This window comes from Salvelinus namaycush, chromosome 40 (assembly GCF_016432855.1).
Source record: "Salvelinus namaycush isolate Seneca chromosome 40, SaNama_1.0, whole genome shotgun sequence".
NCBI classification, from domain to species: Eukaryota; Metazoa; Chordata; class Actinopteri; order Salmoniformes; family Salmonidae; genus Salvelinus; species Salvelinus namaycush.
In genome coordinates this window covers 12,508,670-12,626,542 of record NC_052346.1, presented here as the reverse complement: position 1 = coordinate 12,626,542, position 117,873 = coordinate 12,508,670, and the positions used below count along the sequence as shown (strand labels likewise).

General features: G+C 45.2%; 4 protein-coding genes and 6 non-coding genes across 13 annotated transcripts in view; 9 read left to right on the top strand and 1 right to left on the bottom strand.

Annotated features, from left to right (window-relative positions):
* Positions 1-9,388, top strand: part of LOC120033231 (ubiquitin carboxyl-terminal hydrolase 40-like) — a 22,175-nt gene extending 12,787 nt beyond the window's left edge. The window contains exon 19 of the mRNA XM_038979511.1: positions 9,277-9,388. Coding sequence (XP_038835439.1) covers positions 9,277-9,388 — 112 coding nt within the window. The remainder of the gene's footprint in view (positions 1-9,276) is intronic.
* Positions 9,389-26,595: 17,207 nt separating this feature from the next.
* Positions 26,596-35,446, top strand: LOC120033526 (autophagy-related protein 9A-like). 3 transcript variants are annotated; one of them, XM_038979909.1, is made up of 20 exons: positions 26,596-26,724; positions 27,057-27,130; positions 27,972-28,132; positions 28,253-28,296; positions 28,581-28,645; positions 28,766-28,915; positions 29,103-29,244; positions 29,361-29,501; positions 29,642-29,762; positions 29,873-30,048; positions 30,131-30,253; positions 30,407-30,594; positions 30,673-30,826; positions 31,081-31,260; positions 31,461-31,667; positions 32,076-32,296; positions 32,382-32,499; positions 32,679-32,967; positions 33,081-33,223; positions 33,301-35,446. In XM_038979909.1, the coding sequence occupies exons 3-20, from the start codon at positions 28,027-28,029 to the stop codon at positions 33,307-33,309; spliced, it is 2,577 nt and encodes an 858-aa protein (XP_038835837.1). In that variant the 5' UTR covers positions 26,596-26,724; positions 27,057-27,130; positions 27,972-28,026; the 3' UTR covers positions 33,310-35,446. The 3 variants fall into 3 exon arrangements, with proteins under 3 accessions (XP_038835837.1, XP_038835834.1, XP_038835835.1); XM_038979906.1 differs by having other exon boundaries at positions 33,081-35,446; XM_038979907.1 differs by having other exon boundaries at positions 27,057-27,185; positions 33,081-35,446.
* Positions 35,447-40,959: 5,513 nt separating this feature from the next.
* Positions 40,960-41,032, top strand: trnak-uuu. The gene has a single exon. It is a non-coding gene; the product is annotated as a tRNA-Lys (tRNA).
* Positions 41,033-43,829: 2,797 nt separating this feature from the next.
* On the top strand, positions 43,830-43,902 carry trnak-uuu. Its single transcript has one exon. It is a non-coding gene; the product is annotated as a tRNA-Lys (tRNA).
* A 2,594-nt stretch (positions 43,903-46,496) lies between these two features.
* On the top strand, positions 46,497-46,569 carry trnam-cau. Its single transcript has one exon. It is a non-coding gene; the product is annotated as a tRNA-Met (tRNA).
* A 463-nt stretch (positions 46,570-47,032) lies between these two features.
* Positions 47,033-47,105, top strand: trnak-cuu. Its single transcript has one exon. It is a non-coding gene; the product is annotated as a tRNA-Lys (tRNA).
* Positions 47,106-47,401: 296 nt separating this feature from the next.
* On the bottom strand, positions 47,402-47,475 carry trnan-guu. The gene has a single exon. It is a non-coding gene; the product is annotated as a tRNA-Asn (tRNA).
* Positions 47,476-47,814: 339 nt separating this feature from the next.
* On the top strand, positions 47,815-47,888 carry trnan-guu. The gene has a single exon. It is a non-coding gene; the product is annotated as a tRNA-Asn (tRNA).
* A 4,534-nt stretch (positions 47,889-52,422) lies between these two features.
* On the top strand, positions 52,423-60,151 carry LOC120033539 (LON peptidase N-terminal domain and RING finger protein 2-like). The gene is made up of 10 exons (XM_038979929.1): positions 52,423-52,451; positions 55,934-56,052; positions 56,156-56,278; positions 56,424-56,748; positions 56,912-57,029; positions 57,125-57,239; positions 57,374-57,495; positions 57,637-57,795; positions 58,358-58,670; positions 58,942-60,151. The coding sequence occupies exons 2-10, from the start codon at positions 55,942-55,944 to the stop codon at positions 59,140-59,142; spliced, it is 1,587 nt and encodes a 528-aa protein (XP_038835857.1). The 5' UTR covers positions 52,423-52,451; positions 55,934-55,941; the 3' UTR covers positions 59,143-60,151.
* A 2,172-nt stretch (positions 60,152-62,323) lies between these two features.
* LOC120033521 (mitogen-activated protein kinase kinase kinase kinase 4-like) lies at positions 62,324-112,730 on the top strand. Of its 2 annotated transcripts, none has more exons than XM_038979898.1 (31): positions 62,324-62,639; positions 62,994-63,059; positions 82,838-82,894; positions 87,879-88,004; positions 88,174-88,284; positions 88,460-88,550; positions 88,712-88,842; positions 89,069-89,123; positions 89,264-89,342; positions 89,876-90,051; positions 92,105-92,177; positions 92,414-92,624; positions 93,063-93,308; positions 93,413-93,499; positions 97,747-97,902; positions 98,555-98,785; positions 99,673-99,779; positions 99,886-100,007; positions 100,120-100,217; positions 100,990-101,168; positions 101,544-101,655; positions 101,858-102,151; positions 103,805-103,922; positions 104,174-104,344; positions 104,542-104,685; positions 104,856-104,990; positions 105,116-105,216; positions 105,337-105,486; positions 106,459-106,618; positions 109,814-109,953; positions 110,204-112,730. In XM_038979898.1, the coding sequence occupies exons 1-31, from the start codon at positions 62,583-62,585 to the stop codon at positions 110,285-110,287; spliced, it is 4,068 nt and encodes a 1,355-aa protein (XP_038835826.1). In that variant the 5' UTR covers positions 62,324-62,582; the 3' UTR covers positions 110,288-112,730. The 2 variants fall into 2 exon arrangements, with proteins under 2 accessions (XP_038835826.1, XP_038835827.1); XM_038979899.1 differs by having other exon boundaries at positions 62,326-62,639; positions 93,147-93,308.
* The last annotated feature ends 5,143 nt before the right edge of the window (positions 112,731-117,873 follow it).

Genomic DNA, 117,873 nt, shown 5'->3' with positions numbered 1-117,873 from the left:
ATTATCTTGCTATAGGATGAACCCATAGCCTGGAGGTATGTTCTGGTCATTATCTGCTGTAGGATGAACCCCATAGCTGAGGTATGTTCTGGGTTATTATCTTGCTATAGGATGAACCACCATAGCCTGGAGGTATGTTCTGGGTCATTATCTTGCTATAGGATGAACCCCATAGCCTGGTGGTATGTTCTGGGTTTATTATCTTGCTATAGGATGAACCCCATAGCCTGGAGGTATGTTCTGGGTCATTATCTTGCTATAGGATGAACCCCATAGCCTGGAGGTATGTTCTGGGTCATTATCTTGCTGTATGATGAACCCCATAGCCTGGAGGTATGTTCTGGGTCATTATCTTGCTGTAGGATGAACCCCATAGCCTGGAGGTATGTTCTGGGTTATTTATCTTGCTATAGGATGAACCCCATAGCCTGGAGGTATGTTCTGGGTCATTATCTTGCTATAGGATGAACCCCATAGCCTGGAGGTATGTTCTGGGTTATTATCTTGCTGTAGGATGAACCCCATAGCCTGGAGGTATGTTCTGGGTCATTATCTTGCTATAGGATGAACCCCATATCCTGGAGGTATGTTCTGGGTTATTATCTTGCTGTAGGATGAACCCCATAGCCTGGAGGTATGTTCTGGGTTATTATCTTGCTGTATGATGAACCCCATAGCCTGGAGGTATGTTCTGGGTTATTATCTTGCTGTAGGATGAACCCCATAGCCTGGAGGTATGTTCTGGGTCATTATCTTGCTGTAGGATGAACCCCATAGCCTGGAGGTATGTTCTGGGTTATTATCTTGCTGTAGGATGAACCCCATAGCCTGGAGGTATGTTCTGGGTCATTATCTTGCTGTAGGATGAACCCCATAGCCTGGAGGTATGTTCTGGGTTATTATCTTGCTGTAGGATGAACCCCATAGCCTGGAGGTATGTTCTGGGTTATTATCTTGCTGTAGGATGAACCCCATAGCCTGGAGGTATGTTCTGGGTCATTATCTTGCTGTATGATGAACCCCATAGCCTGGAGGTATGTTCTGGGTTATTATCTTGCTGTAGGATGAACCCCATAGCCTGGAGGTATGTTCTGGGTCATTATCTTGCTGTAGGATGAACCCCATAGCCTGGAGGTATGTTCTGGGTTATTATCTTGCTGTAGGATGAACCCCATAGCCTGGAGGTATGTTCTGGGTTATTATCTTGCTGTAGGATGAACCCCATAGCCTGGAGGTATGTTCTGGGTCATTATCTTGCTGTATGATGAACCCCATAGCCTGGAGGTATGTTCTGTGTCATTATCTTGCTATAGGATGAACCCCATAGCCTGGAGGTATGTTCTGTGTCATTATCTTGCTATAGGATGAACCCCATAGCCTGGTGGTATGTTCTGGGTTATTATCTTGCTATAGGATGAACCCCATAGCCTGGAGGTATGTTCTGTGTCATTATCTTGCTATAGGATGAATCCCATAGCCTGGTGGTATGTTCTGGGTTATTATCTTGCTATAGGATGAACCCCATAGCCTGGAGGTATGTTCTAGGTCATTATCTTGCTATAGGATGAACCCCATAGCCTGGAGGTATGTTCTGGGTCATTATCTTGCTGTAGGATGAACCCCATAGCCTGGAGGTATGTTCTGGGTTATTATCTTGCTATAGGATGAACCCCATAGCCTGGAGGTATGTTCTGGGTCATTATCTTGCTATAGGATGAACCCCATAGCCTGGTGGTATGTTCTGGGTTATTATCTTGCTATAGGATGAACCCCATAGCCTGGAGGTATGTTCTGGGTCATTATCTTGCTATAGGATGAACCCCATAGCCTGGAGGTATGTTCTGGGTCATTATCTTGCTGTATGATGAACCCCATAGCCTGGAGGTATGTTCTGGGTCATTATCTTGCTGTAGGATGAACCCCATAGCCTGGAGGTATGTTCTGGGTTATTATCTTGCTATAGGATGAACCCCATAGCCTGGAGGTATGTTCTGGGTCATTATCTTGCTATAGGATGAACCCATAGCCTGGTGGTATGTTATGGGTTATTATCTTGCTATAGGATGAACCCCATAGCCTGGAGGTATGTTCTGGGTCATTATCTTGCTATAGGATGAACCCCATAGCCTGGAGGTATGTTCTGGGTCATTATCTTGCTGTAGGATGAACCCCATAGCCTGGAGGTATGTTCTGGGTCATTATCTTGCTGTAGGATGAACCCCATAGCCTGGAGGTATGTTCTGGGTCATTATCTTGCTGTAGGATGAACCCCATAGCCTGGAGGTATGTTCTGGGTCATTATCTTGCTGTAGGATGAACCCCATAGCCTGGAGGTATGTTCTGGGTCATTATCTTGCTATAGGATGAACCCCATATCCTGGAGGTATGTTCTGGGTCATTATCTTGCTATAGGATGAACCCCATAGCCTGGAGGTATGTTCTGGGTCATTATCTTGCTATAGGATGAACCCCATAGCCTGGAGGTATGTTCTGGGTCATTATCTTGCTATAGGATGAACCCCATAGCCTGGAGGTATGTTCTGGGTCATTATCTTGCTGTAGGATGAACCCCATAGCCTGGAGGTATGTTCTGGGTCATTATCTTGCTATAGGATGAACCCCATAGCCTGGAGGTATGTTCTGGGTCATTATCTTGCTATAGGATGAACCCCATAGCCTGGAGGTATGTTCTGGGTCATTATCTTGCTATAGGATGAACCCCATAGCCTGGAGGTATGTTCTGGGTCATTATCTTGCTGTATGATGAACCCCATAGCCTGGTGGTATGTTCTGGGTCATTATCTTGCTATAGGATGAACCCCATAGCCTGGAGGTATGTTCTAGGTCATTATCTTGCTGTATGATGAACCCCATAGCCTGGAGGTATGTTCTGTGTCATTATCTTGCTGTAGGATGAACCCCATAGCCTGGAGGTATGTTCTGGGTCATTATCTTGCTGTAGGATGAACCCCATAGCCTGGAGGTATGTTCTGTGTCATTATCTTGCTGTAGGATGAACCCCATAGCCTGGAGGTATGTTCTTGGTCATTATCTTGCTGTAGGATGAACCCCATAGCCTGGAGGTATGTTCTGGGTCATTATCTTGCTGTATGATGAACCCCATAGCCTGGAGGTATGTTCTGGGTCATTATCTTGCTGTATGATGAACCCCATAGCCTGGAGGTATGTTCTGGGTCATTATCTTGCTGTAGGATGAACCCCATAGCCTGGAGGTATGTTCTGGGTCATTATCTTGCTGTAGGATGAACCCCATAGCCTGGAGGTATGTTCTGGGTCATTATCTTGCTGTAGGATGAACCCCATAGCCTGGAGGTATGTTCTGGGTCATTATCTTGCTGTAGGATGAACCCCATAGCCTGGAGGTATGTTCTGGGTCATTATCTTGCTGTAGGATGAACCCCTGACCAACTAGGCGCACACCAGAGGGTATTGCATGGCGCTGCTAAATGCTGTGGTAGCCATTTTGGTTCAGGGTGCCACTCACTCTGTGCAAGTCGTCGACTCTGGTTCCAGCAAAAGAGCCCCAGAACATCACGCTTCCTCCTCCATGTTTGACAGTTGGTGTCACACACTGAGGAACCATCCTTCCGCCTACTCGACGGCGTACAAAAACCCTGCGTGATGAACCAAAGATTTCATCGGTCCATAAGACCTTCTTCCAGTCTTCAGTAGTCCACTGGTGGTGCTTCATGGCCCAGACAAGCCTCTTTTTCTTATTTTCCATCTTAGCAATGACTTTCGTACTGCCACTCGACCTGTCAAACCTGCAGCTCCAAGTCTTCTCTTCACAGTTGAAACTGAGACTTGCTGACTTCGACCAGTGTTAAGCTGTGCTTGAAGCTGTTGTCCTGTGAGCCGCCTATCACGCAAGCTGTTGACTCTCAGAAACTTGTCTTCTGATTCTGTTGTGGCATTGGGTCTGCCAGACCTCTTCCGGTCAGAGTTTCCAAGTGCCTTTTGATGGTGTAGGAAACTGTACTCATTGGCTTTCTTTGCAATTTCTCTAAAGGAAAGACCTAGACTTTTAAGGGTTATAATGGTCTGTCTGTCTTCCTTTGTTTAATTGACTTTTTCTCACCATTATGATAGCAATATACTACTTCCTGCAGTACAATACTGTCCAAATAATGCTTAAGAGAGTGTAGTAACAGTCGGTTCCAACACTGCTTTTATACAGACGGAGGGTTTGAGAATAATCAACAAAACTTGGGACACCTGTAGGAATTGTTAGCGTCAACTTTCAAGGCTTAATTTACGTCCATTGCTGCAGAACAGCTGTAAGTTGTTAACCCTTTACTTGTTCCCTGAAAAAAGGCATTTTTTATAACTCTGAAATGTACCATATTTTTCAGTTTTTGGTAACCAAAACTTTTTTTTTAACCTCTGGCAGTTTACCGCGTACCTTTATACCATTTTAGGTTATTCACTGGACTTTCAATAAAATGTCAATAAAAACTGGAAAAATGGGGGTGTTCTAAACTTTTGACTGGTAGTGTACACGCACACTGAATGAATGACATCACAGTAATAATGGGCGGTTGTTAAAGCTATATCAGATCGAGATAAAGAAGGATGGAGGTAAGTAGCCTACAGTTAGAGGATAACACATTAATGCACAGACGATACAAGCTGTGTGTGTGTGTGATGTGTGACGTCTTTGTTTGTGTGTGCTTGAATGAAAACCACAACACCGTGATGGAATAACTTAGAAACAGGGAGGAGATGGAGGTAAGGAGAAAAGAGGAGGGAAGAAAAGAGAAAGAAGAAGAGGAGGAAGAGGAAGGACTGAGGAGGAGGTGGGAAGGTTGGCACCATCCATCCCCAGGACTGAATGGGGTGAATTGGGGAAGAATGCGGCCCTGTTTTTATGTGTTAGAAACAAAGAACACACCAACCATGTCTAAACCTATTAGGCTTAGGTTGTCACAACAACCTGTCAATATATTAGCATATAATAGATTATCCTGCAGAAAACACATGTAGTTTATAGAAAAATGTTTTCTACTGGGTCAAACTCAGTGGGCTAGCAAACTGGTGGCCGGACTAGAGATCTGTTAGCGCCGCTGGCAAAGAGACGGAGCGAAAAGTCGTAAATTAGCTGATTGATCTGGGTGAATCGGTAACAACACAATTTAAACACCAGGACAAGAGAGGACCTCTCTCTCTCTCTCTCTCTCTCTCTCTCTCTCTCTCTCTCTCTCTCTCCTTTATCTCTCTCTCTCTCTCTCTCCTTTCTCTCTCTCTCTCTCTCCTTTATCTATCTCTCTCTCTCTCTGCAGTGACGGAATCCAGTGCTATGTAAAAGAGGGACGGGGATGTTTCATCAATCATTTAATAGCAGATGTCAGTGTAACAGTATAGCTTCCGTCCCTCTCCTCGCCCCAACCTGGGCTCGAACCAGGGACCCTCTGCACACATCAACCACAATCACTCACGAAGCATCATTACCCATCGCGCCACAAAAGCCACGGCCCTTGCAGAGCAAGGGGAACAACTACTTCAGGTCTCAGAGAGAGATTTCACCGATTTAAACACTATTAGCGCGCACCACCGCTAACTAGCTAGCCATTTCACATCGGCCGCATCAGGATGGACAGAGATAGTTTCCCACATTGTTAAAAACACTGTACATGGCTTATAATATAACATTTCAAACGTCTTTATCCCTTTGAAACCTTTATGAGTGCAGTGGTTACTGTAAATTATTTTTTTAAATTATTGTTGATGTTATGTTTTGTTTCTTCTCACTTTTGTTCATTTCACTTGCTTTGGCAATGTAAACTTATGTTTCCCATGCCAATAAAACCCCTTTGAATTGAATTGACTTGAGAGAGAGTTTCAGACATGGCGTTAATAATCCATAATAACAACCATAGCCATCACAACTCGCTGTCTCACCTACAGTCAATTCGTATCCTTCCATTTCGCCTTCATCGTACTGAAGCACGTACCCTCTCTTCTTCCTCCTCTCTCCACCCCCTCCTCAAATCCCGCAATAGCCACACCTCCCATCCTCCCTCTCCGAGACACAGCCCCACACAGCCACCCCAGAGAGGGTAGAAAGAATCCCCCCACTGATCATACTAGTATAGACACTAATAACCCAGTAGGTTAGTAGCTTGACGATACCATGCTTTTCTCCCTTAACAGATTGGTCTTAATCCGAAATGCAGCATTAATGGAAAGACTAGCCTATTTTCTGCTCAGCCTGCATTTAGCCAATTAGGCTACTCCTCTCCTCCTCTGAGAGAATGGACAGATAAGGATGGCAGTGCAGGCTACATGATGAGTGGTGTGGTGCCATTTTAGCACATCCTGTCAGTAGACTTTAGTCGAATATGATAGGTAGGCTAGTATTCACTTGTGTTGATGACATTGGCCTACATTGAGAGAGAGAGAAAGCGAGAAAGCAAATGTTTTCGATATTGTGACACATAACCTACACCTACTGTATTTTCTCCCGTAACCTACCAGAAGAGTTGTATTATGCTTGTGTCTGTCGAGGGTCAGCCATAAATGGATTCTCGTTGAACCACCACCATAGCCTACACCAAATAAAAATGTCCAAACGATATTCACAACACGGGTTTATGACAGGCTACCATATCATTTATATTTATATAATTTGGCCAACCAGTACTGGGGAAATATAATATTAAACCGGGGAAAAGCCCAACTCCCATCCCAGCTTACCTCCGCGAAAAACGCCTCCATTCTTCTCTATGTTGCTGCCCGGCGCGCGTGAAGTCAGTCGTTGGGCAGACGCTTGTCCCAGTGTTAACAGAGAACTAAATCACAGCGGGCACCGGGCAAGCTCGGTATGGGTGGTGGTGGAATAGGCTCCTTGGTCCTGTTCGGTGGTGATTTCCATTCATTTGTAAGCGTCCCGATTTAAATCCGAACGGCTACAATCCCTGATGTGTGTGTTCCCACCCAAAGCGAACAGAGAGAGAGAGAGAGAGAGAGACACTCACACACCTCTTCTCCGTGTGTGCCGCTATAAAATTGTAAGATAAATCCCAAACAGGGAAGCCAACGGTTCCCTCTTCAGTCCTGACCGTGAACTGACAGACTCCACGGAGCGGCAACCGAGTGAGTGTTTGTCTGAAAACGAATAATGGTAAGGATAATGATTATGATTATGAGAGACAGAGTGAGGTAGCAACATTATCATCGCGTGCACATCTTTATCCAAACTGTTTGTCGCCACCACAACAGAGGACCTGATACCCGAGTCTCAGGAATTCTCTGTTTGTTTCTGAAGAGGAAAATAACAGGATGTGAACAGAGCTCGGAGCCACACACACACACACACACACACACACACACACACACACACACACACACACACACACACACACACACACACACACACACACACACACAGTTAATCATTGGACTAGTAACCGAAAGGTTGCTGGATCGAATCCCCGAGCTGACAAGGTAAAAATCTGTCGTTCTGCCCCTGAATAAGGCAGTTAACCCACTGTTCCCCGGGCGCCGAAGACGTGGATGTCGATTAAGGCAGCCCCCCCCCCCCCCCCCCCCACCTCTCTGGGTTAAATGCGGAAGACACATTTCAGTTGAATGCATTCAGTTGTACAACTGACTAGGTATCCCCCTTTCCCTTTCATTATGTGAACTTTGCCGCTCTGGGCTGTGACAGTGGCTGGGGTGAGTCACATTCCCTCTAGGCTGAAAGAGGATAGAACACACACGCATGTGCACGCACAAACGCACGCACGCACGCACACACACACACACACACACACACACACACACACACACACACACACACACACACACACACACACACACACACACACACACACACACACACACACACACACACTCTCTAACCCGCAAATACAGAAAATGCGCTATAGGCTACAGTCAAAAACGGCAGAAGGATTTTTTGACTGGGAGTGCAGGATTTTTTTTCTTCTGATTTAGATATGTTTCTGCATATAATTTCGGACATTTTGGCAAGCGATTTGTTAGTCAACTTGTCTATAATTAGATACATGTAGTTTCTCTTCTGTCATTATATGTTGCCCTAGAATACTAAATAAACCCTTGCTCAACAGAATAATGTCATAGATCGATAGAATGAATGCGTGAATATAGTTGACATCAGTAAAGTTTTCTCTGGCATCTTTCGCGGATTAAATACGTTTAGGGACTGTGATAACATACAATAACACAAATTTAAAAAACGGGTAGATTTTCTGTTCAAAATGTCCAAATGACATCAGTTTGACCGGTTGTAAGGAAAAAGAAAGCTGTGAAAACGACCCAACGTGTTTCTGATAAGATTTCAGTTCGGCTTCGATGCACATTTTATGTGGTTGAAATACTATCACCTTTTATTATGCTTTTATGTTGAAGACAGCCCCTTTACAGATGGTATCTAACTGAGCATTGCATTATCTCAAGAGGCAGAAATAAATAAATCATATTTCTCCATACCTGTTCCCAAGTCCAAATTTTGCCTACATTTGGTGTATAATATTACGGCAATAAATGCTTAATTCTGCAGGAGTTAATATTAAGACTATGTTAGAGGTTATAGACCTACAGTCTGTGTCCAGATTTCAGTTGACATTTAACCCATCTAAACAGAAGGCTACAGTTTTCTTGACGTGCCATAAGCCTATTTGAAGTCCCGTCTTGTGACTGTCGAATTTGTATAGCGCCTCACAATCATCACACATAACACAGCTGGCACTACTATTATCCTTTTTTACCACTTCACCAAATATTTTCCAAACATTACTTTTCTGTCCCTCCCTTCTGTTTATTTTCAACTCTCCTTTCGCTGCTTTTGTCTTTTCGAATTAAACTTCGACAATGTCCTTTTTGCCTCCGTGGTTTGACGTTAACTGTTTCTGCCCCGCGGATATAATAGCGTGGACTGCAGATTATTAGTCAACCTGCGCATCACTAACACACACACATACATACACACACACACACACACACACACACACACACACACACACACACACACACACACACACGCACGCACGCACGCGCTCACGCAGGCGCACGCGCGCGCTCACGCACGCACACACACACGCACGCACGCACGCGCTCACGCAGGCGCACGCGCGCGCTCACGCACGCACACACACACACACACACACACACACACACACACACACACACACACACACACACACACACACACCTCTGTCTTCCCTTCACTGGATCTATCACGTGAGCAGTATTCTCTTGTTCTCTCCAGATTTCCAGAAAGAGGGCACACGTGCTGGGTTTCCAATCTCAGCAGGGTGAGGTCTCTCTGGGGCATGGCATTGTCAAGCTCAGCCTGTTCCTCTGGAACCTGTATGAACCCACCATATGAGCGCACACACGCGCACACACACACACACACACACACACACCAGTAGAGCATTGACTGGCCAAGAGTGATGGATCCTAGGACAGAAACCGCCCTCAGGGCCAGAAGAGTTACTATGCCCTCTCTCTATCTGTCTCTCTCAGTCTCTCTGCGTGTGTATGCCCTTTAGGCATGTCACATGTTGTCTGTGGGAAATCCCATCACTCACAATGTCAAAGCCAATCAGTTTTATGGGGAAATGGCTGTAAATATATTTTTATCAACCTCTCTCTTTCTCTCTCTACCACGTTCTTTATCTTTTCTGTCTAGATACACATTTATAACTGTCTGAAATAAGAGACAAAAAGAGAGAGGACACCTACAGGCTATTCATCTGAGAGAGTGAGCACAGAGACAGAGAGAGATAGAGGGAAAACTATCCAACTCTGGTTCTGGAAAGCTACCCGAGTGCAGGGTTTCATTCCAGACCTGCAGAAACACACCTGATTCAGCTAATTATGGTCCAGACAGAGAGGAGACCTGGATCAGTGGAATATTTGAATCAGGTGTGTTTGTGATGCGCAAAAACAAAAGCTTACTTATTGTGAGGCTCTGGATGAGAGCATCTGCTAAATGACTCAAATGTCTGTGACTGGTGCGAATTAGCCAGTGGAGAGTAAAGCTTGTATCAGATCAGTTATAAGAAACAGCATCTTCAGATTGGAACATTATATGGTCACACATTTTCAAGAAGTGGAAACTTTCCGTTGACAGTTGAGAAGAAGCAAGAGGCAGGCCTATGATGCAACCAGGGTTCATGAAGCACCAGTTGTATGTGGTTCTGTCCCCATCAATCTGAGATGTTTTCACCCATGAGAGACCTTCACCACTGCATTCTGCTCTGACATGTCAGGCCCTCCACGATTCTGTGGAAAAGATGAGGAGATATTGGGTTCAGCATCACGGGGTCGCCAGTATTGCAACATTGAGGCATAAGATAACTGACCAAAAGCAGATATAAGGAGACTGGTTCGCCACAACACATCAAATCAAATGTTATTTGTCACATGTGCCGAATACAACAGGTGTAGACCTTACAGTGAAATGCTTACTTAACCCTTAACCAACAATACAGTTTTAAGAATTAAAATAAATAAATAAATGAATAAGGAACAACAATAAAATAACAGTAGCGAGGCTATATACATGGGCTTCTGGTACAGAGTCAATGTGCGGGGGCTCCGTTTATTCGAGGTAATTGAGGTAATATGTACATGTAGGTAAAGTGACTATGCATGGATAATAAACAGAGAGTAGCAGCAGCATAAAAATTGGGAGTCAGGGTGGGGACAATGCAAATAGTCTGGGTAGCCATTTGATTAACTGTTCAAGAGTCTTATGGCTTGGGGGTAGAAGCTGTTAAGAAGTCTTTTTGACATAGACTTGGCGCTCCGGTGCCGCTTGCCGTGCGGTAGCAGAGAGAACAGTCTATGACTTGGTTCGCTGGAGTCCTTGGCAATATTTGGGGCCTTCCTCTGACACTGCCTGGTATAGAGGTCCTGGATGGCAGGAAGCTTGGCCCCAGTGATGTACTGGGCTGTACGCACTGCCCTCTGTAGTGCAATTGCGTTTGAAGGCAGAGTAGTTACCATACCATCTGGTGATGCAACCAGTCAGGATGCTCTCGATGGTTCAGCTGTAAACTTTTTGAGGATCTGAGGACCCATGCCAAATCTTTTCAGTCTCCTGAGGGGGAATAGGTGTTGTCGTGCCCTCTTCACGACTGTCTTGGTGTGTTTGGACCATGATAGTTTGTTGGTGATGTGGACACCAAGGAACTTGAAGCTCTCAACCTGCTCCACTACGTCCCCGTCGATGAGAATGGGGGCGTGCTCGGTCCTCCTTTTCCTGTAGTCCACAATCATCTCCTTTGTCTTGATCACATTGAGGGAAAGGTTGTTGTCCTGGCACCATACGGCTGTCTCGTCGTTGTCAGTGATCAGGCCTACCACTACTGTGTCGTCTGCAAACTTAATGATGGTGTTGGAGTCGTGCTTGACCATGCAGTTATGGGTGAACAGGGAGTTGTCACGCCCTGACCTTAGTTATCTTTGTTTTCTTTATTATTTTGGTTAGGTCAGGGTGTGACATGGGGGATGTATGTGTTTTGTCTTGTCTAGGGGTTTTGTATGTTTATGTGGTGTTTACTAGTCTAGGTGTTTGTATGTCTATGGTTGCCTAGATTGGTTCTCAATTAGAGGCAGCTGTTTATCGTTGTCTCTGATTGGGAACCATATTTAGGCAGCCATATTCTTTAGGGATTTCGTGGGTTATTGTCTATGTATTTGTTGCTTGTGTCTGCACTTTATATATATAGCTTCACGTTCGTTTTGTTGTTTTGATTAGTTTGTTTAAGTGTTCTTCGTTTCGTTATTAATAAATAGAAGAATGTATTCGTATCACGCTGCGCCTTGGTCCTCCTCTCTTCCTCCATATGACGAACGTGACAGGAGTACAGGAGGGGACTGAGCACGCACCACAGAGGGGCCCCTGTGTTGGTCTCCAAGGTGGAGTGGTGCCTCGGAGAAGATCAATCCCACTGTCATAGGGTCGGTGCGGCGACAGCGAAGTGGCCCGGGCCTTCCTGAACACCTCCCGGAGGTCCTGGTACTCCGCACGAATGATGGAAAGAAGTCCCGGAACAGGCTGCGCTGACTTCAGGCAGTGGGCGTGGCAGAATGGATTCCAGCCCATGATGGCACCGGCAGACCAGTCAATGAGGGAGTTGTGTCGCTGGAGCCAGGAGAACCCCAACACCACGGGAACCTGAGGAGACTTAATGAGCAGGAACTGGATCGTCTCGCTGTGGTTCCCTGACACATGTAGGTTGATAGGGGTGGTATTGTGGGTGAACCGGCCAATGGAGCGCCCGTCCAGTGCTCTAATGTCCATGGGAATGGAGAGGGGCTGAGTGGGGATATCCAGCTCGGAAGCCAGGGTAGCGTCCATAAAGCTCTCATCAGCCCCAGAGTCGATGAGTACCCGGAGAGATTTCGACTGGTTCCCCCAAAGCAACATGGCATGAAAAAGAATGCGAGGAAGGGGAGAGGAAATGCTCTTCGTATGACCCACCGGAGTACTCGCTCCTACCGGTGAGCCTGGTCTTTTAGTGGACAGGTGGAGATGAAATGACCAGTAGTCCCGCAATACAGGCAACTCTTAGTGTGAAGCCTGTATAGCCCTTTAGCAGGAGACAGTCTGGCTCTGCCTGGTTGCATGGGCTTGGGAAGAGGTGCATCGTCAGTCTTCGGAGGCTCTCGTGGGAACTCGGGGAGCCTCGGGAACTTCCAGGATACCCCGGGGGCGAAGTGGAATCAACTCTCCTGTCCTTCCTTCGTTCCCGTAGTTGTCCATCGATCCAAATGATCAAGGCGATGAGCGAGTCGAGATCCACCGGTAGTTCCCGGGCTGCAAGCTCATCCTTAACTTCCTCCGATACTCCGTGTAGGAACGTGTCGAACAGCCCTTCCGGGTTCCAAGCACTCTCAGCTGCCGACGTGCAGAAATCCACTGTGTAGTCTGCCACACTAAGGGAGTCTTGGCGTAGCTGGAGCAGCTTGCGAGCAGCCTCTCGCACGGACAACGGAGAAAGGAGCAGGAAAACAGGCAGGAGCAGGGAAACAAACTCTGGTAGGTTTTATGAACAAAACAAACTGGCCACAGACAAAAGTATAAATACAAAGGGGATAATGGGGAAGATGGGCGACACCTGGGGGGGGGGGGGGGGGGGGTGGAGGCAATCACAAAGACAGGTGAAACATATCAGGGTGTGACACGAAGGACTGCAGCCAAGATGCAGGGGCAGCAGAATAGCAGGGTGGAAGAGGAGAGTGAAGAGAAAGGACAGTGAAGTGTAAAAGGGTTAGTGGACTACTGTAGCTTTTTTCCCCCCACTTATTCACTAGGTTTAAAGTGCATATTCAGGTTATTTTGTTACTTTTATCAGCTATAGGCTAGTATTTACTATTTCTGTGCGTAACAAAGCTAATGGAATTGTGTAAGGCAGCTAGCTTTTTGTGTTCTAAAAGGCACAAAAATATAATTAAAGTATCTCCAAAGCAACTTGTATAGCGGCTTTAAGTCTTTGGAAGTTGTAAATATTTTCTTAATGTGAATGAATATTTGATATGTCTTGACGGAAGTAGTTACAAATTTTGTTTTTGCTCAATGCTTGTGCTTATTCAAAGAAATAAATACGAAGTTTAAAAGATTTTTTATTTCTTTCATGACGAAGATGCAATCAGCCAATTGGGCTTCAGTCAGAGAATAGATGAATATAGCATTATGCTAGTTTATTTTATTCCAGTGAAATTGTATTTCCTGGTTGCTCTGATCTTGAGTCAAACATGTTCTTATATTTTCTCCTCAGCTTCCTCTCTCTCCTAGAAACAAACCCCAGATAAAGTTACAATAATCATGAAAAGATAAGCTTCAGCCCTTCCTCCTTGATATGACAGTTGTATGTGTAACAGTAAATTGATCTTCCCCCCACACACAACACTGACCTTCATCCCACCTCTGCCCACCATTCATTATTTCATTACCCCCTGACTCAAACATCAAGGCCAGAAAATGTATTTCACTAACCCATCCCCCCACTATCACACAAACATATTACTCAAAACCCTCTGACACAAAGCAACTTGAATACCGTGTAGTGTTTGCATTTATATGTATACAGTTATGCATGTGTTAGTGCATCTGCATGAGTATGTGTGTTAGTCTGGTTCTTTAACATCTGCTCTGGTCTTGCAGGGAGGCAGAGGGGGAGGGAAGGGGGAGAGGGTATTTAGGGGAATACAGTAGGAGAAGGGGGGGGGCGATCTAATTAAGAATCCCATGAGAGATTACTTCATCCTGGATACCCCCTATCACCACAGGGGACTCCCCACCACAACACACACACGCACACCAATGACAGCATGTCTTCTGACTAAATGATCTGGCGTGGCGACCTCCTGGCTCCCTACAGACAGAGAGGTAATTTAATCAGCTATATCCCCTTCAGCCGCGCATGCACACGTGCGCACACACACACGGACACAGCTTAGTTAGGCAAGTCAGCCCATTCATACATCTGTAAACAACAATGACAGTGAAACTGTACAAAAGCCCTCAGAGTGGAGCAGCATACTGCTGAGATGGACTTGATTAGGCAAGTTGATTTCACCTGTTGACACTCTCATGCAATGACACACCTGTCACTAATTATCAGGACTGCTCATTCACACTTCTATTTTGTATTTAAAGCCTGTCAAGCCATTTATCAGTTTATTTCCAGTTGTGTGTCCTAGTTAAAAGTTGTTTTTGTTTTTTCTATTTTTAATATTTGAGATGTATTGGTTTAATAGGTTTATCCTGATCACCTTTTATGTTATGTAAAAATGTATGTTTATTTACCGGAGTGCTGTCCTATTTCTGTTCTTTGGATTATATACGAAGATCCAGGACCCGATTTAAGTTTCTATGAGGTGGAGTGGAGCACGTTCATCTTTTCATGTTATGTAACCTGCTATTGACATCTCCTTTTGTTACAGAACCACACACACACGCCGACCTTTGCCATGTCCAACCGCCAGTCCTAAATAAATAGGTAAACTTTGGCAATGTGTCTCTGCCGTCTGTTTGCTCTCTGACTAGAGCAGAGTACCCCTGGTGACATCTATCCCACTCCAATTCGCATACCGTCCCAACAGACCCACAGTGACCGTACATACATATCCCAACCAGAAGCCATGAATTAAAGGCAACATCCGCATCGAGCTAAAGGCTAGAGCTGCCGCTTTCAAGGAGCGGGAGACTAATCCGGACACTTATAAGAAATCCCGCTATGCCCTCAGACAAAACATCAAACAAGCTAAGTGTCAAAATAGGATTAAGATTGAATCCTACTACACCGGCTCTGACGCTCGTCGAATGTGGCAGGGCTTGAAAACTATTACGGACTACAAAGGGAAACCCAAACGCAAGCTGCCCAGTGATGTGAGCCTACCAGACGAGCTAAATGCCTTTTATGCTCGCTTCGAGTCAAGCAACACTGAAGCATGCACGAGGGCACCAGCTGTTCTGGATGACTGTGTGATAACGCTCTCGGTAGCCAATGTGAACAAAACCTTTAAACAGGTCAACATTCACAAAGCCGCTAGGCCAGACGGATTACCAGGACGTGTACTCAAAGCATGCGCGGACCAACTAGCAAGTATCTCCACTGACATTTTCAACCTCTCTGTAACGTCCTGACCAGAGTTCTTATGTGTTTTGCTTGTTTAGTGTTGGTCAGGACGTGAGCTGGGTGGGAATTCTATGTTGTGTGTCTAGTTTGTCTGTTTCTATGTTGGGTTAAATGTGTTGCCTGATATGGTTCTCAATTAGAGGCAGGTGTTTGACATTTCCTCTGATTGAGAACCATATTAAGGTAGGCTGTTCTCACTGTTTGTTTGTGGGTGATTGTTCCTGTGTCAGTGTTGGTGCTACACGGGACTGTGACGGTTAGTTTGTTTTGTCATTTTGTATAGTGTCTTGTTTTGTTTGATTAAATTCATTATGTCTAATTACCACGCTGCACATTGGTCCTCTGATCCTTATCGCCTCTCCTCGTCTGAGGAGGAGGACGACGTAGACTGCCGTTACAGAATCACCCACCAAACAAGGATCAAGCAGCGTGGCAACGGGCAGCAGCGACAGCAGCAGCGGTACCAGGAGGAATGGTCATGGGAGCAAATATTGAACGGAGAAGGACCCTGGGCTAAGGTTGGAGAGAATCGCCGCTCTCGGGAGGCGATGGAGGCAGCGAAAGCCCAGGATCGGTGGTATGAGGAGGCAGCACGGAAGCGTGGCTAGAAGCCCGTGAAGAAACCCCAAAAATGTCTTGGGGGGGGGGGGGGGGGGGGGGGCTAAAGGGTAGTGTGGCGAGGGCAGGTAGGAAACCTGCGCCCACTTCCCATGCTTACCGTGGAGAGCGGGAGTACGGGCAGACACCGTGTTATGCGGAAGAGCGCACGGTGTCTCCTGTACGGGTGCATAGCCCGGTGCGGGTTATTCCACCTCCCCGCACTGGGCGGGCTAGATTGAGCATTGAGCCAAGTGCCATGAAGCCGGCTCTACATATCTGGCCTCCAGTACGTCTCCTCGGGCCGGTGTACATGGCACCAGCCTTACGCATGGTGTCCCCGGTTCGCCAACACAGCCCAGTGCGGGTTATTCCACCTCCCCGCACTGGACGGGCTACGGGGAGCATTCAACCAGGTAAGGTTGGGCAGGCTCAGTGCTCAAGGGAGCCAGTACCCCTGCACGGTCCGGTATATCCGGCGCCACCTTCCCGCCCCAGCCCAGTACCACCAGTGCCAACACCACGCACCAGGCTTCCTGTGCGTCTCCAGAGCCCTGTTCCTCCTCCACGCACTAGCCCTATGGTGCGTGTCTCCAGCCCGGTACCACCAGTTTCGGCACCACGCACCAAGCCTCCTGTGCGTCTCCAGAGCCCTGTTCCTCCTCCACGCACTAGCCCTATGGTGCGTGTCTCCAGCCCGGTACCACCAGTTTCGGCACCACGCACCAAGCCTCCTGTGCGTCTCCAGAGCCCTGTACGCACTGTTCCTTCTCCCCGCACTCGCCCTGAGGTGCGTGCCCTCAGCCCGGTACCACCAGTGCCGGTACCACGCACCAGGCCTATAGTGCGCTTTGAGAGTCCAGTGTGCCCTGCTCCTGCTCCCCGCACTAGCCTTAAGGTGCGTGTCTCCAGTCCGGTACCACCAGTTCCGGTACCACGCACCAGGCCTATAGTGCGCTTTGAGAGTCCAGTGTGCCCTGTTCCTGCTCCCCGCACTAGCCTTAAGGTGCGTGTCTCCAGTCCGGTACCACCAGTTCCGGCACCACGCACCAGGCCTACTGTGCGCCTCAGCAGGTCAGAGTCGGCCGTCTGCCCAACGCCGCCTGCACTGCTCGTCTGCCCAGCACCGTCTGTACTGCCTGCCTGCCCAACGCCGCCTGCACTGCTCGTCTGCCCAGCGCCGTCTGAGCCATCCGTCTGCCCAGCGCCATCTGAGCCATCCGTCTGCCCAGCGCCATCTGAGCCATCCGTCTGCCCAGCGCCATCTGAGCCATCCGTCTGCCCAGCGCCATCTGAGCCATCCGTCTGCCCAGCGCCATCTGAGCCATCCGTCTGCCACGAGCCTTCAGAGCCGCCCGTCTGTCCCGAGCCATTAGAGCAGTCCGCCAGTCAGGAGCCGCTAGAGCCGTCTGTCAGTCAGGAGCCGCCAGAGCCGCCAGCCAGTCAGGAGCCGCCAGAGCCGCCAGCCAGTCAGGAGCTGCCAGAGCCGCCAGCCAGTCAGGAGCCGCCAGAGCCGCCAGCCAGTCAGGAGCTGCCAGAGCCGCCAGCCAGTCAGGAGCTGCCAGAGCCGCCAGCCAGTCAGGAGCTGCCAGAGCCGCCAGCCAGTCAGGAGTTGCCAGAGCCGCCAGCCAGTCAGGAGCTGCCAGAGCTGCCCTCCAGTCATGAGCTGCCCTCCAGTCATGAGCTGCCCTCCAGTCATGAGCTGCCCTACAGTCATGAGCTGCCACTCAGTCCGGAGCTGCCACTCAGTCCGGAGCTGCCACTCAGTCCGGAGCTGCCACTCAGTCCGGAGCTGCCATTCAGTCCGGAGCTGCCATTAGTCCAGAGCTGCCTCTCTGTCCGGAGTTGCCCCTCTGTCCTGAGCTACCTCTCTGTCCTGAGCTACCTCTCTGTCCTGAGCTACCTCTCTGTCCTGAGCTACCTCTCTGTCCTGAGCTACCTCTCTGTCCTGAGCTGTCTCCTTAATCATGTGGGGGCCTTGGGGAGGATTCCTAGGCCAAGGTCGGGGGCGAGGGTCGCCACTCAAAGGACGCTAAGGAGGGGGACAAAGGCAGTGGTGGAGTGGTGTCCTCGTCCACCGCCGGAGCCGCCACCGCGGACAGATGCCCACCCAGACCCTCCTCTTGAGTTTTAGGGGTGCGTTCGGAGTCCGCACCTCAGGAGGGGGGTACTGTAACGTCCTGACCAGAGTTCTTATGTGTTTTGCTTGTGTAGTGTTGGTCAGGACGTGAGCTGGGTGGGAATTCTATGTTGTGTGTCTAGTTTGTCTGTTTCTATGTTGGGTTAAATGTGTTGCCTGATATGGTTCTCAATTAGAGGCAGGTGTTTGACATTTCCTCTGATTGAGAACCATATTAAGGTAGGCTGTTCTCACTGTTTGTTTGTGGGTGATTGTTCCTGTGTCAGTGTTGGTGCTACACGGGACTGTGACGGTTAGTTTGTTTTGTCATTTTGTATAGTGTCTTGTTTTGTTTGATTAAATTCATTATGTCTAATTACCACGCTGCACATTGGTCCTCTGATCCTTATCGCCTCTCCTCGTCTGAGGAGGAGGACGACGTAGACTGCCGTTACACTCTCCCTGACCGAGTCTGTAATACCTACATGTTTCAAGCAGACCACCATAGTCCCTGTGCCCAAGGAAGCGAAGGTAACCTGCCTAAATGATTACCGCCCCGTGGCACTCACGTCGGTAGCCATGAAGTGCTTTGAAAGGCTGGTCATGGCTCACATCAACAGCATCCTCCCGGACATCCTAGACGCACTCCAATTCGCATACCGCCCCAACAGATCCACAGATGACACAATCTCAATCGCACTCCACACTGCCCTTTCCCACCTGGACAAAAGGAACACCTATGTGAGAATGCTGTTCATTGACTACAGCTCAGCATTCAACACCATAGTGCCCTCAAAGCTCATCACTAAGCTAAGGACTCTGAGATTAAACGCCTTCCTCTGCAACTGGATCCTGGACTTCCTGACGGGCCGCCCCCAGGTGGTAAGAGTAGGCAACAACATGTCTGCCACGCTGTTCCTTAACACAGGGGCCCCACAGGGGTGTGTACTTAGTCCCCTCCTGTATTCTCTGTTCACCCACGACTGCATGGCCAAACACGACTCCAACACCATCATTAAGTTTGCTGACAACACAACAGTGGTAGGCCTGATCACCGACAACGATGAGACAGCCTATAGGGAGGAGGTCAGAGAACTGGCAGTGTGGTGCCAGGACAACAACCTCTCCCTCAATGTGAGCAAGACAAAGGAGCTGATCATGGACTACAGGAAAAGGCGGGCCGAACTGGCCCCCATTAACATCGACGGGGCTGTAGTGGACCGGGTCGAGAGTTTCAAGTTCCTTGGTGTCCATATCACCAACGAACTATCATGGTCCAAACATACTAAGACAGTCCTGACGAGGGCACGACAAAACCTTTTCCCCCTCAGGAAACTGAAAAGATTTGGCATGGGTCCCCAGATCCTCAAAGTTCTACAGCTGCACCATCGAGAGCATCCTGACCGGTTGCATCACCGCCTGGTATGGCAACTGCTCGGCATCTGGCCTTAAGGCGCTACAGTGGGTAGTGCAAACTAGAGGTCGACCAATTAATCGGAATGGCCGATTAATTAGGGCCGATTTCAAGTTTTCATAACAATTGGTAATCAGCATTTTTGGACACCGATCATGGCCGATTACATTGCACACCACGAGGAGACTGCGGGGCAGGCTGACTACCTGTTATGTGAGTGCAGCAAGGAGCCAAGGTAAGGTGCTAGCTAGCATTAAACGTATCTTATAAAAAACAATCAATCTTAACATAATCACTAGTTAACTACACATGGTTGATGATATTACTAGTTTATCTAGCTTGTCCTGCGTTGCATATAATCAATGCGGTGCCTGTTAATTTATCATTGAATCATAACCTACTTCGCCAAACGGGTGATTGAACAAGCGCATTCGCAAAAAAAGCACTGTTGTTGCACCAATGTACCTAACCATAAACATCAATGCCTTTCTTAAAATCAATACACAAGTATATATTTTTAAACCTGCATATTTAGTTAATATTGCCTGCTAACATGAATTTCTTTTAACTAGGGAAATTGTGTCACTTCTCTTGCGTTCTGTGCAACAGAGTCAGGGTATATGCAGCAGTTTGGGCCGCCTGGCTCGTTGCAAACTGTGAAGATTATTTATACCCTAACAAAGACAGCCACCTTCGCCAAATGGGGGATGATTTAACAAAAGCGCATTTGCGAAAAAGCATAATCGTTGCACGAATGTACCTAGCCATAAACATTAATGCCTTTCTTAAAATCAATACACAGAAGTATATATTTTTAAACCTGCATATTTAGTTAAAAGAAATTCATGTTAGCAGGCAATATTAAACTAGGGTAATTGTGTCACTTCTCTTGCGTTCATTGCACGCAGAGTCAGGGTATATGCAACAGTTTGGGCCGAGTGGCTCGTTGCGAACTAATTTGCCAGAATTTTACGTAATTATAACATAACATTGAAGGTTGTGCAATGTAACAGGAATATTTAGACTTATGGATGCCACCCATTAGATAAAATACGTAACGGTTCCGTACTTCACTGAAAGAATAAACGTTTTATTTTCTAAATGATAGTTTCCGGATTTGACCATATTAATGACCTATGGCTCGTATTTCTGTGTGTTATTATGTTATAATTAAGTCTATGATTTGATATTTGATAGAGCAGTCTGACTGAGCGGTGGTAGGCAGCAGCAGGCTCGTAAGCATTCATTCAAACAGCACTTTCCTGTGTTTGCCAGCAGCTCTTCGCAATGCTTCAAGCTTTGCGCTGTTTATGCCTTTAAGCCTATCAACTCCCGAGATTAGGCTGGTGTAACCGATGTGAAATGGCTAGCTAGTTAGCAGGGTGCGCGCTAATAGTGTTTCAAACGTCACTCGCTCTGAGACTTGGAGTAGTTGTTCCCCTTGCTCTGCATGGGTAACGATGCTTCGAGGGTGGCTGTTGTCGATGTGTTCCTGGTTCGAGCCCAGGTAGGAGCGAGGAGAGGGACGGAAGCTATACTGTTACACTGGCAATACTAAAGTGCCTATAAGAACATCCAATAGTCAAAGGTATATGAACTACAAATGGTATAGAGAGAAATAGTCTATAATTCCTATAATAACCTCAACCGAAAAACTTATTACCTGGGAATATAGAAGACTCATGTTAAAAGGAACCACCAGCTTTCATATGTTCTCATGTTCTGAGCAAGGAACTTAAACGTTAGCTTTTTTACATGGCACATATTGCACTTTTACTTTCTTCTCCAACACTTTGTTTTTGTATTATTTAAACCAAATTGAACATGTTTCATTATTTATTTGAGGCTAAATTGATTTGATTTATGTATTATATTAAATTAAAATAAGTGTTAATTCAGTATTGTTGTAAATGTCAATATTACAAACAAATAAATAAATAAATACAATCGTCTGATTAATCGGTATCGGCTTATTTTGGTCCTCCAATAATCTGTATCTGCGTTGAAAAATCATAATCGGTCGACCTCTAGTGCAAACGACCCAATACATCACTGGGGCCAAGCTTCTTGCCATCCAGGACCTATATAATAGGCGGTGTCAGAGGAAAGCCCATAAAATTGTCAGAGACCCCAGTCACCCAAGTCATAGACTGTTTTCTCTGCTACCGCACGGCAAGCGGTACCGGAGCGCCAAGTCTAGGACCAAAAGGCTCCTCAACAGCTTCTACCCCCAAGCCATTAGACTGCTGAACAATTCATTAAAATCGCCACCGGACAATTTCCATTGACCCCCCCCCCTCCTCTCTTGTACACTTCTGCTATTTGCTGTTTGTTTGTTACCTATGCATAGTCACTTCGCCTCCACCTACATGTACAGATTACCTCAACTAGCCTGTACCCCCGCACACTGACTCGGTACCGGTGCCCCCTGTATATAGCCTTGTTATTGTTATTCTTATTGTGTTACTTTTTAGCCTACTTGGTAAATATTTTCTTCTTTTTGAACTGCACTGTTTGTTAAGGGCTTGTAAGTAAGCATTTCACGGAAAAGTCTACACTTGTTGTATTCGGCGCATATGGCAAATAAAGTTTGATTTGAGATGACGCAATCTCTATTGCACTCCACACTGCCCTTTCCCACCTGGACAAAAGGAACACCTACATGAGAATGCTGTTCATTGACTAAAGCTCAGCGTTCAACACCATAGTGCTCTCAAAGCTCATCACTAAGCTAAGGACTCTGAGATTAAACGCCTTCCTCTGCAACTGGGTCCTGGACTTCCTGATGGGATCCTTGTCTTCCTGATGCGCCGCCCCCAGGTGTTGCGGGTAGACAACAAATCCCTCACACTGACCCGCAACACTGGGGCCCCTCAGGGGTGCGCGCTTAGTCCCCTCCTGTACTCCCTGTTCACCCACGACTGTGTGGCTGCACACAACTCCAACACCATCAAGTTTGCCGACGACACAATGGTGGTAGGCCTGATCACCGACGATGATGAGACGGCCTACAGGGAGGTCAGAGATCTGGCAGTGTGGTGCCAGGACAACAACCTTTCCCTCACCGTCAGCAAGATAAATTAGCTGATCACCGAGCACTTTAAGTTCCTCGGTGTCCACATCACTAAGGAATTATCATGGTGCGCACACACCAACACAGTCATGAAGAGGGCACGACAATACCTCTTCCCTCTCAGGAGGCTGAAAAGATGTGGCATGGGCAGCTGCACCATTGAGAGCATCTTGACTGGCTGCATCACCGCTTGGTATAGCAACTGCTTGGCATCTGACCGCAAGGCCTTACAGAGGGTAGTGTGTACGGCCTAGTACATCACTGGGGCCAAGCTCCCTGCCATCCAGGACCTCTATACCAGGTGGCGTCAGAGGAAGGCCCTAAAAATTGTCAGACTCCAGCCACCCAAGTCATGGACTGTTCTCTGCTACCGCACGGCAAGCGGTACCGATACACCAAGTCTGGAACCAACAGGACCCTGAACTGCTTCTACCCCCAAGTCATAACACTGCTAAATAGTTTGTTTAACAGTTACCTGGACTATCTTCATTGACTCTTTTTGCACTAACTCTTTTGACTCATAACATACGCTGCTGTTACTATTTATTATCTTTCCTGTCTAGTCACTTTCCCCCTACCTATATGTACATATTTACCTCAATTACCTCGTACCCCTGCACATCAACTCGGTACTGGTACCCCGTGCATATAGCCAAGTTATCGTTACTCATTGTGTGTTATTTTGTTCTTTATTTTTCTGTCTGCATTACTGGGAGGAGTCCGTAACGAAGCATCTCACTGTTAGTCTACAGCTGTTGTTTACAAAGCATGTGTTAAATAAAATGTGATTTGATCCAACCAGTTACTGATCTTGGGTTGGTTGACCTATTTTTCAGAAACATACTGTTAATTTGTCAGTACACTGCATTTAAGGTTGTTTTACACACTGAGGGTTGTGTTGTGGACAGAAGGTGTTACCCATTGGACTATTGCCATATCATCATATTAGCATCTCAGTATCAACTAGGGGTTGTTGTCAGAATAGATGTGTGTGTATATAAGCTGTACAGTCGTGGCCAAAAGTTTTGAGAATGACACAAATATAATTTTTCACAAAGTCTGCTGCCTCAGTTTGTATGATGGCAATTTGCATATACTACAGAATGTTATGAAGAGTGATCAGATGAATTGCAATTAATTGCAAAGTCCCTCTTTGCCATGCAAATGAACTGAATCCCCCAAAAACATTTCCACTGCATTTCAGCCCTGCCACAAAAGGACCAGCTGACATCATGTCAGTGATTCTCTCGTTAACACAGGTGTGAGTGTTGACGAGGACAAGGCTGGAGATCACTCTGTTATGCTGATTGAGTTCGAATAACAGACCGGAAGCTTCAAAAGGAGGGTGGTGCTTGGAATCATTGTTCTTCCTCTGTCCAACCATGGTTACCTGCAAGGAAACACGTGCCGCCATCATTGCTTTGCACAAAAAGGGATTCACAGGCAAGCATATTGCTGCCAGTAAGATTGCACCTAAATCAACCATTTATCGGATCATCAAGAACTTCAAGGAGAGCGGTTCAATTGTTGTGAAGAAGGCTTCAGGGTGCCTAAGACAGTCCAGCAAGCGCCAGGACCGTCTCCTAAAGTTGATTCAGCTGCGGGATCGGGGCACCACCAGTACAGAGCTTGCTCAGGAATGGCAGCAGGCAGGTGTGAGTGCATCTGCATGCACAGTGAGGCGAAGACTTTTGGAGGATGGCCTGGTGTCAAGAAGGGCAGCAAAGAAGCCACTTCTCTCCAGGAAAAACATCAGGGACAGACTGATATTCTGCAAAAGGTACAGGGATTGGACTGCTGAGGACTGGGGTACAGTCATTTTCTCTGCTGAATCCGCTTTCCGATTGTTTGGGGCATCCGGAAAAAAGCTTGTCCGGAGAAGACAAGGTGAGCGCTACCATCAGTCCTGTGTCATGCCAGCAGTAAAGCATCCTGAGACCATTCATGTGTGGGGTTGCTTCTCAGCCAAGGGAGTGGGCTCACTCACAATTTTGCCAAAGAACACAGCCATGAATAAAGACATCCTCCGAGAGCAACTTCTCCCAACCATCCAGGAACAGTTTGATGACAAAAAATGCCTTTTCCAGCATGATGGAGCACCTTGCCATACGGCAAAAGTGATAACTAAGTGGCTCGGGGAACAAAACATCGATATGTTGGATCCATGGCCAGGAAACTCCCCAGACCTTAATCCCATTTAGAACTTGTGGTCAATCCTCAAGAGGCAGGTGGACAAACAAAAACCCACAAATTCTGACAAACTCCAAGCATTGATTATGCAAGAATGGGCTGCCATCAGTCAGGATGTGGCCCAGAAGTTAATTGACAGCATGCCAGGGCGGATTGCAGAGGTCTTGAAAAAGAAGGGTCAACACTGCAAATATTGACTCTTTGCATCAACTTCATGTAATTGTCAATAAAAGCCTTTGACACTATTGCAATGCTTGTAATTATACTTCAATATTCCATAGTAACATCTGACAAAAATATCTAAAGACACTGAAGCAGCAAACTTTGTGGAAATTAATATTTGTGTCATTCTCAAAACTTTTGGCCACGACTGTACACTCCTCGAAAAAAGGATTCTTCGGCTGTCCCTATAAGACGACCCTTTTTGGTTCCAGGTAGAACTCTTTTCGGGTTCCATGTGAAGGGTTCTACATGGACCTCAAAAGGGTTCTACCTGATTCCAAAAGGGTTCTTCTACCTGGAACCAAAAAGGGACAGCTGAAGAACCCTTTTAGATTCTGGATACCACTTTTATTTCTTAAGAGTGTAGTGTTTCTGTCTTGGACAGACTTTATCAGATTATCCTAAATGAATCCTAATCCTAATCGCACCAGACGTAATAGCCCTACTCACTATAATGATTAGATTACACAAGCCTGCGCACACACGCATACAAAGATAGACAGCGAGAGAAAGGGGGTAGAGGGTGAGACAGAGAGCGAGGTGGGGAGAATGAAAGGATGAAACAGATGGCCAAGTAATGTTCTTACATATTCAACACACAGGTGGCCATTAGAGTTAACAGACACACTGAGCAAAAGGCCAGCTGTCACTCCAGCGGCCCACAGTCACATTATGAATATTCTCATCCACACACTCCACAATGTCTATATGGCTTGTTTGAGAACAAACAACTTGGTTAATAGCAGATACATGTAATTGTGAGTCTAATCGACTTCATCATTACTGTAAGGCACAGCCAATGTAACTTCAAACTTTAGCAATAGGTTGGGTTTATAGCCCAACCCAGAGGTGAGTTTCAGTATAGCAGCACCCCGAATGTGTCAATGTTGTTGTAATACCATAAATATCCACTAGGGGAAGGTACATTTAATTAATTAAATTTTCAGGCGAGACCATAAATATCATATAGACTTTAATAAAAAATGAATGTACATTCAATTCATCATTTACGATTTCTCGTCGTCAGGAATGACATGTAGTCTAGATACTTTTGAGTTTTAGATGACGATATTTGAGATTGCTTTTATATTTAATTCAAAACACGGAGGAATATCATAACTGACCATTGACCAAAACCTGCATGTCATACCCCTGTATGAGCTCAAAGGGCGTGTCATGAAAGCTGAAGCAGGAGTTTTGGGAGTCCGCCTCTTTGGGAGTCCGCCTCTGTCTATGACTGGCTGTTTTCTTCCCCGTTTGGGAAAAACACTCTTCTGATTGGCTAAACCAGGTATCCATCAGCCATGACAGGCATTGGTGTACATAATGTGTTTCAGAAATGAAACCAAATTTCGCCTCTGACTCAAAAATAAACAGGAAAACAAAGCCTAGACGTCTTCTATAAACAAGGGCTCGGCAATTCTCATTGACGATCAGTCCACCTGCGTCAAAGGTAGGCTGAGACCGGATAACATTTTCAACAGACTATTAGTCTAGTGCAGTAAAATATAGAGCTAAATCCTTGTGATGTTTTTGTAGATCTGTCATAAACATGCAGCTTTCTTCAACAATAGCATTCTGCCAATATTCTGAGAACCAAATCATCTTGACGGTTTCGGTTCTTCCTAGGGTAGCACATCTCTGCCTACACTTTACCGGGCTGCCTAGCTAACGTTACAGTTTTTTTATTTTTTAAATCACGGCTATATTGTAAGCAGTGAGATCGGCTTATCGTTACAATTTCATGATTTTAGAATTGTAATGTCCCATGTTCTCTTTCTGTAGGGTGAAATGTAAGCGGCAATCCCTTTACGTGTAATAATCCTGGAATGGAGCTAAACTATGCTTGGTCAACAAAGGTGGGCTATTTTCTTGTTTGTAGGCCTAAATACGCGTAGCCGAATCATTTTCCAGGTAAGCTATTTGCTGAATACTTGAAGATGCAACAATATTTCCACTTATATGTAGATTATAGCATAGGAGGAGGCTGGCTGCGTGTACCTCGTCATTGTTGCCTTTCAAAAGGCCAGCAGCACAAGGAACGCTTATTGTTTATAAGTTAAAGCCACGCTTCGCACGTCGGTCAAAAAGCATGTATAGACTTGGTTTTTGTCGCTCACGTGAGTAAAATCAGAGCCATAGGCTCTACGTAAAACCGTAGGATATTTGTAGGCTATAATGTGGTTTAAAACGCTCTCTGTCTCAATATCCGTGGTTGTGATTCCGCTGGAGTCGCAGAGCACATTTCGCAACACTGTCCATTGTGTCAGCAGCGTTTTCCCAGGGACATGTCTATATTGGCCAACATGATTAACGTAGGCTCTTTTATGCTAGGCAAACGGTGGAACTTTTGTAATATTATGGCTTATTATTTGCTGCAAGAATTGTTTTTGTGTGCCCAAATCCACACCTGTCAGTTGTCTGTCTGTCGTGTCTTTCAAGCATGGCCACGTTCATGTTCCAGTGATGGGTGGAGCACAGGTGTGGTATTGACATGTTTGGCTTCCTTTCCTCGCCTCCTCTCCTTTATCTACTTTCATGTGAGGAGCTGGATAGGTGAACGTCTGAAAGAGGTTCCCTCTGTTACTCAATCCAGTGCAGATGAGGGAAGAGAAAGACACATGGTTTTTGTAATACAGCCTATCTGTGGATTTATGGCACTGATCTCTCTATCTCTCTCACCCTTTCTGTGGTCCACAGGTCCAATCAGTAGCTAGGGGCTTGATTGCTGAAGGTAACTGAAGCTGTGGTTACCATGGCGGCACACTTTGACACAGAGTACCAGCGCCTAGAGGCTTCATACAGCGACTCTCCAACCGGAGAGGAGAACCTACTGGTGCACATACCTGATGGAAACAAGTGTAAAGTTCTTTAGTAGATACACACACACACACACACACACACACACACACACACACACACACACACACACACACACACACACACACTAACCTGTTTTTGTTATTAACTGTTCTCTGCAGCCCCGTGGCACCACATAGAGAACCTGGACCTGTTCTTCCAGAGGATATCCTTTTACCCCTCTGTGGCTCTGTACTCCCGGATCATTCACTACTACAGCTAGTAGTAGTTGGGTTATTTTAAGACCGGGATAGTCAACACCTTCCCGGGAGAAGAATAGAATCAGGTGTGTAAGAGCAGGGCTGGAATAAAAGCCTGCACGCCCAGTAGCTCTCCAGGAGGAGGTATGTTGAGCTTGTGACCTGAGTTAATACTATAGCTGACTAGACTTTCATTATGAGAGGACACATGCTACTTTTATGTCATCATCTGATCCTTGACCCCTGACACGTCTATAACCTGCACCAGAAGAATGGCTTCACCTGTATGCTGCTGGGAGAGGTCTTTGAGCTGGTGTAAGTACACAGTTTGTGTGTGTGTGTGTGTGTCTTCTATGTGGTCCATGTCGGTGTCCTGAGGGGTTGTTTTTAACTTTCCTCTCTCTCTCCTCTTTCCCCCTTTCTCCCCCTCTGTAGTCAGTTGCTGTTTGTGGTAGGGTTCACAGTCTTCTTGGCTAACTGTGTGGACTATGACATTCTGTTCGCTAACAAGTTTGTCAACCACACCGACTCCTCCAAAGTCACTCTGCCTGACGCCTTCCTGCCTGTGGACGTCTGCAGTGCAAGGTAAGGCTTATAAATGTTTTATAAATGCATTATAAACACTTAATTAACACATCTTTTGCACTCAAGTTAATAAGGAATGCTAGAAAATGTCCTTACTGATTTTTGTTTTCCCACCGGTATCTATGACAACCTGCTTGTTGTTTTCCCGCCAGTATCCGTGACAATCTGCTTGTTGTTTTCCCGCCAGTATCCGTGACAACGTGACAGTGATGTTTGTGTTGATGATATCTGGAGTGTTCTGGCTGCATCGCCTCATCAAGTTCATCTACAACGTCTGCTGCTACTGGGAGATACGCTCCTTCTACACCAACGCACTCAAGATGAGCATGGTGTGTGGTGTGTGGTGTGTCTGTCTGCGTGTCTTGAACCAACTGGTTTAACTACTGATCTTCACCCCTCCCCCTCTCATCCTCCTTGTCTCCCCCTTCTCCTCCCCCCACTCTAGGCAGAGCTGCCATACTTCACATGGCAGGAGGTTCAGGCCCGGATCGTTGAGATCCAGAAGGAACACCAGATCTGTATCCACAAGAAAGAACTCACAGAACTGGACATATACCACCGTATCCTGCGCTTCAAAAACTACATGGTGTGTGTGTGTGTGCACTCACGTGTATTTGTGCTCGTGTCAGAGTACATCTTATTTACCATTCCTCGCTTGTACCCCTACTACTGAGCCACCTGTCAATCAAAAACAACACCACCTAAACCCCTTTCTTCTTCCTCCAGGTTGCCATGGTAAATAAGTCCCTCCTTCCTGTGCGTTTCCGCCCGCCACTGCTCGGGGAGAGTGTGTTTTACACCCGCGGCCTCAAGTACAACTTTGAACTCATCCTCTTCTGGGGGCCAGGTTGGTGTGTGTGTTTTGGAGTTTGTGCTTGGTACACTTTGTTTGGTACACTTTTCACCTCTGTCTCTCTCGCTCTCTCTGTGTCTCTCTCTCTCACCCCCCCTTCCCAGGCTCTCTGTTTGAGAGTGAGTGGAGTTTGAAGCCGCAGTATAAGAGAGGTGGTAACAGGTTGGAGCTGGCAGACAAACTGGCATCACGTATACTGTGGATCGGCATCGCTAACCTCTTACTCTGTCCTGTCGTACTGGTCTGGCAAATACTGTATGCCTTCTTCAGCTATACAGAGGTAGGGACACACACACACCGCTGTGCTCCGTTATAGAGGTGTAGGAGATACTGTAAAGCTAATTTATTGTCTGTGTGTGTAGGTGATAAAGCGTGAGCCAGGTAGTTTGGGAGCGAGGTGTTGGTCTCTGTACGGTCGATGTTACCTTCGCCACTTCAATGAGCTCGACCACGAACTGATGTCACGGCTCAGCAAGGGCTACAAAGTAGGACTGAACACACACACACACACACACACACACACACACACATAGAAGGTGTGTAAGGTCATTATTGATGAACTGATTATTGTCTGTTGCTGTCAGTGGTGGCTAAAATGTCAGATTTTCTTCACTTCTGTGCGTGTGTCCCACCTCCAGGCGTCCTCTAGGTATATGAACTGCTTCCTGTCCTCGTTGCTGACGGTGGTGGCTAAGAACGTGGCGTTTTTTGCTGGCTCCCTATTGGCTGTCCTCATTGCTCTGACCATCTACGACGAAGACGTCCTCGCCGTGGAACACGTCCTGTCATCCATCACCCTGCTGGGAGTGTGTATCACTGTCTGCAGGTGTGTGTGTGTCTGTCTGTGTGCTACGTCATTTTGAAGGGTTTAGTACATTCTTATACATTCTCCCTCCCTCCTCAGGTCTTTTATCCCAGATAAACACCTGGTTTACTGTCCAGAGCAGCTGCTCAGGGTGATTCTGGCTCACATCCACTACATGCCAGACCACTGGCAGGGCAACGCTCATCGCTACGAGACACGAGACCAGTTCTCACAGCTCTTCCAGTACAAGGCTGTGAGTAGCACTATAGTCATAACCTTTTCCACTCTTTTTATAAAGCAGGAACTTATCAATCATTTCTGAAGCACATGGCATATTCTTCTCTACCTGGCCAGAGCCTGTATTCACAAAACATCTCAGATTAGAAGTGCTGGTCTAGGATCAGTGTTCCCTTTTTAAGGTCGCAATGAAGTACGATTATATGTACAGGGGGGGACCTGATCCTAGATCAGCATTCAGGTGTTTTAACCTTTCCTCTGCCTGTCCAGGTGTTTATCCTAGAGGAGCTGATCAGCCCCCTGGTGACTCCCTTCATCCTGATCTTCAGTCTGAGGAGGAAGTCTCTGGAGATCATTGACTTCTTCAGGAACTTCACCGTGGAGGTGGTAGGGGTGGGAGATACCTGCTCCTTCGCTCAGATGGACATCAGACAGCACGGACACCCCGCGGTGAGAGACACACACACACACACACACACACACGACTCATACGTACACACACACACACACACACACACACACACACACACACACACACACACACACACAGATGGGCAATGCATAAATAGTGACTCTCTTTCCCCCTCTCTCTCACCCTTTCCTGTCCCTAACTCCTTCCTTCTCTCCTTTCTCTTACTTCCTCCCTCCAGTGGATGTCTGAGGGGAAGACAGAGGCATCTATTTACCAACAGGCGGAGGATGGAAAGACTGAGCTTTCCCTGATGCATTTTGCCATCACCAACCCCCAGTGGCAGCCCCCCACTGAGACCACTCACTTCATCAGCCAGCTGAAGGAGAGAGTACAGAGAGAGGCTACAGGAGACAGACACACTCTCACCTCACTGTCCGGGTCAGAGGTAGGGAGACAGACACACTCTCACCTCACTGTCCGGGTCAGAGGTAGGGAGACAGACACACTCTCACCTCACTGTCCGGGTCAGAGGTAGGGAGACAGACACACTCTCACCTCACTGTCCGGGTCAGAGGTAGGGAGACAGACACACTCTCACCTCACTGTCCGGGTCAGAGGTAGGGAGACCGACACACTCTCACCTCACTGTCCGGGTCAGAGGTAGGGAGACAGACACACTCTCACCTCACTGTCAGAGTCAGCGGTAGGGAGGCAGACAGACATGCCAATACATACATTGACACTTCAATTTTGATCTCAAGTTTAACATTGTATACATTTCTGAGTTTTTTGTTTACACTGATATTTAAGGTAAAAATCGAATTATCTGTCTGTGTGTCTCTCTCTCGCGCAGCCAAGGAGTCTGATAGCTAACTTCCTGGCAGGTCCCCCCTCATTGGCCTCTCTTCATCTGGGGCGGGACGGCTTCTTGACCAATCACGGGGCGGTGGGTGTTAGCGACGGGGCGTCAGCCTTGCGCTCCCTCTCAGTCAGCAGCATGAGGGGCAGCTGTAGCTCCGCCCATAGGTCAGCCGGACACGCCTCTTCTGCAAGCAGAGCCATGGCGGGATCAAGGTAAAGCCCACACTCCTCCCACAACTAATCAAGCAATCTATCAACTAACCGTCAATCAACTAACTCTCTTTCTCTCCCCCACCAGTACTGATGCTCGAACTGCTAGTTCAGGCAGTAGTGTGTGGGAAGGTCAACTGACAAGTCTTGTCCTATCAGAATACGCCTCCACGGAGATGAGCATCCACGCACTCTATATACATGAGGTCTGTCTGTCTGTCTGGATGGATGGTTTTAAACATTTTGCAATAAAGAGCATCAAAAGTAAATGCGTCTCTCCCCCTTCCCTTCCCTCCCCTCTCTCTCCCACTTCCTCTTTCCCCCTCTTCTTCCCTCCTTCTCCCCTCCCTCCTTCCTCTCTCCCCCTCTCCCTCCCTCTATGTAGCTCCATAAGCAGCAGTCTGGAGGGGAGTTGTCCCGGCACACCTGGCACAGGCAGGACAGTGACGACATTAGTGACAGCATCACTGAGGAGGGGGGTTCAGGGTCAGGGAACACTAACCCCCGAAACCCCATCCCCCGCTCACACACCTTCCCTATCTCCACCCCTATCTCCACCCCCGGCCCTATCCCCAGCTCTAACTCGGGCCCTAACCCTGACCGAGGTACCACTCCGGGACAGGAAGTGGCACCACTCCAGAGCAACAGCCAGCGTCGCTACGGGGGGAACACGGGTAACCATGACAACCATGAAAAATAATACTCTCATTCCCTAATATGTAATGATATTGAAGATGACTGATATGGATCATACTGATATCACTGTGTGTGTGTGTCACTCCTCCAGACTCTGTTGGCTCGGGGGGCAGAGTGGTGAGGTCGGCGCGTGTGCCCATGGGGGGTTGGGCAGAGGAGGGACGAGGAGGCCGACACCCCGACACTGTACCTGAGGAGGGCTCAGAGGACGACATGCCTCCCAACATACACAAGGTGTTTACAAAATCACACACACACACAGGTCTTGTGTCTGTGTATGGGGTTCCATATCATTGTTTCCCTCTCCTCAGGTGACGTAACTGACCAGGGAGACCCCCCCCCCCCCCCCTCCTTCGCAAACACATCACACATCCTCATCCTACCAGAGAAGAACTTCCTGCTCATCTGTGAACTTTTGACCATGGCTTCACCTTTGACCCCAGATGGTTAGACCTGTGGGATAGCAGCATGCCGTGTTATTCACTCTGGGCTAGAGAAAAACAACCGAGTAACAGTGTGAAGATTACAAGGACTTCTTCTTGACACCCTCTGTGGATGACACTTCAGCCAATCAAGTGACGGTGGTTGATGACTTCATCATAACTGACAGCATAGAAACCGTATCATATTTGTCGGCTTTTATAGTTGCCTCCTAGACACTAATCTAAGGCCAGCTTTATGGTTTGTCGCCATAATGGTTAAGGTTAGGATTTAGGGAGGATAAACTGATCATATCTGTGCCTAAGGGCAACGTCTATCCAGAGATTACTTTTTCTTCTTGCATTCGTTTGCAAATTACGTGTGGGTGTAAACTGCAATTAATGTACATTTTTAAAGATAACAGACAAGTTTGTCATTTTTTTAAATTCTTTGTTTTTTCTCTTTGTGTTGCTTATATTTATTGCACTTTCAGAGAAAAATGGTGGTGTGTGTGTGTGTGTGTGTGTGTGTGTGTGTGTGTGTATATATATATATATGCATGCACATATATATGTGTGTGTGTGTGTGACGTGACATGACAGGAGAGCGGACTTCCACCAAAGTATGACTGCATTGGCACGAGGAATCCTTTTGGGTTTGGGTGGTAGATTGGGTGATAGTGTTGTACAAAGATCTCATAGACATGAAGCAGGCACTAAACCGATATACACCGTGTGCATAGACATACTGTTGTAATTCAAATCAGGACATTGGACTATTCTAAGTATATCATTGAGGTGTAGATAGTTAATAAATAGGGATATACAATAAACACATCATAGTTATTGTTTTTGTTTCATACAAACACTATTTAATTAAAGAAAGCAAACTTACCAGGCTGGTTGGAACATGTAACTTCAGCCTCTTCCGTGCCATATTTAAGCGCTTAAAGCGGCAATCCACAGTTGAAATCATAACAAAGCACCCCCCATCACTGTTTCAGTAAAAGGTTGAAGGATGGGGCTGGAGAAATGTAACCACACTCAAATTCATAGACAGAGCTGTGGATGCAAGGACTGACCATCCATTCCGTTTTAACCATGTTTTGACGCTATACAGTGTTTGTTTACATTTACAAATGTATATTTTGGCTTCTGATGGGGTGTGACAGTGGAACTAAGCTCATGGTGCATTTATAAGTTATACTCTCCAAGAATCAATGGGTTTATATCCAAGATGGATTTAAGTCCAAAAAATGGAAGTAGTAACTGCAGATTGCCCCTTTAAGCACAACCATCCCATAACTATACAGCAATGAACCTTCAATCAACACTAACAGCTGGATAGAATAGTCAGCATCAGGCCAACTGCATGTTTTTTCTGCCCAACTGTCTGGGGAAGAAAGAGAATGCACTTTAATGACTTTTGTTGAATTCAAAGGATGTCAGTTATCAGTATATTGATTTTGATCATTTCATATTTGTATGACTTTATTTTAACCAGGGCTTGTGCCACCTTCAGAGAGTTGAGGTTGAGATGCATGGTGATTTACAGGTGTTTGTTTTTGTTGTTCACACTGATTCTGGACTCACAAGTAGACTAGCCTGGTCCCAGATCTGTTTTAAGTGCTGTATAACCAACCCAATATGGTCGACCATACAGCACTAACAGATCTGGGACCAGGCTAAAGATGACAGATGCTTTCAATAGATACTGTCAGAGACTACAGCTGGGTATTCATTTCTAGAAGGCAAGGTCTGCAGCGCTGCTTGCTTTATTGATTGATATATTAATGTAATTGAGTGGCCAGCCAGAGAGTCCAATCTGAATCAGATCCTGGATAAAAATAGAAGGCAGACCTGGAGGAATGGATTTGAATAATGTAAAGGGTCTCCTGGGATACAGTGGTACAAGTTTAACAACGTGGTACTAGGATGCCTGAGCTATAGCCTATCTGTATCTGTTGTTTTTATAGATTGTCCTGTAAATTGCCATTTTGTACAGTTGTTAAATCATCAATAAAAATGTATTTAATAACTTTATGTAATTCAAGTGTTGTATGTACGGGATACACATGGTATACACCGTCCAATGAAATGCTTACTTATAATAAAATATAAGAATACGAACATAAAGTAAATGGCTCAGTAGAATAGAATAAACATTTTAGCATAAGTATAGAGCAGTTTTTTTTGGGGGGGGGTATTCAATGAAAACAGAAACTTTAGAAAGTGGGGGAAAACGCCCCTGTCTATGGGGCAAAATGCCCCCCGAAGATGAATGTGTATATGTTTTATTGTGCCATTTTTTTGTAATGGACTCTTAGAAGCTAAAGTCTAGGTATCTTATTTTAATTAAATAAATCAAATATCGGAAAACAAAATGGCATTGCACATCTCACTATTAATATCCTCACAATAACCAGGTTTCCATCCGACCTTTTTATGCTAGTAAAGTACATAAATGTCATGACAGGCCTGATTGAAACAACATTTTCCGGTTATCTTTCCAAATGTCGACAAAATAAAATAGGCTAGACAAGGTGAGATCTTTTTATATTTTTCGGTAAAATGAATTATGCAAAAAATGTCGGTGGAAACTCTTTAATTCGCAAATATTGATATAATAGGCATGATATTTAAGTAAACTTGGAGTCACGCGATGACATGTGTGGTCCTCCCACTACGACTCATCCGGCAGGCATGCAGTTTATTTACGGATTTAGTTTATTATACGGATTAAATAAATTATGATCTTCAAAGGGTAGTGAAAAGTGCAAGGTGATGAGATTGATGCTGGTGAGATGATAATCGATGCTTGGCTGCCGTTTGACAAATAAAAATAATCTTGCTCTTTTGTCCATAATAATAATATCATCATGTAATCATGTAGGCCAGGGATGGGAAACTCCAGTCCTTGGGGGCTGATAGTGGTGTCACACTTTCCCCCATCCCTAGCAAACACAGCTGATTCAACTAATTGCATTCTAAACTGAATATCATGATTAGTTGATTATTGGAGTCAGGTGTGTTAGCTGGGGCTTAAGCAAAAGTGTGACACCAATGAATTTGTATTTTTTTTTTTTTTTTTTTTTCACTTTTATTTAACCAGGTAGGCCAGTTGAGAACAAGTTCTCGTTTACAACTGCGACCTGGCCAAGATAAAGCAAAGCAGTGCGACAAAAACAACAACACAGAGTTACATATGGGACAAACAAACGTACAGTCAAAATCTATGTACAGTGTGTGCAAACGTAGTAAGATTAGGGAGGTAAGGTAATAAATAGGCCATAGATGCGAAAATAATTACAATTTAGTATTAACACTGGAGTGATAGATGTTTTTTAAATTTTATTTCACCTTTATTTAACCAGGTAGGCTAGTTGAGAACAAGTTTTCATTTTCAACTGCGACCTGGCCAAGATAAAGCATAGCAGTGTGAACATACAACAACACAGAGTTACACATGGAGTAAACAATAAACAAGTCAATAACACAGTAGGGGGAAAAAATGAGTCTATATACATTGTGTGCAAAAGGCATGAGGAGGTAGGCAATAAATAGGCCATAGGAGCGAATAATTACACTTTAGCAGATTAACACTGGAGTGATAAATCATCAGATGATCATGTGCAAGTAGAGATACTGGTGTGCAAAAGAGCAGAAAAGTAAATAAATAAAAACAGTAAGGGGATGAGGTAGGTAAATTGGGTGGGCTGTTTACAGATGGACAATGTACAGCTGCAGCGATCGGTTAGCTGCTCAGATAGCAGATGTTTAAAGTTGGTGAGGGAAATAAAAGTCTCCAACTTCAGCGATTTTTGCAATTCGTTCCAGTCACAGGCAGCAGAGAACTGGAAGGAAAGGCGGCCAAATGAGGTGTTGGCTTTTGGGATGATCAGTGAGATATACCTGCTGGAGCGCGTGCTACGGGTGGGTGTTGTTATCGTGACCAGTGAACTGAGATAAGGCGGAGCTTTACCTAGCATGGACTTATAGATGACCTGGAGCCAGTGGGTCTGGCGACGAATATGTAGTGAGGGCCAGCCGACTAGAGCATACAGGTCGCAGTGGTGGGTGGTATAAGGTGTTTTAGTAACAAAACGGATGGCACTATGATAAACTGCATCTAGTTTGCTGAGTAGAGTATTGGAAGCTATTTTGTAGATGACATCGCCGAAGTCGAGGATCGGTAGGATAGTCAGTTTTACTAGGGTAAGTTTGGCGGCGTGAGTGAAGGAGGCTTTGTTGCGAAATAGAAAGCCGATTCTTGATTTGATTTTGGATTGGAGATGTTTAATATGGGTATTTATAGATGTCCACATATTCTAGGTCGGAGAGCAACAAATAAAAATAAAAATAAATAGCAATATGGGGATGAGGTAGTTGGGTGTGCTATTTACAGACGGGCTGTGTACAGGTACAGTGATCGGTGAGCTGCTCTGACAGCTGCTGCCTAAAGTTAGAGAGGGAGATATAAGTCTCCAGCTTCAGTGATTTTTGAAATTCGTTCCAGTCATTGGCAGCAGAGAACTGGAAGGAAAGGCGGCCAAAATAGGTGTTGGCTTTGGGGATGACCAGTGAAATATACCTGCTGGAGCGCGTGCTACGGGTGGGTGTTGCTATGGTGACCAGTGAGCTGAGATAATGCGGGGCTTTACCTAGAAAAGACTTCTAGATGACCTGGAGCCAGTGGGTTTGGCGACGAATATGTAGCGAGGGCCAGCCAACGAGAGCATACAGGTCGCAGTGGTGGGTAGTATATGGGTCTTTGGTGACAAAACAGATGGCACTGTGATAGACTACATCCAATTTGCTGAGTAGAGTGTTGGAGGCTATTTTGTAAATTATGTCGGTAGGATAGTCAGTTTGTAGTTGTCCACATATTCTAAGTCAGAACCGTCCAGAGAAGTGATGCTAGTCGGGCGGGCGGGTGCGGGCAGCAATCGGTTGAAGAGCATGCATTTAGTTTTACTAGCATTTAAAAACAGTTGGCGGCCACGGAAGGAGTGTCGTATGACATTGAAGCTCGTTTGGAGGTTTGTTAACACAGTGTCCAAAGAAGGGCCAGATGTATACAGAATGGTGTCGTTTGAGTCGAGGTGGATCAGAGAATCACCAGCAGCAAGAGCGACAGCATTGATATATACAGAGAAGAGAGTTGGCCCGAGAATTGAACCCTGTGGCACCCCCATAGAGACTGTCCGGACCTCTGACAACAGGCCCTCTGATTTGACACACTGAACTCTGTCTGAAAAGTAGTTAGTGAACCAGGCGAGGCAGTCATTTGAGAAACCAAGGCTATTGAGTCTGCCGATAATAATGCAGTGATTGACAGAGTCGAAAGCCTTGGCCAGGTCGATGAAGACGGCTGCACAGTACTGTCTTTTATCGATGGAGGTTATGATATAATTTAGGACCTTGAGCGTGGCTGAGGTGCACCCATGACCAGTTTGGAAACCAGATTGCATAGTGGAGAAGGTACAGTGGGATTCGAAATGGTCGGTGATCTGTTTGTTAACTTGGCTTTCGAAGATTTTAGAAAGGCAGGGCAGGATGGATATCCAGTTGAAGTCGGAAGTTTACATACACCTTAGCCAAATATACTTAAACTCAGTTTTTCACAATTCCTGACATTTAATCCTAGTAAAAATTCCCTGTCTTAGGTCAGTTAGGATCACCACTTTATTTTAAGAATGTGAAATGTCAGAATAATAGTAGAGAGAAGCTTATATTTCTTTCATCACATTCCCAGTGGGTCAGAAGTTTACATACACTCAATTAGTAGTTGGTAGCATTGCCTTTTAATTGTTTAATTTGGGTCAAATGTTTCAGGAAGCCTTCCACAAGCTGCCCACAATAAGTTGGGTGAATTTTGGCCCATTCCTCCTGACAGAGCTAGTGTAACTGGGTCAAGTTTCTGCGGGGGGTGCAGAGCTGTTGGCCGGGGTAGGGGTAGCCAGGTGAAAAGCATGGCCAGCCGTAGAAAAATGCTTATTGAAATGATCGATTATCGTAGATTTATCGGTGGTGACAGTGTTTCCTAGCCTCAGTGCAGTGGGCAGCTGGGAGGAGGTGCTCTTATTCTCAATGGACTTTACAGTGCCCCAAAAGGACTGGATTTGCCCATCCCTGATGTAGGCTGTATATGTGCTGTAGCTAACAGCGCGCTGATAGCACTGTTGCCTTGTTCAGTGTTTCCCAAACTGATCCTGAGCCCCCCCCCCTGGGTGCAGGTTTTGGTTTTTCCCCAAGCACTACACAGCTGATTCAAATAACCATAGCTTGATGATGAGTTGGTTATTTGAATCAGCAGTACTGTGAGTGCTTTGAAAGAAAAAAAAACGTGCACCCAGGGGAGGCCCTAGGACAGAGTTTGGGAAACCCTGCGCACATGCCAATACTAGAGTGTGAGAAAAACATCAGTCGAGTTGAAAATGTGATGGAAGCCCATTTAACTTGTGTTTGTTATTCGGTACATGGCAATTTAACAGCAAAAGGTATTTTATGTGCACTATGTCATCACGCAGAACCTTTTATCTGCCACAAGTCAATATGATGGAAACACATCTCTGGTGGGAAAATGCGCATATTGTTTTTATGCGTATTTTAGAATATTCACATGAAAATCTATCACCAAATTGGATGGAAACTTATTTTATGATCAGGTTTTTTATGCACGGCCCATCTTTTTATTTTCACCCTTCCTGTCCAAGTAATCCTAAAATATCTCAAAATTGATTGTGTAACTCAAAGAAGTTACTTATAGATGATTTGGAAATTATTTGGTAAATGCTAATATATACAGTAGGTACCATTGACTTGCATCGATTGTCTTGGGGGCATTTTGCCCCAAACATACTCACTTAAAATAAAAAACAGATAACAAAGATTATCTCTAATCAAGTGGATTATTTCTATTTAGGCTCCCCTACTGGTATATATAAAAAGGTACATAACTTTTTCTAAATTACAAAATATTTGATCAATGCACCTCAAAACCGTTTTTGTTTAGTGACTTAAAAGTTTAATGAGACAGATGGCATTTTTAGTTGAGCAAGACTAGTGGCATTCAGGGAAAGTGTCGAACACTTTTGGGAGACATAAAGTGGTTTGTGTGAGAATTACAGGAGCGGGGCGTTTAACCCCAAACCACCCTAATACAGGAAGGCACAATTTATAGTCCAATATTTACAAGGGTTTTAGGGAAGGTGGGATTGGGGTGCAAGTGTTTAAATTGAACAGTATTTAGCAATCATAATAAAAGTCTGATATCGATATAGTGTTTACCGGTTAATCTATCGTCAACAACTTTCCCTTATTCACAAGGATCCCACAAAACAACTGACCAGTCAGGACTAAACCACCAGGTGGCAGGCTACTCCCACCCAACAACGACTCCTGTCCTGTCCCACAAATCAGTGTCAACATTGACTCCTGTCCCGCTCATCAAAGTGCTAAAAGGAGCAGACAGTTCCAGTGTTTGTGCCCTTTATAATCTCTGAGAGTTTCTATCGTTGGTTATCATATATAGTGGAAGTTCTTAAAAGAGCCCGGATAGCTCAGTCGGTAGAGCATCAGACTTTTAATCTGAGGGTCCAGGGTTCAAGTCCCTGTTCGGGCGATGCCATTTTCTCTCCAGGGGTGTTAGAATCGTATAACCAATCTTAATAGGTGGTTCAATTACGCAAATCACGTGCCGTAAATTTTCAAAAGTCCCTGTTTGGGCGACAATATTTTCTTTCCAGGGGTGTTAGAATCGTATAACCAATCATAATAGGTGATTGAATTATGCAAATCACGTGCCGTACAATTTTCAGAGAAGAGTGACCTCTGTTGAACAGGATAGCTTGCAAAGGAGATGTGTGCACTGAAAAAAAACAAGATGTAATTCGTCCTCGGCTCTAAAGTTTATACATTTTTTGTTAAATACTTTTGCATACTTTAAATTTGAAGTACATCCCGTACCAAGGGGGTTTTAAGGCGTTTCTTGTCAGATGAACGACAGGTATACAAGTAACGTTAGTAGGCCAATGGCTGACCTCGTGTTGGGACTATGAATCGGAGTCGGCTATGCTCGGCTACAAACGGTTAAGCGATCTGCTATTACACACGGATAATAAGCGGATACATCACTAATAATATAGTAGCCAATATTTTTTTTTATATACAATAAATTAATTAATGAACTGAGTTGCAGGCCTAGACAAGGACTCAGTCTTGAATGCAGGGGATAAACAGCACAGCTGGCTTGTGCATATTTGCCAATTTTTATTTAGGCTCACAATCTGTTTTTTTCCCAGTAGTTTTCTGTTTTACTAGAGACCTTATTCTAATATGAATCTTTCTGATCATATTAACAGATTGGCCTTGGACAGAGAAGGCGAGCACAGGCTGGTTGTGTTGCCTACGGCATTAGCAACTCCCGCTCAAGGCGGTAATGGAAAGCCATGCAGTTTTCATGTTTTGGGGCCCACTACTGCATGGTTGAAATCTGCATCTGACCATGCATTCTGTCCTTTCTTGATGTGCGCCCTCTGTTGCCACTGGGGTTCACTGCAAGTTTTACTTGAATGGGAGTGGAACGTCTATTTTAGGTCATGGCTAGAAGGGTTCAAGCTTTTGTCAAATTAACTTCAGATTTCACTTTTTGTAGCGGGTTAGGATAATTTACTCAGCAGGTTAGGATAATTAATGTAGCAGGTTATGATAATTAGATTAATGTTAAGAAAAGTGTTAGGGTTAGCTAAAATACAAAACTCAACTTTTTACGTTAATTTGACAAAAGGATCCATATGGGTGTACATATTAGTTTTTGCCCTAGCACTACACACTCTCGATTCAAATCATCCACTCATCATCAGGCATTGATCATTTGAATCAGGTATGCAGTGCTAGAGCAAAAACAAAAATGTGAAACCTTTTGGGTTCCCAGGACCAGGATTGAGAACCACTGAGCTGTATTGTTCTGTTTATGGTGTTGCAACAATCTTCAAATCAAAGTTTATTGGTCGCATACACAGATTTGCAGATGTTATTTCAGGTGCAGTGAAATGATTGTTTCTAGCTCCAACAGTGCAGTTATACTTAGTAATAAAAAAAAATACCCGTGTATTCCGTAAAACAATTAAGAAATATCAGAACGAGCCATGTCAGAGACCGGAATATAAATATACACAGTGTACAAAACATTAAGGACACCTTCCTAGTATTAAGTTGCAATTGGGTTGAGGTCGGGTGATTGTGGATGTAACGGATGTGAAATGGCTAGCTAGTTAGCGGGTACGCGCTACTAGCGTTTCAATCAGTTACGTCACTTGCTCTGAAACCTAGAAGTAGTGTTGCACCTTGCTCTGCAAGGGCCGCGGCTTTTGTGGAGCGATGGGTAACGACGCTTCGTGGGTGACTGTTGTTGATGTGTGCAGAGGGTCCCTGGTTCGCGCCCGTGTCGGGGCGAGGGGACGGTTTAAAGTTATACTGTTACATTGGTGCCGTGATCCGGATCACTGGTTGCTGCGGAAAAGGAGGAGGTTGAAAGGGGGGTGAGTGTAACGGATGTGAAATGGCTAGCTAGTTAGCGGGTACGCGCTACTAGCGTTTCAATCAGTTACGTCACTTGCTCTGAAACCTAGAAGTAGTGTTGCACCTTGCTCTGCAAGGGCTGCGGCTTTTGTGGAGCGATGGGTAACGACGCTTCGTGGGTGACTGTTGTTGATGTGTGCAGAGGGTCCCTGGTTCGCGCCCGTGTCGGGGCGAGGGGACGGTTTAAAGTTATACTGTTACATGGAGGCCAGGTATTTACTCTCCTTCTTGGTCAAATATCTCTTACACAGCCTGGAGGTGTGTTTTGGGTCATTGTCCCGTTGAAAAACAAATGATAGTCCCACTAAGTGCAAACCAGATGGGATGACGTATCGCTGCATAATGCTGTGGTAGCCATGCTGGTTAAGTGTGCCTTGAATTCTAAATAAAGCATCCTCACACCATCACACCTCCTCCTCCTCCGTGCTTCACAGTGGGAATCACACGATCAGAGATAATCCATTCACCTACTCTACGTCTCACAAAGACACCGTGGTTGGAACCAAAAATCTAAAATTTGGATTTATCAGACCAAAGGATATATTTCCAGGTGACTACATCATGAAGCTGGTCGAGAGAATGGCAAGAGTGTGCAAAGTTGTCAAGGCAAAAGGTGGCTACAAAAACAAGATGTAACTGACCAGCCAGACCAGGTAAGACTACACCACCAGGTGACAGGCCACTCCCACTCAACACTGACTCCTGTCCTCCAGTCCCACCTATCTGCTAAAAGGAGCAGTTAATTCCAGTGTTTGGATTGGTTATGATTTCTGACAAATACAGACCATAGTTTCTAGCACTGATAATGTATAATAACAGTTCCTCTTATATATAACAGAGCCTGGATAGCTCAGTCGGTAGAGCATCCGACTTTTAATCTGAGGGTCCAGGGTTCAAGTCCCTGTTCGGGCGATACAATTTTCTCTCCAGGGGTGTTTAAGAGTCTTGTGTCCCCTCATAAAAGTAGTTAAATTGTGCTAATCACGTGCCGTATAATTTTCAGAGGAGTGACGTCGGTTGAACAGGTAAGCGCGCAAAAGAGATTTGTGGACTGACAAAAATATGATGTAATTCTTCCGCTGCTCTAAAGTTTATACATTTGTTGCATACTTTGAAATGCATCCCGTAGCCTACCAAAGTTTTTTTTAAGGGGTTGCTTGTCCGATATGCAAGTAGTAGGAGTAGGCCAAGTAGTAGGAGTAGGCCAAGTAGTAAAACGCCAACCTTGTGTTGGGCCTATGGATTGGAGTCGGCTATGCTCGACTACAAACTGTTATTAAGCTAGCTGGTATTACACACGGAAAATAAACCGATACATTACTAGTAATATAGTAGTATTTTATTTGTGTCCAAGATATTAAAAACCATTATAGGAGTTGCAGGGCTAGACTAGAATTCAGGAAAACAGAACAGCTGGCTTGTGCATATCTGCCTCCTGGTAGTAAGAAAAAAGGGTTTTTGTAAAAGTAGGGGAGTATGTTTGTTTCTTTGAAATGGTGCAGATACATCAACCTTCGCTTCAGGGGTCTCTTAGCTGTCCACGTGGATTCCATGTGTTCAGGCCAAAAAATGCATGGGCCAACTGTTACTCGTTCTGAGTCTCATGAAAATGGACATTGATGGTCTGTAAAATATGTAGGCATATATTTATTTAGGCTCACATTCGGGTATTTTCAGAGATGTTTTTGGTTTATTACAGACAGTATTCTGTCTCTTTTTCTGCTCATATTGACAGTTTGACCTTGGCGAGAGAAGTCGAGGCTGTGTTCTGTTCGGCATTAGCGACTCTCCCTCAAGGCAGTATAAATGGTGAGCCATGCGGTTTATATGTTTTCTGGCCCACCACTGCACCATTAATTTCCATTGTATTGACCCGCCATTGTCTATCCCATAGAGAATTGTAGAGGACTCTAGTGCCCAAAAGCCAGTTTTAGCATGGGTGGTGCCATTGAGACTTTCACCATTTTGAAGTAGTCAACTGGGCGGGGCTTCCTATGGGTTAAGGAAGGATCACATAATTCCATTTGGGTAATTCGGAGGGATAATCCAATTAATTATACTTGTGAGCAAACATTCCATAACTGCAGGTGGCAGTAAAACGCCAACCTCAACTTTATACCTATTCAAATGGCACACTCCAGGTGGCTGTATGCACCCTTTTTAGTTTGTTTACCAGCTCATAGAAGCAGTAGAAGAAGAAAATGGACTACTTCAAAATGGAGATGGCCGCAATGGCGCTGCCTAAGGGTTTCTATTGCTCCAATCATTTTATGTCAGTACTGCAGTTTAAATGACGCCCGGCCTAGAAAGCCAAATTCCATAGAAGGCCACATAGAGAGGTCAGATTTGAAAAATCACTTTAGTCATCACCTTTGTGAACAAATCATCCATTGAATTATTAAAATAATTGTCGCTGAGGCCAAATGTTTTTGTTCCCCCGTCACTTTCAGTCAAAGATATTAACTCTTTTTTATATTCATCCAGTGTCTGCTATGTTTTTGGATGACGTGATGATGCGATGTTGGTCTGTATAAACCGGATGCAACCCAGATATAAACAGCGCTGCCCTGCATTGTGCAATTCCAGTCCTCTGGGGCCTGATTGGTGTGAGGATCTGTGTTTATTGCACTATAACCCAATACTATAACACATGTGATTGAATATTAGCAACTGTTGGTCTGGGTTCCTGTGTGTGTGCTGGAAGTAACATTTTGCCCCAGATAAGTGTGCTGAGAAGCTGTGGTTAACCTTGAGCGAGAACAGTATGCTTTCTATGCAGGTGCAAATAGCTCAAACAATGTTACAGAACTGTCTGACCTCAGTCTCTAGGGTGTGGGAGCGTAATCTACACAGCAACAGCGCCGGACACCAAGGAGCGCCAAGAGGCTGGGACCAGCCTGAGCGCCGGCGATAGGCTGAGCAAGTTTAAACCACGCTCAGAAAATTGCATTTACCATTTATCACTTGAGTTTAATAAAAATACTTAAAGTATATTCGGTGACTCTGAATCACATTTTGTCCTGATACCAGATTGAATTGACGCAACCATTGACATCGGTGTCACAGTTTTGCCCCAGCCCCAGCTAACACACCTGACTCCAATAATCACCTGACTCCAATAATCACCTAATCATGATCTTCAGTTGAGAATGCAATTTGATTAATCCGCTGTGTTTACTAGGGATGGAGAAAAAGTGTGACACCAATCAGGCCCCGAGGACTGGAGTTGCCCAGCCCCAGTGGGACAGATACAATGATGAGTCCTCTATCATTCTCTATGGTCTATCCTTGCTGTGCTTCTCTGTTACCACTGGGGGCTACTGCAAGTTTTACTTGAATGGGAGTGGAACGTCCGTTTTAGAAGGGCGTTTTAGAAGGGCTAACATACAGTGTTATGTTTATGGTGTTGTAACAACCTTATTAGCTTATTAAAATGTATGTGAACAGTACCGCACGAACCGAAGCACTTGTCTTTAAAAATCATGTTATTTACAAGTGGACTTCGTGCCTCGTTGGCGCAGTAGGTAGCGCGTCAGTCTCATAATCTGAAGGTCGTGAGTTCGATCCTCACACGGGGCAGCAAAATTTTATTGTAATTTTACGTTTGAAATGTGTTTTTTTATACAATTTACTATATTTTATTTTGAATAATGTTTATGGAGAATCATCACTTTGTGTGTGCCTCTGTGTTTGACAGTGGTAGTTGAAACTGGGATCCAGTGGAGGCTACTGAGGGCGGAGCCAATGGAATGGCATCAAACACGTGGAAACCATGTGTTTTTATTTCACCTTTGATGTATTTGTTTGATGTATTTGATACCATTCCACCGATTCCGCTCCAGCCATTACCACGAGCCGAGCCATTTAAGGTGCCACCAACCTTTTGTGCTGGGATCCCGTGTTATGTTGTCCTGTCTTTTGTCCCAACTAGACCTCTCTTCTTTGTGGCCAGGCTCCATCCATGCACTTATTTTATTACTGAAGTAGGAGTCACTGATATTGCGATACGTTTTAGCCTCTGAGGAATGCTGTGGTCATCAGTGCCCGGCTAGCTCAGTCGGTAGAGCATGAGACTCTTAATCTCAGGGTCGTGGGTTCGAGCCCCACGTTGGGCGCAATTCTTTTTGTTGGGACAGCAGCGGAGAGGAAGTGTACTTGGAATTTTGGAATTTGTGTAAGAGTACTTTTCACAGGAGTTATGGCAGACGTTAGTCTCCCGGCGCTCTCTGTTCTGGGCGCTGAGATTATGGTAGAGGGAACAGCACTAGTTCTGTCATGGTATTATAAAGTACCAGTATATGTGTTTAGGGAAAGAGGTTTGCAAAAGCGTTGACTACTCTCCAGCATGTTGTCACTGCTGTTTTCGTTATATTTGTAGAACCAGACGTTCAAAGAGAAAACTAAAAGATTTCGTCCCTGGGTGGGCTCGAACCACCAACCTTTAGATTAACAGTCTAACGCGCTAGCCGATTGCGCCACAGAGACGGTGAAACGTATCAGAATAAAACATGTTAAAAATCTGCATCGTCTGAAATTGGGTGACTGTCAGAATTTTATTAGAGTTTAGAGAGCACCGGTAAGGGGTGATTTGTATTTCATGTAGTCTCAGGATGTTGACAGTGATCTCTCATTAGCTCAGCCTACTATGGGTGCTGCCGTGCTGCAAAGAGTGTTACTGGTCTTCTCAGAGCAGTGCATGTGTAGCAAAGGAAGAAGTCTCTTAGCATTGAAAAGCAACCCAAGTCCGACAGAATGCAAAGATGAATTGGTCTAGTACAGGGACGGTGACATTCTTAGTTACGGTCACATATACATGGTGCAACTGTCTCTGTGGCGCAATCGGCTAGCGCGTTAGACTGTTAATCTAAAGGTTGGTGGTTCGAGCCCACCCAGGGACGAAATTATTTTTTTGCACCCTGATAAATAGGTCCTTGCAACCCAGAACCTTTGGGACATCCCTACCCCATTTTAAAGTTGACATTTTAAATGGTTATGGTTAGTTAAGGGTTTAGGGTAGGGACGTCCCAAGTATCCCGGATAGCACTAATCCATAGGGCTGGGCGATATGACGATATATATCGTCTGACGATAGAGCATAATATGAAACGATAGAAAAACGTCTATCGTTTATTTTGTTGTGTCGCAAATCACACTCTTTACGGTAATATTTTTCGTCAATTGGACGACGCTTTGCGTTTTTCCACACGTGCGGTGTGGCCGCGTGGAAGGAAATTTGCAACACAAACAAACATGGAGGAGAGTGAACGTGACACAGAGCACGGAGATCATACCTAAAAGAGGGGCTACTTCGGTCGCATGGACGTGGTTTGGGTATGAAAAGTCTGACACAGACCAGAAAACCGTCCTTTGTCAAATATGCCGCAGGCCGGTCCGGACAACAGGCTCAAACACCACTAACCTTTTTTTTTTTCACCACCTACGCAAGAATCATGTACTGAAACAGTACGGAGAGACTACGGATGAGACCCTAAAAAGTAAAGTCGAGTGCCCAAAACAAATTCCAGACTCAGACGTTGCAAGAGGCTTTTGCCCACGGCAAAGATTCACGAAGATGGAAGGAGATAACAGTTGCGGTTATAATTTACACCCGCAAAGACATGGCCCAAATTTACATGGTAGAGAAACGGGGGTTTCGTGAGTTGGTGCTAACACTCGACCCAAGGTACCAAATGCACATTGATTTGTGACACGTATTAATGCCAAAATAATATGCAAAAAATCATTTTTCGGGGATATATTTTAGGCCCATATTTATTTTGTTTCCAACTATATTTCAAGTGTTTTCCATTTACCTTTTTCGATTTTATACATTCATATTTTATATTTTGTTACATGCTTAATTTAAAATTCGCACCACTGTTCTAAATAAAAGGATAAAATAAAATATGAGTAAGTACCTTTTTATTTGGTGAGTATAATTCAAAATGTAATAAGAAATAGGCCTTTACATGTGGTTATTTTATATAAAATATTGATTCATTGAATTTACAGAAAACGTGTTATATCGTGATATGCATCGTTATTGGGATATGAAATGACCTATATCGGGATATGAGATTTTGGCCATATCGCCCATCTCTAGGGTAGATCAGTGGTTCTCAATCTTTTTCGGTTACTGTACCCCCACGTGATTTTTACCAGTAGGTCTATGGTCTCATGAATCTTCTCAAATACCCCCTATGGATAGGCCAAGTACCTTCTGGACATAAGAACAGCGATTACTCACCTCGAACTGGACTAAGATTTTTTTCTTTAATTAGTCCGACACGAAGGATATGCTGCATTGTCAGGACAATGTACAAATCCCCGTCATCAGCGTGAAGAAAAAAACAGAAAAGGGGGGAGGAGGGCGGATTGCCTTGTAAGAATTTGCCGACGAGTAGGTATACCATCACTACCCTCTGTATTATTGGCCAACGTGCAATCATTGGAAAACAAACTGGACGATCTACGATTAAGGCTATCCTACCAACGTGACATTAAAAACTGTAATATCTTACGTTTCACCGAGACGTGGCTGAACGACGACACAGATAATATAGACCTGGCTGGCTTCACCGTGCATCGACCGGACAGAGCAGCTACGTCTTGTAAGACGAGGGGCGGGGGTGTGTGTCTATTTGTCAATAACTGCTGTTGTGCTTTGTCTAATATAAATGAAGTCTCAAAGTATTGCTCGCCTGAGGTAGAATACCTCATGATAAGCTGTAGACCACACTATCTACCATCTATATTATTCTTAGCCATCTATTTACCACCACAAACCGATGCTGGCACCAAGACTGCACTCAACGAGCTGTATAAGGCCATAAGCGAACAAGAAAATGCTCATCCAGTAGCGGCACTCCTAGTGGCTGGGGACTATAATGCAGGCAAATTTAAATCAGTTTTACCGCATGCAACGTTTTCCCTCGCCCTCCATTTGGAAAATCTGACCATAATAATATCCTCCTGATTCCTGCTCATAGCAAAAACTAAAGCAGGAAGTACCAGTGACTCGCGCTATATGGAAGTGGGCAGATGACTTGCCTAGTTAAATAAAAAATAATTAAAATGACGCGGATGCTACGCTACAGGACTGTTTTGCTAGCATAGACTGGAATATGTTCAGGGATTAAATTTAAATAAAGGTTCAATAAATTTAAAAAAATCATCCAATGGCATTGAGGAGTATACCACCTCAGTCACCGGCTTCATCAATAAGTGCATCAACGACGTCGTACCCACAGTGACCGTACGTACATTTCCCAACCAGAAGCCATGGATTACATGCAACATTCGCACTGAGCTAAAGGCTAGAGCTGACGCTTTCAAGGAGCGGGACACTAATCCGTCCGCTTATAAGAAATCCCGCTATGCCCTCAGACGAACCATCAAATAGGCAAAGCGTCAATATAGGACTAAGATTGAATCCTACTACACTGGCTCTGACGCTCGTCGGATGTGGCAGGGCTTGAAAACTATTACGGACTACAAAGGGAAACCCAGCCGCGAGCTGCACAGTGACGTGAGCCTACCAGACGGAATGCCTTTTATGCTCGCTTCGAGGCAAGCAACACTGAAGCATGCATGAGAGCACCAGCTGTTCTGGATGACTGTGTGATCACACTCTATAGCCGATGTGAGCAAGACCTTTATACAGGTCAACATTCACAAAGCCGTGGGGCCAGATGGATTACCAAGACGTACTCAAAGCATGCTCGGACCAACTGGCAAGTGTCTTCACTGACATTTTCAACCTCTCCCTGACCAAGTCTTTAATACCTACATGTTTCAAACAGACCACCATAGTCCCTGTGCCCAAGAAAGCGAAGGTAACCTGCCTAAATGGTTACCGCCCTGTAGCACTCACGTCGGTAGCCATGAAGTGCTTTGAAAGGCTGGTCATGGCTCACATAGACACCATCATGCCAGAAACCCTAGACCCACTCCAATTCGCATACCGCCCCAACAGTTCCACAGATGACGCAATCTCAATCGCACTCCACACTGCCCTTTCTTACATGGACAAAAGGATTGCCTATGCGAGAATGCTTTTCATTGACTACAGCTCAGCATTCAACACCATAGTGCCCACAAAGCTCATCACTAAGCTAAGGACCCTGGGACTAAACACCTCCCTCTGCAACTGGATCCTGGACTTCCTGACGGGCCGCCCCCAGGTGGTAAGGTTAGGTAACAACATCTGCCACGCTGATCCTTAGTCCCCTCCTGTACTCTCTGTTCACCCACGACTGTGTGGCCAAGCATGACTCCAACACCATTAAGTTTGCTGACGACACAACAGTGGTAGGCCTGATCACCGACAACGATGAGACAGCCTACAGGGAGGAGGTCAGAGACCTGGCAGTGTGGTGCCAGGACAACAACCTCTCCCTCAATGTGATCAAGACAAAGGAGCTGATTGTGGACTACAGGAAAAGGAGGACCGAACAGGCCCCATTAACATCGACAGGGCTGAAGTGAACGGGTAGAGAGTTTAAAGTTCCTTGGTGTCCACATCACCAACAAACTATCATGGTCCAAACACACCAAGACAGTTGTGAAAAGGGGAACGACAACACCTTTTCCCCCTCAGGAGACTGAAAAGATTTGTCATGGGCCCCCAGATCCTCAAAGTTCTACAGCTGCACCATCGAGAGCATCCTGACCAGTTACATCACCACCTGGTATGGCAACTGCTCGGCATCTGACCTTAAGACGCCACAGAGGGTAGTGTCTACGGCCCAGTATATCACTGGGGCCAAGCTTCCTGACATCCAGGACCTACAGTACCAGTCAAAAGTATGGACACACCTACTCATTCCAGGGTTTTTCCTTATTTTTACTATTTCCTACATTGTAGAATAGTAGATGTGTTGTGGCGAGGTAGGCGTGGTATACAGAAGATAGTCCTATTTGGTAAAAGACAAGAGTCCATATTATGGCAAGAACAGCTCAAATACGCAGAGAAACGACAGTCCATCATTACTTTAAGACATGAAGGTCATTCAATCCGGAAAATGTCAAGAACTCCTCAATGCCATTGGATGAAAAAAACCAAACATGTATTTAACCTTTTATTTAACTTGAATCCCTGAACATATTCCAGTCTGTGCTAGCAGAACAGTCTTGTAGCGTAGTAGCCGCGTCATTTAATTATTTTAATTTAACCTTTATTTAACTCGGCAAGTCATCTGTCCACTTCCGTATTGCGCGAGTCCTTTTCCAGAAATGCAGAGTTAAGATACAGATAAAACATACCTATATATAGAAATAGTGACATGAGGAATAAATACACAGTGAATAACAATAACGAGTAAAAGTAACATGGCTATATACAGGGAGTACCAGTACCGAGTCGATGTGTACGAGGTAATTGAGGTAGCTATGTACATATAGGTAGGGGTAAAGTGACTAGGCAACAGGATCGATAATAGACAGTAGCAGCAGCGTATGTGGTGAGTGTTAATGGGTGTGTGGCGTCAGTATGCATGTATGCGCGTGCTGTGTGTGTGTTGGGATGTCAGTGTACGTGCGTTTTGTGTGTGGGTAGAGTCTAGTGTGTGTGCGCGCATAGTCAATGCAAGATAGAGTGGAAAAAAGTATGTGTATGTCTTCCGGGGAGAATGGGATATACAACAACAAAAAATCGCAGTTGCTCATATAGTAAATGGACCAATAAAGTAATCCTTATCTTAAATAGATCTATTTTTTAGAGAATAGCTAGTATGAATAAAAGTTTAATGGAAAAAAGAAATAACATAACAGCCTCCAATATATAGACACTAGTGTTCTAACATAGATGACCCTTTAACTAGCCGGCTACCACCCGGTTACTCAACCCTGCACCTTGTACATAGACATGGACTCACTGGTCACTAATAATGGAACGTTAGTCACTTGAATAATGTTGACATACTGTTTTACTCGTTTCATATCTATATACTGTGTTCTACTTTATTTTAGTCAATGCCACTCCGACATTGCTTGCCCTAATATCTATATATTTTTTAATTCCGTTCTTTTACTTTTAGATTTGTGTGAATTGTTGGATACTGCTGCACTGTTGGAGCTAGGAACACAAGCATTTCGCTGCACCCGCAATAACATATGCTAAATATGTGCATGTGACCAATAACATTTGATTTGAGTTAAGTTTGACAAACGCAGTAACTGTCATTAGCCTATCAATAGCAAAATGTATTTTTTCATGAATAATGACGTCTGATAAATAAATAACCATTATGTTTAGTCTATAATCTTTCAGTGACCCACTATTTCTTGTACATGTTAAAAAAAATGTAAAAAATGCTTACATAATTTTTAAAAATCATCTTGATCAAGGTTTTGTTAGCTACTTTGGACAAATATAGACCCTTTGCATTATACGCCTCGACTCTAGAAATAAGGAACTTTATCCTAGTTATATGTATCCATGTCATAATCTCCAAGAAACGGACCTTTTCCATTCATCATTAATGTTCACTTACACAACCTCCTGTCGTTACAAAACGAACCATATAACACACGAAAAAAAAAACACAACACACCAATGGGGTCTCTCCCTTGAAGTCACGTGCCATTACCAAACGCAGCGCATTCACCTAGGTCACAGTAAAATTAGGTTGACGGTTTATGGGTGTTTATTTATTTATTATGCGTTGATTAATTTGAAGCCCAATATGCATTTAGAATTTCTCTCCAATCGCGTGTATCCTGATTCGGGAGGTTATACAAACTTTCAGTGTAGCAGGTTACATAAAAAAACAACCAGTGATTGGACGAAGTCAATTCTCGGTCTGTCTTTATCGACCAATTCATTCATTTTATTTTAATAGTTTTTTTTACACATAGATGGTATAGACGTCACTAATATGGATGTTCGTTTTGAAAACCACTTGGATTATTTTATCCACGACAATACTGCTGCTGCGGGGTTGTGTCCAGAAATGCTGTCAGTTGCACGGGAAGCCTTCCGTGCTGGGGACTTCAACCTCCTTGCTGAGATCTACAGCTCCCAGCTGGCGGACCTCCGACACCCGGACAGGAGCCTCTGCCTCCTGAAAGCGGACGCGCTCAGCCGGGCAGGGCGGATAGCGGACGCTCTGGAATCATATTGCACCGCCGCCAATTTGGACAGGTTACGACCAAACGAACTAGGGTCTCTCGTTGACTGTATTGTGCACACTTTGCGCGTAAAAGAATGCCTTAAAGAATGCACAGACTCCGATGGTGTTTCAGAGGATGAGCGTTCGTTGGACCTGTTCTCATGTCGGCTTTGCAAGTGCTTGTTAATCGAGCCAACAACTTTGGAATGCGGCCATACATTCTGCAAACCATGCATTGAGGATGACGGTATCAAAGAATGTGAATTATGTCGTTACAAACTGAACGAAACAAGTAGAGAATTAAAACCAATCTGTTTTAAAGTGAATATAGTACTCAGTGGCCTGTTGGGTAAATGGTTTTGCGCAGAGAGTGAAGCAAGAAGATGCTGGCTTGAAGGAGATAGATTGTGGAACGAACGTGGCTTTATCAACGCTCTTGAAAAATACAACAACGCTCTTGAAAAAGGTAGAGTAAAATAAAAACGTATTTAAAGGGGAAATCCGCAGTTGAGACAAAGCGTATTCAGCGACACTTTTAGTAAAACGCTGAGGAATGGGGCTGGAGAAATGTAACCACTCCAATTCGTAGAACTAAAATTGCAGTTAAAAAAGCTAACATTTTGGGTTCTGATAGATAACTGTTGAACAAAGGTCATGAGCCATTTTAAGTTATATTCTAAGAATCAATGGGTACATAACATACATTTTAAGTCCAAAAAAACTGAAGATTGTCCCTTTAACATTGCATTATCATTCTATTCTTATGATCTTTCTGTGCACATTGAAATAAAAGCCTGTAAGCCACTTCTGTGAAGTGCATCGGTTTGTAGTAGGTTATGTCAACCCATAAGGTCATAGCCATGTTATTGACATCACTGATTGAAGGGGAACAGCCCCAGTCTGCAGGGATAATCCTATCACTGCCACAAGTGTAGCGATTGGGTGAGGGGAAACAGTGGTTATGGGATAAGTGCATTACCACATGTGCCATGTTCATAACACAAACTATACCAGATAGAGGTTGGGATATATCAGCATCATCACACCATGATGACAAGTTCAGCTAAGGCATGAGTTGTGTAAGTAAAGTCATGCACTTTTGTCATAATAGCACAGCCAGAAGAATCATGATTTGGGCTGACCTGGTTTGTAGAGAAATGCCTGTGGAGTTTGAGAGAACTCTAGTCTAGGGATCAGAGTAGGCAGAAGGTAGCTTCTACTTTATTATTTTATGCATAGGTAGCTATGGTAGGCTTTCCAAATAAGTCAGGCATTTCATAGACAAGTGCTTTGTGGTGTTAGACACAGGCAGACATTTTTGTCTTGACCCACACACAGCATTTAATGACAGGGCGTCTGGAAGTGACACTCCTCTTCTAATCTCTACCCATCAGTAATGTAGGCCTCAGCGCGCAAGGTAATAGGATAGAGGTATGCAAAGTTCTGAGGAGCGAAAGAGGGCAGGAATGGTGGAACTGCTTCAACTCATGACCTAGCCCAGAACTAGTTACATATGACCTGGATCTTATGAAATAATATTCTGCCCTACATACAGCTTGTCATCATTTGCGTAACTGTTTATAGGTTGAATATTTAGGTAACACATTACCCTCTCAGGGGGGTTGTAAAAGGGTTATGAATACAGGTAAAGCTGTTAAGTAATGACATATCAATGACAAACTAATAATTAACTGTCTTCAAACCCATACAGCCTGGTTTTATACTGGTTTTAAGGTACTGAACACGAGCAATGGAGGATGCTGGAGATATGTGAATAACTTAAGCTGAATCTGACTCTTAACTAATGTTTGTATCATGTTCTCTCCTCACAGCCCCTTCTATGTGTAGGCTGCTGGGCCGACGGGCAGAGCTACACATGGAGATGAGCAATTTCAGACAGGCCGTACAGGATGGAGACGCCATGTGTCGACTGACGCCCCTCTCTCCCAAGGTAAGGAAACACGCAACTGTTTCCTGACATTAACACATTTACCCAAATGTTTTTGTGTAAGTTAACCTGAAGATGCTGTGTTACTTGGGTTTTGTGTTCTCAGGCTCACTACGTGAAGGCCCTGGCTCTGAACAAAGCCGGTTATAATGAAGAGGCCCTGCAAGAATACTTCTACTGTCTGGCTTTGAAGCCAGACTGGACATCAGTCAAGCTGGAAACGCAGAAGTTAAGCTACTCCGCTGTGTTTCTATACCATTAAAGTTATATTAAATTGAATTAGTTAGTTCACCAAACCAGTTACGCAACCACTTGTGTGCCCGATTGACTGCGATAACTGCCAGTCACTGTCTTATGTCTCTTTCCCCCTGTAGATGCTCAGTGAGATGTTCTCCGTGTTCAAGAAGGACGGTCTCCCCACGTCATCACTCCCCCACCACCAAACAGGCCCCGCCTCCCAACTCAAACCGGCCTCCCTTCTCCTCGGCTCCCTCCATTCCACCCCTCGTAGATGGAGCCAAACCCCTATTGGCCGTAGAGAAAGTTTATCTGACACTGGGGCAGAGACCAAGTCCTCATGTGAGGACTCCAAGACCCTGGCTTCTGTCGTGGCTGCCTTACCTCTTCCCCCTGGCCTAAAGAGGAAGTTCTCAGACGAGCCCCAAGGCTCTGCACCCCCCAACAAGCTCCCCAGAAAAGGTACCTAATCCAACCCCTCCCATTCCAATTGGCAATTATTTATTGTTGATTTTTAAAGTAATACTAGTGAGCAAAAATCTTGCAAAGTATCTTAGTGTTGCGTGAATGCAATCATTAAAAACGTATAGAAACCTCAGCAATAATGTAAATGTATTTGTTTGAGTCTTGTGTTCAGATGAGTCAAGCTCATCCCAGATGCCTGCTGCTTGTTGCAGTGAGAGGAGAGAGGTGCCTCCTCAGCTCCTGGATAGCACTGACATGGACTGCTCTGTTTGTATGAGGTAAGTCAAACACACACACACACCCTGTTTGTAGGTCCAGTTGTCACTACGCAGTTATTAAAACCTGCCCCCCCCCCCCCATGCGTTTTCTCCAGGCTGTTCTACGAGCCAGTCACCACCCCCTGTGGACACACCTTCTGCATGAAGTGTCTTGAGCGCTGTCTGGACCACAACCCCAACTGCCCCCTGTGTAAAGAGAACATTACAGAGGTAAATAGTCACCACACAGACCTGCCTTCACTACTATTGGAAATGAATACCAATTACTGAAAGACAACATGAGGTAAAAATGAGTTATGACCCAAATTCCTCTTGTTATCTAATTGAACCTGTTGTAATTGCAGTACCTGGCCACTAGAGGGTACCATAAGACCCTGCTGATGGAGGAGGTGCTGCAGCGCTACCTGTCTGAGGAGCTGGCTGAGAGGAGCAAGGTGCACCAGGAAGAAATGGCAGAGCTGTCAAAGTGAGTCAGGCCTCATTACATTTCAGCCCCTTCTCAAAACAAAATGTCTGACAATGTTTTAGAATCCATCATTATGATACAATATTATTTGGGCAGAATATCATATTTAGTGGTTTAACCCACGTTTTATTCTCTCTGCAGCTTGACCCGGGAAGTGCCCATCTTCATCTGCACCATGGCATTTCCCACAATCCCCTGCCCCCTGCAAGTCTTCGAGCCGTGTTATAGGCTGATGATCCGACGTTCTATGGAGACGGGAACCAAGCAGTTTGGAATGTGCATCGCTGACGACATCAAAGGGTGAGTGGAGGTTTTACACCTGTGCCCACACAGCCATCAAAACACTTTGACACTAGTTTAACCAAAAGGGTAGCAAACCTGTGTTTGCGACTCAATTCAAGACCATGTTAGCCCACCGAACTAAAGCCTACCCTAGACATTTTATCTGAGTGCTAACAGGTTTCCGGCATAGTTACTCATCCACACAGGGGTAGCTCTGTGAACTACCTCCACTACACTAGCCTATCCCTCACACTTTCACTCCAACAGATTCATGTGAGCAAATGGCTAATACAGATGTAGGATCTTAATTTGATCACTCTTTTGTTGCAGAGAATTTCCCTGCACAGCGGGAAATGCAAACTTGTAGTGTATTTTGAGTTTTAAAAAGGCTTCTGTAGTTTGTAAATTCGACTTGATTTGCCCTAACGAAAAACTTTATCAACCCCTACAAAAATGTCCATGAATTATAATCCACATAATAATTCCCATTTCCAGTTGCTGCAGAATAATTTTTCTGCTGTAGCAAACTGTCTCACAATAAGATCCTACATCTGTATACCCTGCGTTTCCCTGGCCACAGCTTCGCAGACTACGGCTGCATGTTGGAGGTGACAGACGTGAAGTTCCAACCAGACGGGCGCTCGGTGGTCGACACGGTTGGAGTGTCCCGCTTCAGAGTGCTGAGCCACGGCCACCGTGACGGCTACAACACAGCCAAGATAGAGCACCTGGAGGACCAGAAGGTGGATGGAGAGGAGCTCGTGGAGCTGCAGAAGCTGCATGACTTTGTGTACGAGCAGGCCAGCACCTGGTTCACCTCCCTCAAAGACAACATGAAGAACCAGATCGTCTGCCACTTTGGACAGCTGCCCGTAAAAGACTGTGACATACAGGTAAGAAACAGTCAGCAGATACGTACAGTAGAACTATGGTTCTGAGTTTTTCCTGGTTTCGTTGCCTGGTCAGGAAAAACTCTGACCATGTAGATCCACCCAGCTAAATCTAAATCCCCGTATCTGTTCATCTAAGAATTCACCTTCATAAAATCTGATTAAACTAATAAACAGTGGCATCTTGGCAGTAGACACTGTTGGTTGTAATATGGAATAATTCTCTGTGTCCTGTCTTCTCTAACCCTACCACACACTGCCTCTGTGTTCTCAGGGGAGTGCCAGTGGTCCTGCATGGTGTTGGTGGCTGCTGGCTGTACTGCCCCTGGAGAAGAGAGCCCAGCTAAGCATCCTGGCCATGACCACCCTCCGAGAGCGCCTCAGCACCACCTGCCGGGTGCTCAGCCTCGTCACACGCAAACACCCGCCACCACGGCGACCATCTTCAGCAGCAGCATCATCATCACCACTGTAGTGGCCCCCCTGGAGGTGATCAGTTTAGAATCATCTGGGCCCAGTTAGATAACTTTTGACAATCTGGATTTCGCCTATTGGCTAGGATTAAATGCATATGAATAGAACAGGAGTCCCTGTTGAAGTCAGTTATTTTTCTGTTCTATTAATTATATTTCTATGCATTTAATCCTATCCGATAGACAAAACCAGATATATCATTTTTGGAAAACTGGGCCCTGGAGAAGAAGGGAGAAACTCAATTTTCCGCAGAAGCTCTAGCCTCAGTTTCAACAGTGGGAATGATTTACCAGTGTTGTTCATGATCTCAGGAATGGGTTTCTAATTGAGTCTTACAAAAAGGGTCGATGGACTAGCCCTACCCAACCAAAACACATAAATGGGTGTCAGGTTCGCGCACATATCTTTGGGTAAATTCCTTTAAGTCCAGTTTTGTCATGTTTATGTGTGGTACATTAGGTTTATCTTGTTTTATTGTTGACCTGTGTACAAATGAGGCCTTAAATTATTTCTGCAATATGTTTTTTTCTACTATTCGCCATGTGAATCCAATTTTCATGTACAGAAATTTAGCATTTTTCTATGGGACATAATTAATAGAATAATGCACACCATCCATTACTGAAACAATATGTTCTAGTGTATATTGGTAATCATGGCAGCAGGGAGCGCTTGATGCAAGAGAAAAATAGCAGCACAACACATTGTAGTAGCACCAAAGATCCACAGGGTGGCAGTAAATGTGTGAGCTAAGAGGATCGATGCAGACAACCCGACATTTGAACAGGTGCTCTTTTGTGGTGGACAGATCCTCTCTGTCATAAAAACAATGGACAGTAGGACATCACCCCTGTCATTCAACAGCCTAGTTTTAGTTTAGTTAAATTAATCAAAGCTCGATTTAAATATAGTAAGCCTAACTCGTGTCTTTATAAGTGGCTTCATAGCTAGTCAACCATCTTGATTAATTAACCAATAAACTTGCTCAATTCCCCAGATGCACATCGGAAGTAATGTTTTCAGCCTCTCCGTTGTTTTCCCAGCAACACTGCTGTATTCTCCTGGTCTAGCCAGACTGGTCACAGGAGCTGAAGTTGGTTTTAAAAACAGTGTCTTTGTCCCGGGTTGAAGTCCCTTAATAAGGTACTGTTCATCATTGGATGCTGTACAGCAGGGGTGTCAAACTCATTCCACAGAGGGCCAAGTGACAGCAGATTTTTTTTGATTTTTTCCCCCTTTCAATTAAGACCTAGACAACCGGGTGAGGGGAGCTCCTTACTAATTAGTGACCTTAATTCATCAATCAAGTACAAGGGTGGAGCGAAAAGCTGCAGACACTCGGCACTCTGTGGAATGAGTTTGACGTGCTGTAACAATGAGGCCAAGTGGTGTTTCTTTCCACTGTGCTGTTGTGAGGCATGTATAGACACTCACCTTCATAGTTATTTACATGAGTCAATTCCAAAATCACACAGTAGGTCTCTTTCCCCCCACAAACAGAGGTTGTCAAGAGGCCTGGGCAAAGTCACAAAATATGCCATTTTGCAAATTGTAAGGACGGGTGTGCACCACATTAAAATCTTCTGTGACTTAGCGTATCTCTCACACACAGTCAGATCTAGGAGATGCAGTCAGGTGAGTAATTTGGGTTACTATGAAGTCAGAACCGGAAACAACACATTTGTAGACATTCACCTCCGTACTCTGTCATCACTGTGTTGGAATGATCTGGATTCTCCCCCAATTGATTCATTAGCCAAACCCTCTTGATAAACACACGCCTTCATTCTCCCAGACCAGTGGAGGCTGCTGAGGGGAGGACAGCTCATAATAATGGCTGGAAGGGCACAAATGGAATGGCTTCAAACCATATGTTTGAGGTATTTGATACCGTTCCACTGATTCCGTTCCAGCCATTACCATGAGCCTGTCCTCCTCAGTTAAGGTGCCACCAACCTGTGTCCCAGACACATTTGCAGAAATTGCTCACTGAAAATTGCAATTTATTGCATTCAATTAATCTTAACTAATACCTTTTAAATGTATGATTTTGTTACTTGTGTGTTAATTTGGCCCAAAATGTTTATTATTCAAACCATTCCATGTAGTTATACATTTACTATAGACTATATCCTCAACAGTCAGTTGACTCGTCAATTTGAGTGTGTTGGCCACGCCTACTAAGTGGCCAAACCTGAGCTTAATTGGTTTGTGTCTTGAAAGGGGGTCTGTTTGAACAGTGTGAAAATAATGCTTTGCGGAGGTAGACATGCTGTATGCTCTGCAGGAAAGGTTTTTGTTGTGTCAATTAGCATGGTCTCTTGAACCATCTGTTTTGTAGCCTAATAAATATGTATTGAATTCTGACCATTTTATCTGTCCAGTTATTATTTTAACTCCTTGATGTGCATGGGGTAAGGCCAGCTCCTTCACAAGGAACATTGTTGCTTGCCATTTTGTATAGAATACACACAGATCACATGATCTATAGTAGGAAAGAACAGTGTGAGTTACCACGCTGATGTTATGAAGCACGGGGCAACTATAGAAAGGTGTCTGAATATGAGGCTAACATCAGGGGGGCTTTGGCCAGATGCCCACCGACTGAGACAGGATCAGCTGCATACAGTAATGACGAAAAAGGGAAGTGAGAAAAGTAAGCAGGTAGGGGAAATATCACCCTGAAGTACTGCTTTAGCATGAGGGGTCGAGACTCACCCAATAAAGTACACAGCAGTGTGTCCGCTGTAAATGTCCTAATAACTAAATATAGACTATTTATTATGGGGGACAGCACATGGCGCTCAAACGACAAAGTATGAACGCCTCTCATTGAAGGTAACCTAATGCGGTAGTACATAGCAAATAATGACGTTTCAGTGCACACTCCGCTCAGGCTCGTTCGATTGTTCCCTTGCCACACCCATGATTACGAATATTGACACCGATGGCTCACGTGCGCATGTCCATGATTCTGTGCGATAGAGGCCTGCCTCGCCTTTTCTCTCGCACCTATTCTTTACAGACATCCTTCGTTTCACATGAAAAAAGTTGATCAGGACGTTTCTTGTTATTTTTGAGGAGTCGTTGACTAGATGAGACAGATACGAAGAGAAATAGCTTTGTATCTCTATTTCTTGACTGAATAATCAACCACTCCCCGGTTATTGCATCAAGGCCCTGCCCCTCTGATTCCCGACCGGCTTCCTGTGTTTGTGCGGTTCTCACAAGCCAGGGAGTGAGGAGGAGCAGAACTGGGATTTGAGCGAGCGAAGGGCCGAGCTGCCACCTCAACATGGAGTAGCCTAGTGTCCTCGACAACAGTAGCGGACCACAAAGAGGAATACTCGAGGGGTTCTTTTTTTTAACAAGGAGGCACCGCAAATGATACCACGTCAAAGATTCCACAACGCGGAGGAAGGATCGGTTTATATTTAAAAGATGGCGAACGACTCTCCGGCTAAAAGTCTGGTCGAAATAGACCTGGCTTCATTGCGGGTGAGTGGTGGACAAGTGTCTTTTACTTAAAGATTAGGCTACCCCCAGATGTAATCTATTCCACAACAGTGAGTTAACGTTATATAAAAACAAAGCAAACAGTTTTACCCAATAAAATATGGATACATTTTCGGGGTTACCATTTCTGGGAGGCTTATTTATTTATTATTCGGATCGAGAGAAAGCTGTCGTGCTGCCTGGCTTTCCTTTGTTCGAAATGCTTTTGGCATGTTGTGGAGATCAGGGCGCAACAGCTGCGCTAATCTAGGTCACATTTTTGCAACAATTATTCAAAAGCATTTAAAAAAATGTTATTATGGTTGGGTAATTTTTAAATTTTTTGACTCGTTTCAGGATCCAGCAGGGATTTTTGAATTGGTGGAAGTGGTCGGAAATGGCACCTATGGACAAGTATACAAGGTTTGTTCCAATATATATATTATTTAATTCATCTGTGGCCTAATCTTCTATACTGGTTTCTGACACTAGGTAGCTAACGTTACATTGATGCAGTTTTGGCATTGATCATCGAAATGATCCAGATTTCATGCCTGTGTTCATGCTTAGATTCATGTCAAGATGTCTCATCAGGACGTTTCTGTCATTGCACCCCTATAATCCCTGGTTGGATTGGTAAAGATGCAGATGTCCCTCTGTGTATTATTGCTTGTAAAAACATCTTTGGTGAAATATGGAAGGTAGCTTGCACCACACCACTCCATTAGCCCACGCTCCTCTGTTTCTCATCTTCTACCCAGGCTAGGCCTGTACGCTCAGTTGTTTCTAAATTGGGGGGGGGTGGTGTGTGTATCTTATTTTCCATGAATATTATAGATGGGTTTAGAAGTAAATGGCAACTGGGTTTGCAGACCAGTGTTGCTATGAGTGTTTTTAAAGTGCAGCACATGTCCTACATCACATCCTGCTGTGGAGAGAGGGGGAAAGGGAATAGACTACTGCTGCCTGCTGATCCAGACTAGGACTGGCTTCATAGACAATTTGGTTAAGTAAAATATCATGTGTTACACAGCAGGCTTTTCCCCATCTCTCAACCATCTGTTTCTTGGTGTCATGTTTCTCTGTGAAAATGATCATGGTGACTGTTTAAAGTAATTGTTGAAATTGACCTTTTTGGAGAATTTAGTGGGTTCCTTCTCTCGGATTTTGAGGATGAGTCTGACCCACTATTGGTGACCTGCCTCTCTTCCCTGTACCCTCCTGTTCAGTGGAAGGCCTGGCCTGTGTTTAACCCCTTCTTTCAAACAGTCAGGCTAGCAACACTGTGCAGAGCAGCTTGAAAACAACTGGAAAGTCTGTTAAGCAGGGTGGTTCACAGGGGCTGCTGCAGTGCTGTGTCCTGGGGCTATTCTCTTAACTCTCAGGAGCAGGGTAGTCTGGACTCCTGACTGAGGAGAATCAACAGTGGTAGTCTGGATGTTCAAAGGTAAAAGCAGAACCATTCAGCTGATCCAGCCCCGTGGAACAGAGGGCTTTAAAGACCAATGCTGTTTTCTTTTGGTCATGTGACCCTGTTGGTAATGGAAAACTTGCTAGCAAACGTCTTCCTTCCATGAACAGATGGCTTCATGGGCCTATGTGGAGAGAATGATTTACTTTTAGGCTTTTGTCACTCACTTTCATTCTCTTTACTGCTCTTTATACATTTCACCAAATGATAGACTACAGAGTTTATTGGAATTGGTGCATTAAAACATTTACATCAAAGGCTCCTATTATGAGCTATTATATGCTATCTTTCGCCATTTATAGTCAGGCAGAGCATCAGCCATTACCACTGCATGGAATAGAATGGACGTCCTGCAAGAGGGCCCCGGGCTGGCTGTGTATGTGCCTGTTTAGTAACGCAAAATGGAGGACATCCTTGGTCTAATGATTCCAAGCAAAGCCAACTCGTCTGTGCTGATTTGAAAGATGGAGAACCAGGGGGTTGTAGTTTTCTGATTCATATTTCCTCATATGCTATTCTGCAGACCGTTAGGTCTACATGCTCTAGTTTGCTGTACATTTTCACAACAGACAGTCCCAAAGCCATTGGATGTCAGAGGTTTACTGTATGCCAACCTCTAACCTACATAATTGTCATGCCAAATAAAGGCAGTTTGTTTCAATCAATTATTCCCCTTCCTCTAGTGAGACTGTACTGTGAACTGCACGTTATAAACTAGGCTAATATGTAGCCCAGTTATGTACACTACATGAACAAAAGTATGTGGACACCTGCTCGTTGAACATCTCATTGCAAAATCATGGGCATTAATATGGAGTTGGTCCCCCTTTTGCTGCTATAACTGCCTCCACTCTTCTGGGAAGGCTTTCCACTAGATGTTGGAACATTGCTGCGGGGACTTGCAATCATTCACCAACAAGAACATTAGTGATGTCGGGCACTGATGTTGGGCGATCAGGCCTGGCTTGCAGTCGCCATTCCAATTCATCCCAAAGGTGTTCGGTGGGGTTGAGGTCAGGGCTCTGGCAAGGCCAGTCAATTTCTTCCACACCGATCAACAAACCATTTCTGTATGGACCTCGCTTTGTGCATGGAGACATTGTCATGCTGAGACAGGAAAGGGCCTCCCCCAAACTGGTGCCACAAAGTTGGAAGCACATCATTGTCTAGAATGGCATTGTATGCTGTAGTGTTAAGATTTCCCTTCACTGGAACTAAAGGGCCTAACCGAACCATGAAAAACACCCCCAGACGGTTTTTCCTCTTCCACCAAACTTTACAGTTGGCACTGCATTGGGGCAGATAGTGTTCTCCTGGCATCCGCCAAACCCAGATTTGTCCGGACTGCCAGATGGTGAAGCGTGATTCATCACTCCAGAGATTGTTTGCACTGCTCCGGAGTCCAATGGAGGCAAGCTTTACACCACTCCAGCCTACACCATCGCGCATGGTTATCTTAGGCTTGTGTGTGGCCGCTTGGCCATGGAAACCCATTTCATGATGCTCCTGACGAACAGTTCTTGTGCTGACGTTGCTTCCGGGGGCAGTTTGGAACACGGTAGTGAGTGTTGCAACTGAGGGCCGACAGTTTTTACGCACTTCAGCACTAGGCGGTCCCGTTCTGAGATTGTGTGGCCTACCACTTTGCGGCTAAGCCGTTGTTGCGTTTTGACATATCCACTTCACAATAACAGCATTTACAGTTGACCGGGGCAGCTCTAGCAGGGCAGATATTTGACGAACTGACTTGTTGGAAAGGTGGCATCCTATGATGGTGCCACGTTGAAAGTCACTGTTCTCTGTAGTAAGGTCATTCTACTGCCAATGTTTGTCTATGGAGATCGCATGGCCGTGTGCTTGATTTTATACACCTGTCAGCAACTGGTGTGGCTGAAATGGCCAAATCCACTAATTTGAAGGGGTGTCCACATACTTTTGTGTGTATATGTACTTTCCCCCCCTACCTCATCAGCTGCCTGACACCAATGATGGGTCAGTGCAGTAACACGGTTAGGTTAACCTATCAGTTAGACGTGTGGTCTGAATAAGGGGAGCTAGCTGGAACTGGTGGAGGAAGAGCAGCTGTCCTAGGCCCCAGACAGAGCCTGCATGGCCAGGCAGCTTCATTACAAAGCTGGTTTTGTCTCCATGTGTCTGGCTTTCTTTGGGAACCACCACCAGACCCACAGAAAGGATGTGTTTATTAGTCGGGTCTCAAATGCTGAATAATCAACTAGCTCTGTTCCGGAAATATAACTTTCTATCTCTTTCTGTGAGGCTTTTCTTCTTCCTTGCAAAGCAGTTTTTCACCCATTCAAACCTCTCACAATAAGACAATCAAGCACAGTCTATTTCTTCTATTCAGAAGGCCCAGGACAATTTCTTGCATTGAATTACAGTTTTGAAATGCATACTTTTTTTTTGAGTCTAACTCATATGTCCCCTTTCCTTCTCTTTGTTATTTTCGTTTTCAAACTTTTTGTTATGGAGGTATGTTTTCGTGACACTGTCTCGGAACCAGTCGCCACAGTCTGTTTGATGCAGCTAGCCCAGATGACATACAGTACCTCCACTGAATGGGTGACCTTTTCATTTGGAGCTTTTGACAGAAGCGGGTTGCAGGCACTCTAAGAACTGAAATGCCATATCACAGCCCCGTGCTGCACGATGTGGCTCTTCTGGATTCAAATGCCTGCAGCCAGTTACAGCAGCAGGGGCAAGGTGGCAGTGATTGTTGTCTGGGGCTAGTGCCAGGTTTAGACCTTACTGTTAAGCTCAGTGGTAGCTCGGGTTTAGATTGACTTGGCCAACCAGTTGAATGACCTCAGATAAGACTTGAAACTCTCAATGTGTGGGTGTGACAGTCAAGGGAAGATGACAATTTTATATGCTCACCAGGGATGCAAATTTCGGTAATACTTGCTGCCGACTAACCCACCCTCATTAACCAGTCAACAAATGTAAAAAAAAAAAAAAAAAAAAAAAAAACGTAAAAAGACGTGGCCAACGCAGCCTAGATCCCCGGTATAGCCCTCGTCTCCCCTAACCTGCTACTCACAATGTTTCAGAGATGTCAAGTTATGATGTCAAACAACCAATAATGCGTGACTCTGGTTCTTTTTCTGCGTTTGGTCCGGACTGTGTTCTCACCTGCAGCGAACCACACCACCGTACTAATTGAAACAGACTAAAACCACCCTTTTAGAGCGAACCGCCGTGCGTTGTTTAGTACCAATAGAGTTCACACAGGTCCAAACGAACCAAACTGAGTAAACGAACCAGTTTGGAAAAACCGCACCAAACCAATTTGGTGTGAACCCCCCCTTAGTTTCTAACAGACGTTCATCTCTCACATATGGAACCGCTCGCATTAGGTGAGCTGTTTAGAACTGTTTTCCCGCCAATTACATTTTGGCAAAAGATGGAAAATGGCGATTTATAGCTGCTTCATTACAGGAATTGCATGTTCAATAATAGGCTATAGCCTTTTGACTGCGAGACGATGGGCTTGCTATTGTTGCATGTTTCCATGCAACAATAGCATTGTATTTCATATACCTTTGACTATTGGATGTTCTTATAGGCACGTTCGTATTGCCATTCTAAACTCGGGAGTTGATAGGCTTGAAGTCATAAATAGCGCTGTGCTTCAAGCATTGCGAAGAGCTGCTGGCAAACGCAGGAAAGTGCTGTTTGAATGAATGCTTACAAGCCTGCTGCTGCCTACCACCGCTCAGTCAGACTGCTCTATCAAATATCAAATCATAGACTTAATTATAATATAATAACACACAGAAATACGAGCCTTAGGTGATTTAATATGGTCAAATCCGGAAACTATCATTTCGAAAACAAAACGTTTATTCTTTCAGTGAAATGCGCAACCATTCCGTATTTTGTCGAATGGGTGGCAACCCTAAGTCTCTAAATATTGCTGTTACATTGCACAACCTTCAATGTCATGTCATAATTATGTAAAATTCAGGCAAATTAATTACGGTCTTTGTTAGGAAGAAACACAGTTTACTACGAGCCAGGCGGCTCAAACTGTTGCGTATACCCTGACTCTGCTTGCACTGAACGCAAGAGAAGTGACACAATTTCCCTAGTTAATATTGCCTGGTAACATGCATTTATTTTAACTAAATCTGCAGGCGTAAAAAAATATACTTGTGTGTATTGATTTTAAGACAGGCATCGATGTTTATGGTTAGGTACATTTGTGCAACGTATGTGCTTTTTTTCCCGCGAATGCGCTTGTTAAATCATCACCCGTTTGGCGAAGTAGGCTGTGATTCAATGATAAATTAACAGGCACCGCATTGAATATATGCAACGCTGGACAAGCTAGTTAAACTAGTAATATCATCAACCATGTGTAGTTAACTAGTGACTTATGTTAAGATTGATTGTTTTTTATAAGATAAGTTTAATGCTAGCTAGCAGTTTACCATGGCTCCTTTTGACGCTGCACTCATATAACAGGTGGTCAGCCTGCCACGCAGTCTCCTCGTGGAGTGCAATGTAATCGGTGTCCAAAAATGCCGATTACCGATTGTTATGAAAACTTGAAATCGGCCCTAATTAATCAGCCATGCCGATTTAATCGGTCATCCTCTCGTTTCAAACAATTATACTGCCTGAAGCTCACGTTGCATGGTGGTTGGTGACTCATTGATAGCCTGCCTACCGATGACTATAGCCTATGCACTCGAATGGCAAACGGGCTTGAATTACGAGTTGAGATTGAGAAATAAAAATAGCAGCTCATTTTTAAGTGTCCATCTCAACAACAAAAAATGGCGCGCGATTGCATTTAGAATAATTTGTTGCGCAATGACTGGGCTTCTAAAACCACACGTTACAGTTCAGTACCAGCTTTTTGAGGTTCTCTCTCACTGTCGGACAGGTGATGGGCTATTCCGCTCCTCAAACTAGGCTTTGTATGCTGTGCGCATGTGATAAATAAGATGCATGATGTATAACGAAAATACACACACACTAATTTAATTCCACAAAATTATGCAAATGAAACAATAGACGGATAAGCAAGACCAGTAAAATGTAGTTTCAACAGCACTTAACCATTAACAGCCCTAATCCTCACCTTGCACTGGAATGAAAGCTATTAGATACTGGTACTCACTAACATTTTTACAAGAGGCCCCTTCTCAAAATGGGCAATGTTGTGCCGCTATAATGTTACACTCAACTTTTCAAAATGGCTGATCCTTTAGTTGTGGATGCAATGGCTTAGGCTATTTCCCCCAATCACATTGTTGTATACCAAATCTTACTGCCAGCGTCCCCCCTCCTTCTGGCTCTCAATATTTCATAATGAATTGCTTATGATAAACCCTGGTACTAGTCCCAGTAAAAGCATTGAAATAAGAGGGAGGCTAAGGTCATGCTTGGTGGTAATGGCTTGCTGCAGCACTACAATCTCCCTGAACGTCGTTGACGTAGTGTTTGTGGGAACTCAGTCCTCTTCTCAATACCCACAAAGTGGCAGTGGTTCTTCCTCCCCAGCCAACCCCATCTTCAGCATCCGGTGTCTTCATGGTGCTCCCCTAGCCACTGAACAATTGGCAATTGCCTCATTAAGGAGACGGTCGTCAGTGTCCATGCTGGTCTCAGATGTGCACAGCTTTGTATGGTTGATCCAGACTGTATCTAGTGGTCCTACGTCTCAATACAGTTAGTTGTTGGATTTGCAGTGTTTTCATATTACCACCGTACATTTTATTAATCATTTCGACTACTACTATACAGGCATTGACCTCCCAGTCCCACTGTGATGGTATGCTGAAAGCCTCTTCCTGCACTGACTGACTCCACAATGGGATTCTCAGATCAGTTTGATCTCTTTGGCTCCAGACCAGCTGGCACTGAGAGATGGGATGGAGAGCCCTCCGGTGCGTCTGAGAAGAGAATGATAGCGATAAAAACAAAACCTGAACAATTCATTAAGTTCTGCCTTTGCGTGGTATGTGGGGGAGGATTCCCTCTACTGGGCTGTACAGAATGGCCATATATAGACCTAGTTAGCCAGCCACTCTGTCTGTCAGGCCTGCAGGGCTGTTGGTGCCCTGGCACTCTGATCCCTGGGACGTGCCAACCTCTCTTAAACATCATGCCTCTTTCTCTTCCCTCACCACCCACCGGCCTCTGCTCTGCAGTCCATGTCAGGCCACTCTACAGGGATGCTGGGAGAATATACCCACAGTCCCATGGTGCTGGCAGCTCCTGTGACCTTACTCTTTTGCACTCCATTGCTTTCTTTCCCGCTCTCTCTCTTCTCTTGCCCCCTTCTCTCATTTTACCTGTGGGTAAACCATTTTACTTCTCCTGCTTGCTCATAACTTCAAATCATCCCTCTACCAGTCTTTCCCCCACTCTTTCGCTCCCTCGCCCATGTCTGCTTTGCCAGGGGAAGGACTTAGCAGGTTTGTGTGGACCCAGACGGAGGTCTGCTGCAGCTCTAAATAGCTTGGCCCAGTTCTGTGATTGTAAGGTGCACACTGAAGGGTCACTGGTTCCAACACTCTGCTTGACACGGTGCCATGTCTCCGTGATGTAACCCCCCCCCCCCCCACCCCCCCCACCCGCAGGTACAGAGGAAAGGTCATAGGTCATGGGCAGCATCAAATCCTCTTGTGGCAGTAATGCTGAATTGGACCCATACTGGACTAGCTTCCATATTGTATATGGGCTATAGCCTTCATACTGGCTTTGCTTAAACATTTCGTCTGTCCTAAAATGGCATCAGAAACTTGTTGGGATTTCAATTTCCTCACTTTAAGCTGTCTTTAATATTAAGGTTGAAGATAATTTTATACTGCTTCATTTTCCACAAATGAAAGGCAGTCTGTGAGGATGCTTCCCAGGACTTAAACACATGACATCATGACTTCACCATAGAGCAAGGTTTCACAAACTCGGTCCTGGGGCCCTCCCTGCTGCACGTTTTGGTTTTTGCCCCAGCACTACACAGCTGATTCAAATAATCAAAGCTTGATGATGAGTTTGTTATTTGAATCAGCTGTGTAGAGGGCAAAACCCCAAATGTGCACGGGGGGGGGGGGGGGGGGGGGGGGCATGACCGAGTTTGGGAAACCCTGCCATTTAAAGGATCTAGATGTGCTAAACAAAGGAGAACTGCCGACAGTAACGGATGATGCAACACTGACGCAAGCACACCGGTCTGCCTCCTAATCGTCTAGACATCCCCAGTCTCTGCCCCTCCCTGTCTTTTCCTCTTCCCCATCTCTCCTCTCTGTACCACTTGGCCATCTTTACCCAGGCTGCCGTGTGGGTAGTGGAGGGAGTAGGCCAGGCAGGGCGTGGTGGTACTCTCTCTCCGTATGGAGGTGGGTATCCCCCAAGTAGTGCTGAGTGATTTAGTGCTTTTTGAGAGTTTTTGGTTCGATTATTTAGAAATAATCACTGTTTTCGGTATAATATTTTTGGGGTGGACATGAAATGCACTTTGCATTATGTGGGTTGAATGATGTAACACAGAATAAAACAATTAATACAATTTCATGACATTTGTTTTATTTGACTTTCATTCCAAGTCATCTAAGCTCTATAGAGCTGCAGCCTATGCTGTCTGACAAAATCACTATTTTAGTAGTTCATCAAAGTAAATAAAGGCATACTTTTATGACTGCTTAATACTAACTAACAATGTTTTAGATCATTTTTTTAAATTATACAATTTTTCCACCCCAAGATGGCGCAGCAGTAAGACGTTTTTGTCCTGTGTAAATGTTGTATTTTTTGTTTTTTTGTATACATTTCAATATATTTATTTTTTCCATTTTCGGATTAAATATACCTTCCTGCAACCCGCCTCACCCAATGTGGTACGGATCTGCTATTTTTTTAATTTTATAACTGGAACCTCCATCAGGAGCTAGCCAGCTAATTAGCTACTAGCTATTTTGTCATTGTTATCCACTGCTAGCGGTCTTTACCTTTAGCACAGACACCAGTCGCGATAGCCCGGATAATACCTGCCAGTCTGCACGGCGCGATATCAGCCCTGAGCATATCGGACTGCTTAATTTTTTCCCACTACGTCACCGGATTCCTGCCGCAAGTACTGGACCATTACACCGGATCTTCGCAGCTAGTTAGCTGCTACCGAGTGGCTATTGTGGCTAACGCCCTTGTCCAGAAGCATGCACCAGTTAGCCTCGAGCTAGGCCCATCTCCTGGCTAGCAAACGAAGTACACCAACTAAAATACCTCTTGCCAATTTGGCCTGGACACTTTGTCGACACGGAGCCCCGCCGATCCATCACGACTGGTCTGCTAACGTAATTCAGCCGATGTGTTCTCAACCGGCCTCTGCCTCGTGGATGTGGTGAATATCCATCTGCTAGCCCCGGCCCGCTAGCCAACCTGAACACTGTGTCTCCCGCTCGCCTAGCGTAGTAATCGACTACTGAACGGCTTCCTGTTTCATCTATTGCTGCTCATTGGACCCTATGATCACTCGGCTACACAGCTGATGCCTGCTGGACTGTTCATTTACACGGTACTTCATTTTGTTTTTGTCTGCCCCAACCTCGAACTCAGGCCCTGTGTGTAGCTAACTGACCCTCTCTGCCCATTCATCGCCATTTACCCGTTGTCTTAGCTGTTTACCCGTTGTTGTCTTAGCTCTCCCAATCAACACCTGTGATTGCTTTATGCCTCTCTCTGTCAATATGCCTTGTAAACCATTGTTTAGGGCAGCTCTCATTGTTTAATTTTACTGCGGAGCCCCTAGTCCTGCTCAACATGCCTCAAATAGCCCCCTTGTCCCACCCCCCACACATGCTGAGACCGCACCTAGCTTAACTGGCGCCTCCAGAGATGCAACCTCTCTCATTGTCACTCAATGCCTAGGTTTACGCACACTGTACTCACACCCTACCATACCCCGTCTGTACACTATGCCCTGAATCTATCCTACCACGCCCAGAAATCTGCTCCTTTTATTCTCTGTTCCCAAAGCACTAGACAACCAGTTCTTATAGCCTTTAGTCGTACCCTCATCCTACTCCTCTTCTGTTCTTCTGGTGATGTAGAGGTTAACCCAGGCCCCGTGTGTCCCCAGGCACTCTTATTTGCAGACTTCTGCAACCGTAAAAGCCTTGGGTTCATGCATGTTAACATCAGAAGCCTCCTCCCTAAGTTTGCTTTATTCACTGCTTTCGCACTATCCGCCAACCCTGATGTCCTAACCGTGTCTGAATCCTGGTTTGGGAAAGCCATCAAATTCTGAAATTTCCATCCCCAATTGCAACATTTTCCGTCAAGACAGAACTGCTAGAGGGGGCAGAATTGTAATCTACTGTAGAGAGAGCCTGCAGAGTTCTATCATACTATCCAGGTCTATGCCCAAACAGTTAAAGCTTCTACTTTTAAAGATCCATCTCTTCAGAAATAAGTCCCTCACTGCCGCTTGTTATAGACCCCCCTCAGCTGAATTGATTGCCCCCTATCTATCGTCAGAATTCGTACTGCAAGGTGACATAAACTGGGACATGCTTAACACCCCGGTCATCCTACAATCTAAGATAGATGCCCTCAATCTCAGACAAATTATCAAAGAACCTACCAGGTACAACACCATATCCGTAAACATGGGCACCCTCATAGATATCATCCTGACCAACTTGCCCTCTAAATACACCTCTGCTGTTTTCAACCAGGATCTCAGCGATCACTGCCTCATTGCCTGTGTCCGTTATGGGTCCGCGGTCAAACGACCACCCCTCATGACTGTCAAACGCTCCCTAAAACACTTTTGCAAGCAGGCCTTTCTAATCAACCTGGCCGGGGTTCCTGGAAGGATATTGACCTCATCCCGTCAGTAGAGGATGCCTGGTTGTTCTTTTAAAAGTGCTTTCCTCACCATCTTAACTTCTTCTGGCTGCAAGCCCGACGTCGGTACACTTATGACAACAGCTAGCTCAAGTGCAGGGCGCGAAATTCAAAATATATATTTTTTAAATATTTAACTTTCACACATTAACAAGTCCAATACAGCATTTGAAAGATAAACATCTTGTGAATCCAGCCAACATGTCAGATTTTTAAAATGTTTTACAGCGAAAACACCACGTATATTTATGTTAGCTCACCACCAAATACAAAAAAGGACAGACATTTTTCACAGCACAGGTAGCATGCACAAAGCCAACCTAACTAACCAAGAACCAACCAAACTAACCAACAAACAACTTCATCAGATGACAGTCTTATAACATGTTATTCAATAAATCTGTTTTGTTCGAAAAATGTGCATATTTCAGGTATAAATCATAGTTTACATTGCAGCTACAATCAGAAATTGCACCGAAAGCAGACAGAATAATTAGACACCAACGTCAAATACCTAAATACTCATCATAAAGCATTTCTGAAAAATACATAGTGTACAGCAAATGAAAGACAGGCATCTTGTGATTCCAGACAATATTTCCGATTTATCAAGTGTTTTACAGCGAAAACACAATATAGCGTTATATTAGCTTACCACAATAGCCAGAAACACAAGCCATTCCCCAGCAGTAAAAGTTAGCGATCGTAACAAACCAGCAAAATATATATAATTTTTGACTAACCTTGATATGCTTCATCAGATGACAGTCCTATAACATCAGGTTATACATACACTTATGTTTTGTTCGAAAATGTGCATATTTAGAGCTGAAATCAGTGGTTATACATTGTGCTAACTTAGCATCTTTTTCCCACAACGTCCGGATATTTTTCTGACACTTTTTCTGACACATATTCTGACCAAATAGCTATTCATAAACATAACTAAAAAATACATGTTGTATAGGAAATGATAGATACACTAGTTCTTAATGCAATCGCCGCGTTAGAATTCTAAAAATAACTTCATTACCACATAAGGCTTACGTTATGTCGACCGAGTGCCCAAAACTTGGGCGCAAAACTAATAGTACACAGTTCGACAGATATATGAAATAGCATCATAAAATGGGTCCTACTTTTGATGAGCTTCCATCAGAATGTTGTACAAGAGGTCCTTTGTCAAGAACAATCGTTGTTTGGATTTAGAACGTCCTTTTTCCCTCTTGAATTAGCAAGCGCACTAGCCAAGTGGCGCGAAGCTCTCCTTCCTGAACAAAGGCACACAACGCAACACGCCTAACGTCCCGAATAAATTTCAATAATCTAATAAAACTCTATTGAAAAAAAACATACTTTACGATGATATTGTCACATGTATCAAATAAAATCAAAGCCGGAGATAGTAGTCGCCTATAACGACAGCATTTCAGAAGGCAATTCCAGGTCCATCCTCGCGCTTTCCAGAAAACAGGAAATGGGTGACACGTCATTCCAAGAGGATTTATTCCATCTCAGACCAAGATAAACACTCAATTTCTTCTCTCACTGCCTCTTGACATCTAGGGGAAGGTGTATGACGTGCATGTATACTAATACGTATCATGCCCATTTATAGGCAGGACCTAGAACAGAGAATAGTTTTCAGACTTTCCACTTCCTGGTCAGGAAGTTTGTGCCAAATGAGTTCTGTTTTACTCACAGATATAATTCAAAAGGTTTTAGAAACTAGAGAGTGTTTTCTATCCAATAGTAATAATAATATGCATATTGTACGAGCAAGAATTGAGTACGAGGCCGTTTGAAATGGGCACCTTTTATCAGAGATACTCAATACTGCCCCTGCAGCCAGAAGAAGTTAAATAAGCATGCCCCTTTCAAAAAATGTAGAACTAAGAACAGATATAGCCCTTGGTTCACTCATGACTTGACTGCCCTTGACCAGCACAAAAACACCCTGGGGTGTACTGCACTAGCATCGCATAATCCCCACGATATGCAACTTTTCAGGGAAGTCAGGAACCGATACACACAGTCAGTTAGGAAAGCTAAGGCTAGCTTTTTAAAACAGAAATTTGCACCCTGCAGCACTAATTCCAAAAGGTTTTGGGACACTGTAAAGTCCATGGAGAATAAGAGCACCTCCTCCCAGCTGCCCACTGCACTGAGGCTAGGAAACCACCGATAAATTCAAGATAATTGAGAATTTCAATAAGCATTTCTCTATGGCTGGCCATGCTTTCCACCTGGCTACCCCAACCCCGGCCAACAGCTCTGCACCCCTCGCAGCAACTGGCCCAAGCCCCCCCCCCCCCCCCCCCCCACATCTCCTTCACCCAAATCCAGATAGCTGATGTTCTGAAAGAGCTGCAAAATCTGGATCCCTACAAATCAGCCCGGCTAGACAATCTGGACTAGAGGTCGACCGATTATGATTTTTCAATGCCGATACCGATACCGATTATTGGAGGACAAAAAAAGCCGATGACGATTTTATTAAAACAAAAAAATATATATATATATATCATACACACACACACATTTTTGTAATAATGACAATTGCAACAATACTGAATGAACAATGAACACTTTATTTTAACTTAATATAATACATAAATACACACACGCACACAGCTCTGAAGTGACAATGATACTGAAGAGTCTGCTTAGGAGACAAATACTCTCAACTGTTTGAATAAAAATAGTTTAAGTTACCTGTGATGAATGTTGAAAACAACTTTAATTTCTATATGCAGGAAATCCTATTTTAATAATGGGCATGGTAAGAATTGACAACCAAAGTGCGAGTCATAATTCCCATGACACCTAGCAAAATCTGAAAAGCGGTTCCTTCATTTATTCCATAGGATATTTTTAGATTCACTTAAAATAAGGTCTGTGTTTCGTGTAGGCTTACATCACCGTGCCAATTTTATAACTGTGCGGTCGGCTCGATCTTTTACCAAATAGGGCTATCTTCTGTATTACCACCCTTACCTTGTCACAACACAACTGATTGGCTCAAACGCATTAAGAAGGAAAGAAATGACAAACTTTTAACAAGGCAAACTTGTTTATGTAAATGCATTCCAGGTGACTACCTCATGAAGCTGGTTGAGAGAATGCCAAGTGTGCAAAGCCGTCATCAAGGCAAAGGGTGGCTACTTTGAAGAATCTAAAATAGAAAATTATATTTTGATTTGTTTAACACTTTTTTTGGTTACATGATTTCATATGTGTTATTTCATAGTTTTGATGTCTTCTATTATTCTACAGTGTAGAAAATAGTACAAATAAAGAAACCCTTGAATGAGTAGTTGTCAACTTTTGACTGGTACTGTATGTAGAATATTTACCCCCTACTACATCGCACAGTTCAGGCTTGATCTGATTTATCTCTAGAGAAACTGCATTGAGCTCAGAAAATAAATTAAATGGAACTCAAATAATTGAACCGACGTCGGTCAATTAATTGTTTTAAAAAGCAAAAAATTATTGTAATTTTGGTTAACAGCACTACCTCCCAGGACAAAATGTGTAATGCTGGTCCCATATTGGAGGACCTAGCACACTAAAGGCTGCCTGGCCAACCCAGGAGGAGGAGTTAGAGGGAGCATCGGAGCGAAGCAGCAGTGATAATGCTTGCCTGGGGTCCATTTTGGCTCCTTGTTAATCCACTACGCCCTTTGGTATTCCCAGATCCTCCCAGTCTGCTAATAGTTGTCGGTCAGATCTGTTTAACTCCAAAGTGGTATGGGCAAGGGACCAAAATGGAACCAGTATGAAGAAAAGTGAAAGATCCTCTTGAACATCATTCTCCAATAAACATATCTATATTTAGGTAACACCTGTAGGTGTGGGTAGCTTTGGAAACATCTCTGTGAGGTGCTCCAAGCAGCCCTGTTGCGCTCCAGTACACAGACCTGTTAATGTGCGCTATGCAGTAGGAAGCTAACCGTCCTGCTCACAGTTATATGGTACTAGCTGTAGGTTAACCGCTATTTATAGCCTAGCCTTCCACAGTTGGAGGCACAATTGTAGGTTAGTATGCTGGGAATGGGAGTGGAGGGCCATAGGCAGTAGGCATGTCTCAGTGGGTTAACCCCATGGTGTTTGCACAGATTATATTCCAGCTCCTATTACCCTCTCGGGTACAACAATGAATGTACCAATCACAGATCGCCACTTTAATCTCTGATCTAGCAAGGTCGTATAGGTATTTGGTACTACGCTGGAAACCTTGCCTTCAATTCCGTTTGAGCACACAGACCAGTGATGGACAGCTATTGGAGCCTATCCCTCTGGGATCAGCTGGTCTGGTGTTGAATGTGTCACCCACTCTGTGGCAGTGCCAAGGTCTTACCCTGTGTCACAGAGGCCGTGTCGGACTTGACAGTTCATGCAGCTCTAGTGTTCTGATCATGGAATTCCCAACGCGTCATGCATCTACACCTACATTTTAAATATGTCTACCGTATCCCGATTCCCTTTTCCTGCGCTTTACTCAAATGTCAGAAAGCATTCTATAAACGGTGGGATAGGCAAAATATGATAACCCAACTGATGGCAGAAGCTAACTACTGTAGCTAACTAGCCAGATAACCTCTGTAGCTAGCAAGCAACACTAAAGGGATTGCAAATGGATTAGCATAACTCTAGCCAAACCCAAAATGTTTTTTTCTAAATATTAGATAGGTGGCTAGTTTGAGGCCAGGAAACCTAGTCCTCACATGCTAGGAATGTATTTCCTCCACCGTTATAATGAAAAGTTGCCTCAGTCCCAAACACAAGATTTCTGGAGTGCTGATGACGTCGCACACTGTATGCACTTTTGGTAGCCTGAATGTGTCCAGACTGAGGTGAACACAATCAGACCACAAAGCGACTTTTGTGCGTCTAGACCCGTCTTTTCAATGTGATCTTTGTATTCTGATAGCAGAAGTCGCATGTAAGTGTAGACATGACCTGATGTACCTAGTAGTCACCATCAGGCCACAGTGTAGGGACAGACTGTGTGTGTGTTCCCTACACACACAGTCCGGGGCAGCTCTTTTGTCTGTTCTCCCTCCCTGCACTGGCCCTCGCTCTAATGGCTGTCAGCAGACCCACACAGCCCCTGGGCTGTCCATACCACTGCCTGAACACAACTATGCTTTGTGTGTGTGTGAGGAGTGACCCGTTGAGCTACCTCATTATCATACAGGGGTGAGGCGAGACACAAAAGCCCCTTGCGAACGAGACAGCGTTCCCATCCTGGGCTGGAGCCCAGTCTGAGCATCAACAGACTTTCCCTTTGGCGTCAGGTTTCTCACTTAGCACCTTGTCAGTTCTATCCGCAAACAAGCAGGTGAAATGCACCACACTTTGGTTCTATTGAACGCAACTCAGTTTTTATGGTTGATACTCTATTAGGAATTTAGAGTCACCTCTTCCATTGAGACCATTTAGTGCTGAAGGAAATCAACTAGTTTTGTGTTGAGTAGTGTTTCTTCAGAGGCCGGTACTGTAGCAGCTGCACTGTGATCAATAGCAGCTGCATTATTGACTGCTCTCTACTCTAACAGCCAGCTCAGCTTTGGCTGGCTTCTCGACTGGCTTAAAGTGGCCCCACTCCTTCAGTCTCTCGCTGACTCTGTCACGTGTTGCTCTATATCTGATCAGAGAATGCACTGACATCTACATACTGTACCATGGAGTAAACTACAACCTCTTCCCCATCTCTTTTCACCTCTGTCTGTTCTTTCTGCCCCCCCCCCCCCCCCCCCCAATCCTCAGTGTCTTCTGGTGGTTGTAGGAAGTCGGGTCAGCAGTGGGTCAGTTGGCTGGTATGTGTAGCAGATACAGTATAGACAGGGTCTGTTAGTGAGGTAGGGGCAGCAGTGGGTCAGTTGGCTGGTATGTGTAGCAGATACAGTATAGACAGGGTCTGTTAGTGAGGTAGGGGCAGCAGTGGGTCAGTTGGCTGGTATGTGTAGTAGATACAATATAGACAGGGTCTGTTAGTGAGGTAGGGGCAGCAGTGGGTCAGTTGGCTGGTATGTGTAGCAGATACAGTATAGACAGGGTCTGTTAGTGAGGTAGGGGCAGCAGTGGGTCAGTTGGCTGGTATGTGTAGTAGATACAATATAGACAGGGTCTGTTAGTGAGGTAGGGGCAGCAGTGGGTCAGTTGGCTGGTATGTGTAGTAGATACAATATAGACAGGGTCTGTTAGTGAGGTAGGGGCAGCAGTGGGTCAGTTGGCTGGTATGTGTAGCAGATACAGTATAGACAGGGTCTGTTAGTGAGGTAGGGGCAGCAGTGGGTCAGTTGGCTGGTATGTGTAGTAGATACAATATAGACAGGGTCTGTTAGTGAGGTAGGGGCAGCAGTGGGTCAGTTGGCTGGTATGTGTAGTAGATACAATATAGACAGGGTCTGTTAGTGAGGTAGGGTCAGCAGTGGGTCAGTTGGCTGGTATGTGTAGTAGATACAATATAGACAGGGTCTGTTAGTGAGGTAGGGGCAGCAGTGGGTCAGTTGGCTGGTATGTGTAGTAGATACAATATAGACAGGGTCTGTCAGTGAGGTAGGGTCAGCAGTGGGTCAGTTGGCTGGTATGTGTTACAGTATAGTACAGACTCTGGGCCATCTCGTGCTGCTGCTCACTAGACCATTTCTCTCTCACCACTGCTCATCTGGTTTGTGTTGAGAAGAGGGGCATCTATAAGTTCCTGATCTGTGTGTTTATGCTTTCTCTTTCGTGTGTGTGTGTGAGAGAGAGGCATTGCCTGCGTAGCCTAGCCTATACATTGCCTGCCCTAAGGGGGATTAGCTCGTCACCCAATGCCTGTACCCCCCCCCCCCCCCCCCCTCTACCCACCCCCTCTCTCCCTGCTCAAATGTCACCTTACATCTTCATCTGACCACCTCCCCCTGGGACAATCAGCCCCCCATTACCAGACAGCTCATCTCCCTTTACACTGCCTTTGATGTGCTGGGCCAACCTTTATTTCAGCTAGGTTATTTAACCAGGTAGGCAAGTTGAGAACAAGTTCTCACTTATAATTGTGACCTGGCTAGTTTGTTGTGAGCTATTTTATTACCATGTATGATGATCTAATGTGATTTCACCATTCTGTCATTCATCTGGGCAGCTCCACCTCTTGTGGGAGATATGTTGCCAGGGAATCGTTGAGAAGGATGACTGGGGAAGGAGTGCGATTTGCTTCTGGTTTTACTGGATGAATGCAGAAGAACAGCGGAGAGGGTTTCAGTGATGTTTAGAGAGACTGTGTTGAACGGCCTACTAGCTAATAGTGTGATCTGTCTTCCTCTGGTTGTAGTCTGTTTAAGGAGTGGGGAGGTTGTCTGTACGCCTACTGCGATCTAGTATGAGAGTTGGAGAGAGGCCAGCACATCTGGCCGTGGTTAGGGGCTTTATGGAGTGTCTGGAGCTGCCTGCTCAGTGATAACCCCTTGCTTCAGGTAACCTCTCCAGGGCCACCGTATCAGACCAGGGGCCTCGGGGCCCCTCGGTCAGTCAGCTTCTGCCCTGGCTGCTGTCTCCGGACAGGGCCCATGTAGCTCAGCTCCAGCAGGTTGGGATTGGAGGATGGGGCTTGAGGTGATTGTTTGTTGTGTGATAGTGGAGAGGGGTTTTGGACTCATATGGGAGAGGGGCCTGGCTGGAGCAATGGGGGCCCTCCTAAAGCCTTGTCTCACACCGATTGGTTGAGAGATCATCCTCCACTTCCTGTCTATAGCCTACATTCTTTCCTGCTTTATTTTGTAGTCCACCCCGCCCCATGACCTGAATCTGAGACATGAGAAATCAGTGAGCACAAAAATACATTCACGCACGAATTGGCCTAAATATCCAACAATGTTACGGTGATTCCTCTTCATTTCCCGGATGAAACCGTCATTTCTTCCAAAGATTGTCACCCAAGCGTCATGCTTAAGGACTGCGTTCACAGAGGAGTGGGGGGCCGCAGGGGGTGAAAACTGAACCTCTCCAATGCACCTGTGACCTTTCACCTCGACCAAAGGCTTGTGTGTCTCGACGGGGACTCGAGTTATAAGTAATGTCACTGATGTTTTTATGGACAGTGGCCCCGGGATCAAAGTTGACAGGATTATAAATCCAGAGAGTAAAGGAATGAAGGCTTTTGTCTCATCCGTAGCTGGAGAGAATAAGCTGCTTGGCTTTTGTCATTAACCCCGCATATTTTCAATTGATTGTGGAATGTTCATTCAAAATAGTCTAGATGGACGTGTGTGCGCATTTATATGCGTCTTGTTCAGATAAACAGCTGCTTCTATCATCAAAAACAATACTGCTTTAGCCGTTATCATACGCACTGCAGCCCCACAGTAGTGGAAATCCCCATTTTGGTTTCTATCCGGATAATTATTAGCAGCTTTTATCTGTTTTGAGGGGTTTGAGACTGAGAGAGGGTAAGATACTATTTCTGTCTCTGTTTATGTAAGGAGTGACTGGTGCTGAGAGAGGAGGACTGTGGGAATGTTTGTTCAGCACAGACATCGTAGCCCCAGTCCATGTCTGTCTGTTTGGATGCTAGTTGTTCTGTGTCTATGCTAGGCTTAACCAGCCACATGACGGTACACAGTGGACTGAATCAAAGTGATGATGGTTGTCTATGGAAAGAACTCTTACGGTTGGTCACCTGTAGGCCACTAAGTACACAGCTAAGATGGGATTTACTGTAAGAAGGCATGTTTTGCAAGTTCAAGTCGCGCGCGCACACACTTATTAACCCTAACCCAGCTGATCAGTGTATTACTGTTACCCTCGGTTGACCTCGTGATGACTGACCTGCTATCTTCTCCTTTTCTCTTCGTCTCTACAGGGGAGACATGTCAAAACTGGACAGCTGGCCGCCATCAAGGTCATGGACGTCACAGAGGTAAACCAGACTAACTGGAACACCCCGTGTGTGTGTGTGTGTGTGTGTGTGTGTGTGTGTGTGTGTGTGTGTGTGTGTTCAAGGAGGATGTTACATGGCCAGGTCTATTGGTGAAACAATGTAGTCCGAAGCTGAGTTGACCTTTCACATTTCAAACTGCCCACTCTGCCTGTTTATTTGTCAACCAGGGCTTTCAGATCATCTGACCATTGTCTTATTTGGGCCTCAGATTAAAGGATAAATGGCCTAATGTCAGGTGGCTTTGCAGGGTTATTACAGTGAGATTGACGCAAAGGGCCTTACCCATGGTTTTTGAAAGTGTCTTAGCCTAATAAAAAATAGAATTAATATACATTTTTATTTCTGTGAGAAAAAAATACCTTTAATTGGGAGAAGTACAAGCTCTTGATGTATTTTATCCTTCGATACACACTATATATACACTATGTATACAAAAGTATGTGGACACAGTGGATTCGACTATTACAGTGTATAAAATCAAGCACACAGCCATGCAATCTCCATAGACAAAAATTGGCAGTAGATTGGCCATACTGAAGACCTCAGTGACTTTCAACGTGGCACCTTCATAGGATGCCACCTTTCCAACAAGTCAGTTTGTCAACTTTCTGCCCTGCTAGAGCTGCCCCGGTCAACTGTAAGTGCTGTTATTGTGAAGTGGAAGCGTCTAGGAGCAACAACGGCACAGCCGCGAATCAGTAGGGCACACACGCTCACAGAACGGGAGAGCTGAAGCGCATAGCGTGTAAAAATCGTCTGTCCTCGGTTGCAACACTCACTACTGAGTTCCAAACTGCCTCTGGAAGAAACGTCAGCACAAGAACTGTTCGTCGGGAGCTTCGTGAAAGGTGTTTCCATGGCCGAGCAGCTGCACACAAGCATAAGATTATCATGCGCAATGCCAAGCGTCGGCTGGAGTGGTGTAAATCTCATCCGCCATTGGACTCTGGAGCAGTGGAAACGTGTTCTCTGGAGTGATGAATCACGCTTCACCGTCTTGCATTCCAACGGACGAATCTGCCAAACCCAGATGCAAGGAGAATGCTACCTGCCCCAATGCATAGTGCTAACTGTAAAGTTTGGTGGAGGAGGAATAATGGTCTGGGCCTGCTTATCATGGTTCGGTTAGGTCCTTTAGTTCCCGTGAAGGGAAACCTTAACACTACAGCATGCAATGACATTCTTGACGATTCTGTGCTTCCAACTTTGTGGCAGCAGTTTGGGGGAGGCCCTTCCCTGTTTCAGCATGACAATACCACCGTGCACAAAGCGAGGTCCATACGGAAATGGTTTGTCGGTCGGTGTGGAAGAAATTGACTGGCCTGCACAGAGCCCTGACCTCAACCCCATCGAAAACCTTTGGGAGGAATTGGAACGCCGACTGCGAGCCAGGCCTGATCGCCCAACATCAGTGCCTCACCTCACTAATGCTCTTGTGGGTGAATGGAAGCAAGTCCCCGCAGTAATGTTCCAACATCTAGTGGAAAGCCTTCCCAGAAGAGCGGAGGCAGTTGTAGCAGCAAAGAGGGGACCAACTTCATATTAACGCCCGTGATTTTGGAATGAGGTGTTCGACAAGCATGTAGTGTAGTGGTCTTGTAGTTAGCCAACTCCTCATTTAGAATATGCTAGTCTACATGGAAATTCTTTGAGGTCCTGTCTACATTTCAGGAAGAACTTTGACTTCTCCGTAATCAGCCGCTCGTAAATCTCAGTATAATAAGCAGAGATCATTACAGCTAAAGCCAGCAGGATGTTTTATGGCTAAATTACGTCATTTTGAGGCAGGCAGGCAGGAGGGCAGCCCTTTGCGCTTTCTGTGGCATTCTGCTTTTATCTACTGAAATAGGACCTCCCAGTGAATATGGAACTAGCTGGGCCACCCACACACACATACCCTAATGAGACCCCCCCCCCCCCATCCCAAGGGACTTGTGGTTAGTTTTATGATATAGCCTTTGCAGTATAGGCCATGTGGCCCATGTCGTTTAACATAACGTTTACTCTTAAACATTGCCTAAGTAAAATTCTCAATTCCGTTGCATGCCAATGTGGTCATTCTTGTTCTAGACCAGTTTCTCTGTTCTTATGCCCTGACTTGCCCCCTGCCTGCCACTCCCTGCTGACTGTCATGATTAAGGCTCTGATGATGTGTTGCCTAACCGTTTCCTGCCATGGGTGTCATAGGGCATGTCTCACCTGGTTTCCACTAGTTACCCCAGCCACAAAACCAAAAAGGTATATCGTTAAAAGGCATGAAAACAAAAATGAGTTTTTTGGTCTTAATTTAAGGTTAGGCATAAGGTTAGCTTTGTGGTTAAGGTTAGGCTTAAAAATTAAGAAGAGAAATTGTAGAAATAGGTGGTTTGTTACTTTGTCTGTGGTAACTAGTGACGACCCACTCCACCCCCCGGTTACGTGGTCATACACCTTCCCTGATATAGCCTCTAGTCTAAGATATGAGGGATATATGTAGAGATTTCACCACTATAGGCTATGAATGACTCTTGCTTCACCCTGCCAGGTAGAAGAGCACCTGTTATCTCAACAGCAGCTCTCTGTTGTCCTGACAAACTGTTACTGTTGCTGAGAGAGGGAGAGGTGGGCATGGCAGTCCTGGGCTGTACTATTAGCCTGCTCTGCTCTCCCACTAAGCTACCTGCTGGGGCGGCAGGTAGCCTAGGAGTTAGAGCGTTGGACTAGTAACCGAAAGGTTGCAAAATCGAATCCCCGAGCTAACAAGGTATAAATCTATCGTTCTGCCCCTGAACAAGGCAGTTAACCCACTGTCCCTAGGCCGTCATTGAAAATAAGAATTTGTTCTTAACGGACTTGCCTAGTTAAATAAAGGTAAAATAAATATGCCTGGCCATGCTGTGTATTGTTTTACACTTTGACCTACATGGTGCTGCGTTAACCGCTTGAATGATAATGATAATTGAATGATCATTTCTGTCTAAATGGAAAATGACATACCCAAAAGTGAATCCCCCCTCGTTTTTGTCCCAGTGATTGTCAGGAATGCTCAGCCAGCCGCCTGTTCACAAACAGCTGCAGGAAAGATGGGAAAGAGGGAGGGCTAGAGGGGGAGAAAACGAGAGGGAATGCAGCAATAAGGCTGCCTGCACAGCCAACAGACAGCCTCTACTTGCTGGCACTGGAAGGGTCTGGTGGAAGAGAAGTGTGCGTGTACCTACATCCATCTTTAAACACACCACCACCGTCACAGTAACTGCATCGCTCTTCACTAATGTCCCCATCGTTCAGGCTCCTCCTTTCCACCAGGGCTTTCTGTAAGACAAGGGGTTTAACACTCGCGGTGTGTCAGTTACTGTCACTGTTAATCATTGTCAAGTTGTTGCAAAGGAAGAGATTAAGCTAATGGTGGGGTGACCTTTTGTTGTTTTCCTCACGGTTTTCATGTGAGGTGGGGGAGGGAGGATGTTTTTGTGTGGGTGTATGGGTTTTGGATGTGTAAAACCCCAGTGATTTGAGGGGGTGTATGGGGATATCACACTGAAATCATATTCTTCTGCTGAAAAGCCAGATTTTTAAAATGCTTATCTCCTGTAATTGGAAATAAATGTGTAGGCATGGGCTCTAATGGAATTCCAGTTGTTTAGCTGAGGAGATTTGATATATACATGTACAGTCGTATTAGGGATGTGACAAATGAAATAAATTTTAGCGTTTAAATAAAATCGCTTTTCTGTAAAAACAATATGAAAAATTAAAAAAATTCCAAGTCAATTAACAATGCTGCTGTGCTACTGCCAGCAACGGTTTGGGTCTCATGGTTAGTCCCTTTCCAGATGGTTAAGCATTGCACCTGTACTTCCTTCCACCTTGCAAAGTATGCATTTCCTTCTCATTTAATTTCTCAAAGTATTACCATACAGGGCTTAGCTGCTGTCGCTTGCCTTTCTCTGCCATTTTTCCAACCATTAACGATGATAACGTGATGTTGGGTAGTCGACTCCAAATTAATTGATTCCTTGACACCTTGCACGTCGACTCCCATGTCAAGATTGACTCCTAAGATTCAGTATTTTTTAGAATTGAGGAGACTGATTAGTTGCCGTAATTCCGACAAGAACACTCGCATCTTTCATAGTGAGGGATGGAGAGAGAAGAGTGGGGCACATTTATAGGTAGGTCGGCCACCAGGCAGACAGTCAGAACCGTGCACTAGGCCTATCTATCGGCAATCAAAAGCTGTGTCTCACAATGGAATGCGGTACACACTCGCATCATTAGAGAAGAGAAAGAGCAGGCGAGCCAGGGAGAGGGCGGAGGGGGCCGGCAGAACCGTGCTCATATGTCTTGGTAATCTGTCTCTCGCAATGTCTTGTCTTCCTTGATTGGCAAATTCACCAAAGTAGTCTAAAGTTCGCCTCTTCCCCTCTGGTTTTAGTTAAATTACACAACTTTCCCCAGGCCTTTATAGCCTATAGTCTAGTTATGCTATAACACGGAAAATAATATTTAACTGCACTGTGTTTTTTAATTTTGTGGAAGGAAAATGTTTCTGTTTGGGATTTTTCTTAATGTTAAGGATCTCAATTTAGTTTAAATGTTCACACCCCTAAGTCTTAGATAGGTTACAGATAGTATAATGGATTCTGTCTGCCATGGACCCCCCCCCCACACACACACACACACACACACACACAATGAGATACACACATCATTAATACCCAAACAAAGAAGTCGTTAGAGCAGTGTGTGTACTGCGTAGCCGAGATGTCACATTGTTTACGGGCCGTGGATGAATGAGGGTTTAATACCCCCCCTACAAAGGCACTTATCAACCCCCGCGATACTTGACCTTTGTGGAATGTGGGAAATGATTGACTATTATACATCTGTAACCATCCACACACGATAGTGATTTTCCTATGACGTCTTCCTCCCCCGGCCTTCTCTCTTTATCTAATGACTAATGGTGTCTGTGTGCCTGTAGGATGAGGAGGAGGAAATCAAACTGGAGATCAATATGCTCAAGAAGTACTCCCATCACAGAAACATTGCCACGTACTACGGTGCTTTTATCAAGAAGAGTCCCCCGGGGCATGATGACCAACTGTGGGTGAGTATCTAGCAGGAGTGTTTCCCAATGGCAGAATAATCAGAACTGGTAAATCTGCAGCAGCATGAATCAAAGCAATATCCCTAAGTCATCTACTGTTTTGACTCTCATTTAGCCTTAGAAGTGCTTATGTAGGCATCTGACTGAGTATTGTGTGTGTTTCCTGTAGCTGGTGATGGAGTTCTGTGGGGCGGGCTCCATCACAGACCTGGTGAAGAACACTAAAGGCAACCAGCTCAAGGAGGACTGGATCGCCTACATCTCCAGAGAAATCCTCCGGGTGAGCCTGTCCTCCGGCCCCCTCCATCCCCTCTTTCCTTTCACCTTCTATCTTCAGTCTCCTTGTTCATTGTGTAATAATATGTTAATAGAAAGTCTTTACCCTCCGCTACTTCAATGCTCTGGTCTTAGACATGTGGTCTCACGTCTACACACCTCCCTCTCCTCCTCTTCAGGGACTGGCCCACCTGCACGCCCACCACGTCATCCACCGTGACATCAAGGGACAGAACGTCCTGCTCACAGAGAACGCCGAGGTCAAGCTTGGTGGGTGACAATATGTTTTGTACGTTACGGACAACAACCCTGTTTGGTCTAACCCTTGGAATTCCAAAATCACAGCTATTTTAGCCAGTCACCTAGTCTAGATGTTTACTGCAATGCAGTTGTATATAACTAGTTTCAACTTCTGATTGGTTGTCTTGCAGTGGACTTTGGCGTGAGCGCCCAGTTGGACCGGACGGTGGGGAGGAGGAACACATTCATCGGGACTCCCTATTGGATGGCGCCCGAGGTCATCGCCTGTGACGAGAACCCTGAGGCCACCTACGACTACAGAGTAAGACCCTCGCCCTCTTCCACACAGTACTCCGACGTTTTAGCCATGATTTGAACCTGCCACTTATGTCCTCCTTGACATCTGTAGCTACTGGTAACTTTAGCTACTGCTACGATGTGGGGTAGAATGCAAGAGTCTGCTTGGTAGAGTATGTTGCGCTTCAGTGTCTGATGTAGTGAGGGTGTTGCTATGTCTGATGCCTCTCTCACTGTGTCTCCTCTTCCAGAGTGACTTGTGGTCAACTGGAATCACTGCCATTGAAATGGCCGAAGGAGCTCCTCGTAAGTACCTGCCTATCCCCAGGTCACACCTCTATCGTCTCTTTTAGATGGCAGCTCTATTGGTTCCTTCTGCCCTTGTCTTTGCTTTTCTCCCTGTCATGTTTATACTGATCCCCTCTGGTGTGTGTGTTCACTTTTAGCGCTGTGCGACATGCATCCGATGCGAGCACTCTTCCTCATCCCAAGGAACCCTCCCCCGCGACTCAAGTCCAAGAAGTGGTAAGTTACCAAGATTCTGTCAGCTGGGGTTAGAGGTCTCCTCTCTCGCTCTCCTCCCTCCTCCTCCTCTCTGAACAGCTGTGGCACATGTGAGGAAGCCCTGTTGGCTCACGGCGAGGCTCCCCAGCCCTCGTTCAGGGGGAAAACTCAACCCTCTGAGACTTTTCGCTGGCAGCGGTGTATTTACTATTATGACCGCTTTTCTTCTGAGACAGGTTTTTCTCAGAATATTCATTGTATATAAGTTATGAAAGGTTCACTGGATTTCTGTCTAAATGGATAAAACAGGATCTTCCTATTTCAGACTTGTAGCTTCTCAGGCTCTTTTGACGGTTAGTTTAGTTTCAGTCTGTCATTTGTTGTCTTGTCAGTGGGTTGTAGAAGATGGATTTATTTTATGTCAGACAAAAAGGCCCAAAAAGTTGCGTATTACCACCAGTAAGCATGTAGCCTATCTCATTAGCGGCATCTGTCTTGACCACTGTCTCTCTCTCCCGCCCCCTCTCCACCCCCCCTCCCCCTTCCTCTTTCAGGTCTAAGAAGTTTTGCAGCTTCATCGAGGGCTCCCTGGTGAAGAACTACAACCAGCGCCCCCCCACCGAGCAGCTGCTCAAGCACCCGTTCATCAGAGACCAGCCCAACGAGAGGCAGGTCCGCATCCATCTCAAAGACCACATTGACCGCACCAAGAAGAAGAGGGGGGAGAAAGGTGAGTCTGCCTTTCCCTGTTTAATCACAGAGTCTTAAAGTATTAGTGTAAGAGCTGTTTGAAAAGACCGCCAGAAATTTCTGCCTGTTTTGGTGGGATGGAGCTTTTGCCTACCTGGTGAAATCACCAGGCGGTGAATTAGTTAATAGGCCAATGTGAGAGTTCCAAACCTCTCTGCCAAGAACAGCACATTTTCCCCACTCAGACCACTCCCAGATACTTCTAGCAAAATTCTTGCTTGAGAATTGTCTCTTTGATAAAAGGCTATTTTTGTGTCTTTTCGACCATTTTAATTGAAAACAAACACTGTAAGGTACTTACAGTGGGGCAAAAAAGTATTTAGTCAGCCACCAATTGTGCAAGTTCTCCCACTTAAAAAGATGAGAGAGGCCTGTAATTTTCATCATAGGTACACTTCAACTATGACAGACAAAATGAGAAAAAAAAATCCAGAAAATCACATTGTAGGATTTTTATGGAATTTATTTGCAAATTATGGTGGAAAATAAGTATTTGGTTACCTACAAACAAGCAAGATTTCTGTCTCTCACAGACCTGTAACTTCTTCTTTAAGAGGCTCCTCTGTCCTCCACTCGTTACCTGTATTAATGGCACCTGTTTGAACTTGTTATCAGTATAAAAGACACCTGTCCACAACCTCAAACAGTCACACTCCAAACTCCACTATGGCCAAGACCAAAGAGCTGTCAAAGGACACCAGAAACAAAATTGTAGACCTGCACCAGGCTGGGAAGACTGAATCTGCAATAGGTAAGCAGCTTGGTTTGAAGAAATCAACTGTGGGAGCAATTATTAGGAAATGGAAGACATACAAGACCACTGATAATCTCCCTCGATCTGGGGCTCCACGCAAGATCTCACCCCGTGGGGTCAAAATGATCACAAGAACGGTGAGCAAAAATCCCAGAACCACACGGGGGGACCTAGTGAATGACCTGCAGAGAGCTGGGATCAAAGTAACAAAGCCTACCATCAGTAACACACTACGCCGCCAGGGACTCAAATCCTGCAGTGCCAGACGTGTCCCCCTGCTTAAGCCAGTACATGTCCAGGCCCGTCTGAAGTTTGCTAGAGAGCATTTGGATGATCCAGAAGAAGATTGGGAGAATGTCATATGGTCAGATGAAACCAAAATATAACTTTTTGGTAAAAACTCAACTCGTCGTGTTTGGAGGACAAAGAATGCTGAGTTGCATCCAAAGAACACCATACCTACTGTGAAGCATGGGGATGGAAACATCATGCTTTGGGGCTGTTTTTCTGCAAAGGGACCAGGACGACTGATCCGTGTAAAGGAAAGAATGAATGGGGCCATGTATCGTGAGATTTTGAGTGAAAACCTCCTTCCATCAGCAAGAACATTGAAGATGAAACGTGGCTGGGTCTTTCAGCATGACAATGATCCCAAACACACCGCCCGGGCAACGAAGGAGTGGCTTCGTAAGAAGCATTTCAAGGTCCTGGAGTGGCCTAGCCAGTCTCCAGATCTCAACCCCATAGAAAGTCTTTGGTGGGAGTTGAAAGTCCGTGTTGCCCAGCAACAGCCCCAAAACATCACTGCTCTAGAGGAGATCTGCATGGAGGAATGGGCCAAAATACCAGCAACAGTGTGTGAAAACCTTGTGAAGACTTACAGAAAACGTTTGACCTCTGTCATTGCCAACAAAGGGTATATAACAAAGTATTGAGAAACTTTTGTTATTGACCAAATACTTATTTTCCACCATAATTTGCAAATAAATTCATTAAAAATCCTACAATGTGATTTTCTGGATTTTTTTCTCCTCATTTTGTCTGTCATAGTTGAAGTGTACCTATGATGAAAATTACAGGCCTCTCTCATCGTTTTAAGTGGGAGAACTTGCACAATTGGTGGCTGACTAAATACTTTTTTGCCCCACTGTAATTGTTACCCAGAAATGATTTGATGTTGAGATAAAAACGTCTGCATTGGGCCTTCGTGTGCTTTACATTTACACTGAATAGCCCATGTTTCTACATCTTGCCACACTGTCCACGTCTTGTTTTTCAGATGAGACTGAATATGAGTACAGCGGGAGTGAGGAGGAAGAGGAGGATGCTGGAGAGCAAGAGGGAGAGCCTAGGTAATGTCTTAGTGTTACAAGTTTATGTACACAGTTCATTTTGCAATTCACAATATAGCGGGATATCTCTGCTCACCTGCCACCAGCGTAGCAAACACCTACCTGGAATCGCTAAACAACTCCACCCATCTGACACAGAAACAAACTAACTGTTCCCTTGAACTAAATCATGAACTAACTCACTGTTCCCTTGAACTAAATGACTATTCCCTCGTATCCGCTGGTCCACCCTGCAGCTCCATAGTGAACATGCCGGGTGAGTCGACGCTGCGTAAGGACTTCATCCGGCTGCAGCAGGAGAACAAGGAGCGCTCGGAGGCGCTGCGCCGACAGCAGCTCCTGCAGGAGCAGCAGCTCCGTGAGCAGGAGGAGTACAAGCGCCAACTACTGGCCGAGAGACAGAAACGCATTGAGCAACAGAAGGAGCAGAGGAGGCGACTGGAGGAGGTAGAGTTAATAAACATTGATTCATTGATTTTGTTTTTAGTAAAACTTGTATGTAGAATTTAGGGTGTGAGTACAGTGCGAGGTGCTGCATGCTCTGAATAACTCGATTGGCTAGTTCTGCTGTCTGAAGAAATGGGCGGGGTGTAGGTTGATCCTGCAGCCACGATTGGACAGAGAAACTGTGATCACCCCATAGAGGGTCGAACTTGGATAGCCCACAATGACGCAGCCCATGCTGTCACAGAAGACTGCCATTACAAGGATAAAAGGTGTCCTATATTTTTAGATCTATAGACCGCTGCTCCTCGCTTGGTCAATTCACCAAAGCCTGTATTTGACTTCCCATCCTCTCTTGTTTTCCTCAAATCATTCAGATCACTGCTACTATGGAAAATCATTGCCATAGTAGCAGTGACATCTCATAATATCTTTGAACAGGGAATCCCAACTAGAATTTCAGCTCTCCCTGTGTGTCGTATCCCTGAGGTTCTCTCTCTGTTGCCCCCTCCTGGTGCCTCACAGCAACAGCGACGCGAGCGCGAGATGAGGAGGCAGCAGGAGCGCGAGCAGCGCCGCCGCGAGCAGGAGGAGAAGAGGCGCATGGAGGAGATGGAACGACGGCGGAAAGAGGACGATGAGCGCCGGAGGGCGGAGGAGGAGAAAAGGAGGAGCGACCGTGAGCAGGTAGGTCTTTAAATGACAAGAAGCACTCTAATTGGCCTACATGCTGGGCAGTTTTGTCACTTCCTGTATTTCATCCAATCATGGAGGCTGTGTTTGATTGACAGGAGTACATTCGTCGGCAGCTGGAGGAGGAGCAGAGGCACCTGGAGATCCTGCAGCAGCAGCTGCTCCATGAACAGGCCATGCTCCTGGTAAGAAACTTGCATCCTACCACTCTTACTCTCCCGGGGCGCGTTCAGGAGGGCGCAACGTTACAGACCGTTCAGAAATTGGTTACGTAGAACACCCATGAGTCTTTGTCAAGTAGAATAGGGAATGGTGTCTGGAGCTGTATTCTATTACATTTGTATTGACAATGTTGTACCCCACTGAGAAAGACCCTGTTTTCAGGACTGTATCGCACATTTAGGAGCAATCTCTTTTCTAGAACATAGATGGTAATCAAGGCAAGGTGTTATGGCTATATTGTATGAATAATGGTTGATGTTAGCTGTTGTATAGATTTGTCATTCGGAAATACCCTACAGGAAGATGGGAGTTCCTATGTTTCTCTGCCGGTGTCTCTGGTTACATTTACATCCTGAGGAAATGAGTTGAGATATCGATACAGATATACACTGCTCAAAAAAATATAGGGAACACTAAAATAACACATCCTAGATCTGAATGAATTAAATATTCTTATTAAATACTTTTTTCTTTACATAGTTGAATGTGCTGACAACAAAATCACACAAAAATGATCAATGGAAATCAAATTTATGGAGGTCTGGATTTGGAGTCACACTCAAAATTAAAGTGGAAAACCACACTACAGGCTGATCCAACTTTGATGTAATGTCCTTAAAACAAGTCAAAATGAGGCTCAGTAGTGTGTGTGGCCTCCACGTGCCTGTATGACCTCCCTACAACGCCTGGGCATGCTCCTGATGAGGTGGCGGATGGTCTCCTGAGGGATCTCCTCCCAGACCTGGACTAAAGCATCCGCCAACTCCTGGACAGTCTGTGGTGCAACGTGGCGTTGGTGGATGGAGCGAGACATGATGTCCCAGATGTGCTCAATTGGATTCAGGTCTGGGGAACGGGCGGGCCAGTCCATAGCATCAATGCCTTCCTCTTGCAGGAACTGCTGACACACTCCAGCCACATGAGGTCTAGCATTGTCTTGCATTAGGAGGAACCCAGGGCCAACCGCACCAGCATATGGTCTCACAAGGGGTCTGAGGATCTCATCTCGGTACCTAATGGCAGTCAGGCTACCTCTGGCGAGCACATGGAGGGCTGTGCGGCCCCCCAAAGAAATGCCACCCCACACCATGACTGACCCACCGCCAAACCGGTCATGCTGGAGGATGTTGCAGGCAGCAGAACGTTCTCCACGGCGTCTCCAGACTCTGTCACGTCTGTCACATGTGCTCAGTGTGAACCTGCTTTCATCTGTGAAGAGCACAGGGCGCCAGTGGCGAATTTGCCAATCTTGGTGTTCTCTGGCAAATGCCAAACGTCCTGCACGGTGTTGGGCTGTAAGCACAACCCCCACCTGTGGACGTCGGGCCCTCATACCACCCTCATGGAGTCTGTTTCTGACCGTTTGAGCAGACACATGCACATTTGTGGCCTGCTGGAGGTCATTTTGCAGGGCTCTGGCAGTGCTCCTCCTGATCCTCCTTGCACAAAGGCGGAGGTAGCGGTCCTGCTGCTGGGTTGTTGCCCTCCTACGGCCTCCTCCACGTCTCCTGATGTACTGGCCTGTCTCCTGGTAGCGCCTCCATGCTCTGGACACTACGCTGACGCACAGCAAACCTTCTTTCCACAGCTCGCATTGATGTGCCATCCTGGATGAGCTGCACTACCTGAGCCACTTGTGTGGGTTGTAGACTCCGTCTCATGCTACCACTAGAGTGAAAGCACCGCCAGCATTCAAAAGTGACCAAAACATCAGCCAGGAAGCATAGGAACTGAGAAGTGGTCTGTGGTCACCACCTGCAGAACCACTCCTTTATTGGGGGTGTCTTGCTAATTGCCTATAACTTCCACTTTTTGTCTATTCCATTTGCACAACAGCATGTGAAATTTATTGTCAATCAGTGTTGCTGATTGTGGACAGTTTGATTTCACAGAAGTGTGATTGACTTGGAGTTACATTGTGTTGTTTAAGTGTTCCCTTTATTTTTTTGAGCAGTGTATATATACGTGTGTGTATATATAAAGTCACCTTTTTGTTTCTTTATTGCTCAGCATTCACCATTCTGTCTTGCTTCCCATAAATTGAACCATTCCACACTATTCACCCAATCCTCAACTTTGTTTCTATTACTCGCTAAAGAAGGTTGTAACATTTATTTGTGGGTAATGAAATGAAAGAATCAGCAGTTTAAGGAAGACTTTATTTAACATGTTTGTAGGCTTGAATTTATCAAGCTCACTTCATCTTTATAGAACTAAGCTGAATCAGTCTTCAAGTGCTTAATGTAATACAATTCACCCCCCAAGGTAGCATTAGCTTATACATGCCATTAGCCACTTTCCCCCATGTCTAATGTGCCTCAACTCAGCCGCGCACTCTGCATCAGGAGTTCAAATGGCGGGAGCTGGAGGAGCAGCGGAAGGCAGAGCGTCTCCACAAGCGTCTGCAGCAGGAGCAGGCCTATCTGCTGTCCCTCCAGCACGACAATAAACCACCGCAGCCCTGCCAAAAGACTGAAGACCCCAAGAGAATGTCCCCTGACAGTACTAGCAAAGCCCCTCAGACAACGTCCCCAGGCCCCGTTGGCGATAGAGCCCCAGCTCCACAACCCCACTTCCTCAATAATTCTAATGCTATTGCTTCACGGAGAACGTCCTGCGATAACACTAGGTCCCCACAAGCCCATTTCCTGGACAACGTTACTGCTAACGCCCCACGGAGAATGTCCTCGGATACCACAAAGTCCCCACAAACCATGTCCCGGGATAATACTACCAAGGCCCCTCAGAAACTGTACCCAAACAGTGTTGATAAAGACTCAGAAAAGACCACATCTGACAATAGCGATGCCCTAGCCACCCAGTCTACAGACGTTACTAAACCATCACAGACCGGGGGCCTAGACGGCCCCAAGTCCCCACAGACAGACCGCTCGGAGCCTAGCGACGCTCTCGGTGATCCTCAGCCAATCAGAGAGGTGAACCCCAACACGACATCACTTCCTCCTTCTGCTGCCTGCTGCTACTTCTATTCTAGCTGCCTGCCCCCCCTCTCCACACAGCGTGTTGTTAGTCCTGGTGGTGTGAGCTGGAGTTATGGTTTTCTTTTTTCTTTCAGTTATCGTCTTAAAATAGTGTTTAATACCTCACAAAGTCCAATGTAGCACTGCGTTTAATGTATGCGACACAAAATAGCCCAAGTCAAAATAGCCAATAACGTTACCGTACTAGGATAACAATGTTATCGTTGTCTGTTTCGGTGGCGCTGTGCAAAATGATTAGTGAGGAGACTACTCAGCCAACCATTTTGTTTGACCTTCTGGCTAAGAGGAGAGGACAGTCAGAGAAAAGAAAGCCAGTCGCTCACAACCACCGCCTCTCTAAAACTGTACTGCTTCACTTCTGGCTCTAGTCTTTGCTTGACTATCTGATGCTTCTCTACTAAAACATCTGAGGATGACGTGTCTGAATCTTGAGAGGACTGAGCAAGGAAGAGACTAAGTATAGACTGAAGCGCTGCAAGCTGGTTCTCTGTCAACATCATTTTGCATTTAGGACCAAGTGGTTTGATTACGCAGAACACGGTACATTTTCTCTTGCCATTAGTCAGCTATAATTAATTTAATGGAAAATGCATCTATTTTTCTTTCATATGCATTCACAGTTGAGTTGCCATACCTGAATGTAACACATATTTAAATCAATGGGCTTGAATTGATATAGCCTTAGGCAGTAAAGTAAGGCGGTGATGAGTCGAAGCTGTCAGTACTTCACATATTGCTGTCTCTACTGCAGTGGTGAAAAGCATACGAAGTAGTCAGGTGTTCCTGCTCTTGTCTTCCTCTCACATACCTACTAAATAAGCGTGAAGGTTTGTAATGCGGCTGTGCCTTGTACTGTTCAGGTAAGTGACTGGAGAGGGTGTCATGCATGTGGTCAGCTCAGGCCCACACTAACGTATGTGTGCTGCCGAGTCCCAGAGAGAGACTGTGTGCTGCTGGGTCCCAGAGAGAGACTGTTCTCTGGGATGACTCCCCTGGAGGTGTAAGATGTCATTAACAGACTGTCTGAGGTGGGCTCGTGTGCATGTCAACGGACTTTCCCTCCCTGTCGATAACAAGGCGTCGGCTTCAGTGTTGACTCTTCCTCGTTCTCCTTGTCTTTCTCCTTGTGTGTTTTGTCGTTGAGTTAATGCCTCAACCTTGACCCCACTGATCCTCACTGACCCTGTCTGTCTGTCCTGCCCTCCCAGGCCGACGAGCGCTTCCGAAAGAACATTCAGGGCTCCCCCCAGACCGCCCCACCCACCAAGCAGCCCCCCGTGCCCCCCCGCTCCGAACCCTTCTCTAACGGCAGCTCCTCCTCCGAGTCTGTCCCGCCTGCCATGCACCGGCCCATGGAACCACAGGTAAACCCCTCCTCATCCTTCCCTCCCTTCTCTCTCTCGATCTACCGCTCTCCATACAGTAGGTTATCTGACAGCAAGGCATTGTCGCCACGAGTTGTCCATTCTAGCACCCACACAGATATAGAATGATATATCTCTGTGAGTGAGCTAGTAGAGGTCCCAATACAATGACATGCTCCATCATGTCAGTAGATCTACTCAAATCTGTTATGTGTCATAGTGGGATTTCTGGAACCTTCCACTAATTGACCTGAGCAAAAGCTTGTCCCTTCAGTGGTGTGATAAACCTTACCCAGGATGCCAGAGGAGGCTGCATGTGATTGGCTGCTTGGCTCCCCTTCTCATCTCCTTGCCCCTCTCACTGTGCCATTCAACTATCTGTTGTCCTGTTATTTGTCTTCACTGTAAATGTTTTTGTGCGTGAACCTGTGACTGTTTCTGTTGTCGCTTTTGTTTGTGTACGTCTCGAACTGCATGATGTCTGTGTATGTGCAATGCATGTCTATTATATGCATATACATGTAACATATGCATATGTTTTCAGCCATGTCCTTCATTTCTGTGCCTTCACTCTGTGGTTTGACCTTCTCCCCCTCCCTCCTACCTCCCCCCTGTTCTCTCCCCTCTGTGTGTCTGTCTGTCTGTCTGGAAGGTCCAGTGGTCCCACCTGGCCGCTCTTAAGAGCAGCAGCGCCGCCCCGCCCCCCGTCGTGTCTCGCTCCCATTCCTTCAGTGAACCCGCGGTTCCTAGTTTTGCACATCTCCATCTGCGCTCCCAGGAGCCCCACAACCACCACCTTCACCCCTCTGCTGCCGCACCATCAGCTGCACGCACTGACCCCCAGCCCCTCGCCTCGGGCCCCAGCGACGAGGTGCCCCCCAGGGTAAGAGAGGACAGCCCAGGGGACCCCCTTTTCCAGCCCCAATTTGTGGTCCCCTCAGAGGGGCAAGATAGCAATGTCTACAGCCTCTCTGGGTGTCCCATCCAACAGCAGTGGGATTACACTGTGGGCTTTGCCTTCACCATTATAAGGCTGTGTCCCACAGCATAGTGTAGGTCTACAATAAAGTAGATTAGTCTGGTTCAGTAGTATAATCAGTGATTGATAGCAATCTTGAGAAATATCTCCTGGTTGTAGCTGCAATTGTCCCAGTGTACAGTACTGGAGTCCCTATAGTAACTAGCTTTACTCAGTGCTGTGCTTCCACTGGCTAACTACACACCATATGGTCCTGCATGGCTTCATGAGTTGTTCCTCTTCTAGTACTTCACTGTGTACATCATGCATGCCCATCATATTCACTCTGTCCACTAATGTAACGGAGGGCCGACCAAAACCGTTACCTAGACCAGCGTTTCCCAAAACCCGGTCCTGCCCACCCCACATTTTAGTTTTTTGCCCCAGCACTACACAGCTGAATCAAATAGTCAAAGCTTGATGACGAGTTGGTTATTTGAATCAGCTGTGTAGTGCTAGGGCAAAAACCAAAACGTGCACCCAGGACAGAGTTTGGGGAACCCTGAACTTAGACCACTGCTTGGTGGGGATAATAGATCATAGCTATTGAATAATGATCTGGGTCCAGAGTTTATTACCAATATCCATGTCTTCTCTGTAGATGAATAAAATGATCCAGCGATGTAGTTGGAGGTTAGAATGCACATTTGGGAAGAGGGATTGGGGCTATGCAGCGGTGCTAGGACCTGCTGTGGTGTTAGTTTATGCTCCTGTAGCCAGGTGTGTGAGGGCGTCTGTCTTGTCTACCACAGGTTCCAGTGAGGACAACGTCCAGGTCCCCTGTGCTGTCACGCAGAGACTCTCCTCTCCAGGCCTCTGCCCCGCCTAGCAACCAGGCAGTACAGAGGAACGCCGGCAGGTAGGTGGTCAACTCTGTGTGGTGTTTGAAAAAGTTGAATTGTTTGCAGGGTGGGTATGGGGAAGTGTGTGTTTTCAATCTCTCTCCTGTGTTGCGTGTCTTCCAGTAATGCGGAGCCACGTCTGCTGTGGGACCGAGTGGAGAAGCTGGTTCCCAGGCCCGGCAGTGGCAGCTCCTCTGGCTCCTCCAGCTCCCAGGCCGGCTCTGGGGAGAGGTTCAGAGCACGCTGTGAGTAACACACACACACACACAGAATACACACAGCATACTGGATGTACAATACTGCATTTAGTGTCTTGTAGGTCTTCCACTGATGTCATTTTACCATCATCTCCTCCAGCATCGTCTAAGTCTGAGGGCTCCCCACTGCAACGCCCCGACAACGCTGCTAAAAAGCCTGACGACAAGAAGGACTTTGCCCGACCCAACCGGCCAGCCGTAAGTACCTATCTCTTATGACTGTATCCACGTACTGTTTTAGTGGTGGTCCCTGCAACTGGCTGTAAACCAGGCCAGCACTGCAGCCTGCTACAGTAACACAGTGTGGTGGTGTTTCTATGGCTGACTATCCCGTTGTCTTGTCTTCTGGTGTTCCCTATGGGCCATGACACGACAACCTGTGGCATCCCATTACTCCAACGATGTGATTATGGGGGGAATTTGTATAGGGTGACGTGGTAAGCAAGCTTGCATAACAATATGTCATGCTTTTGATGCTATGCTTATTTCCACACTGCATGGGCCACCATGAATGCTAAAACGTTTCAGAAGAGGGTTGTCCTGTGAGAATTTCAGGGCCCAATTCCATCGCTCTTCCATTTGCCTCCCAGTCATTGGTCGTCCTCTCCTTGGCTGCCACGTGATTGGCTGACGATGCACCTCTGACCCGCCCCTCTTCCTGCTGTCTTCTTTCCTCCTGCTGTCTTCTTCTTGCCTCCTGCCTGCGCCGTCCCAATCCAGTTGCTCTTCACCTGGCACATCACAAGTTAACTGTTTTCAGCAGCCTGTGTTGGCTAGCTCTTAACTGAGGTTAATGTTATGGCCTTAAGGTATGGGGAATTGATGCTCCCGTCCTCGACCCAGTTCAATCTTTTGACAATGCATCCTCCCTCTGTAAGACTAGTAGTCAGTAATCTGACATGGTTTAAATCAGTGACAACCTTTCGGGAAGGGAGTATTGAAAATATTCAGAGCCTTATTTGACCTCTAGGACCTGACGGCCCTGGCCAAAGAGCTGCGGGCGGTGGAGGATGTGCGTCCCCCCAACAAGGTGACAGACTACTCCTCCTCCAGCGAGGAGTCAGGCACCACCGACGAAGACGATGATGAAGAAGTGGACCAGGACGCAGCAGACGAGTCCACCTCGGGAGCAGAGGATACCAGGGCCGGGTACGTAACAACCCTGACCTCTCAACTCTGACCTGGGCCCGTATTCACAAAGTGTCTTAATCTGCGATCAGGTTTCCCCACATCCTTGTAATCTCATTCATTATGATCTGAAAGGCAAAACTGATCCTAGATCAGCACACTGACACTCTATGAACTCGAGGCCTTAGTGATACTGCCCTAAAGAAAGGCTTTCAGATGCAGCGGGCGGCACTCCTTGATGTTATATTATATCAACATGAAAAGTCGATCAGATAATATATATACTATATAGCATAGAAAGACTTGTGTGAGGTGAGTCATTGAAAAGTGCGATATATAAGTCCCATGTATTATTAATAATTGGAGTTTGAATATGAGACGTATTGTTTACACCAGGAGAGGTCTGAGTAACGGAGAGACTGCATCCCTGAAGACCTTACTGGCCCACGACGACTCAGAGAACGACCTCACCACACCCTCCAAGGATGGCACCTTGGTCATCAGACAGGTAGGACTGCAGAAGACCCTCTGGCTGTTATCATGTCCTCCTCTCTTTTTCCCCCACCCACCCACTTCCACCCCTGGTTTCAATTGTTATCATCTTCTTTCATTTCCTATGTTGAGTCTTTGTTTGCTGGTAAAGCACACTATCATGTACAGTTACTAGTGGAAAACAACGAGATACAAGTTGAGGTTGTTCTTGGTTACAGAGCGCGGGCGACAAAAAGCGCCCGGTGGTCAATGTCTCTTCATCCTCCTCCGGTCCCAGTGTGGCTCACGGTCAAGCCGTTCAAGCACATACTCCTCCCGGTCCCGGTAACGGTCACCAGGAGAAAAACGGCTTTGCCGGCCGCATTCACCTGCTGCCAGACCTTATTCAGCAGAGCCACCACTCCCCCACCTCTTCCTCATCTTCCATCTCCAACTCCCCCTCCTCCTCCTCCAGCCATGTCAGCCCAGCCATGTCCCCCCAGACCCCCCTGGACAAGCTCACTGCCATCGAGGTATGTCCCCCGTCCCTTAAGCTGGCTACTCTGGTTGTTCAGTCTACTCTGTCCCCTGTTGGCTGGCTACTCTGGTTATTTAGTCTACCCTGTCCCTTAAGCTGGCTACTCTGGTTGTTCAGTCTACTCTGCCCCCTGCTGGCTGACTGACTGAACTGACTAATGATCTCTGGGCTGCTTCACCTTCTGAATATTACTCATAACGCTGCCTCTAACACTAGTGCCACCTAGTGTGGGACCTTAGCAATGAGCAAGTGGCTTTACTAGTCTAGAGAGCGTTTTTAAAACACTTTGCCCAGGTGCAAGCTGGGAGGTGAATTCTATGTAGTCCATCTTGTCAGCGGTAAAGAGGTTGTGGAACACCTCATTGGACTTCATCTCCCATCTCTCCACGGCCCTAGTGCTTTGATGCCATTTCACTCTAGCAGTTTAGTAGTAGGCTGCGCCTGGGTGGTAGCTAGCATGCTTGGTGTGCGGTGCTTTTGGACAACCCTAGCCTGTATGGATTTTACTGCCCAACTAAAGGTGTGTGTTAGCATGATAACGCTACTATCATGGAAGACACCAAGACACTGAACAGCACGTCTACCTTTAGCCTAATGATAAACTGCTGCATTTTGATGGTGGCGTTTGAGCAAATCTGTGTGCTTTACACTTTACACTTTTTTCATATTTCATCCCGTTTCTCTCTGAATTTCTGTTTCTATCCTGAACACGCCATCTTTATTTCCTTTCCATGTTGGTTCTGCTTTCCTTTAAGTCACTGACCTTGATTTTCATGTCTGCTTCCAACAACTGCATGTCATCTTCCCATGCGTTTTGTGTGTGTTTTGTTTTTGCCGTCCGTAGAGTAGATGTCATGTTTGATTACTAGATGATGAGAAATGTCCTGATGTACAGTGTATTGTAACAGAACCCAGTGTGTAGATAGTTTTATGAAGCCCTATGGTTTTTAAAGCAGGTCTGAGTGATTCTCAGTTTTAGATTGGCCAAGCCTGCAGGCCCTTCCTATTGTACTGTTAATTGGCTACTATAAATCCTATTCAGCCTTATGTTATTGTAGCCCAGCAATAAACATGTCTTCCATAGAAAGTCATGAGCGCAGTAAAATGGATCCATTGCTGAGTTCAAACCAGACTCACTGCAGCTGCCATAGCTCCCCCTGTTGGGGAAAAAAGTATTCTTCAATACAAACAGATTATACAACAAATAATATTGTAATATTTTACAGTATGAAGCCTAGGAGAAATAGGCTCAGGCAATACTGATAGTGTAGCAGACCAGGTTGAATTACAGGGTGATGGGGATCCTTTAGGGTGGCAGGTAGCCTAGCCTAGCCATGGGCCAGTAACCAAAAGGTCTCTAGTTCGAATCCCAGAGGCGACATGGTAAAGAATCAGTTGATGTGCCCTTGAGCAAGGCAGTTAACTCTAATTGCTCCTGTGTCACAACTAATAATGTCTGACCTTGGCCGTGACCCCACTCTCTGAAGGGGTCCCGGGGGGAGTTGTGATATGCAAAAAACACATTTCCGTTTCACACCTGCATATAATACACACTTAAAACAGGACAAATATAAGCACCCAGCATTCTTATATCTGTCCACTGTTGTGTGTGTGTGTTCTGCTCTCACTCCCGTGCCTTTGTCGCCAGACCCAATCGGCCAGCAACACCATGCAGAAACACAAGTCTTCCTCCTCCTTCACCCCCTTCATCGACCCGCGCCTCCTGCAGGTCTCCCCCTCTAGCGGCAGCTCCCTCAACAACATGGGTGAGTCACCACCTCTTCCTTCTCTAACCTTTAAATGCTGGTTTAGGATCAGCTCTCTCATCTTATCCATTAACAATATAATCATCTCTGGGTCAGTAACTAGGAGTTAATATACCCTGAACTATACATAGAACATAAGCAGTGGCTTTGGCACAGGAAGTGTAATACAGAGCATGATCATCAAGGGCTATTAATGACAAAGCAAAGCACCACCCCTTCTCCCTCTGACCTCTGACCTTTGGTGTCCACAGCGGCCTTCGGGAACGACGGGAGGCTGGTGGACGCCCTGAGGGCTGACCCGTCACGTAAGGGCTCCGTGGTCAATGTGAACCCGGTCAACACACGCCCCCAGAGCGACACGCCTGAGATCCGCAAGTACAAGAAGAGGTTCAACTCTGAGATCCTGTGTGCTGCACTATGGGGTACGTACCTGAGAAAGAGATGGGTGGATGAGTAGAAGGATAGAGTTGATGGATGAATAGATGGATGTGTGATTTACTGATTGGATGGATGAATGGATAGATACAATTGATAGGAAATCCATCATCGGTTTAGTGACAAGCATGACAGACCTGCCCCCCCCCATCTGACTGGTGCCTGTGTCCCTGTCCTCTCCCAGGTGTCAACCTGCTGGTGGGGACAGAGAGTGGTCTGATGCTGCTGGACCGTAGCGGTCAGGGGAAGGTCTACCCCCTCATCAGCCGACGGCGCATCCAGCAGATGGACGTCCTGGAGGGACTCAACGTCCTGGTCACTATATCAGGTATGGACCACGGAGGTGCACGGACACACAAATACACACTCTCCTGAATTATCCGGTACTCAAACTCATTCTCTCTTGTTTTTCTATATCACCATCCTTCCCTCTCTAAATCACACACACACACACACACACACACACACACACACACACACACACACACACACACACAGGGAAGAAGAACAAGTTGCGTGTGTACTACCTGTCCTGGCTGAGGAACAAGATTTTGCACAACGACCCAGAGGTGGAGAAGAAGCAGGGCTGGGTCACTGTAGGAGAGCTGGAGGGCTGTGTACACTACAAAGTTGGTACGTTCCACTCCCCATTTACCATCAGAAATGACACTTTTCTCTTGTTACAAGGCTGTAGCAGGTCCAAGTCCAATCTTGACGAGCGGTCAGAAATAAAACTTTTTTTCCTCTCTTGATTTCAGTGAAATATGAGAGGATCAAGTTCTTGGTTCTTGCCTTGAAGAACTCTGTGGAGGTCTATGCGTGGGCCCCCAAGCCGTACCACAAGTTCATGGCCTTCAAGGTACAGTAAACTGGCTCAGGCTGTAGTCGGACCACCATGGCATTGGTTTACATTCACATTTCCACTACAAATATGACCTTAAAGGTGAATTATGTCCATTTTAACGTCTTCCTCCTGCAGTCGTTTGGTGACCTGGTGCACAAGCCCCTGCTGGTTGACCTGACGGTGGAGGAGGGCCAGAGGTTAAAGGTAATCTACGGCTCCAGCAACGGCTTCCACGCCGTGGACGTGGACTCTGGGGCGGTTTACGACATCTACCTTCCCACACACGTAAGAGACCCATCCATCTCTCATTCCTCTGCTTCCCGTTTTTCCACCAATCCATGGCTGAGTCTCAAACCCAACTCTTTCACCACTCGATATGCGCGTTCACGAGCCAATCTCAAATGCTGATTGTCAAGGGCTCCACTGCGCCCTTCGGAAGCCTCTTTGTCCTCTTTTATCCTATGCCGACTCAGCGCCCATGGCACCAACTTCTTCCCATGAATCTTAGCATGTTACCTAGAAACAGTCACTACTTCCTCGTCCTCACATTTTCAGAAAAAGTAAAGATAAATCAATACATTTAATTAATTTTGAAGTTTAATTCCGAGGAGGTCTTAGTGACAGGATTTTACATCTAGCTAAGGAGTTTAGTGTGTTTCTGAAGTTTGTACACAAACTTGTCCATTATTAACTTGCTAGGTAAACCTGAGCCAGTCACTGCTGTGCTGTGCAGGAATAGGGAGATGTCGTTTTGTTTTTACTACTTTCTCACTGTATATCGGAGTATGCGTCTGTCTGCCCAAGGTCCCCAGTGCCCGTGTTTCATTGCAAATGAGTCATGCTACAAGACAGGTCACAGGAGACAATGCTCGGAAATGGATTTAGATAAGTTGCAGTTGGGACATCGCGTGTGTATCGTCTCAATGCTCATTTTGGCCAAAACACTGACAGACTCGAGTGATCACTGTCGAACACAACAGCAAGTGGCCACTCGATAAAGGACTTAGGGGCCAAGTCTTCGGTTTGAGATTCAGCATGGGGGCATATTCATTAGGTCACACTGTATCAAAACATTTTTCAACGGAAAGTGAAAACAAGTCTTTCTTATTGGGCAAGTACAGGTAGTCCCTCATTGTTTCAGTTGATTTTTTTCTTCAGCGAAGTTCTTTATGAATACGACCCGAGACTAACCATTTTTTCTTTCTCTGTTTGCTCTCTCGCCTCCTTCCTCCCCCTCTACTCTTCCTCTCCCTTCAGATCCAGACCAATATCCAGTCCCATGCCATCATCATCCTGCCCAACACGGATGGTATTGAGCTGCTGGTGTGTTACGAGGATGAGGGCGTCTACGTCAACACCTACGGACGCATCACCAAAGACGTGGTGCTGCAATGGGGCGAGATGCCTACCTCAGTGGGTACGTAACACTCACACACTGGGACGCACATACAGTGCATTCAGAAAGTATTCAGACCCTTCACTTTTTCCACATTTTGTTACGCTACAGCCTTATTCTAAAATGGATTAAAATAAATGGACAAGTTCCTCATCAATCTACACATGATACCCTATAATAATGAAAAAGCAAAACAGGTTTTTAGACATTTTTGCAGATTTATTAAAAATAATAAACTGATATCGCATTTTACTTAAATATTCAGACCCTTTAATCAGTACTTTGTTGAAGCACCTTTGGCAGCGATTACAGCCCAGAGTCTTCTTGGGTATGACGCTACAAGCTTGGCACACCTGTATTTGGGGAGTTTCTCCTATTCTTCTCTGCAGATCCTCATGCTCTGTCAGGTTGGATGGGGAGTGTTGCTGTACAGCCATTTTCAGGTCTCTCCAGAGATGTTCAAGTCCGGGCGCTGGCTAGGCCACTCAAGGACATTGAGACATGTCCTGAAGCCACTTCTGCATTGTCTTGGCTGTGTGCTTAGGGTCGTTGTCCTTCGTCCCATTCTGAGGTCCTGAGCACTCTGGAGCAGGTTTGAAACAAGGATCTCTCGGTACATTGCTCTGTTAATCTTTCCCTCGATCCTGACTGGTCTCCCAGTGCCTGCTGCTGAAAAACATCCCCACAGCATGATGCTGCCACTACAATGCTTAGGGATGGTGCAAGGTTTCTTCCTGACGTGACACTTGGCATTCAGGTCAAATAATTTAATCTTGGTTTCATCAGACCAGAGAATCTTGTTTCTCATGGTCAGAGTCCTTTAGGTGCCTTTTGGCAAACTCCAAGCAGGCTGTCATGAGCCTTTTACTGAGGAGTGGCTTCCATCTGGCCACTCTACCATAAAGGCCTGATTGGTGGAGTGCTGCAGAGATGGTTGTCCTTCTGGAATGCTATCCCATCGCCACAGAGGAACTCTGTCAGAGTCACCATCAGGTTCTTGGTCACCTCCCTGACCAAGGCCCTTCTCCCCCGATTGCTCAGTTTGGCTGGGCAGCCAGCTCTAGGAATAGTCTTGCTAGTTCCAAGCTTCTATTTAAGAATGATGGAGGCCACTGTGTTCTTCAATGCTGCAGACATTTTTTTGGTACCCTTCCCCAGATCTGTGCCTCGACACAATAGTGTCTCGTAGCTCTGTGGACAATTCCTTCAACCTCATGGCTGGGTTTTTGCTCTGACCATCCACTGTCAACTGTGGGACCTGTATATAGACAGGTGTGTGTTAGAGGTCGACCGATTAATCGGCATGGCTGATTAATTAGGGCCGATTTCAAGTTTTCATAACAATCGGTAATCGGCATTTGTGGACGCCGATTACATTGCACTCCACGAGGAGACTGCGTGGCAGGCTGACCACCTGTTATATGAGTGCAGCAAGGAGCCAAGGTAAGTTGCAAGCTAGCATTAAACTTATCTTATAAAAAACAATCAATCTTAGCATAATCACTAGTTATCTACACATGGTTGATGATATGACTAGTTTATCTAGCGTGTCCTGCGTTGCAAATAATCAATGCGGTGCCTGTTAATTTATCATCGAATCACAGCCTACTTCGCCAGACGGGGGATGATTTAACAAGCGAATTCGCGAAAAAAGCACTATCGTTTCACCAATGCACCATAAACATCAATCCCTTTCTTAAAATCAATACACAGAAGTATATTTTTTTAAACCTGCATATTTAGTTAAAGGAAATTCATGTTACCAGGCAATATTAACTAGGGAAATTGTGTCACTTCTCTTGCGTTCTGTGTAAGCAGAGTCGGGGTGTATGCAGCAGTTTGGGCTGCCTGGATTGTTGCGAACTGTGTGAAGACCATTTCTTCCTAACAAAGACTGTAATTAATTTGCCTGAATTTTACATAATTATGACATGACATTGAAGGTTGTGCAATGTAACAGCAATATTTAGAGACTTAGGGTTGCCACCCATTCGACAAAATACGGAATGGTTGCGCATTTCACTGAAAGAATAAACGTTTTGTTTTCGAAATGATAGTTTCCGGATTTGACCATATTAATTAACTAAGGCTCGTATTTCTGTGTGTTATTATGTTATAATTAAGTCTTTGATTTGATAGAGCAGTCTGACTGAGCGGTGGTAGGCAGTAGCAGGCTCGTAAGCATTCATTCAAACAGCACTTTCCTGCGTTTGCCAGCAGCTCTTCACAATGCTTGAAGCACAGCGCTATTTATGACTTCAAGCCTATCAACTCCCGAGATTAGGCTGGCAATGCGAAAGTGCCTATAAGAACATCCAATAGTCAAAGGTATATGAAATAAATGGTATAGAGAGAAATAATCCTAGAATTCCTATAATAACTACAACCTAAAACTTCTTAACTGGGAATATTGAAGACTCATGTTAAAAGGAACCACCAGCTTTCAAATGTTCTCATGTTCTGAGCAAGGAACTTAAACATTAGCGTTTTAACATGGCACATATTGCACTTTTACTTTCTTCTCCAACTCTGTTTTTGCATTATTTAAACCAAATTGAACATGTTTCATTATTTATTTGAGACTAAATTGATCTTTATTTATGTATTATATTAAGTTATAATAAGTGTTCATTCAGTATTGTTCTAATTGTCATTATTACAAATACATATATCTAAAAAATCGGCAACTTATTTTGGTCCTCCAATAATCGGTATCAACGTTGAAAAATCATAATCGGTCGACCTCTAGTGTGTGTGCCTTTCCAAATCATGTCTAATCAATTGAATTTACCACAGGTGGACTCCAAGTTTTAGAAACATCTCAAGGTTGATCAAATGGAAACAGGATGCACCTGAGCTCAATTTTGAGTCTCATACTAAGGTGTCTGAATAATTATGTAAATAACGTATTCATTTTTTTTTTAATTAGCATAAATGTTTAACTTGTTTTCGCTTTTTCATTATGGGGTATTGTGTAGTTAAAAAAAAAAAAAAAAAATGTATTTAATCAATTTTAGAATAAGGCTGTAACGTAACAACATTTTTAAAAAGTGAAGGGGTCTGAATACTTTCCGAATGCACTGTACACATGTTTAAGACACACAGGAGTGGCTTGTGGTGAAACTAAGTTTTATACCTTTAATTTAAGTACATAGTTGTTTTCAATAAACACACACACACTTTCTTACTAACTTGATTGTCCATCTGTGTGTGTAGCCTACATTAGGTCCAACCAGATCATGGGCTGGGGGGAGAAGGCCATAGAGATCAGGTCTGTGGAGACAGGACACCTGGACGGGGTCTTCATGCACAAGAGAGCCCAGAGACTCAAGTTCCTGTGTGAGAGGAATGACAAGGTAAGTTATGCATACAACACACTGCTTACTTGCATAGATGTTCATCAATGTTGATAATGATGCTACTCTCTCTCACACTCTCACACTCTCTCTCTCACACTCTCTCTCACACTCTCTCTCTCACACTCTCTCTCACACTCTCTCACACTCTCTCTCACACTCTCTCACACTCTCTCTCACACTCTCTCTCTCACACTCTCTCTCTCACACTCTCTCTCTCACACTCACTCACTCCGTCTTTGTCCTGCAGGTGTTCTTTGCGTCGGTGCGTTCTGGAGGTTCCAGCCAGGTCTACTTCATGACCCTGGGCCGTACCTCCCTGCTTAGCTGGTAGTGTACACACACACCCAGCAGCATGAAGACAGCACCCCTCAGTTTATTACCACCATAATGATGACTCATGACAATGATTATCTTGAACTTGACGTACAACTGGAGTACCGAGCTTCACTGAGCTCTGAGGCGGCGTGATACCTAAATATCACCTGTTTCAAATAAGAAAAGACAATTGCACGATAAACGGACTGAAATCATGAAGGGGAGGCCTCGGGGTCCCTATAGGCTGATGGGACTGTGTTTGTTTGTGTCAGTTGGTAGTGTTGTCATCATGCCCATTGGCCACTCTGCTCTGACAACAGACGTCATCAGCTTTCCTGGGTTCTTGGCCCCCAAACCCTACTAGAGCCTTCCCTTACCTCCTGCACCAGTGAGAGTAGGGATCTGAGCCCGACTTATTCAAAACACTAGTAGATGTTAATGTGTGTCTATTGGAAGAAAAGAGAGGGGGGATGTATTGTGTGACAGAGGGAGGAAAAGAATGAAAGAGACTGTTGCGGAGGAAGGGAAGCTTATAGCACCAGACAGGTGAAGGGTCATACAGTAGTTTGTTATTGTGTTTAGTCCAGGTCATGTTCAGGTCAACTTCTGTGTTGAGAGTTTCTTAGATCAGTTCCTCTGACTGACATGCCGTTGCATTTTCAAACGGGTCGTGCTTGACATTGAAAATTTAACTTTTGTCTCTTTTTCACTCTGGCCTTCCTCTTGATAAGGGTTCAAACAGGGTTAAAGTGTGGAGAGAAGTTTCATCAAAGATGTCGACTTAACCCTTAATAGGACACTGCAACCTTATAGGGGCCTTTCCAGTCCCATATACTCCTGAGGGTTTTTTCCAGCCTCCCTCAACTTTAACGTGCCACATTGCCTCTCCTTGGTCGTGTTGGGCAAACTGTGAATGGGTTGATATGTACAGTAGACTCTAGAGAATGGTCTTGGTCATGACTTTGACCCACCATTTGGTAGCATGATGACCAGGGTATTCAATGGAACAAGTGTCAAGATTAAATATACCTTAACGATTTGTAGATGAAGCTTTAAAATCCACAACATATCCAAATGTATCAGCAACCACAGGTTCGATTTGTTTGTTTTTCATTTTAATGGGCCCCTCCACTGAATTCAGGTTTGCGTTTGTCGCTACTTGTAAAATCTGTTGTGACAAATGCATTAGGTTTTGCTCATAACTCCTACAGGAAATGTATCAAAATCTGACATTTGAGTGAGATTGAATTATTACATGTAAAAACTATTATGAAGCAGCATGGCCCCCATTTTGATACATTTGTGAAATCGTTGTAATTCGACGTTGGACTCTTTAATACCATCAGACCACCATAGCCTGGTAGCTTCACCCCCTCAGCTTGTCTGCATTATTTTAGTATCTTGACTCTGAGGGCAGAAGGGAACATTTTGTTTTGTACAGTCTGTCCCAGTCCAGGCAGTAGTATGCTATGGATTAAAGCAACACGACAACAACCTGGAAGCTTTTCCAAACCCCAGCAGCTCCTGGTTGTAATTCTTTAGTTTTCCTCTCGTCTCTTGATCCAACTAGTGAAAAATGGGACTGCACTTGTTTGTCCTAATGTTTCCTGGTTAGCCAGGGTGCCAGTCTGAAGCAGCAGCAAGGAGCTCCACTGTCATTGTCTTCTGAGATAGACTGGCACCCTGGTTAGATTCTTTGTATGTGTGTATGGACAAACTTTTTTTTCAAGAATGGAAATCATAATGTCTCTATGGTCACATGTCCCTCCAAAGCTTGACCCTCTTACAGTGGACTGTCACATCCTGTTTGGGTGAGATGATTCCAGGCCTCTCTAAAGAACGCAACGCTGTAAGATTATAGATATGAGATGCTTTCTCATCTGTGAAACGCGGTGCATGCCAAGATGGCATAAGTCACACATTTTAACAGTGTTACAAACCACTACAGAAAGTATCGATTACATTTTTAACTCCTTAGTTTGTTTCTGTCATTTTTATTACCCTTATAATTATGCGGCTGCAGTGGTTTATAAAAGTTAATGCACACATTATGTTAAATGTTTACAGAGGCAATGTTTTGTTAAACCAATGTGCATCAATATAAATATTTATGGTTTATTTTAGGGCAATAATCCCTTTTTTTTTTTTTTTTAGCTTTTGTATCATTTGGAGGTTCATGTACAGGAATAACCCTCGACCTCTGTTCATTCACTTTTCAAAAATGACAAAATTCTGAGTTTAAATCACTGATTTTCCTGCATAACACAGCAGTGTGCCCTTGGCCGTGGCAACGTTGCAGCAACGCTGTGACAAGGTTCTCTGCCGCCCAGGTGCCAGGTGACATGTTTTCCTCAAGTGTTTCTACCATGCTACTCTAATTTATGTCCTCTGTGTATTATGGGAATTGTTGTATTTTCCTCAAGGTCTTTTTTCCATTGAATAAAATCCTAAGTAATTTACTAAATTGTGTGGGGTAGTTTTGTAACCCTTTAACATAAAGCATTCAGTCTTCTCTATTGTGTGAAATAAATGTGGGTCTGTAAACAAATCGAATGTCAAATGAATCTGAGCCTAAGAAACATTATGGAAATATTGTATTTTAAGTGTTCCAAATATGGTAACATTTATACAAACCATGTAAAAGAACCCCAAGTAAATGTTGCATGACATTTCCATAATTTAACCCATTTTAATTAATTTATCTTCAAGTAAAGACTCCTTGTACTTCTGTCAGCTCACCACAAGATGACCCTGTACCACGCACTGCTCCTAGCTCTAGCCTGTCTGCTCTAGCTTCCTCCCAGGCAACTCGAGCCGGATGTTTTATGTCAACCATCAGCAGGTGAACTGAAAGGTTTGTTTCACGATAAGACATTTTCACGTTTGGGCCACATACAAGTGCCATAAATTTGGCTAGCCGTTTGTATGTAGCTAGCTTGGACGATGTTACTGGTGGTTCTGACTATCAATATTTCGGTATGAATTGCACGTCGAACTTCAAAAGGAAGCAGCAATGCTGCAGGCAGTCTAATCCTGTCAACGCTAGCTAACTAGTTAGGTAACCTACAAACGGTATCATTTTGCAGCTGTCAATTATTTTACATTTTAGCTAGCCAACTTTGTGTCGAATGCCACGCCCAGCAGCTGTTGGCACTGTAGACTAGAGCATGTAAGGACCACTAAGTAAGTGCTGCTGATTCTAATGTCGCTAACTTGGATACCTACGACTGGTGAGTGAATTTCTTGTGCTTTTTAAGTTAGACATTTAGCGATCTAGATCACAACAGGCTCCGTGTGTGTTACCCAGGCCAGCCTGCACGTGTCCCACTGTCTCCTCTTGTCCATTCAGCTGTAAGAGAGAGGGGCACCTGCGCCCCAGACATGAGCATGGAGGCCTCATGAAAGATTAGATTTTTTTTTTTAAACAGAAGCCACCATTCACAATTGGGCGGGCTGACTGGGGAGTTGTCTGGCCTGGGCAATGGGTTTGCTTGGCCCAACAGCTGGCCTGTCCTATGAGGGTCTCTCCCTTTCTCCTGCCTGCCTCCAGGTCCTCACCCTGGCCCCATGGACCACAACACTCCTGCTGCTGCTCCTCACCGACCTGGCCCTCTCTGCCAAGGCTGGAGGCAGCCTGTCAATAGCAGCCATTACTGGTCAGTGGTCAAAAGTAACTAAAGGGACAAAATTATTAAACCTATTTTTTTTATTAGGGCAAAATTATTTTCTAAATATTTCCTCAACTTTCATCCAGTTTTGTGCCTACTGAACATGTGTATGTTGACTGAGATGGCTGGAGGTCATTGGTGACGTGGCCCTTGTAACTGAAAAGCCAGCGGGGTCAAATAAAAGGTCCGAGAGCACAGTGGCCATAGATGCTATTAAATTACTATTCTAATTCCTTATTCTATGACAGTGGCCATACGGCCCTCTTCTGCTCCCTTTGACACTGGTAGCGCAGTGTCTTCTAGTAAAAGTGTCCCCGACTCTCTACTTCACTACTTGCCTTTTTAACCGTAATTTGCGTAGTTCAGGCCTATTGTCCTAGGCCTATTACTGTTGAAAAAACATTTGAAACCAAATCTTCATCTAACCTTTGAAACTGTGTGGTGTTTGGAGTGCTGTGTTGAAGACGACCTGCCATTTTGAGGAATGCCAGCTATTTGTGGCTGAGAATGCAAATCGGGGTATAGGTGAACTTCCAGCAGTTGTTGCTGCAAAGACACCTGTTTACTTTAAGTCGAGGGGGCAAGTGGTCTCTAAGCCACTGTAACAGTGTGGCTAATGGTCAATGGGCTACTGTGTTATTAGACTATGTTATACAGTATGTTGGGTGGACCGCCAGCAGTTGTCGTAAAGACACCTGTTTACTTTAAGCCGAGGGGGCAGATGGTCTCTAAGCCGCTGTAACTGAGAGTGGCTGGCAGCTTACGGTCAATGGGCTACTGCAGCGTTCACCAACTGGCGGGTCGAATTTGATTGTATTTAAATGTAAGCGAGGTTTGTAATGATTGTTAAAGTCAAACATATTTGTTTGGACTTCTTGTGGTCAATTTGCAGTCTACAAATGATTTGTAATTATGTTCTGGCCCTCCAACCATCTGCTCCAGAAAACATTGGCCCGTGTCTGAATCTAGTTGATGATCCCTGGTCTACTATGTTATTAGACTGTTATACAGTACCATGGGCCAGCTTTACTCTTTTGCCTCCAGCCCTCCAACATCTGCCCGGGCTACTCTGCTCTCCTCAGCTGCTGTGGTTCTATTACACAGCCAAGGTAATACTCAGTGCTAAAACACAACTCCGATACGCTCACAGTCCCAACAGTGACTTATGTGAGTGTCAGATAAACAAGTCACAGTTGGGAGCATTTTACTTTTGTTTATAAAGAAAGTTCTGTCCAGCGCCACCAACTCCATTTAAACTTGCCTAAATACATGCAGTGTTTATCCCAACTTAAAGTTCAGGAACTAAACAAATTATTTGTGCTTCCAAGTCATTTCCCTTAAAGTGTGCCGCCTGGAACAATAAAAAAAAGTCCCCCTTTTCATACTCATTCCAGCCCACCCTACATGCCCATCCTGTCCCCTTTCACCCCACTGCGATTCCCCCTTCCCCTCTTGCATTCGCTGTAAGGACATGCAGTGCTTTTAACATGATTTACCCCAGTAGAAGTGTGTAACCCTGACCCTCACCCCAACCAAGCCAAAAACAAAGGGGTTAGAGCTGCTGCAGTTCCCCAGCTAGCCAGGTGTTCCTCACCCCAGGCCAGTGTTCTAGTAGCGCTGGCCTCATGTTGCAGCTGCCTGCATGACTCCCTTTGTGTGCCTCTGTTATTGACCATACACCCCCTCTTTGATTCATTGCTCACACAGGGGAAGACCCTTTCAGAGTGACAGGGGCTGTGTGTGTGTGTGTGTGTGTATATATCTCTGTCTAAGCGTGCCTATAGGAGACTGGGTTCATATGCGCCTGCCCGCCTGCGTTTGTGTGTCTCATTGTGAGGTCACTGCACTCCCATTGGTGGAGCCAGGCAGCCAGTGTCTAACCGAGGAATGGTCGACATTGTAGCTCCATCTGTTGAGACACTCATTGTTCAACCTGCCTGGCTTTCTTGGGGAAAAACTGTACCTTATGGTAAACACACTATCCTTGGATTTTGGGTTTGAAGAGTAGGAAGCGTATGGAATGTGAAATACTTTATTTTTTGCTCACATCTGTTGAGCAGGGGGGGATCTATGAACTTCTAAAAGCTTTCTCTAATGCTGGAATGAACCAAGTTATTTCCTTAAGGCCATTTTACTAAGGAGGTTTGCTTTGTTTGGCCATTGGATGTTTTACTGAGGTCAGGGTAAGTGGAGATATTAGGCCTAACAATTTAGGCTCTTTCTCATCAAACCATGTTGTCTGTTTCAATGCAGAATTTCAATAGGCTTATGTCTTCTGACAGAATTATAACAGGTTTTTAAAAAAAAAACAAGTTGCCATGAGCGTTTGTAATGACATCAAATATGTTAGTATTTAGCTGTACCCAATTAGGCCTTCGTGTTATTTTTCCTTGGAATGTGTAGTGATTTATGTTTGACGAAGGGCATGTCTCTTCACCAGTGGAGTGGTCACCTTTGAACACGTTGTCTCCCCGCACCTGTGTGACCGGTTTCTCTTTCTTATAGGGCTCTCACAGGGCTTTGGGGCAATGTCTTTTCACAGCCTCTTTAAGGGACTTGTAGCACGAGAGGGTGTATGTTATGAGACACTGACTGTGCACATGTTTTGTTTCAACATTTAGTTTATTGTGGTTTTACAGTTTAGTGAAAAATACCAAATCGTGAGGAGGCTGTAGCAAGTTATGCAACACTTCTTTCTGAAAATAGTAATCTATTGGGGTAGTCTGAATTTGACCTAGATATACAGTGCCTTCAGAAAGTATTCACGCCCCTTGACTTATTCCACATTTTGTTGTTAAAGCCTGAATTCAAAATGGATTAAATATAAACAAATTCTCACCCATCTACACACTATCCCATAATGACAAAGTGAAAACCAGTTTTTAGAAATGTTTGCACTTTTATTGAAAATGAAGTACAGAAATCTAATTTACGTAAATGTTTACACCCCTGAGTCAGTACTTTGTAGAAGCACGTTTGGCAGCGATTACAGCTGTGAGTCTTTCTCTTACAGCTTTACACACCTGGATTGCGCAACATTTCCCCATTAATTCTTTAATCATTGCTAGACAACCCTTTTCAGGTCTTGCCATAGATTTTCAAATAGATTTAAGTCAAAACTAACTCGGCCACTCAGGAACATTCACTGTCTTCTTGGTAAGCAAATCCAGTGTAGATTTGGCCTTGTGTTTTAAGTTATTATTCTGTACAGGCTTTCTTCTCTTCACTCTGTCATTTAGGTTATTGTGGAGTATAGTTGTTTCCTCTTACTTTCTCTGACGGAATAATCTCTCCGAAAGTGAATGAGAATCAAACTAAGCTTCATGTCCGTGTTTTAAGCCTCGTTCTGAATTCTAAGAGACTATTGGAGACTTGGCCAGTTTGATAATAGTTTGGTTTTAAAAGGTAAATTATTTGTTAATTCCTTTGCTTCAAAATACTTTTGGACGAACATTACTGGAAAAACTGTCTCACTGAGATGAAGGTACTAGAAACATTGTCACTGGCTGGGTGGTGGCGTATGAGTGATGTGTTGCTGATGAGATGGGGAAGAGACAATGTCGTGTTTTCTTTTTAGGATGAAGAAGAGAAGGTTCTCCCTTTTAGTGTCACGTGACTCTGTCTGGCGGGGCGGACGCAGCGGGCTCCATGGAGTGTGCTACACGGAGAGGGGGAGGACCAGAAGTTGCTCTCGTTCCCCTGCGGTTCCAGAAGACATCTGTTGCCCTGGCTAATGGCAGCAAAGCCTTCAGCCCCCTCCATCCCTCCCAGCCAGTGCTGAACAGGGCCAACCCTTCCTTTTCTTTGGAAATAATTCAACTCTGCAGACAGCCACCCCCCTCTTCACAATCAACACCAGAACCAAGGAGGGAAAATCCAGACCCCCCCCCCCCATCTCACACACCGCTGCCCCCCCCAGCCCAAAGCCCTGTGT

Coding starts and splice junctions, on each gene's coding strand:
- LOC120033526 (XM_038979906.1), top strand. CDS start 28,027: ATGGCGGCACACTTTGACACAGAGTACCAGCGCCTAGAGGCTTCATAC. Junction 29,245..29,360: donor ACGCACTCAAGATGAGCATG/GTGTGTGGTGTG, acceptor CCCCCACTCTAG/GCAGAGCTGCCATACTTCAC. Junction 31,261..31,460: donor GACAGCACGGACACCCCGCG/GTGAGAGACACA, acceptor TCCTCCCTCCAG/TGGATGTCTGAGGGGAAGAC.
- LOC120033539 (XM_038979929.1), top strand. CDS start 55,942: ATGTGTAGGCTGCTGGGCCGACGGGCAGAGCTACACATGGAGATGAGC. Junction 56,279..56,423: donor TCAAGCTGGAAACGCAGAAG/TTAAGCTACTCC, acceptor TTCCCCCTGTAG/ATGCTCAGTGAGATGTTCTC. Junction 57,240..57,373: donor GTAAAGAGAACATTACAGAG/GTAAATAGTCAC, acceptor TTGTAATTGCAG/TACCTGGCCACTAGAGGGTA.
- LOC120033521 (XM_038979898.1), top strand. CDS start 62,583: ATGGCGAACGACTCTCCGGCTAAAAGTCTGGTCGAAATAGACCTGGCT. Junction 62,640..62,993: donor TAGACCTGGCTTCATTGCGG/GTGAGTGGTGGA, acceptor GACTCGTTTCAG/GATCCAGCAGGGATTTTTGA. Junction 93,500..97,746: donor ATGAACAGGCCATGCTCCTG/GTAAGAAACTTG, acceptor CTGCCCTCCCAG/GCCGACGAGCGCTTCCGAAA.